This window comes from Balearica regulorum, chromosome Z (assembly GCF_011004875.1).
Source record: "Balearica regulorum gibbericeps isolate bBalReg1 chromosome Z, bBalReg1.pri, whole genome shotgun sequence".
NCBI classification, from domain to species: domain Eukaryota; kingdom Metazoa; phylum Chordata; class Aves; order Gruiformes; family Gruidae; genus Balearica; species Balearica regulorum.
The window spans coordinates 63,819,814-63,963,992 of record NC_046220.1 but is presented as its reverse complement, the minus strand read 5'-3'; the positions used below and the strand labels follow the sequence as shown (position 1 = coordinate 63,963,992).

The window sequence follows — 144,179 nt, the reverse complement described above, 5'->3', positions numbered from 1 at the left end:
GTTCTGTTAATATTTTCCCCCACAAATGTTACTTCTGAAAGAGCAAATAGAATCTGACATTGGGCTAAGTTAACTTGATATAAACTTTAAAAAAAAAAAAAGAGAAGTTTAAATGCACCTGGACGGTTGAAAACATAACAAATGCTAGCAGAAAGATCACTGCCTTCGATAACAGCAGGAAATAAAATCAAATTATATTGCAAGATTTTATTCTTTTTTTTATACCTCAGGTTTCATATGTACTAGAAAACAGGTTCTCAGTTTCGGACTTGTGAGCAGATTGAGGGGTATTAAGAATACCTTCTTCTTAATAGCTAGATTAAACTCAAGGACCAAGTATACTTGAGAACAAATCACATAATAGTGTGAGGATAACAGCTCTAACATATTTTCCTTGGCCAGACTTTCAGAGATTTTAGATTTCTTTTCTCTTTACTTTTCTTTTTTCTTTTCTTTTTTTTTCTTTTCTTTTCTCTTCTTTTTTCTTTTTTCTTTTCTTTTCTCTTTTTTCTTTTCTCTTTTCTTTTCTTTTCTTTTCTTTTCTTTTCTTTTCTTTTCTTTTCTTTTCTTTTCTTTTCTTTTCTTTTCTTTTCTTTTTCTTTTCTTTTTTCTTTTTTTTTCTTTTTTCTCTTTTTTCTTTTCTCTTTTCTTCTTTTCGTCTCTTCTCTTCTCTTCTCTTCTCTTCTCTTCTCTTCTCTTCTCTTCTCTTCTCTTCTCTTCTCTTCTCTTCTCTTCTCTTCTCTTCTTTCTCTTCTCTTCTCTTTCTTTTCTCTCTTCTCTTCTCTTCTCTTCTCTTCTCTTCTCTTCTCTTCTCTTCTCTTCTCTTCTCTTCTCTTCTCTTCTCTTCTCTTTTCTCCCCTTTCCCTTTCCCTTTCCCTTCCCTTCCCTTCCCTTCCCTTCCCTTCCCTTCCCTTCCCTTCCCTTCCCTTCCCTTCCCTTCCCTTCCCTTCCCTTCCCTTCCCTTCCCTTCCCTTCCCTTCCCTTTTCTCTGCCCTGCCCTGCCCTGCCCTTCCCCTCCTTGCCTTGCCTCACCTCGCCTCACCTTTTGCCTTTTTCATCCAGAAAGTTCCACTGCAATCCATTCCTCAAGATACCTGTTTTAAAAGAAAACACATCTAAAGTCTTATCTACCAATGGCAAATCTATCTTGCAAAACAACTGAATCTGGAAAAAGTGTTTCACAGAAAGCCTCCGGAGAGATGTTAACTTTTACTGGACGGACCAAAGCTCTGTTTGCTAATTGACCAATATTCCTAGTGGTTACAATTTCTAATGATGTAAAAAACTACTGTAACACAAAGGTCGCACCAGCGTGCCATTTTTGATAATTTCACCTCCAACGGGAGACGGGAATAAGTCAGGAAAAGCAGATCCAATCTTTCTAAAAGGTTTTCTACTCAGTATGGCAGTGATTCCTTTGAGAATCAGTGCGTGGCATTTATATTGGACAACTAGATCAAACACATCTGGCACGACTGAATCATCTGTGTCATATTCCATAATTTTGTAAAAAAAGTAATAGAAATGATGCAGACCCAGTGCTGGAAAAAAGCAGAAAACACGGAGGGGAAGCTGAGTAGCCAAAGAAAAAAATCTCTTCCTTTTATGGACAAATCCACTTTTGTCACCTTATATAATGCTGATGTGATTTGCAGACTCTGGTGACATGTCTCATGCCATACATACTGCACACTAAAGCTTTGGGCTGGTCCTGCTTCTCGTCAAGCAGGTCCCAAAATGCCACTAAAGCCTGAAACGTCAATGAAACAGCAAATCCAATGTAATTTTTTTAAGTGCTAAACATAGCATACAGCTCTTGTATGCAGCATTTAAAAAAAAAAAAAAGAAGAAGAAGAAGAATTTGCTCAATTAATTTTAAATATAAAATAGTCTTTTTTCTGAGAAATAAAGTCTGGCAAATTTTCTTATAAAAGCTTATACCAACAACCCACTGCCCACCCAGATCTTGTCCATGCAGCTAATGGGCAGGGACTGCCTCTGAGCATAGGATCTGATACAATTGCACTAGTTACACCTGCCTAAATCTAGGTTTAGACTTAGGTAGTAAGGAGCAAGCCTCAAACCACTACAGCAAATTAAGTTTGAATTAAGCTGTGTCTAATTAAAGCACAGACTTAGGAAGACAAGAAAGGTGGTTTGTTTTGGGTTTTTTTTTGTAACCACCCAAATCTGTCTAGTATGGTAAATATGATCTCGAGGGTACCTCATACTCAGTAGCTGATACTCAGTAGAATACAAATTCCATAATCAGCCTTTGAATGACTGTGTACGTTTGAATAACTTCATTTTCTGTATTTCAGATTTTCTTGTCTATGGAAGAAATGGAATTATTACCTTTCCAACACTAATAGATTCCCTCCCCCTCCCTCCAATAAATACAAGTTGCTGTAGAAAAATTGTTAATAATTAATACCAAATCTCAAATTCATCATGAAATGCAAAGAATTCCTTCTTTTGCCTGGTTATGCAGACTGAACAACTCTTCAGATATCATGATGTAGAAATTCTAACTGGATTTTTTTCTGAAGCTCAGTAGAAGGCATGCTTCAAATTACTATTAGCATTTGTTCACAAGAAAACCTAAAAACCAGAAGAATAAATATTGTTCAGCACTGCCACACTTAAAATTTGTCCCTGTCTATGACAAATGAAGTCTTTAAAAATTACTATGCATAGCCATACATAGCATTTTCAGTATCTCTTTCTCTTACTGCTTATTCTCAGATCCTGGTTTTCTTTCCTGAGTATCTTTTGAGCTCAGCAACTGCAATGCAGTTGTAATCATTCTGTGAAAACTTTGCTATGACTGGATATAATGCGATGGATTTGCTTAAGACATTATCATTTTAGCCCTACTAAACAATCTCGAAAGTATTATAAGATGCAACTAAGATCACTTCTAAAAAATTGTCAATGGAAGCAGATGTCCGTCATTGCTGGCTAAGATCATTGCTGGGTACATTTAGAACGTGGTTTTGTATTACTTTAATCCCAACATAAATGCAGGTTGCTACTGAAGGAGGTGGTTAACATCATCCACATAACCCTTCTCAGTACTTTCACAGCACACATGAACATTTCTTTGGTCACTTAGTGAATCAGAACAGGAAACTGATCCAGCTGAAAATGAATCTTTTAAGCTATTTGTTTATTTTGCTGTTTCCAGCAGGATTACTTCCCAGCTCAATCACCTCAGCACTAAGATCTGCACAAGAAAGGGACTAGGAACAAGTGGCTGCAGGTAGAGAAAAGGACATTTAGGTCAGATTAAAGCAACAGAAACAACGACCTCAGAGCATAATAGTCAGTGGTTGTGCATCTTTATTAGGGTGCTGGCTAACACTACTTAAATCTGTCACTTTTTAAAGGCAAACTGTAATCTAACATATTAGATTTTGTCAAAAGTAACTCTTGACAAATCAAATTCTTCAGATAAGAGTTTATCTTGACTACCTAATATATTCAAAATACAATATGTCTGAGCTAGATTTTAAAATGCTATTTTGAAGATATTACTTAAGTGTATAAAAAACAAGCAAAAAAATCCCAGTTTTACCTGGAGGTAGATGTACACAGAGAAGAGAACCAATATGAAAATACCCTGTGATCCTATTCTATCAAAGACCATTATAATAATAAAATAGTTTGCAACAGTTTTAGATGAATTGCACAGAATTTAAGTGGTAATCCCGAAGTGTTAAGACAAGCTGCGATTTATATGGTTTATCAGAGTGCAGCCTATGATATCGGCACAGGGAAATCTTAATTTTAGCTATAAATTTTAAACATAACAATGTAATCTTTAGGTATCAGATTGCAAAATAACAAGGACAACATTTTTCATTGGAAAATATTTTACTCCTATGTACTACTGCCAAGTAGCCCAGATAAGATTGCATTTCTAAGTAAAAACCATGTTTACTGGCCTTCTGTTTTCTGAGCCTTTGAGGAATTTTCTGCTACTGCTCACCAAACTATAAAAAGGCCCTCATTGCAGAGCCACTTAAATTAATTGAACTCTTGTTTATGTCTATTTTGCACAGGTAACTTACTGACTAAAGTTAATTCAGTTAAACAATAATTAAAATAGATCAAGCATATTTTTGTTAGGCCTTTGAACTACTCTATGTAAACTGCTTTGATTTACCCTACTGCAACATTTTACATATGCAGGCAATCCAAAGGGATCTCAGTTTGTAAAGGCTGCCTCCTGTTCAACAGAAAAGGACAAAATGGGGGAATTTTGTAACTGGAAGAATCAAGATTACTGCAGTTTGAGCTAAGGAATTGTGATTCAATGGTTTGAAGGGATAGGCATGAAGAGAAAATTGAAATACATATGCAAGCATATAGACTAGACTATGCAATGTTGTATAACTGAGTTGGCAGGAAAGGTCAATGTTTTTACAGGAAAATTATAGAGGTTATAATTTTCAGGAGAGAGCCTCTTGTATGTGATGTCCACTGAATACATCTAACCAGGGAAATCTATTGCTAAATGCTCTCCTATATGTGGAAACTCCCCTGTTTATGGAATTAAGAAATATTCTCAACTGCAGAACTTTGGATGCTGGCTGTCTCTCTTGGGCACTTTTTGCATCTTCTTGAAGAGAAGTGTGCAAAGACAGAATGACCAGTTCAGTAACAGGAAATTCTACCAGAATCTATTCTAATAAATTTTATTAGTAGAACAGGTTGAAACATGAAAAAGAGGAAAATCCCTCAAAATGATCTGTAAAGAGTGGAAACTAGAATAGATGACATGACAATCCTCTTGCATCTATTTCATAATCATTTTCTGGAAGAGACAAATTCAGCAATTTTTATTTTGCTCATACCTCTTGCCAAAGAGACAATGTAAATATGTAATCATTGTTTCCAATATTCAATAAAGATCCTCTGTGGTGGGGTGACCCTGGCTGGGGTCAGGTGCCCACCAGAGCCGCTCTGTCACTGCCCTCCTTCACTAGAACGGTGGGAGAAAAAGTACAACGAAGAGCTTGTGGGTCGAGATAAGGACAAGGAGAGATCACTCACTAAGTATAGTCATGAGCAAAACAGACTGAACGTAGAGAGGGAATTCATCTGATTTATTACTAAGCAAAACAGAGTAGAGCAATGAGAAATAAAACCAAATCTTAAAACACCTCCCCCCACCCCTCCCATCCTCCCGGGCTCAACTTCACTCCTGGTTTCAACCTCCTCCCCCCTCAGTGGCACAGGGGGACGGGGAATGGGTGTTATGGTCAGTTCATCACACGGTGTTTCTGCCACTTCTTCATCCTCAGGGGGAGGACTCCTCTCATCGTTCCCCTTCTCCAGCATGGAGACCCTCTCACGGGAGACAGTCCTTCACGAACTTCTCCAATGTGAGTCTCTCCCACAGGCTACAGTCCTTCACAAACTGCTCCAGCGTGGGTCTCTCCCACGGGGTGCAGACCTTCAGGAGCAGACTGCTCCAGCGTGGGGTCCCCCATGGGGTCACAAGTCCTGCCAGCAAAACTGCTCTGGCGTGGGCTCCTCTCTCCACGGGTCCACAGGTCCTGCCAGGAGCTTGCTCCAACGTGGGCTTCCCATGGGGCCACAGCCTCCTTCAGGTGCCTCCACCTGCTCCGGCGTGGGGTCCCCCACGGGCTGCAGGTGGAATCTCTACACCCCCTCATCCTTCCTCCATGGGCTGCAGGGGGACAGCCTGCCTCACCATGGTCTTCACCACGGGCTGCAGGGGAATCTTGCTCCGGCACCTGGAGCACCTCCTGCCCCTCCTTCTGCACTTGGTGTCTGCAGAGTTTCTCACATCTTGTCACTCCTCCCTCTGGCTGCAAAAGCTCTCTCTAACTGGTTTTCTCTTTCTTAAATATGTTATCACAGAGGTGCTGATTGGCTTGGCCTTGGCCAGCGGCGGGTCCGTCTTGGAGCCGGCTGGCATTGGGTCTGTCAGACACAGGGGAAGCTTCTGGCAGCTTCTCACAGAAGCCACCCCTGTAGCCCACACCCCCCCCCCGCCCCCCCCGCTACCAAAACCTTGCTACGCAAACCCAACACATCCTCACAAGAGCCTTCTTCAGCAGTTTTTTTCATGCAGATAGCTCAGTCTGGCTGTAGCCTGACCCCATCTCAGCTGGAAAAAATTCTCGTCTCTTAATTTGGGTATTTCTTTATGGCTTTTAATGAAGTGTGTCTTAAGTATAGGACTGTTAAAGTAGCAACATGTGAGCTTCAAGCATGTTACAACTTTTTAAAAATTAAAAAAAAATGATTCTTTAAAAATTAACATTGTATATATTTGAAATGCTGTGTAGAAGCGGGATGACTATGTTCTAATGTGTCTCCTGTTCCCACGAGACATGTTCTTTGGTTCAGATGACCTATATGCACGGTAAAACTATTTTTTGTTTCTTAGTCCTCAAATCAGGTTTTCAGTGGGGTTTTTTTCTCATTTTACACATATGTAGATTAAAGAAAGTGTCTCCACGCAGCCTCTTCTCAGCACTTTTGGATGTAGAATCAATCCTCAATGCCTTAAATAGGCTCCATGCAAGCCCCTGTGGAGCATGGTACCAATACAACTGAAACCTTCAAAAGCTAAGTCTTCTTTCAGGGCAGCTTTGTAGAAAGATGCTGGAGGAACACTACTCTAATGGGCCACAGACTCCAGTCTTTTACCATTTCATATTGTTTCAATACTGATAAAAGAACATATCTGCTTCAGTGCCTGATGTGTACCATCCATCAATTTTATTCATCTGAGATCTAAATTCTGCCCTCATTATACAGGGTCATGGTCACTGAAGCATAAGAAAATCTGACATAAAGAAAAGACTAGTAAGTCTCTCCTGTGCCTATTAGTGCAACAGAGCTGCTCAGCTATAGAGCAGAAAGAAGGATTTAACTCCTTATCAGTCAAATGTGACCTATGAAGAACTACACTCTACTGAATACTGGAAGAAAACACACTTTGATTTTCTGATCTCAGTTGTGTTTGTACATAAAAATGGGGGGGGGGGGGGAGTAAAATAAACAGATTTGATAAAAAAATAACTATGATATTTGTATAGACATTTCCCTGATTAAGAACTCATTGTGATGTTTCAAATAACAGTGTATTGAACACAGTGGACTCTACCAACAAAAATAATGTATTTCACAATTGCTCTCAGATTTTTGTATGAAAATGTGAACTTTTGCAAAGCAGACTGAAACAGTATGTAATTCTCTACACACTTGAACTGGCATGCACAGGCTGTCCAACTCAAAAAATTACATCAGCCAGTGGAGGTTTTGTTGAATTATGATATTGAGCAGGTCTCTCACACTACGTATTTCAGGACTCAAGAGCATCTTAAATCAGACAGCTTTTTTATTTTTATTATTTTGAGATCAATCACATTGTTGCAAGGAAAATTCTGAAGAAAGAGAAAATAATCACAGATTTTTTTTTATTGTGATAGATGCAAATTTTATTCTGCAATTTTTTGAAAAGGAAAAGATTGTTTGTCGTAACTCACATTGAAATCAGTAGAAAGCAGATTAATCAATGCTGTCAAAAATTCCACACATAAATGTCTTCTCCAAAAACTTGCACCCCTCTAATTAAACCAGTCATAAGAAAATAATTTTCAGAAAACAGCAAAGGTGAAAAATACTTATTTGTATGACATGCCCTCATGATCTTAAGTGTGTGATTGCTTACAATGACAGTGGGACTGTTCAGCCTGGAGAGGAGAAGGCTCAGGGGGGATCTTATCAATGTCTGTAAATATCTGAAGGGAGGGTGCAAAGACGATGGAGCCAGGCTCTTTCCAGCAGTGTGCCCAGTGACAGGACAAGAAGGAATGGGCACAAACAGAAACACAGGAGAATTCTTCTGAACGTCAAGAGGGTGACTGTGCACTTGCACAGGTTGCCCATAGAGATTGTGGAGTCTACCTCCTCGCAGATACTGAGACTGCACCTCAAGTACTGTGTTCAGTTTTGGGCCCCTCACTACAAGAAAGACGTCGGGGTGCTGGAGCGTGTCCAAAGAAGAGCAACGAAGCTGTTGAAGGGTCTAGAGCACAAGTCTTATGAGGAGCGGCTGAGGGAACTGGGGTTGTTTAGCCTGGAGAAATGGAGGCTGAGGGGAGACCTTATCACTCTCTACAACTACCTGAAACGAAGGTGTAGCCCAGTGGGTGCTGGTGTCTTCTCCCAAGTAACAAGTGATAGGACAAGAGGAAAGGCTCTCAAGTTATGCCAGGGGAGGTTTAGATCACATATTAGGAAAAATTTCTTCACCGAAAGGGTTGTCAAGCTCTGGAACAGGCTGCCCAGGGAAGTGGTCGAGTCACCATCCCTGGAGGTATTTAAAAGATATGTAGATGTGGTGCTTAGGGCCATGGTTTAGTGGTTGGACTTGGCAGAGCTACGTTAATGGTTGGACTCAATGATCTAAAGGGTCTTTTCCAACCCAAATGATTCTCTGATTCTATTCAAAAGCTGTCTGGACATGATCCGGGGCAACCAGCTCTAGGTCACCCTGCTTGAGCAGTGGGGTTGGACAGGGTGAGTTCCAGAGGTCCCTTCTGACCTCAGCCATTCTGCAATTCTGTGACTCTGCACCAACTAATACACTACTGAAATAGATTTTTCATGCATTAAATCGTAAGTATTAATTGTATAATTATGCTTACTATATTTACAGAAACTTGATATTAAAGTAGTATGAAGAAACCATGCGGACTCAAAGTCTTTAGCTCAGCTAGAAGAAATAAATTATGTTCAAAGTCCAAAAGGGCTGCTCACTTTATTGTCTACAGCTCTTTACCATCAGACAAGGTGAAATCTGCAGAAATAGAATATCTTATGGCTAAGCTTGCATAAATGGAGGCCATAGATAATGCAGAAGGAGGAGATGTGTAGATACTGAAAGAACACTCAATAGAGTGCAGGTAGGATGCAGGTCCAGTTTGAATTAAGAATGGTAGCTTGTTTAGCTGATGGTTGCAGAGAAGAGTTTATAGGTTTCAGTGCAAGCTGACCATTGCTGCTGTCAGCAGCCTACGGAAATCTTCACTATTACTGTTATCCAAGCCAGCTCATTTAAAGCTAGCTTGGATATAACTATCCAGGTTGTAATTACCATATCTCCTGTCAGATGCAGAAGCTTATACAAAAAGCCTACTGGTTCTGCAAAAGACTGTGTGCATTAATGACACAGAGTATCATTACATTAGACTATAACCACTTAAAAGAATTGAATCCTGTGTGCCTTCTTAACAGGAGGAATTCTACTGAAGTAATGAAGACTACTCTCCTGAACAGTGAGGGAGGATTTGCCTTTATTTGCAAGTATACTTTTCCAAAAAGATAGATTTACACTTTGCTGACAGTTTTCTTACATGCTATTTTTCTAATTGAACAAATGGAAGAAATACAGCTTTTGAAATTGTTTTTATATCAAAAAGGAGCAAAACTCCATCAGATGAGGATGAAGAAGAGAAATATGAATGTGTCTAACAATGAAGCAACTACATCTTACTTTTGCTAATAAAAGTAAGTTGGGATTGATACAGAGAAGCATTTATAATTAAGTGATATAAACTGACAGATTGTTGATAGTTTCTCACACCATTTTTCATTTTGGATGGTTGCCATTTTTGCCAGTTACATCACCTAGAGATTATTCTTCAAATTATTTGTTTCATTCTATAATACTTATCTACGTCCTTCATAGTTACTTTGTCAGAAATTAGCAACATTGATGGAACATTTTGAAAATATGAACTCTGGTCCTCACAGATAATCTCTTAAATGGAATAACAAAAATGGGTACTTCAATGCCAATGCACTGGGACAGTAAGCAAACTGTTGAGAAGGGTTTTCTTTTTTATCTGTGACTTCCAAAGAGTTATCTGTTAACTCACCTGTTATTCCAAAGAGTGTCCTCATAAGAATGTTTTGCCTGTATGTCTATTGCTCGGCTTGTTTTGTGGCCATAACGTAGTGCCCTGATTTAAATGCCTGAAAGGTCCTCTTTGGAAATCAGAAATAAAAAACCCCAAAAATATCAGAATTCATACACAAAGTCACAGCTCAAGTCCAAGAGAGTCATCAAAATACTACTGTTGGTAAAGGCCTGCGCTTGTTGCTGCTCTGTATGAGAGTGGAGTATACAATTATTAGGATTCTGCTAAGCTAGCGTTTATTTAAAAAGCAAGGAAGGATGTTGCTTTTTTTTTTTTTTTTTTTTAATTAGACTTCAGAGACCATATATGCAGTCTGGCTCCCACGGATGTCAGTAACAAAAAAGCCATAATGACCAAGCTCAGCTGTCAAGGTTTCTGTGAAAATCATCAGTGAAACAAACTTGCTAGCCTTCTTATTATAATTCATAATCCATACAGCCATATACAGAAATTAGCAATTGTGACTACATACTGCATTCCCTTTCCTCATCCACTGTCTTCTCTGTATGTTCAGACTAAAAGTTCTTAGTCTGGGGATTCTCACATTTCTTACTAACGCTTTCAACCTGCAGTGATCAGCTTCCTGCGCATCTCTCCAGAGCTATACAGCACACTTTACATGAGGAGAAGGAGCAATGGACCTCCCCTTATGCTCCAAATCTCAAGTGTCTTTTCTGTCTGTGACTCCAACTGCTTTTGCTCATAGCTTCTATTCAGGGTACACTAGCCTGAGAATGATGGAGAGACATAACTGAGAAAAGATTGCAAGGGCAGCTGTGGAAAAAATCAAGTCTGTTTAACAAAAGTGGCTGTACACTTTTTCTGAGGTGTTTATTATAATTTGTAGAGTACATGACTTGCAGTCAGAATCGCAGCATTTTTACCTCCCATTCTTTCAAAACCACAGGTAATTAATTGTATCGCACAGCTATTTTTAATATCTCATCCTTGTGCAATTTTAGTATGACTTATAAGGTTATAAGGTACATAAAGAAAAATATGCCCAGCTTTAAAAATAATAAGCAGCTTAAAAGCTAACACAGATGTTGTCAATAGACAGACACTACACTAATATGCAATCCCTACTGAAGATTTATTTATACCTTATATCAATGAACTTTAGAAGGAAGGAAAGAGAACTTTGCAACTGCAATCTTCAAACAGATAATCCTTGAAATTACTGAAGTCTTCAAAACTGGTTTCCAGACAAGAGTAAGAAATACTGTTCAGAAATACTTCCAGATCTTCCCACATTTGTGGCAATAAACTTTCAGCTACTCTTGATTCTGTACCTTCATTATTTGGCTCTTTGATTCTTTCAGCTAGAATCTGCAGCTCCACAGATGTAGTGTGTGACAAGCAGAATACTGTGTTATCCAGGAAGGAGAATGAGACTGCTCCAGAACGTAGGAAGACATCAGTATAATGGATAAAGGATGCCTTTACAATTAGAAATTATGATATGAAACTCAAGACTTCAGTCAATGCTTCAGTGCCATTTAGAATTTGAGGCAAAATAGATTTCAATTGGTCTTAAAGAGGGAATTCCATTTCCATCACTAGTGAGGACATGAAATGTCTGACTATTTATCTCAGACTTCTGCAAAATCTATTTAACTTAGACAGATGTGATTAACAATTAAATCTCTTGCTTTCTATGTGTTCAAGAGTCTCTTTAATATCTTTATATTTAAACAAGTAGGAAATTGCCCCTGAGAATATGAGCTAATCATTTTCATTCAGCTACATCACTCTATTAGCAATTGTTTTCAAGTAAAGATAAATTATCTTCTCAGAGTATAGTAAGTCAGAGTAGTCTGTACTTTTAGCATCTGTTCTAGCTGGCCTAAACTGGATGGGTACACACAGAGCAGGTACCTGTTTAAGAATGATATTCAGAAACATAGCTTGTACTCTGCCTGGTTTAAGTCTGGAATTTCTCTCTCAAAATGCCTAATGAAGCGATACCCTGTGATAACGAATATTGTCTGTGATTTTTAGTGTGCATTTGCACTTTTAGCTTGTTTTTTATTGCCTTGTTTGAGTGAGAAAATGCACTCACAGATGCATTTTAAGAAGCAGGATCAATGCCTTCACACTGGTAAATCCTGTGACTGAGAGCTGGCAACACTTTCTGTGCATTAGTATGCAAAGATTTTGTTACAGTGAGCATCGTCACTTCTGGTTGAGACTTGAGGATAGGAGGTAAGTGGATTTGTGTATCAGCTGGTCTTAGGATGCTCAGCCAGATGTCAAGGAGCCAAGGTCATTCTGGATGGCTACTCTGAAAGGGGGAATAAGTGAACCTTACAAAGTGAGATTGTTATTAGGCTTCATTATGCCACTGAACAAAATTATGTAGTCTCTCTTGTGTCACTTGATATACCATCAGTTTATTTAAGTGTGCCTGTGACCAGTTGCTGACGTCAACCAGGAGAGAACAGCTCACTTCCACACTTCTAAATTATCTTAGCCTCTATAGAAGCATAGGCACATACAAACTGCCTAGTGGAAATGATCCACAGTATATCACAAACTGGCCTTGGAAATTGTTTGGAACAGTGCAAGCTTACATGGGCCAAAAATATACTAGGAACCACACTGAAAATTTCACAGTATGTACAAATGAATTTCAGTGTTCAGGAGTGTTCCTTTGCGCTGTTCAATTTACTTGTGGGTTTCAAAAAGACAATTGATGATAACAGTGAGGTTCTTTTGCCCGTTAGAACTGTTTGAGGTAGTTTGCTTGGTTAAGTATTGGTATAATCTAGACAGTGATGCAAGTGTCTGTGTAGATGAAGTGTAATGGCTACACCTACTTCCTGTAACAGAATGACAATCATTAAGACAAGAGATGTATTAGGTAGTCATTACACGGAAAGAAAAATGGAATTGCTCATTGTTCTTCTCTGCAAGAAAGTGATATATATAATTTCAACCCTTGCATGAGCAATTCCCGATCATTTCTGTGCAACAATAATAATAGCTACATGGTAAATAGTATCAAGAGGTTTTTTCCCAATGTTCCTATTCACACTTGTCAAGAGTTTCAGAGAGCCATCCAGACTCTGATGCAGCAAAAGTTCTCCAGAGTTTCATCAAAATTTGCAGAAAACAGAAAAGGAAAAAAACCTAATCTGAAGCATCCTGAATTTTCAAAGAAATTCTGACCAAAAGAAAATGGCTGATTTTAGAGAAGGCTAATTGACTTAGGTATGTCTTTATGATCCATGCCCTTGTTGCTTATCTAAAAGTTAAAACCATTTAAGGCATTACTGCCAAAGCTGCATTTAAAAAAGAAATATCTGAGAGATGAAAAGGATGTACTCAGAATGGAAAATTTTTATTCCCATCCACCTTCTACTTTCATATAAGCCTGAGAATTCTCAAACAAGGAAAAAGTAGAACAAATGAGCTTTCTAGCAGAAACCTTCAAGGAAGCAGAAGAACAAATAAAATACTGTCTTACTTAAGATGCTTTGAGTTTGAAAGCGTACAAGACTTCTCAACCAATGAGAACACTCTAAGAAAAGTAAGTATAAAATGCTATACATTACATGTTATTTATGAATAACAGTTCAACCAAACAGGTTAATGCTCTACCTGTGCATTTTTAGTATCTCTTAAAAATTTACCTAGTACTTAAACCTTCTCTCTCTCTCTCTTTTCCATTTTGTTTTGGTGTTTTGATTTTTTGTTTTGTTTTCTTACTGAAGATGAACAATTTTTCCTGTGTTTTCTGAGTTTTAAAGATTTCTATCGGGACTTGCTTAAATTTTGTGTGCTTAGCAGTTTTGCAGATCAGGCCTTTCAGATTCTAATTCCTCTATCTGCAGCTGTGGCTCTGTGCTTGAAGCCTATGTGTGATCCAAATGAGAATGCAGATCAGTGATGTGGAACAAGAGGTCAGAGAAAAGTATTGAAGTGCCTCACTTAGTCTAAGGTCTTAACTCTGGAGTTAAATGTAGACTTTTGAAATACCAATACTGTCAATTATGCTATAATCAGGGGTGAAAAATTAATCTGAAAGTACATTCCAGGGGGACAACAAAGCCTCATGAAGAACACAAGCGCCGGTTCCAGAACTCGAGGCAGTGTAGATGTGACACCATTGTACTTGATTACCACTGAGGACTCCGTCCTCCAGTTAATTGATCACAATTAGCAAAGGGTAGAAACAGAAGAGTTAAGTTTCGGAGATACTGATTCAGATTCCTCCTACAGAGACTGAAATTCTTCCACATGTTTCCAGTAGTTCTTTCAGCAAATGCATGGGCGTGGAGCAGGCATCTGTGAAAGGCACACAATCACTGCCACTTCTGAAGAGGTGGAAAATAGCTTCCTTTCAGTCTTGCTCTGCTGCATGAAACTCCAGCTTGAAAGTAAGGACTTTTAAGTGAAGTTTTGGAAACTACAAAGCACTGAAATGACCTCTTTTTGCAGAGAGGTAAATCTTACTTATATGTAGAAGCAACTAAGTTAGGTTGCTGGGTAATACTCGGAGCAAGAGGGTGCCACTGTGCAGATGTCCCAGTTGCAAAAAATAGCTATGGCAAGGTGAAGTATTGAGCTAAAGAAAACAGTGCTATGCTCTCATTCTGTTGCCTTTCTAAATCACAGAATCATAGAATGGTTTGGGTTGGAAGGGACCTTAAAGATCATCTAGCTCCAACCCCCCTGCTGCGGGCAGGGACACCTTCCACTAGACCAGGTTGCCCAAAGCCTCATCCAACCTGGTCTTAAACACTTCCAGGGATGGGGCATCCACAGCTTCTCTGGGCAACCTGTTCCAGTGCCTCACCACCCTCACAGTAAAAAATTTCTTTCTAACATCTAATCTAAATCGACCCTCCTTCAGCTTAAGGAGGGTCATCATCTACCTGGGCTTGTGCAAAGCATTTGACACTGTCCCGCACGACATCTTTGTCTCTAAATTGGGTTCAGCTTGAACCCATTACCCCTTGTCCTGTCACTCCCTGCCCTTGAAAACAGCCCCTCTCCAGCTTTCCTGTAGGCCCCTTCAGGTACTGGAAGGCTGCTCTAAGGTCTCCCCAGAGCCTTCTCTTCTCCAGGCTGAACAATCCCAACTCTCTCAGCCTGTCCTCATAGAAGAGGTGCTCCAGTCCTCCAATCAACTTCGTGGCCCTCCTCTGGACTCTCTCCAACAGCTCCATGTCTCTCCTGTACTGGGGCCCCCAGAGCTGGACGCAGCACTCCAGGTGGGGTCTCACGAGAGTGGAGTAGAGGGGCAGGATCCCCTCCCTCAAACTGCTGGTCACGCTTCTTTTGACACAGCCCAGGACACGGTTGGCTTTCTGGGCTGCAAGCGTACACTGCCAGCTCATGTTGAGCTTCTCATCAATCAATACCCCCAAGTCCTTCTCCTCAGGGCTGCTCTCAATCCATTCCTCACCCAGCCTGTAGTTGTGCTTGGGATTCTGCTGACCCACGTGCAGGACCTTGCACTTGGCCTTGTTGAACTTCATGCGGTTCGCACGGGCCCACCTCTCCAGCCTGTCAAGGTCCCTCTGGATGGCATCCCTTCCCTCCAGCGTGTTGACCACACCACACAGCTTGGTGTCGTTCAGCAAACTTGCTGAGGGTTCACTCAATCCCACCATCCATGTCGCCGACAAAGATGTTAAACAGTGCCGGTCCCAGTACTGACCCCTGAGGAACGCCACTCATCACCGGTCTCCATTTGGACATTGAGCCATTGACCACAACTCTTTGAGTGCGATCATCCAGCCGATTCCTTATCCACTGAGTGGTGCATCTGTCAAATCCATGTCTCTCCAATTTAGAGACAAGGATGTCGTGCGGGACAGTGTCAAATGCTTTGCACAAGCCCAGGTAGATGATGACCCTCCTTAAGCTGAAGGAGGGTCGATTTAGATTAGATGTTAGAAAGAAATTCTTTACTGTTAGAGTGGTGAGGTACTGGAACAGGTTGCCCAGAGAAGCTGTGGATGCCCCCTCCCCGGAAGCGTTTAAGACCAGGTTGGATGAGGCTTTGGGCAACCTGGTCTAGTGGAGGGTGTCCCTGCCCGCAGCAGGGGAGTTGGAACTAGATGATCTTTAAGGTCCCTTCCAACCCAAACCATTCTATGATTCTATGATTCTATGTCTGTTGCTCTTCCCTTGTCCACCAATGCTGTAACCCCATCATAGAAGGCCACCAAATTTGTCAGGCACGTTTTGCCCTTAGTAAAGCTGTGTTGGCTGTCACCAATCACCCCCTTATTTTCCATGTGCCTGAGCATAGTCTCTGGGAGGATCTGCTCCATGATCTTGCCAGGCATGGAGGTGAGGCTGACCGGCCTGTAGTTCCCTGGGTCTTCCTTTTTTCCCTTCTTAAAAATGGGGGTTATGTTTCCCCTTTTCCAGTCAATGGGAACATTGCTGGACTGCCAGGACTTCTCAAACATGATGGAGAGTGGCCTGGACACTTCATCCGCCATTTCCCTCAGGACACGTGGATGCGTCTTGAACTTGTGCACCTTCAGGTTCCTTAGATATGCTGGAACCTGATCTCCTACAGTGGGCAGTTCTGCATTCTCCCAGTCCCTGCCTTTGCCTTCTGTGACCTGGGCAGCGTGGCTTGAGCACTTGCCAGTGATGACTGAGGCAATGTGGGTTTACAGCTGATTTGCCATATTAGTAGAAATGTTTGCCCCTTCCTTTCACCATGCTTTGAGAAACCACTGGCTGTTACAGTGCCTCTTGAGTAACACTTCTGTTTGCGGGAGGGGAGAACTGACACCTTAGACTTCTTCCACACACTGAGGAGGTTTACACAGGCAAACCTAGGTATGAGGCAGATTTTAGCCCAGCTAATTGTTTTACTAGGCAGTGGAAAAATCCCTTTTAGTGTGGGCTAACAGGGTAAGTAATCTATCTGTTTATCATCTAGTAAGCAAAAAGGGAGTCTGTAAATCTTAGAGCAGATGGTAGATTTATGCTACAGTCTGTGTTCTTTTCATGGGATTTATTACCATATGTGCTGCTTCTATTTTACTATCCTTATGTTTTGATTACTGATACAACTTTATTTGAATGCAAGAAGGATTAGGAGTCAATGTAATGAATCCAAGTCAGGTTCTAAAAGAGTATTAAGCAGAGTACACTCATCCTTAAGGTAAAGATGGTACCAGATAAAAAGTTAAAACTATATAAAAGAAATTATCAAATTGATATAGTTACCCAGTTTTTGATATGCTGTACTCTGGGATTTGAGTTCTCCAAAGAAGGGGTTAAAGGCCACCATAAGCTTTTAAGAACATTAATGCTAAATTAGCATTAATTAGCATTAGTATTAGCATTTAGCTACACAATGAAATCCATAAGACAGCTGACAACGTCTAGAAGCCTTTTTGGGTGGACTGCTGGGTGCACAGGTGTGTCCTCTATGTCTCTTCATTCCACACTGCAGTACTATTATTCCTATTCTTCCTCCAGCCCCTTATCCCCTTCTTGTCTGTCTCTTTCTTCATTTCAGGTAGCTGACTTCAACAGATGGGAGAGGAGCAGCCAAAAGGTAAAAACATTCAGCCAAAGATTAAGTCATATGTACCTTTATTTCTCTGAAGAAGTAAGAGCCTGTCACTAGATTGCAGAGTAAGAAAGAGAATTATTATATCTCAGTGAAAGCTGGATATGTTTTTGCAATAAAAGCAGCCCAGAGGAGATCTGTGATTCCAGTATCAATTCTAGAAGGTCGAGAAGAGGCTCTGTTTGACATCCTGTGATTCTCCTGCATATCTTTATAATAAGTAAAAGGATGGCCAGTATCCAGCCCTTAAAAAACAACTATAGTTGTGGTGCTACCTGTGTTGAGCTATAAAGCGTCCTAGGCCGACCCATAAAAATCATCATCTTTCCTGGTTTTCATTTGGTTTCGTTTGGTTGAGAAAAAGGGGAATCCACGTTTTCAAGGATCTGTTTTAGGTTTTTTCCCTCATCAATATTCTGAAATTAAAAGAAGTTCATTGTGTGTTATTGATGTCTCATCATGGTCTTTTTCTATTCAGGGAAAAATCTGTGACTTCTGGACAGCCTAGGACAGCTAATAATCAGAGTTGTATATTTATTCTGTTTGTTTAGTGTGATATAAACACTAAAGTTATGGCAGACATGCTGGAGAGGGCAATCACAGCCCACTCAAATCTGTATACACTTTATACAAGAAACCTGGCAGTGCCAGTAAGAGTCAGTAAATCCCCACTCAGACCATCCATTACTGACACACATTACAGTTTGTGTTTAAAATAGACACACTAGATACCAAGACATGCCAAACAAAGGTCTATTTTTCAAATTTCTTATATTTTTTTAAGTATAACACCTGAAAGCACTTGCCATGGGTAAATTCTGACAAAAATCAGTCAGAACACAAAGCCTCACCTGAAGTTCAGTTATCTTCTATCAAGGCACTTTATAAATAAAAGTAACTTTTAAACAAATTACAATAACAGAAATGGAAACCACATTTCATAGTGAAAACCTGCTGCAATGATGCTTGAGATACCCTCAAGTATACATGCCTGCTCATACACAGCACCATTCAGCACCAGTACTAGCAATCATCATGCTAACTTGAAAGAAGTGTGTTGGTTTTGTGTGGCAAGGTTTTGGTAGCGGGGGGGCTACAGGGGTGGCGGCTTCTGTGAGAAGCTGCTAGAAGCTTCCCCTGTGTCTGATAGAGCCAATGCCAGCCGGTTCCAAGACGGACCCGCCGCTGGCCAAGGCCAAGCCAATCAGCGCCTCTGTGATAACATATTTAAGAAAGAGAAAAACAGTTAGAGAGCGCTTTTGCAGCCAGAGAGAGGAGTGAGAAGATGTAAGAACATCTGCAGACACCAAGGTCAGTGAAGAAGGAGGGGGAGGACGTGCTCCAGGCACTGGAGCAAGATTCCCCTGCAGCCCGTGGTGAAGACCATGGTGAAGCAGGCTGTCCCCCTGCAGCCCATGGAGGGAGGATGAGGGGGTGTAGCGATTCCACCTGCAGCCCGTGGGGGACCCCACGCCGGAGCAGGTGGAGACACCCAAAGGAGGCTGTGACCCCGTGGGAAGCCCACGCTGGAGCAAGCTCCTGGCAGGACCTGTGGATCTGTGGAGAGAGGAGCCCACGCCAGAGCAGGTTTGCTGGCAGGACTTGTGACCCCGTGGGGGACCCACGCTGGAGCAGTCTGCTCCTGAAGGTCTGCACCCCGTGGAGGAGACTCACGTTGGAGAAGGCCGTGAAGGACTGTCTCCCGTGAGAGGGACCCCACGCTGGAGCCGGGGAACGATGAGTCCTCCCCCTGAGGATGAAGAAGCGGCAGAAACACCGCGTGATGAACTGGACCGTAACCCCCACTCCCCGTCCCCCTGTGCCGCTGAGGGGGGGCAGAGGTTGAAGCCGGGAGTGAAGTTGAGCCTGGGAAGATGGGAGGGGTGGGGGGAGGTGTTTTAAGATTTGGTTTTATTTCTCATTCCTCTACTCTGTTTTGCTTAGTAATAAATAAGATGAATTCCCTCTCTAAGTTCCGTCTGTTTTGCTTGTGATGATAATTAGAGAATGATCTCTCCCTGTCCTTATCTCGACCCGTAAGTTTTTTTTTTTTTCATTGTACCTTTTCTCCCCTGTCTAATGGAAGAGGGGAGTGATAGAGCGGCTCTGGTGGGCACCTGGCCCTCAGCCAGGGTCAACCCACCACAAGAAGTTTTGACAGTCTAGCCACAGTCACACAGCTCCGCAGAAGCTAAATTCAGCCTGGTAAATACTGGTTCTTAATTCAATGCTGCTTTGAGTGGACAGCACTTGATTCTCAGGCTAGGTTTGGTATATCTCTATAGTTTAGACCAAGACAATTTTTAATAGCCTGTGGAAAAGCACCCCAGTATGACCTGAAGAATATGAGTGAAATACCCTGCCTGATCAAGGAGAAAGGACAAATGACTTCCTGAAGCAGTTATGAAAAGGAGAAACCTGACTGCCAGTCCTTATCACATCTTTCCATTGGAATGTAAGATTTTTCTTTAACTGATATGTGTGTGTGCAAATGTTTATTAAGCAGATTTTCACGCACTTATTATTTCTCTCAAATGTTGGACCTCCCTTTCTTAACCATTGGTCCCTCAAAGATTTTAGAAACTATACAATTACTGTAATTTGCCAAACACATTGGTACCACATGACATGCCTACTAACAGCGGATTGCTGGGTGATAAATAAAGTTTTAAAGCTGACAACCTACTACAAGTTCTTTTCAAGGTAAATACTATTGGTAGTGTGCTGACAGCTAATTATACCAAATATAAAATGGCGACTACAGAAACAATAACAACGAATGCACCAAAGATACTTTAGGTGAATGTCTACAACAATGGATACCAGAGCAAGGAAGGCTCTTTGGGGAGGAGGAATGCGGAAATAACACCTCTACCAAAGGAAAATATTTTTAATAGTAGTAGTTGCTCTTGGGAAGATCTAATTATAAATACTGTTTCACCATTATTTTCAGTAGGTTCCAATCTCTTTTGAAGCCTGCCAAAAGCATCTACCAAATGATGTTATTAATTCCCAGAAAAAGCAGAGAAAAAACAATGTGCCAGTCATTTTGACTGTTCTGTTATCACAAACCTGATGTCCTTTGAAAACACACAAAAAAGCTGAATATGTTGTTTTTAGTCAATTTGCATTAGTGGTCTCTTCCACCGTGCATTATTTTCTTTGGAAAAAATATCTTCAGAATACAAATGATGTCAGGTGAACTCTGTATTTTGCAGGATATCTTGGAGACAGTTCGATGGTGAGACAAGGTGGGAGTTAACATACATGATTAAAGTGTCATTGATATACCTCACATAAAAAGGAGATTTCATTAGACAATTATCTTAATGTTAATTGGGGTGGCACATATAGAAGATGCTTTTTGATGCCCAAAAATCAGTGAAAATTCCTATTGTTGATGAAAATACTGCTGTGGGTGAAGATGAAGGAAGTGTAGCAACATGTCTGAATAACGTCTCTGTCTCAGTCTTGTTCTTGCAAATACTTAAGCCATTTATATTGTGATATTGGGATGTTGTCTGCAGTCTGATGATGTTTCTTTTTAAAGAAGGTCAGCCTTCTGAAACGCTGCTTGATTTTTTTTCTGATTATATCAGTCAGTATAAGGTAAGCTATTAACCCTCCCTAGAAAACTGTTCCCCCCCAAATAGAAGGAACTGTCTCAATTTTTTAAAAAATCCTAAAAATGACACTTGCTGGCAAAACACTTACAAATACTCAGTCTGTCACAAATACTCCTTCAGACATTTAATATCATATTATATCTTTCAAAACCCATATCTATTTAAACAATTCACAAGAATGATAGGGCAAAGGATAATGGGTTTAAGCTGAAGGAGGATCGATTTAGATTAGATGTTAGGAAGAAATTTTTTACTGTGAGGGTGGTGAGGCACTGGAATAGGTTGCCCAGAGAGGTTGTGGATGTCCCCTCCTTGGAAGTGTTCAAGGCCAGGTTGGATGGGGCTTTGGGCAACCTGGTCTAGTGGAGGGTGTCCCTGCCCACAGCAGGGGGGGTTGGAACTAGATGATCTTTAATGTCCCTTCCAACCCAAACCATTCTATGATTCTATGAAGAATTGCCTTCCTTAAGTCTATATCAAAATAATTACAGCATCTAGCCAAAAATTGCTAGTGGGTCACCCATCAGTTATCTCCCTGCCAATATTTAAGTTTGTTCTTGTGCATGTACATGTTGACCAGACTCAATGACATAACATAGAAATCTTTATGTTAATCTTTGTGTTCTTTTGACAGTGCCAGTGTCTACAGTCTTTGCCATCCCTCAATACTTGTTTTAATGTTTTTCGCTGCTAACTTCAATCTCCTTTATCTTTTGAAATTTTAATTTTCTGTTAAGATCTGAATTACATGTATTCTAGTCAAGAAAAGAAATTAAGATGAAAACATTACCTCCCTTTCTCAGGAGAATACAAATTTGGCTAATGTTATCAAACTGCTAATTCTGAGCCTTATTTTCAGACTGCAACAGACTGTTAAAATAAGAGTCACAGGTGTCCATCATTTGATTTAACATTTCTATTTTATTAGATGACAGTACCTGTAGGATTTTGATCATTGATGGTTCCCAGCTTGAGATGGGATTTTTAGGAAAAGCATTCTGTCTCAATATGGTACCAAGCACAATAGGCCTCCCTCCCTCAGCTGCAGCTACTCGGAAATTACTATAATATTTTGCATTAATTATGGTAAGCAAGATGTTTGTGATATTGAATACATCACAAGATGTATTCTCTCTTTGAATGTTATTACTAGATGTCCTTAAAGTAGCTCCTAATGACCAAAGCCATGCTGAGTTCTATTGTGGCAGGTCCTGAACAAATATATAGTACTTAAGCAATGTTGATAATTTTCAGATGGATTTGCTGGGTGGTTCCATCTTCTTTGTATTGAATTCTAGAAATATTTCCATGCATTTCATGAGTAATTTATGTGCATAGTGAGAAAATGCCATCAAAACAAAGTAAACTCCTCTCAACAAAGAAAAATATCCTTTCACTATCCGCCCCAGTGTCAACAGTCTAGGTAAATATTACTTTGCATTTGGCATAACCTAAAGATCAACAACAGCAAGCCTCCTTCCTTCACCCAAGTTTCAATGTATTGTACGTATTACAGATTGGATTACTTACCCAGAAGTCCATTGGGTGTGTTTTAGGTTGTGATTTAGTATTGCCTATTGTTAATAAACTTTGTTACAATATGCTTTCTGAAAACTACACACTATTGTATAATTTCATCTTGTCTTGTGCTTTGATCTAAAATGGCATCCTAAACCAGTGCCAATCTATAAATTAAAATATTATTTGAATCATTAACAAGGCACATTGAAGGGTATTGTTTCGAATACTGACTTTTTGTTGAATCCTGACACTTACCTCCCCACAATTAGTTTTAGTAATTATTCTTTAGCTCATAATAACCAAGCCCATTAATTTTGTTTCTAATCTAGAGGCACAAGAGGGCTGTTCCCCAGCAGCCCTATTTTTAATAGAACTGAAAATTAATTTCAGTAAACTGTGGAAGGAAAGGAGGATACCAAACATAATTGCAAGCTCTTTTGGTTCAGTTTAATTGTTGGGCTGTTTTCCAGGTCAGTCTACTTTGTCTGTATCTCATCTCTATTCACCCTTTTCTGTTTCCAGTAAAAAGTGGAGAATCCAATAGCTAAATACTTCAGCACAGTCCACACCCTTCTTAGAGATCATTACACCTACAGATCAATGACTACTTGCAAAACGCTGATGGCCCATGGGTAAGTCAACCTGCCTTTCCCATTCATTCCCAGGAATGTACTTCAGGAAAATCTTTAGAATCATGAACAGCAAACATTCTGCAAAAACATCTAGAGATTCTTACCCTGTTACTTGCTCAGAACATATTGATCAAAATGAGATTCATAATGTTCAAGGCACTACCAGTGAATTAATTACTCATTATATAGGTCGGCTTTTATGAGTTGTTTGTTTTTATCATTTGTTTACATCATTTCCATAGTTAGTGGTGACATTTTTGTTAAGCAATAAGCATTTCAGCAAGATGTATCATTTCAGTTCACATGCTAATGAAGTGATATGAAAAATTACGTGTTCCAGTAATGAAATAAATTTCCCTATTAAAGATTTAATATCACTCCATCAATATTTGATTTGTAGCAATCATGAAGATAAACGTCACCACCATTAATTAAAATTATGTCCTCATTGATGTCTCACACTGCTAGTCAGCTAACCATTATTTCTGTATTCTTACATCTTAAATTCCTCAAACTTTTTACAAGTTAAATAAAAATTGCAGCCATTTCTATTTAGGTAGTTTACATATTTTGCTTTAGTCACCTCTTTTTGTTACACATCTCCTCACAAGCTTTACGCTTCTGCCTCTGCCGGCACTCTGATGCTTGCTCTTCAACGCTGGAGCCAGCGCATCCCTAACAGAGGGGCAATGACTGTGGAAATCACTCCCTCTGCTGATCATTCGTGCTTTTACAGTCCTACAATCTCGACCCGGCATTTACCAGATGGATCTAATCTACGGTTTTATCTTTTCCTATCTGTTTGGTGGCCCGTTGTCTGGAAGCACAGTCAGTACTTCTGCTTTACATAGAGCAATCTCATACGTATTTTTACAGGGAGCAAGAGATGCTGTCCGTGTGTTTCTGTTGAGCTCAGAAAATTAAGAGAGAAAAAGAGAGATGTTTAATGGAAAGAGATACTTGGTAAACAAATAAAAGAAGAAAAGCAGTGCTAGATCAAAAACAAATACTGAAAGCAACTGAGAAAAGGTAGGTAGAAACCATAACACAAGAGTATTAGTACGTTGCCAAAGTAAGAGATACAAAAGATTGCAGAATAGACAAAGAAAATGTTTTAAAACTATTACTATGGAAAAAATACACAGGTTAAGCAGGTATCAAAAAGGGCATAACAAAATGCAGTTAGGAGAGACATGGGAAATACAAAAAACCAAAGACACAGATTCTGTGGTTATCCCAAGCATGCTTTTTCTACAGGGCAGTGTGAGAAATGTTTGTATCCTGTGTAGTGTAGGACCATAGCTGTGCAGGACCATCAGTTTAGCTCAGGGCAGTACTGCTCCTGATCATTGACAGTTCAACCTCTTGGAAGATTATGGATAACTGAAAGTACAATTTTCTGGACATTTCTACTTTATTTAAGAAAGGTATCAAAGCACACATCTGATTTCTCAGATTAGAAGACATGCAAACATGGTTATGGGCACAAGTCTGCTAATGACATCTAGCCGTTCCTTCCCTCGGATGCAAAAATAGTATCTTTAGCTCTTTTGGTCAGTGATGACACTTTAATGCCACACCACAGGTGGGTTGCTTCAGGAGATGTGTGTGTCCCAGGACATTCAGAAGCATTCAGAGCACTGACAGATGTGCTGCCTACACACAGTGACTAATCAGGAACAGAAAACTGAAGGGCAAGTGTGTGCCTAGGAGAGAGAACTGCAGTCCACAAATCTCTCCAGCTGTTTTCCTGGAGCTCTCCAAGCACTAGCCCAAGTAGGCTCTCGCTGCCAACCTGACACAGGCAATAATCCAGGTGGGGAATGTGATTCTTTGACCCATCACTTATCTTCTCCTTGGCACATTGCCTGGCTGTGAGAAGATTCAGAGCACAAGGACTTTCTGACATTATTCAGGTTCTTTTAGCCATCTGTTTAGATGCTTTAAAGACATAATTTTTCACAATGTTTGAAATGAATCCCTGTTTTCAATATAATACCAAAACATTTTTTTTCTCTTTTCTATTAACACAGAATTATACTTTTTAGACTTCAGCTTTAAAGAACAGTAAAATGTTACCGTGTGCATTTCTATAGCCCCACTGGACAGAGACTAGTGTGGCAAACTAAATTTGCTTGCAAAATACTAACAGCTCTTATCACTTCACCTCACCATACAACAGGTAAGAAGAATTAAATGTTTTTGTGGAAGTATGGAAGGATTTACTACTAATTATAAAAATTAAAGAACAGCTTCTCATAATCCTTATTATTTACATTGCGTATTAATTTACAATGATTTTGCTGTGTTGCACTTAGCATGAGGCACCACAGGCTCCCTTGTAATGTACAACACTGTTAATACAGAAACAACAAACAGTTTCTCATATGTCACTAATATTAATAATCCAATCAAATGGAAAAAAAATTGCATCAAAACAAAAACCTGAAACATACATAATCACAGATCTTAGGTTCCTGCAGCAGAGAAAAAGAAATTGCTCTAGCAAGTATTTGGCACATTCTGAACCAGTGGTATCATGGACCAAAGGACAAAGCATTTGCTGAAGACTGCCATTTAATATAAAATTATGATTACATGCCAACTGTATATTGCATTGTTATACACTAGCATCATTTAAGAGTTCCAGTCACAAATCCATTGTCTGTCATGCTCATCCCTGAAGATACACCCCCAAAAAAGTCACTGCACCTGCCCTGAGGATTCTCTGAGTAACGTGAGTGGACCATGTGAGTGGATGTGGGAAGTGGGAGTTGCATGTACTATTACGTTATAAAGAGTGTACAGATCATGTAAAGATTATGTTGTTTCATGTTGGTTTTGCTATGTCTTGGCTGACTGGACATCTACTGTGACAAAAGAAAATCTATCATTTTTAGTTTGGTTAAAATAAGACAACTCAACAGCAAATTTATTAAGAGGGAAAAACTACGGGAACAATTGCAAGCAAGAAAATCTCCTTTTAATTAACTGGCTAACTACCAATGCTTTATGCGTGAATGAAAAATTCTTCTTTTAAGCTTGATAGTTTTAATAAATTAAAATTCTTAATGAGAAAAGACTTAGTTTCCCAACTTTTATTTGTAGCTGGTATTTATGAACACAAATATTTCTGAAGGCATTTAATCTGTCTAAGATGTTGTGTTGGTTTTGCGTGGCAAGGTTTTGGTAGCGGGGGGGGCTACAGGGATGGCTTCTGTGAGAAGCTGCCAGAAGCTTCCCCTGTGTCTGACAGAGCCAATGCCAGCCGGCTCCAAGACGGACCCGCCGCTGGCCAAGGCAAAGCCAATCAGCGCCTCTGTGATAACGTATTTAAGAAAGAGAAAAAACACTTAAGAGAGCGCTTTTGCAGCCAGAGAGAGGAGTGAGAAGATGTAAGAACATCTGCAGACACCAATGTCAGTGCAGAAGGAGGGGGAGGAGGTGCTCCAGGCGCCGGAGCAAGATTCCCCTGCAGCCCGTGGTGAAGACCATGGTGAAGCAGGCTGTCCCCCTGCAGCCCATGGAGGGAGGATGAGGGGGTGTAGCGATTCCACCTGCAGCCCGTGGAGGACCCCACGCCGGAGCAGGTGGAGACACCCAAAGGAGGCTGTGGCCCTGTGGGAAGCCCGCGCTGGAGCAAGCTCCTGGCAGGACCTGTGGATCTGTGGAGAGAGGAGCCCACGCCAGAGCAGTTTTGCTGACAGGACTTGTGACCCCGTGGGGGACCCCACGCTGGAGCAGTCTGCTCCTGAAGGTCTGCACCCCGTGGAGGAGACTCACGTTGGAGAAGGTCGTGAAAGACTGTCTCCCGTGAGAGGGACCCCACGCTGGAGCGGGGGAACAAAGAGTCCTCCCCCTGAGGATGAAGAAGCGGCAGAAACACTGCGTGATCAACTGACCGTAACCCCCATTCCCCATCCCCCTGTGCCGCTGAGGGGGGCAGAGGTTGAAGCCGGGAGTGAAGTTGAGCCTTCATGTGAGGGGTGGGGGGAGGTGTTTTTAAGATTTGGCTTTATTTCTCATTCCTCTACTCTGTTTTGCTTAGTAATAAATAAGGTGAATTCCCTCTCTAAGTTCCGTCTGTTTTGCTCGTGATGATAATTAGAGAATGATCTCTCCCTGTCCTTATCTCGACCCGTAAGTTTTTTTTTCATTGTACCTTTTCTCCCCTGTCTAATGAAAGAGGGGAGTGATAGAGCGGCTCTGGTGGGCACCTGGCCCTCAGCCAGGGTCAACCCATCACAGATGTGCTAACACACGTTTCCCTCACGGGTTTGTTTTCCATTGCAGAATTCAGTAAGGAGTTTGACTGATTATTGTGAAAAGAAAAATCTATTTTAGAAATACAGATTTGTCACAAACAAGGCTCTGAGTTTAAATTCTCTTTTTTTCAGTAGAAAATCCAAATATAAAAGCCAATTCTATTATTTTAAATAATTTGTTATTAAGGTTTGAGAAATACAGTAACTTGATAGGGAAGCTAGAGTGCCTGGATATTTTGTACCAAAGTTCACCCCTCTGTAGCAGTTATTCAGCAGGGCACTGGTGAAGACACGAGGAGAAATTCCAATGTGAGAGAACCACCTTCAAAAGCATTCTTTTTCAGCAGTGCACCTTGCACCCTGTTCTCTGTTCAGAACTGTACCTACAGTTGGCTGTGTATTTTAATCAGCACGGATGTTCTAAGTCATACTGAACCAGAAGACAAAGTTTTCAAAGGGATAAAACTTCATCGTAAATCTCAAGCCAATCCCTCACAGAAATTCTGATGATGAATGTGTAGGAATGAAGATACTTTCATTTTTGGTAATTCTTATGCCTTCAAGCCCTGCCTGGAGCTACACTCTGCAGGAATGTGGGGCTTTCTCACCATGATGGACAAGACCATCACAACCTTTTTTACACCAATTACAGAGAGGTGGAGAATTCTGAGGTAGCTTAATTACAGTGAAGTATTTCCTCATCATGTGTACGGATAAGACAAGTCCCAGCAACTAGTATAGGAAGTCTCAAAATAACTATTATTTCACAATTTTTCGGTTTTCAAACAGTAAAGCATAAAGTGGGGTTTCTTGAAGGAATACTCTTTGTATTAAGGAAAATCTAAAATGCTAGGTTTATGTCTAGCTCCTGCACTACCTACCTAGTGAGATCCTACAGAACTACTGAGAAGTAGCTCTCAAAGAGTGCCGAGTACAACATGATGTTACCGTATTTTTCAGTTCATGCATAAGGCTAGACAACAAACGCCATAAGGTACATGGAGGCAAATGAAAAAGGTAATCATTCCCGTATTCCTTGAACTTATAATCTAGCAACTTTTCTACGGCTTCAGTACGTTTGATTGCAAGCATGAGTTATCTAAAGATGACATAGCTGAACATGATGGATGAGAAGAAGCCATCAGTAATCTTTACTGCCTAAGAAGTCACGCTAGGAAACTCAAAAGCAAAGGCATAGTTCGCACAGAAAATGCCCTGAATAGGACACAAGCAGAAATCTCACTTTCAGAGATCTGCAGAGAGTTGTTCACTACAGGAAACCGATGCCCAAAAAGGATTTCTCTTTCTTTTCCTACTCATCATCCTTAAAAACTTAAACACTTAGGCAAATAAGAACAGCAAATTTTTGGGCTTCTCAGATACACTTCAATGGAATATTAGAACTCCATTCAGCTGCCAGTAAGCTTGCTCCTAAAGATATTTGAGATGCCCTCAGGTATTGAACCTGGACTTCAGCTGCTGCTCCAGAGGGTCATATCGTATCTGCCAGTATCATAAATATGTGAGCATTTTAAGTAGCACTGAAGACATACATGTGTGTATCTCAACCTAGTCTTGTATCAAAATCATTTAAAAAGACTCAGAATACCAGCTTTCCATGGTCAAGCAGCTCTTAAAGTGATACAGCTTATAATGTCCACATTACAAATTATAAAATTTTCTAAATGTTTAAGCCTAGTGTCTTGCTCAGAAACTGTGGGCACATAGTTTGTCCTTGTGTTTGCTGTGGCTTAAGCCTGAAATGGGGATGTGGCTAAACCATCTCAAAGGTCAGAAAAGCGACTGCTCTATCAGTGCTTCTACCTGAAGAGAGTTCAGTGTCATGATTACATGGGTGTACGTTCTTACTCACTAGCTCTGGTGGCATCCTGCTCTCTGGAACAGAGAATCACCCATTAAGGAATCTCACTCTTCACTGACTCTACAATGCACACAGCTACCCTGAATCACCTCACTAAAGGGAGTCTCCTTTCAGACCATGAGTACTTAGTTTTGGCAACCGAAATGGTCACTTTAATAGGTCCCTTTGCCAGGATAAACCAAAGTTTACATTTGAGGATTACAGAAGAACTTCCATGGCAAAAGCAGTGAGATAACACTCAATTTATATAGAATCTGGTAACAGATAAATAACTAAAGTGAAAACATTGTTTACTGTAATATCTTATTATATTACACATTTTAGATGACATATGACAAGAAGAGAATTTTGTGATCTCTGTGAGATCTGGCAGGAGAATTCATATTTCAGTAATAGTAAAAATAGTAAAAATATTATGCCTAGTCAGGCATGCATGTAGGAGGTTCTTTTGACTACAACAAAAGAGTATTTGAACACAGTATCATGTCAGAGAAATAAGGCATTAAAGTCCTATCTCTGTTTTGCTTTTTTATGTCATCAAATTGTAAATCCCAAGCACAACATAGCATTTGTCAGACCACAACTCTCAACTCAGAAACTGTGAAATATAAATAATTCACATAATTTTCCAAAAAAGTAAAGCTAGAAATTACCTCAAAATTAATTATGTACTCAATTGAAATTGACATCTGAATGAGGACATCATCCTCTGAGCATAAGACAAGTAACTTTTTCATAATGGAACATTTTAATTACGTAACTTAAACTGGAACATGTACATAAACAAGCTAATTCCAAAGTAATTTAGAGATTAATTTATTGCCCATTGATTTACTATATGCCAAGTTTTTTAGTTGATAAATTCCAGCAATTTAACAGGCTAAAAAGAGTTCAAAATGTCATTAATAGCCACTGCAAAATCTGTGTAAATCATTACTGATGCAAAAATACCTTGTTCACAGCATATGTCAACTTAAACAGGCCTTATAAAATTAGTATTTTGATCTCTTCTCAAGGAGAATGAGATACCTTAATGTAGGGTGTCTTCTAAAATGAAAAACAGATTACATTGTTTTCTTCAGCAGTCAGACAAGTTGCTTATTCTCTCTACCTCCTCTCTGTTTAAGATTTGTCAGATATAAGATTAAATATATCAGGCATACATACATTTATACAAAAGAAAAACACTGCTTAAAAGCTAAACTGATTTAATGACCTTATACACCAAAAACAATTTTCAGTTTAACAGGATAATTAATGTATTTGTATCTCAGCCCAAGAACAAGCCTGTTGCACGCAGGCATTAGCACTAAGGTGTGAAAGAAACTTTCACTGCTTTCTACCAATTCCTACTGAAAAAGTGAAATTGATAATTCTAGAAAAGGAACGAATTTCAGGCTGCTCTCATAAAGTATATAACACTGGAATAAAAAAAATATTTGCAAAGATTTAATTTTGACAATGGTAAAACAGTAGATGATGCTGGAGTCTTACAAAAGCTAAAACTTCACCAAACAGAAATTACTGTGCAGAGCTGTTCAGAATGTTTGAATGACAGCAGCACTGGAAAAAACCAAACTCCTTTATATCCCTTCTGAAGGATATAAAAGATATTTTTACATTTCTTAGGAAATTTTATTTTTATATACATATTAAGCACTGACAAGGTAGTGCCTCTCATGGGACAGGAAAATCAGGGCTAAGCACACAGAGACACAGTCACAAGGTAGCAAATTACCAAGGATAATCTCCTTTTCCCCGACAGTGTAAGATTTATAAAAAACCAAAACCAGCTGGGAGTATAGTAAGAGATGACTGGAAAGAACCTGCCAGATCTTCAAGTCCCACCACTAACTGCTGTCAGGCTCATATCATACAGCTGTACTTCATCTTCAAGTTCATTGGTGTTTTTCTCCAATACTTTTCTTAGGAAGCTCTTCCGGAAATCTCCCTAGTGGAGAACTAGTGGAGTGTACAACTACAACTTTTCAATTTCAATTCAGCTTTGATTTAAACAGTTTTTATTTCTGCTCTACATTCTAATAAAACTTTATTTGCTGATTAGCATTTTTTAATTTCTGGCTGTTCTTTTCTATTGCTTGTAGGTGTTCATGTATTTCTAAAATCCTTCTTTAAGTAACTACCCATTTAGGTCTGGCATTATTTCTGAAAGTCTTTTCCTTGCTTAGATATAACTTTTTAGTATTTTAAATAAATTTATCTTCAATTTCAGTTATCCTGTCCATTCAAATTCCTGAGCAGTTCAGACTTGCAGACTTATCACTGAAGTTTCTTTAGCTTATCTAAGCTCACTATTCAAGACAAGCGCTTCACTTGAAGATATACTTTCGTTTGTGTTTCCCTTTAATCAAAACTGAAACAACTTAATCGAAAGCCCTGATAAAAATTTACAATGACTGTCATTATTATTTACCCAAACTAAACATAAAATAGTACAAAACCCTCTTCAAAGGGTTGTTAATGTATTTTTTCTGCTTAGGGTAAAACACTGAAGTTGGTCCTTGAAGGTCCCTGAAATGCCCTTTCCCATGTGAGCACTACAATTCTTTAAGCACAGGCATGTGCTCTTCCATCCCTTATAGCCCCTCAGGTCATAAATTCCTTAAAGCTGTGCCACCATGGAGAAAAAGAAAATGTGCTTTTATCTTTACCTGGGTAACTAGTATGTTCTCCCAAGTTATGGAAACTGTGGGATGAATAAGCAAGTTGAGAAGTGATCTTAGGTCTCTTTTCCATAAGAGTACTTTCCCTTCTAGGAACTAGTTCCCAACAGGTGATAAATAGAACACATCTAACAAACTTCACTGACCTTACTCATTTACAGACCATGTCTTGTTTATGGCATTTTCTTTTATCATACCTCAAGATAGCAGGATTCCTTCATCAGCAGGATTCTGAAGAGCAGAGAGGATCCCTGCATTTAATACAGTTCTGGATTCCATTCCAGGGAACAAGCAACCACAAGCTAAGAAAATGGTATTAAGAATTACTTTATGAAATCTAGTCCTAAGTGACTTAAAAATGGTTACCATAGCTCTAACACGGCCTATGACCATACACAGCAATTTTAGACCAATCTGATTGTTTTTCAAAAAGAAGCAAAGGGAAAGCAAATGATTTGTTAAATGATGGATATTCTGTATAGGTTTCAGATTTCTTATAGAAGTATGAAAAGCTTTACAAATCAGATTTGGAACCTTAACTGCAAGTATAGACCATTATCTTCAAGGGAAAGGGGAAGAAATGTAATTTTCCTACAATTTACTTTGTAATAGAAAAAGCTCTTGAATGGTCAGTTAAATTGAAAATCAGGGTGTATTTTTGAAAGGACAATAAAATGCAAGAGGATGATCATCTCCATGTAGTGAAATGTTATGCTTTATGGTTATTGCAATGCCTAGTGCTACCAAAGTTCCTCCAACAATGAATCCTATAGTTAAGGGTGAAACAGACCAATGTTGCTCATTGGGCTTCCCCTAATACATTGCTGTTCAAATATGCAAGCTGCTCAGGAAAAAAAAAAAAAACACAACCCAAAAACCAAACCAAAACCAAACAGGTAATGGCAACATTACATTTCCTATTGTGCTTAGTATCAAGTCCTGAAAGTTCTACCCAACAGCTTCCATTTCTTCATTCATTTCTCCTAATGCTCCCTCTCTGTCCATTTTCTAAGATATTTTCCTTCAGCACATATGATCAAAGAAAAGATGTGCAGGTCTTGGAGATGACCCCAGCTGATGCGGACAGCCTAATGAGTCAAAGGACTAGGGATTACAGAACTGGGTTAATGCCTAGGGTAGTCATTACCGCACTACTGAGTATCTGGAGAAAATGCAATTTCTTCTGTTGAAGAAGATGTCTTTTGGTAAAGAAAGGAGCTCTACAGCTCTACAGCAATGACAGTCAGGTCATCCATTTTCCTAGCCAGCTAAGGATATTTTTTTTTCCAGCTTCATCAACACTACTGGCAAAGAAAATGATGTATCCCTGCTGTGGCTATTGGAATACACAAATATGCACAAATCAGTACACCACTACAGTGTGTTTCAGTGTTCACTGATGCGCTGCATTCAGCCTTCACTATAGTCTTCCTGCTATACCATTCTTCTCTCAGAACAGCAACTCAAAAATACTCTCTGGCTTCTGATTTACTGTGTGTCAATTTGGCACTGATCCTTGGACTGCTCACCATAAATTCAAGGGGCTATCCCAGTAAAAAGCACTTTATATCTGCCTTGGAATTAACTTCTGTATGTATCCCAAAGCCACAACACAGCCAATATCCATTAACCTTCGTAGTGATCACTTTACTCATTCTTAACCTTGCACAGACCAGCTCCCCGTCTTCATCCTGTGACAAACACTCTCTGTAAGACAATAAATACAGCTAACCACACAGCTGAACGACACATTCCCCTAGCTCAATAAAATCAAATACGATGAACAAAATTAGCAAAGTATAATCTTACAGCCAGTAGCAAGGCTTTATTTTTACTCATTCTATTTGCTCTTTCTGTGACATAAGCCATATGGTACCTTTCATTTCTTTTCCCCAGTGCCATCTTCATTGATCTTTCTCCTTAAGCAAGGGATGCCATTAAATTCAATGAGTCCAACCCTACATCTTACTTAAGTGGAAGCAAATGAGATGACAAAAAGAGTAAAAGCTCTCTGACCTAATAGTTTCAATATTCTTACACACCAGAAGGTGAAGCCTTTAATTAGAGGCTAGTCATTTTAACGTGTATTTTATTTCATAGAATCATAGAATCGTTTTAGTTGGAAAAGACCAAGTCCAACCGTTTCCTGCATTCATCACTGTTTTGCTTGTTTCTATATGCCTTTACCAATTAAGTTTGCTAGAAAATGCCTTATAACCTGCAACTCTTTATCACTGATAAATAGTGCTTTTTCTAAACAGTTATTTCAGTTAAATTTGAGACCATTGTACTACACTAGAAATTATTTCAAAGTAACAGTGTGTCTCTTCTACACAAAATTACTGTACAATCATGGCAGAACAAAACACAATTTAATTATTGTGGGCATCCTACTTGTGAATTTCTTTATGTAGACCTTCTTAATGGGTCTACATTAAGCAAGAAAAAGTAGCAACTAGCACAACATCTCACCAAATGTAATAATCACTAAAATGACCCTAATAATCCTCTCCTCAAAAATAAAACCAATAGCTTTTCTAACCATGGAGTGAGAAAATGGTCAGACAGGAAAATGGTTGATCATAGCATAGCATAATTTGTTCTGGTTTTTCTTTAAAAACCCCCAAAAAAACCATGATATCCAATTACAGTGTTTAAGCGCAAACAAGTATAAAGTAATTTAGTTAGCTGTAATTACTGAAAAACCTAAGGCTTTCTGAATGAATGCTGTTATCTTGTTATTTAAAATATTTGTATCACACTGCTGTTCGAAAACTTTTCCTATGAATAGGACTCTAAATAGCAGGAACTAAATAAACCCATACCCTCTCCCAAGAAAAAACGGACTAAATAATTCTACTGTTACAAGGCAGTCTGTTAGAATAATAATAGGGTAGTAAAGAGCAAAAAATAGCAAAATAATTAGGTAAATGAGAAAAAAATTGGGGAAAAAAAAAATTATGGTAATGCACTTCTGCATACACGAAAGCCCACTTCTTACAGTGAGTCTTACATCACCCAAAATAGCTACCTGATAGCAAAACCCTGTCTTGGTGTACAGGGCATGTACACGGAAATGCAAGAAAAATCACAGAAATTAGATATCACAAATGTAGGAGAAACAACAAAATGGAGGTTTCAGTGTTTCAAACGACCTCCACAGCCCAAAAAGTGGGCAGACTCTAAACTATTTTTGCCTCAGCAGTCTTCCAGCCTTTCTTACATCCACACTGCTCTAAATAACTCTGGTCCCTTCCTGTGTTTCAAGCGGAGAACTATTATTAGCAGCACATTAGCTCCTGATCAAGTCAGAGTATCATCCCAAAAAGCCAAAATACTATTGAGCTGGAAACACAGCTCATCTAGTTCACCAGCTTTTATTCACCACCGAGGTATAGACGCTCACCGGCGAGGGGCCTGTAACGCTGCTCTCTGCTCTCTGTTGCCCACAGCCTTCAGGCAGCGTGCCGGCCTTTTCCCCCATGCAGCCCTGCAGGACTTGCAGTAATTCCCTACAAAGGTTCACAAGTTTAATTCTTTTATCCCCCCGTATTTAATTTAAAGCTTTTCCTTTGCTCTTGCTGCTTATTAAATTAGTCAGGGGCTACGGATGACACCCTGCTTGTGCGTGACTGTGATGTGACCGCTTCCTGGCACTTCTCGGTCTCTCTGATGTCTGCTCTCTGGGTCTGGGCTTGTTCCTCGGGCCAGGAGGAACATATTGTTTTGTCCCATTTTTTTATTGGAAAGTTTTCGTTTAGTTCCCCGTAATTCAGTACCGCGCCTCTTCACCCTTGTCACAGCCTGCGGCCGGGGCTGACCCCACCCCGGCTCCATCTCTGCCAGTCAGGACACGAGCGGACGTGCCACCCTCAGGCCACCGGCACAACGCAGGCCGCTGCGGTCGCTGCCCTCTTCCCCGGAGACAGCAGGGTTGGCTCCGCAGCCGGCGATGGGCCCGGTCTCCCGCGGGGACGAGGGTCGCAGCAGCCGACCAAGAGAACCAGCCTGCCCCACCGTGACTTCCACGGCCGACCGGCCCGGGCAGGCGCCGCGCTAGCGGAGCGCTTTCCGCCGCCGTTTGTCTCCCATCTCTTCCCGTTCGCAGGAGCAGCTGCTGCTGCGCAACTCCTTCCCCGCCCGCTCGCCCCAGTGGCGTCGCCTCCTCCTCTCAGCCTCGCACAGCGCGGCCCGGTAAGCTGAGCCGGGGCCGGGGCGGAGGGAGGCGCCGCCGCCGCTGTCGGCTGGGCCGAGCGGGGCCCTGGGCGGGAGGCGGCCGCCGGGCAGCGGGGCGCTGGTGGCGCGGGCTGAACGCTGAGGTGCGGATACCTGCCTGGAGCTGGGGGGCGCGGTGGGGCTGCCCGTCCCCGGGTGAGCCCAGCGCCTGCCTGAGGGGGCGCCGACGCGCCGGGTACAGCCTCGACTTCTCGGAGTTAACTTCTCGGAGTGCCGCCGCCGGCTGTCAGCACCCGAAACGCCCCGGCAGCCCGCTGGCGTGCGTGGCAGCACGGGCTTGGCAGCCCAGCCTTGCCTGCGCCGCTCTGGGGACGGCTGCCGGGCCCGCCGCGGCCCCCTGCCGCCCAGCCGAAGGCGCGGCCAGGAGGCGGTCGGTGTCTGGCCGCCGAGCGGACTCGCACCGGCGCCGCTGCTCCGCGGCGGGGCCTGGGCGGGCGCAGGAGGTGTCCGGGCACCAGTGGGGCGGCCGAGGGCAGCTGCTGAGGCTGTGCTGCCTGACGTCTTGCAGTCAGGAGCTCATGTTACGCGGGGACGTGGTGACCATATTCCTGCTTATTTAGACGTTTATTTTGTACAACAGCTAACGTTTGTACGTGTAAGAGCATGAAACAGGCAGTACTGGTCTGCAGGCTCTCATTACGCGCCGATCCGTGGTCTTGCTTTGAAAGGTTAGGTCTGTTCCCTGTCAAAGCTATTTTAACACTTCACTTTCTCTTGCTGTATCTGGTAGACCTGTTGAAGTAGTAGTAGGATTTTTTAGCAAGTTAAGCAAAACGTTGCAAGTAACGTTCTTTGCCATTTTTATGATAACCGCCTTTCAATTACATGGGCTACTCTTGCTACAAGAGAAAAAGTATCACACACTGTCCACCATCTCTCATCAACCAGTGGACCATGATATAGAAGCTGATCACACAACAATAGCTGAACTGGTGGAACAGTTCATAATCGAGCAGGAGCTGGCACAGGAGCAGATGACACAGCTTTTCTCGCATCTTGCTGCTTTGCTTCTTTGGCAGTCTGGAGGCAGTTCTTGAAACTTTTCTGTCTTCCCGTCCAAGTGCTACTTTATTGAGAAACACTGGTTAAGTATACTTTTTAATTGTGCCTTTAAGCAGAAATACTTTGGAGATCAGAAGCTAGCAGCAAATTTTTACATGTACCTGAATAACTTCCATGATTGTTTCTCTGTCCAGAGAAGTGTCAGTTGCTTCTTTTCTGGGAGCAGGAACTTATGATGTGGACACCTGTTGGCTAGGACAGCTCATCTAGCTTCTCTCTGTCGTTCTCCTTCAAAGCTGCCAGTCATCTACTATTTTTTTCAAGACTCCAGGTAACTAATGCTCAAGTTTCTGTGCCCTGATTTCTTGCTGCAACCTAGTTGTTATTGTAATCTTCATGGCTGCAGTGTTCTGAAGGGGTCACAGGTGTCTTTTGAACAAAAAGGCATTGAGAACTACTTGTCCTGCTGTACTCATTTTCTTGTTTTTATGTATTTAGGGACGAGGAGCAAGTTAGCTGAAGAGAATTCTAGACCAGGTCTTCAACAGAAATTTAGGGGTTTGTGTTTAGTTCTTCACTTAGAATATTTGAGAACTTTTTCTTGGTGTTTTACTTCCTGTTTTCTAGCAATCTTTTTGAAGAAGAAATGGCCAAACCTTAATACATTATAGAATTCAGATTGTATAAGAAACTTAGATATAAATATCAAAGGGAACTTCCTACTTGTGAGAGGATGCCAGAAGGGAAAGTGTCCCATTCAAGAAGTGACCAATAAACAGGAAGCTGATCAGCTCTGTACCATTTTTCTGGCTGCTCTGCCTGCTGCTTGATCCTTCGCCTATTTTGTTTTCTTTGTAAATAGTTCCACTGGCTTTCTGCGGTGTTGCCCATAGATTTTCCAGACAGAGTGGGAGGAAAGAAAAATACAATTCCTCTTTCCTCTTCCATTAGCATATTGATGAGCATGTATGACTCTGAAAATCTTAAGGATCTCATGTTGGAATTACTTAGAAAATTGTTTGCTGCTGGGCAGTTGTTATTTGACCTTCCAGTGTTTCCTGGCCTTGTAATGTAAGAAACAATATTTTCAAGTGGATCTAAATGAATTTTCATTTAGTTTCCACTCTAGTGAGGCATTCTCCATTCTTTTTTTTCCCTTGAGAATTTATATTATCTGTCTAGTCTACTCAGTGCAGGTAAAACTTCATTTTGAGCTCTGCATCCAGATTTGAATACTGCTGTGCAAGAATAGGTCACCCATTTGAAAGAGTTCACAGAGTAGCAGTGACAGCTGGAGATCAAGAAAGCATGATCTGTGGGGGGAAGAGGGAAAGAACTGGATTTATTTAGCCCAAAGACAAGTTTGAAGGGAAGCTAATATATAATAAGTGTTTAAAGTGTGAAAGATTCTTGTATGGAAGAAAAGGAGGCAATTTGTTCTCTGTATTCACAGTGAATAAGGGAAATTGCAAGAAAATTCAGGTTACATGTTAGGGGAAAAGTTACAGTAATGGAGGATGAGAAGGTAATTAAATAGTTTGGAAAGACTGTGAAATCTCCATCAAAGATCTGTAAGAGAAGGTTAGACAAATGGTTTTCAAGAAAGGGAACTGAGACTGACTTGGGAAGGAAGTCTTAACCCTCTGCTCCTGGCTTTTCTGGGGCTGAGTCACAGAAAAACATTTGAGGGACATAAAACAAGAGCCATGGAGGAGCATAAGCTTTTTAGTGCTTGGATATGTCTACATGCTATTTTGGAGGCAAATGTGAGCTCAGACAAAGCAACTGATCTGAAAGCAGTACAGCCACAACAAACATGCTTCAGTGCAAAGCTGAAAAGGCCCACTGAGAGTGACACTGTCTAGTTTCTGAGTGCCAAATTAGAATGTTTTATTTTTATGTTGCCATTTTTTGCTGAAAGGCAAAGCAAGATGAGAACAAGATGCCTTTTTGTAGTTTTAGATGCAAAACAAGACAAATAAAAACTTACTAAAATATATCTAGAACACTATGGTTAAACTGCATTTAACTATAAAAACACTTCAAATTCCGGTGTTTGTATGCTTTTTTTTGAGTTCCAATTGAAGTTGTGTGCAAATCAAAAATAAAAATGAATGCTCATGTGACAAATCAGAAACATCTCCTTTGCTGTTTTCTAGCATGATGCATGTAGAAACATCTGCAATGTGTTAGTGTGCATTTGTAGCGTTTCTTCTGTCCTCTCTAAGAAATGCAAAAGGCACATACATGTAGAATTTTAATGGACATACAGGAATTTTCCTTGTGAAGAATAAATTGATTAGAACAGCTTTAAGTTGTTTGAATGATAGAAATTCGTAACTGCTAGTCAGTCCTTCAATACCATGTGAAGTCCAATGCTGCATTTATCACAGCAAAGTGATACACACTGCTTGTAAAAATCTTTCAGAACCTGAATTTTTTTTTTTTCTAATAAAAAAAGGTCATTCATAGAGAGGTCCAGCATTTTTGTGCATTCCACTTTCAAAATGTGTCTGGTACAGAAAGTAGCAGCACTGACATAGGTTAATAAAAACCTCAGAGTTGGAGGACATTTGGAAGGAAGCATGGTGAAAAAGGAAGGATTTGGAAACAGATTAGTGAGACAAGAGAGACATTAAAACACAGCAAGGCACAAAGAGAGAAAAATATTTGTCTTGCCCTTCTGGTTGTCTTAATTTAGGTCTCTGTTTTACAGAGATGTTGATTCAGGTCTGCGAAAAGCTCCGTTGCACCAGTAGCATTGATCCTCCCACACAAAATAATTTAAGGGAGCAAGCCTTCAGGGGCACATTGAAAAAACAGTCTTTGTTTTCTTTCGTTAGGTGGCATCACATATATGTGTGCATGTATTTAATGTGTAGGATAAAAATGACTTACTTTTATGGACATATTCTGGGAAAACTGGAGTTCTCTTGTCTTTGGTCTAAATGTTGAGGAAGTTGGTTTATTTTTCTTTATTTGTTGTTGTTGTTGCTTTCTAGTTCTGTATGCAACCTGGAAATAAAAACAGCTATTTCACTTTGCTATTTAAAATATCTAGGTGGCATGCTGTACAAGATCAGAGAATGTTTGTAAATAAAGTCTTAGTCTCTTCTATAGTGAAGCAACTACTGATAAATTTCTGTATTGCAAGAGGAAAGCATGTGTGGTCTCAACAGGTGACTGAATTGTATGGTTTTGTGGCCTTTAGAGATAGATATACAGAGCTGAAGAATTCTAAGTTGAAATGAGTAACCAAGAGGCTGATGTGCTACATTGCTGGAGATGTAGAAAATATATAGCAAATTCTGTTTGGATAGTTCTTTTCCATGACATTTTGCAAGGCAAAGTTAAGTATAGCATCTGGAGGGGGTTTGTAACTTTTTCCAGTGCCATTAGTTTTAAGTAAAGGACAAGTATTAGACTTGACCTCAGTAATTAATCTTCTGTGGAGATAAGTACTAAAATATGCATAATTCCATAGAATCTAATGTAAGCAGTACTGCTACTGAAGCTGAGCAGGCAGTGATCACCTTTATGTTCTGCAACATTAAGGCATTCATGACACGTTTGACTAGTAGCTTGTGTAGAGTATATAGTGTTACTATTTTTCATATAAAAATGGGTTCTGTTTTTGACAGGTTTAATGCAGTCATTTTTTTGTTTTAATATATCTTAACAGAGAACTCTCTGCTTCTAAGGTGTGTTTTAAATACCAACACTAATTTCCACTTCAGTTGTTAACTGTATGTCAAATATTCCTACATCAGAAACTTTTGCTCTTTATTTTGAAAAAGTGGGGGATAATCTGTGCGCAAAAATAGTTCAGAAGATTAGCCTGCCCTGAGGGGGGCGATGCCCTGCCAGGCTAAAATACCACTTAGTAATTTACATCATCTTTATTAAAATAAACAGAAAAATAATCATAGGGAATAAAACAATGACAGAGTATTTCCTGCTGCTTTATAATGGCAGTTAGTAATCATAAAGTGTTAGAGTCTTTCCAAATATGCCAAGAAGACTGTGCTTACATCCTATGATCTCGAATCAAAGTGAAAAAGCAAATAGAAGGGAAGTTGTTGATCTTTTTTATTAATGCACTAGAAATGCAACAACATTCTTTTTGGCATTGGTGAAGGGTATAACCAATAGAGGTAGAAAAAAAATTACTACTTTTTAAGATCTTGATGTAATTCATATTATTAATGAATCCCATTTTAATCACTCTGCTTACAGAGCTTGAGGTTCTGGAATATTTTTCATGCTTTATACTTGAGTAGTTTTTATTTTGTGCATGGTTTGAGGTGGGTTTTGGGGTGTGTGTGGGGGGAAATTTAAATTCCTTTTAAGGAAAAAATGTAGTGGAAAGGAGGAGGCAGCTTTGTCCGTGCCCCACGGCAGAGCTTTTAATTGCTAGTGGAGATCTTCCTCCTTCTCTAATTCTGTAGATAGCAGATAAAAAAACCCAATTTAATGCTGCTTCTCGAGCCATTGGGAGGCAAAGATTGTACTGTGATGAGAAGAGTAATGTTTTCAGTATGTCAGATTTCCCTGATGAACTTTAGACCTTCAGTCCAAGACATAGCTGAAATCTGAGTAAAAGAAAAATCTTAGAACAAATCTTAAAACCAAATGTTGAAGTTATGAATGTCGTATAAACACTTTAAATCAGAATTAATATCCAAGTTGAAGTACAAGTACTCTCCACAGATAAGAGAAAGACGATAGCATAGACATGGCAAATGGATCTATCTGTCTGCTGTCATTACTTGGAGAATTTCTAAAACTTCTGTCTTCTGTGTATAGCCCCACGTTCAATTTTCAGCATAATGAAACTTTTATTCCCATGAGTTTCATAACATAGGAATCAGTAATTTTCCATATTAATGAATTTTAACAACTGGTTTTAAGACTTTAACACTTAACAGACATTCCTTATATTTTTAGCCATCTTTGTAACTTTACTGACATTCTAAACCACATTAAAAGATTTAATTACATTTGTATCACTTCTGTGTTAAAAGATAGGTGATTGTTTTTATTTTATTGAATTAGTGAAATGCTACAGTTTTTTTAGATTTTTATCTTCTCTTCAGTTGGTCACATAATTTCAGTAAAAACTGAAAAGTTGCTAAGAGTCCTTGGTTTCTCTGCTAGTTATTCTAACAAGCCTTAAAAAATGAATTTAAAACTAGTTGTGGCATAGTCGTGCAGTACTGACCACAGTCTTCATATAAACTAGAACTTAAATTTTCCTGTCTTAACTTGAAAATTATGCCAGCTGATAGTGCTTCTGTAATCACTTTCCGAATATACTTGGAAGATCAGCAATTGCATACTTTCTGTTCTTGTACACAAAACAAAACCACCTCCAAACGCTTCTATCTCCACAGTGGAGTCTGTCCAATGTCCTTAGATTCAGAAACAGAGAATTAATGACAGCATCTACCTGATTTTTAGCTTAAAGAATGCAGCAACATCTTTGAGTTTTATCATTTGTTAATAAAATATTTACTGAATTTGGAAAGCTGACTTCTGGCTATATTCAAACAAAAAACGCTTACATGAATGTTGAATATCAATACAATAATTATTTTTTTAACAGACTTCACAACCTTCAGCTGCTGCTCAGGAGTCTTGCAATGTATGGCATGTGAACTTAGAAGCCATTCCAGAGTGGTTGAAATGTGTCATTGAAAAGGTAGATTTGATCTTGCTTGCATCTTTATCATTCAACAAAATGTGAAATAAATAAGGGCAACAGACCTCAAAGGCAAAAAACTTTTCTGCCAAGGTCAACATATTTTATGGAGACCTTCTAACTGAGGGAATTTTTCTAGTAACTTCTATCATTAGCATTTACAGAAACTTTTTTCCCTCTTAAATGCTGTTTTATGTATGTACAAAACCTACAAGTAACAAATTCTGTTCCTGCCCATTTATAGATGATTGTATTTATGTTTGGCCAAATAACTGTCATGGGCACCTCTGCATATTTTGTCAATGCTTAAAATTCTGTAAATTATCTAGGCTTTGGGTTTTGGTTTGTTGTGATCATCATATCTTGCAGTACAAATGCATATGTTGATAATAATAATAAGAGTATTTTTCTCCATAAAACTGGCCTGGGTGTTTGTTAAGAGATCACTTGTTCGAATATGATGGGATGTCTTTTTTATTTAATGTGCTATTATGTCATATGAATAGAAAGTAGTTACCTTCCTGTATATTCAAAGGTCTGATGACAAGCCAGTGTCACTGCTTTTGAGTTTTAACTGCCCGATTGAAATTACAAACCATTTCATAACTTTCCTGTTGTACTGATTGCTTCAGTTGAGTATTTTCTTTAAGTTATTTTAGGTCTAGAAGTTAATGTTGTTGCATACATATAATAAGCAGAAACAGTGGTTTTCTTTGCCCTACAGTTTTTCTCTGATGAGTCTTTCATTTTGAGAGGCAAATGCTATCTGCATTTCTTTCTCCTTTGACTTCAGCGTCTAAGTTTTACTATATTGCAAGTAACTTATAATCTAAGCAAATCTACCCTGAAAATGATACACAAAGAAAAACAGTTATGACTGTAAAACCAAGCATTGAAAAAATAACAAAATTTCTTTCATCTTCCTTCATTGTTTTGCTCTATGTTTTGTTCAGCATTGATTAAACTCTTTTTAAAGTTAATGATCTCTTATACTTCAGTAGTGCATGACAGAATAGTGCATCTGTTTCAGAAACATGAATCTTGGGGGTGTGTGTGAAAATTAGGGGTGATTAGGTATTTCCTCTCTTTACAGAATTGCCTAATCTGGAATGCCTGATCATAAGGATGCAGGTTTTTTACAGTAGTTTGCATGGTATATTATTTCAGTAAAATCAGATTCAATACTGGTACTAATATTAATTCTTTTCACTTTTAGTCATAAATGGCCAGCCTTCTGTATTTGAAAGCCTAGAGAGTCTGGTTGGAGACCTGGGAAATACAAAACCCTGCTCAGAAAAGGCTTAACATATTTGCTGAAGATTGCAAAGGAGCAGTGCTCCTCTGGTGGCAAAGAATGCAGTTCTCTATGAACACCTTCAGTACCTTAGAGTTTGTTTTGTCCTTTAATATCCTGGGAACTCTTGCCTCATTCACTTCAGACTTCTTTGGAAAGATCCTGTGGGTTTATGAATAAATGTGTGGGTTTTTAAAAAAAAAAATCTGACTTATCCCCAGATCCTCCTGGGTTCTGAATAATTTTGTGATCATGTGTTATTTTCTCCTGTATGACTCCTGAATCAAAGGCTAAATCATTTTACATAAGCACAAAGTCTATTTGCAGGCTGTAAAAACCCACTGCTTTCCAGCCAGTTCTTTTTTGCCATCTGTCCCTGTTCTTAACCAATCTCAATGGGTTTTCATGCACACATTAGTGTACAGATAATCTTCAATAATTATGAATGTCTAGCTGGTGCTGCTAGTGACCTTTATTGACTTGCATTTTCTTTTACCCATCACTAATCACTTGTTTTAGCTTCTTTGGCTAACCCTTCACAGTTTTTCCTCTTTATGCAGTCCATCATTAAATCTCTGTACCCTCAGCTCCTTTTCAGATCTTGCTGATTTTCCCCCTACCACCTCCTCCACTAGTAGGCTGTTACTTCTTTTACTGAGTCAATGCTTCCCCAGTCCCTTGCCAAACTCATGCTAAATCAGTCCTGGACTCTCTTGTAGTGCACCTCATCTCCCTGTCTCTGTGTACATAGGACACAGAGATGTCCTTTTTCTTCCCTACTGTCTCTTGCATTCCCATTTTTGCCAGACTCCTACCCTTCTTCCCTAACCTTCATGAATCACTCTTCCTCTCCATTTGGAGATCTAGGTTACTGTTCCATAGTGCCTGAGTGCCAGAAAGACTCACTAAAGGCACTAGAAAGTACTTTTCCCTGAATTTTAGTGCCTAGCCCATGGCATCTGGGAAATGGAGTGTGGGAGACAGAGTAAATCTCTGAACCAGTTTAGTTCTTCTTTGGGAATGGCATATGCGTAAGTTGGTCAGAGAGAAACTGCATGTTCAAGGATTTGAAAGCCTTTGGGCATATGTAAACTGAGAATTTTGTTTTCTCTAAGTTAAAAACATATCCAGATTTAAACAGATTCTTGTAAGTGCAATGAAAGCCACATCTTTGTTACTCTCTGAAATTTTGAAGTTTTAACCCACAGGGCAGGAGTAAATTTCTCAAATACGTGTTTCCAGAACTTTTTTGAGCATTGTGTCTGAAAAATAACCTTTTTTTCTGCACAAGGGTGTTTTTTTTCCTGAAACCGCAAAATTTATCTTACTGAAACTTTCTGAAGCTTTCAACATAAAAGCATCAGTCATGGAATCATTTTCCCAAACTATCTTGCAAAGACATTTGCAACTGAAAGCAATGCTTAACTAGAAATGTTGGGCAGCTTCTGTATTCATGGCTAAACCCTACTTTAGGCACACTAGTGAGTAATGTGTGACTGGAGTTGATAATGTTGTTGTCATTTGGGCTTTGATCCTACAAACACTTGCATAACATTAATCGTCAAAAATGTTTTTGCTGAGAGATGAGTAGATTTACTGAAAACACTAATAGTTGTGCAAGTCTGTAGGAGTTCATAGATCTTTGATACATGTTTTATTTTGAAAAAGTGCCTTCAGGATTTAAATGAAATCCATAGAATTACAAATAATAAAAATAACTGTCTCATAGAGTATTAAGGATTTGTCATGGTATCTGCACACAGATTATGTTGTAATACTACATACACCTAAATACAAGTACCGTTTCAAGCTTTTGTGGGGTAAGCAAAGTGAAAAGCTATATTCTCTTTGTAAGAAATCTCCTTCCACTGTACTTAGTATGCAAGAAATGTATCAGCACTCAGAAGACTTGTGCTTGCCAATTCCAGATTAACATGGTAAATTGATTTCACTGCTTTCACTGCTTTAAAGGATCTAATGTTTTCATCAGCATTACAGCATTATTCTTTCTGTGGACAAATTTTAAATATATTTCAAAGCCCCTACATTTTGAAATGTGTGTTCTAGATTTCTTAGAATTAGTTATCACTGCAGCAAGCAGAGTTTTGATCAGAACATTATTTATGGTGGATTTTCTTTCTGCTGTGAAGTCTCTTTTACTGTGTTTGAAAAACAAAAAGTAAACCCTTTAATTAAAGGAGAAAACTCTATTAATGATTTCTCAATCATTTATTTACAATGAGTGTGTTGGGTGTTTTTTTGTCTTTTCTTGTCAATAGGCACAGTGGACAATTGGAAAACTGCACTGTCTGTTCTGTGAAGCTTGGTTAGGGGGCTTTAACTTCATTTGCAACACAAAATGTTCCCGTGGACAGTTAATAAATATACATTTCTGCAAAAGTCGGACTGACGATCAGCCTGCTTTCTCTGTTAAATTGGCAAAATCATCAGGAAAACACCTCTCCTCAAAATTCAGTCTGGTATTAGCAAGGATACCTGCCATGAAGTGGTAACTGCAACTTTGGAAATCAAAAATCAAAGGCTTTCATACATGGCCAGAAATAATAATGGTACTGGAAGATTAACAGAAGCACTTTGTCTAGAAGTAAGAGCTAACAGATTTGAGATGAGAAGTAAAAAACTTCCCTTAAAGGCATTAAATAAAAAAAGAAATCTTTCTGCTTCCTATTCTATGAATGATGCATGCAGTGTAAAACCTTTTCACAAAAGATCACGTAGTTTGGATTTAAATATCAGAGACAGATTTGTTTTGTCCCCTGCATTATATGAAATTTGCAGTATGGGAACAATTTACCATGGCCAAAGTGAAAATCCACCTCCTTACATGCAAAGTGGCTCACAATTAGAGTCCAATAGGAAAGATGGTAGTTCTTTTCAGGACCAATATAGTTCCGGTGATGAGAAACTACAAAAAAGCTTTCGAGTTACTTCCTTTACCACATTAGTACATAAAGAAACAGAAAATGAGTGTGATTTTGAAGCTACTGGACAATCTTCTGGGAGCACCATTGCTGATGGGTTACCTTTTGTGATGAACCTTTCTTCACCTACAAGTGCTATAGAAGAGGAACAGTACATCACACCTGTTGGTCTTGTGCAGCCTACAAGTACTTCCTTCAACCAAAAGTTGAATAAGAGAGAAAGAAGCAAGCTGAAAAGCTTGAGGAGAAAACAAAGAAGGCGAGAACGGTGGCTACAGAAGCAAGTAGGTGTTTAATTATGCTACTTTTTTTGTAAGGTTTGGCTTGCTTTTATAAGTCATTCTGACTCATTTTTGATGCTGTCTCTTAATACTGGTTTAACACGGAACTGCCTAGATTCAAGTATCCTGCAAACAAGAATTTATGACCTCTTCCTACAGGCAGTTTTTCTAATTCAACCCAATCATTTTTTTCTATGTAGGATCACATCTGGGTGGGTATATATAACAGGTTGGCCTTCTCATTTTTTTGTGGTGTAATAATAAATTTGAAGTGGGAAAAATAGAGTAAAATTTAATCAGTGTAATTAAAGGAAAACTAAACATTCAAATCTTCTAAATTTCAAGAGCATTTCAAGATCTTCTAACTCTTAAGTAATGGCATTTTGGGTTAACTTTACAGTTAAGAAAAATTTATGTTTTAGAAGATGTTTGCATTTATTATTTACTGTAACATAAATATTTTTTCTTTATGAAAAAGAGAAGAATTGATTGTTGCTATTTAAAATATAAGTCTTTAGTAAGTAAATATTTTGTCTACAAATCTTACAGAAATGTTACATATTCTTATCAATTATACAACCACGGTTTCCTTCTTCAAACCATCTAAAACAGAACAGAACTAGTGACCATAGATGGTCATGCAATTTTTATTTTTTTTGAGGGTGGGAGAGGAGAAAGACCAGGAATGTATCTTAAAATGAATAAAACAGTTTTTGTTTGCTTTGAAATTCAGTAAAACAACTAATGATATGTATGCCTTTAAAAGAAAATTTCTCGTCATAAAATTCCTGCTACAAAATACTGTGTGGCCAGCAAGAGCAAACATACTAACTCTCATCAGAGGAGTAATATATAATCAAGAAATCATTCCCACTTCAAGTATATGTGTCATTGTGATAGTCTTAGAATATTCCATAGCTGAAGTGTAGTGACAGGTAAAGCTCATGTAAACCTTTTTTAATTTTTTTTTTGTGTGATTGCTTTACATTTAATAGAAGTCAAGTTAAATTTAATGTTTATGCCTTACTGAGAAATACTAAGCTTATTTGAATGGAATATGCTTAGGTTAGATATTAAATTGTTTTCATTGGTTTTCATTTAATGCAATAGGATATATAGGACCAATAGTTCATGTATGCATTTTTCATTAGGCCTTTGTACCTACATGATTTTCACCCTTAATATTCTGCTGTGCATGTACAGTTCCACTCCACTCAGGCACTTTGAGCTCTTTCCTACATACAGTCATCAGAGCCTATAGAATATAGTGCAGAATTGAAGCAGAGCAGTGAATTCAGGATCAAGAGAGAGATACATTTCTCAATTAAATGTAAGAACCAGCTTGAAAATCAGATGAGTCTGGGACATATTATGAGACTTTTCAGTATGGCATGCATATATTCTTTCATCTGTGGAAAGGTTTTTTGTTTTGTTTAAAGAAAGATTTAAATTAGCATTGTAATATTTTGAAAACTTGTTCTTATTTTGTAAAATGCTTCTCTGAAATTCAGAGTGAAGAACCTTTCCAAGGTCTGGATGTCTTAATATTGAATACTTGTTTTCTGATAAGTCTATAGATTCTTAGGTGTCCAAATGGCTTTAAAAATTCCAGGTCTCATTGTTTCTGTTAAATGAAATGATGATGCAAAATCACAGAAATGATGATGCGTTTGCACAGTCATGTAATGTGCAGTCTCTCCAGTCACGTCACTTTTTGTTAGATGTTACTTCCAAGAATGAAATATTGCACAAATCTTCCAAATTTGTGATAGCTGAGAAAGAAAAATACACTTTCAGATCTTTTTCTTGTTAACCAATTCCTACATTATTTTTACGTTTCATATAGCAAACGATGTAGAGTTGTTAAATCTGGTATGTCTAATCAGTAAGCATATGGTTTACAAAGTACAAAAAGTTAAAAAATAAGTACGTAAAATAAATAATCTGGTTTCGAATAGTAGTTTTGAGGGGAAGATATTTTGGGTTTGCATTGATTTCTTTAACCTTGGTGAAAGTCTGTGATAGTGGCATGCAGTGTTTAAATAGGTGTGGTGGGTTGACCCTGGCTGAGGGCCAGGTGCCCACCAGAGCCGCTCTATCACTCCCCTCTTTCATTAGACAGGGGAGAAAAGGTACAATGAAAAAAAAAAAAAACTTACGGGTCGAGATAAGGACAGGGAGAGATCATTCTCTAATTATCATCACGAGCAAACCAGACCGAACTTAGAGAGGGAATTCATCTTATTTATTACTAAGCAAAACAGAGTAGAGGAATGAGAAATAAAGCCAAATCTTAAAAACACCTCCCCCCACCCCTCCCATCTTCCCGGGCTCAACTTCACTCCCGGCTTCAACCTCCGCCCCCCCCAGCGGCACAGGGGGACGGGGAGTGGGGGTTACGGTCAGTTCCTCACGCGGTGTTTCTGCCGCTTCTTCATCCTCAGGGGGAGGACTCTTTGTTCCCCCGCTCCAGCGTGGGGTCCCTCTCACGGGAGACAGTCCTTCACGGCCTTCTCCAACGTGAGTCTCCTCCACGGGGTGCAGACCTTCAGGAGCAGACTGCTCCAGCGTGGGTCCCCCACGGGGTCACAAGTCCTGTCACAGCAAACCTGCTCTGGCGTGGGCTCCTCTCTCCACGGATCCACAGGTCCTGCCAGGAACTTGCTCCAGCGTGGGCTTCCCACGGGGTCACAGCCTCCTTCAGATGCCTCCACCTGCTCCGGTGTGGGGTCCTCCATGGGCTGCAGGTGGAATCGCTACACCCCCTCATCCTCCCTTCATGGGCTGCAGGGGGACAGCCTGCTTCACCATGGTCTTCACCACGGGCTGCAGGGGAATCTTGCTCCGGCGCCTGGAGCACCTCCTCCCCCTCCTTCTTCACTGACCTTGGTGTCTGCAGATGTTCTTACATCTTCTCACTCCTCTCTCTGGCTGCAAAAGCGCTCTCTTAAGTGTTTTTTCTCTTTCTTAAATACGTTATCACAGAGGTGGTGATTGGCTTGGCCTTGGCCAGCGGCGGGTCCGTCTTGGAGCCGGCTGGCATTGGCTCTGTCAGACACAGGGGAAGCTTCTAGCAGCTTCTCACAGAAGCCACCCCTGTAGCCCCCCCACTTCCAAAACCTTGCCACGCAAAACCAACACAATAGGCCTACTTCTCAGACTCTGTGTCAGGCAGCACCTGTGGCCAGTGCTAGTGCAGTTGTGTTTCACATTACTGTGGTATCTTCGCAGGAGAATATGCATCTAGAAAATCACATCCTCTGTGCAGCCTGACATGTTGCAAAAAGGGGATGGTCCTCTGCCATGCAATTCTTTTCATGGCTGCTCCCCTCTTGTGTGCCAGTCTAGGTTTCCTCCCTTTTCTTGCAGGTTTCACTTGACATCCTTTTTCTTCAGCATTCTTACACCCCTCCTTGTAAAAAAGTGCATTTTGTTAACAGTAGTACTTACAATAGGCAGCTGATCTGTGGTAATTTTAAGCATGATTTCCAGCATACTTACCATATATGCTTAAGCAATCAGATAGTAAAACTTCACAAAGAGAAAAAAGCATAAACCTCTGAGTGGTTGGAGTGGAAGTTTTTATAAATGACAATGGGAAGTATTTAATTTAATCTTTAATTAAAGCTTTTCTGGAGAGCAGTCCAAGAGAATGGACCTGTTCAGACTTCAAACTTTGTTTGTAAATGCATAGGATTCTTCTCTTAAATTTATTTTGTAATATGATAACTTGATCTGTGAAGCGTTTTTTCTGTTTTGCAGTAAGCCAAAATGTGTTGTGGCAGAATGCACTCTATTAAGTTGAAGTATATAAACCTAGGATTGTGAATAGGAGCGATTCTGTGAGCTTCTGACCTGCACTGGCCCCTGGAGGCGTGCACTGATGCAGGCTCTGTGGTGTAAGTGCAGGGCTGAGCCTGCCTGCCAACAGCAGAGGGAACCAAGCTTCTTCTGTCTGCCCTGCAAGGGAAAGCTCTTAACGCCTGTGAGGGGGACACCTGCATTTTGTGTGTGTGTTTGTTTGCGTTCATGGGGGATTTTTAGGTTTCTGGTATATTGCTAAGGTATGATAATAACTACTTAAGTCTAGGAATTGACACTATTAATGATGGTTCTCGTTATTGTTGCTGTAGATAAGAAGATGAAGTATATCTGTTATAAATTCCTTTTTGTGTGTATCTTGTTATATGTTTGCATTGTTTGCTAATGTCTGAAGCTTTTAATAATTTTCTGAAATATCTCAGACAGAAATACTATTTGTGGCTCCATCAGTTTTATTTCACCTTTCTTCACAATCATTTTACATAGAGGAAGACTATGTAGCCAGCTTCAGAACTGCAGTATCCTCTTGGAAATGATCCTGATCCATCAGAAAAAATATTATTGGCCTTTTTGCTTCATTTTACAACTTCACACGTCACCAATTCTTTTGTACCTTTTTTTAAAACATGAAAATTTTGTCTTACAAAAGTGACTAGTGGTCAGTTTCCATGAAGTGAGTGCTTTCATGCTCCCACTGGTAATCTGAACTCAGGATAAACAAGCGGATGAGATACTGCATTGTTTATCCACACTGTCAGGTGCTGTTACCTTGCCCTGCAACCCTGAGTTTTCAAGTCCATACTGATGTTCTCTAGCAACTGACAGTATTGTAGTCAAGGCACTAGGATTCAAAGGTTTAACTTGTGACCTTAGTTCACTCAATCTTTGCTTGTCTCTTTTTCTTGTATACATTGGTTTATAATTCTGTTTCTTGCACTATCATGTTTGTATTTAAACTGTAAATGCTTCAGGTGTCTCGCCATGCGTTTATGTATTTGAATTTTGGACACTCTTTGTTTGATGGTACTTATAACAAGAATTATCCTCAGACTGCTTATAGATTCCTCAACTGACTGTTGGAGGGCTAAAAGCATTATTTAGTGTTGATACCAAACTAAATCAGGAAGCAAACCAAGAAGAGAAGAAATGAAATCACAGCTGGAGAGGCAAGCAGTAACTACAAGGTCTCAATTGTGACCTTTGTTAGGGAAATATGAGGCCCTAGAGAAGTTACTTAACTCAAGGAAAGAGGAAACATGGGGGAAAAGGGGGAGTCCTAATCCCATACCATGGATTTAATATGAAGTAATATTCAGTTACAGTGACTGGCTAGCTGTGAATCCCCAGAATTACGATTGAGGAACACAATGGTGGGAGAGCATTTTGACTCTGAGCAGCTCATACTGTATCCACACCAGCTTTCTCATTCACTTCCTCGAGTGACTGTAAAGGAAATGAAGATCAAATATTGATATAAACCTTTCCAACTTGGGAAAGGTGAAAACTGATTTCAGTGTTCAAAACCACTCCTGCTCTGCCTAAGTTCTCAAAGTAACAACAGTTTTTAAGTTCTATACTTAACTGGTTGAATTTATGTTGAAAGCACAATAAACTTTGATGTAAAGAAGACTGAAGTGCTTCTGTGTTAACATGCAGTTGCAGAGTTCACAGTCCCTGGCCTGATACATTTATGACTTGCTCTTTCTGAAATAGTAGTATTGCAGTGATGGTACTGTAGCATTAATGGTTTAAAAGCTGTTGAGCAGCAAGGCTGCAGGGTGTTGCACTCACACTTTGTTTATGGACAAAGAAGCAGCACACATTATTTACATAAAGCCAAGAATTTATTCTTCATATAAGTGAAATCTTAAGAGTATGATTATTGTTAGTCCAGATTTAATTGTTAAAGAAAAAAGAATAATATTGCCGTTGAGACTGTTACATGCACTCACTCGTTCCTCCCCAGTTCTTGCGGTTCTGCCCATGGCGCTGTGCCTGGGGGTCTGCAGGCTGGCAGCAGACCTTGGTGTCTGGGTTTGGGGGGGATGTTACTGTGGCTTGCCAGCATCTGGAGTTCTTCGCTGGGAGTAATATTATGGTCATGTTGATGGTTTCTTTTTCTTTACCCCAGAATCCACTTGAGGTCATTTTTCTGTGTTTCGTAGCACACTTTTATACCTTTGCTTTTTCTTCACTGGTCTGCAGCTTCATGCTACATCCAAATTACCTTATGTAATTACCTTTTATGTATGTAAGATCCGATTTCTTTGTTCTGTTTGTTAAACCTTAAAACCAATTCTGTCCAGGCCCAAGTCTGCATTTCTTTAACAGATCCATGGGAAGTTGTGCATAGCTGTTGTGGTGTCCAGTATCAACCCAGTGCCCCATCTCCTGTGATCCCATGCCTGTATTCCTTGTTGCATCCTGGGTCTCCATTTCTCAAGGCCTCTGCTATCTTTAGCAGGCCTGTGTTTCTTTACACTACATTATTATATTAGAGTTGTAAATATCTCATTCTACAGGGAATAACCGGTGTCAGTGGTTGTACCATACAAAGATAACAAAAGTAAAACAAATTAGCACAGACATCTGGTCAGTTAGAGAAATTGCTGTGACAGCTAAACCAGGTAAAACCAAGCAGCAGGCAGGGCAAGGGAAGTTCAGCCAGAGCAAGCAGGGCCAGCCTCAGCCCTGAGGCCTTGCATTTTCGGTACAAAGCTTGTGGCTGTTGCTAGCAGGGGCAATACTGCATGACAGGGCTACATGGCTACAAGAAAGATGCAGTATCGTTTTTAACTCATTGATACAAGGAGGGGAGAAATGGCGGGCATGTGAAGCTTCTGAGCCAAAGCTTGCCTGTCTTTGCTTATGCTTTGGTTGTAACTGTTGTTACTACAAGGTGACTTTTGTAATTAGTAGAGTAATTCTATCACTGATTATGTACTGGATTAACAAGAAGGTATTAAGAATGGTGGATTCATGCCCAAATGCATGACTTACCTTTGTGAAATTGCAGTTATGGTTTCTGTGAACTTGTATGTGAGGGAAATAGCACAGTAAAGCTACTGGTTTCTGAGGTGTATGTAGAGCTCCTGTTGCAAGCCTTTAAACCCCAACATTTCAGAGTTTAATTACTTTTCACTGCAGTCTTTTCATTTCATTTGTGATTACAGCTTTTGAGGGTGTTGTCTGACCTGACCTCTTCTACTGTTTGATATGTCTTTTACACAATTGGGTGTTAATAATAACTAGTGGGATAAACAGCCTTGCAAATTTGCCAGGGGTTTGTCAGGAAGAAACTCTGCTTGCCTTCTGTCATGGATTGTATTGTAAACCACTTAACACTTCACTCATATGTTGGAAAGGAGGGAAAATTACTCAGGGAGCTACTGGATAAATACCACATATCAGGATTGTCCCAGTGTATCTGTATATACTGTAAAATTTTTCGTGGGCATCTTGAAGCTAGAATGATATAGCCTAGAATATAGCGTAGCTACATTGTCATAATATAGCTTTACTGAAGGCCAAAATAGCTGGTTGTGCTGGGAATATACTCCTTCATTTAAGTGAAATATGTATGAATAAGCTGCTTGTCTATAAAATACTTTCAGAATGTACAGATACTATAGAATAATCTCAGCATAGCAGACATTCATGCGCATTAAGTGCCCATCTTGCAAAAGGTCTTTATCTGCTACTTCATGTCAGGCTACCTTTGGTGGTCATTATGCTAAGAAGAAGCAATGGTTTTCACTGACATTTTTGTGCTTTTCCAGCAAATGTGTAGTTTTTCTAGAGAGACACATGAAGTCTCCAAATGCAGCCACCTCTACCTGAAATAATACTGTTGTACTTGTAATGCTAGAACCCTAAGGATCAACAGCTGTGGTAATGTGCCATGCCATGGATAAGATCCTGATCAATCCTTGCAGAAATTGTATCTTGCTGGACAAAAGCAACACAGGAAAGAAACTAAGCCCAATGGAGTTACATATTTTATTGTTGACTGTCTGCCAGAAAAATGGGGTTTTTTAATAAATAACATACAGATCACTGCTGCTGTTCCAAGGTTATATTGATTGCTATTCCAAGAAAATATTGATGAACAGCCTGGAACTATAGAAATACTATGTACTTTTTCCTTGTATAAACTGTAAGTATTAGAAACTATTATTTTAGTGAGAAGCCCACAGACAACTTAGATCATAACAATTTATGAGACTTGCTGTCCCTTAGCTAAGAAAGACAATTACCTGTTCATGGAGGTAGGTTGCAATAGTGTGCAGTTAGGTGCATCCCATAATTTCAGCATGAATTTTTATTACACAGAGTGAAAAGGAGACTGAATTGCAGTTATATAAGATGACTCATGGCAGATAAAAATCAAAGTTCAACAATGGTATGAACAAGAATACAAGAGTATTTTCATATTTATGAGATTTACTGTGTATTACCAGAAGGACCATATCAAATACACAGTAAGGAGAAAGTTTAAGATGAGACTTTACATAAGAAAAGAATGTATTGTTATAAATTTTATAGAATTTTGTGGCCCAGTATGCTGGTTTGGGCTGAGATAGAGTTATTTTCCTTCATAGTAGCTAGTGTGGGGCTGTGCTTTGTATTTGTGCTGGAAACAGTGTTGATCACACAGGGGTGTTTTAGCTACTGCTGAGCAGTGCTTACACAGAGCCAAGGCCTTTTCTGCTCCTCACACCACCCCACCAGCAAGTGGGCTGGGGGTGCACAAGGAGTTGGGAGGGGACACAGCCGGGACAGCTGACCCCAACTGACCAAAGGGATATTCCATACCATATGATGTCATGCTCAGCATATAAGGGGCTGGGGGAAGAAGAAGGAAGGAGAGGACGTTTGGAGGGATGGCATATGTCTTCCCAAGTCACTATTACTTGTGATGGAGCCCTGCTTTCCTGGGGATGGCTGAACACCTGCCTGCCCATGGGCAGTGGAGAATGAATTCATTGTTTTGCTTTGCTTGCATGTGCACAGCTTTTGCTTTACCTATTAAACTGTCTTTATCTCAACCCATGAGTTTTCTCACTTTCACTCTTCCAATTCTCTCACCCATCCCACTAGTGAGAGTGTGGTGCTTAGCTGCCAGCTAGGGTTAAACCGCGACACCCGGGCCTGTAGTCCTTCACTTCTACAAATTGTTACTGACACAATGACTAGGAATTTGAGTAAGTTTTGTCTTTCTAATTGGTTTTCATGGTACTAAACTCTCTGAATACATATAAACTGAGGTAAATTAAATACTGCTTACATTGAGATTTAAGGTTCTTCAAATTAAAAAAATTTTTTTTCAGGAAAAAGAAATTCCTGACATCTGAGAGAATTGAAGCTCCCCACCTTTTTTTTTTTTTAAAGAACCATTTCTTCATGCTTTGTAGTGGTCAATCTATCTATGAATGTTTCTCATCCATGACCCACCCCTTTAAATTTTTTGATATCCAACTTCTAAGCATTTTTTTCCTCATGTGTGCATTTGGGAGGAAATAATGTTATCTGAAAAGAATTTTTTGTTTTTTACATTTCTTCAACTATTTTAGGTAAAACTACAGGGAGTCACTGAGAAGTCACTGTACGCGTCAAAAAGATGTCACACAAACAGAATAGAACAGATTTCATACAAACTTAGTGTTTCTGAAGTTGGTAGGCAATCAATATTTGTTGTAGGAAATGGAAAAATTAAAGTAGCAAATTAGTGAAATGAATTATTATATACGGTTCTGCAAAATAATGAAGAGATGTTGTATGGTAGCTGCATTTCAGAATTAAATGTAAGGAAAGATAGCATCTACTGTTACAGCTGAAGAAGTTGGCAGTCTTTTGGGCATATGAACATCTTTTTCACAGCCAAAGTACAAGCTTATACCAATAAGTTAAATAAAACAAAAATTTCTTGTGTTATGATCTAACACCCTTATGGCTGTAAAGCTGTGAAAATACTTTTTTTTTTTTTAAGCTAGCTATTGCTAAGATTTTATTTGGTACAGTGCTTTTTTTTTGATACCACATGCTTCCCTAGTGCTTTATATCAACACCTAAATTAAAATGATTACACATCAGAAGAGAAAGGTTTCCTTTATAGATGACTTAGCTAAAAGCATGGTTCACATTTATTCCAATTTAGAATTATGGGAGACAGAATGTGTGGGGTTGTTTCCTTTTTTCATTTTCTTTCAAGAGTGTATCTGCTTTTTGTGAAGATGCTAGAAATCTGTCAGCTCCCATTATTAGTAATTTGCAAACAAGTTTCTAATTAAAATTATTTCATCTCTCATTTGAGCATTAGGAGATTTGATGTGTTGTTTCTAAAGACTGGATATTGGAGTATGAACAAGAAAATGTTTAGACATAGTGAACATGAAGAAAAGGAGTATTCCGATTCAGTAATGATCTCATATTTTTGAAAATGCCATCAGTCAGAAAGAAACATACTCATCTTCATTAAGCAAGGTTTCTTCCTCATAGTCTTTATAAAAGAAATCCAACAGTTTGACAAAAGGTTAATCAAATGTAGCTCAAAAAGTTGAAAAATTTTAAGTGACCTTATTTTCATATTTTGTATGTACGTTTTCTTCTATGTATGGAGTGAGGAGAGCTTGCACTACTTTACTAAACAATTTTGTGTGATTAGTAGAAGTGTGTAGAGTCAAATAAATATTTGACAGTATAAACACTCAAAGAAATAAATCATTTGATGCTGCTCCCAACTTTTATTGGCATTATCTATTTCATTTATATTTTGTTCAATAGCTTTTAAAAGCCATTTTGAGTTTTGATTGTGATTTAGACTTTTTGCTAAAGTGCACCACTAATACAAATTCTGAAGCAAATTGCAAACAATTAGCTATCAGCTTGATAACTAATATGTGATCTTATCTAAGGGGGGCTGAGAGGAAGCTACTGGTGAAGGAATTTCTTCCATAAATACAAAAAATTTAATTCATGGTTTGGTAAAATCTGAATAGAAAATGGAGAAATGTCTAACAAAAAAAAATGGGTAAGAAAAAACAACTCCATTGATTTTTTTTTAAAAAGTAAAATTAGAAGATCCAAGTAGATCTAATTTAGAATATCTCAGTTTCCATTTACAGATTAAAAATAGTATATCTCAGGAAGAGGAGAGCTAGAATTACAGTGCAACTCTGAAATGCACTTTACTGGAAAAAACTCCAACTGTGTGCTTACTCCACTGTTATTTGTGTCATACTAGTTTTCATGCAAAGCAGTCCATGGGTTAAGGAAATAATTCATAGAAAGCTATTAAAATCATAAGAAACAGAGCAAAGAACATTCATTAAAACATGAAAAAAGGGCTTGACTGCAGACATGGTGAAGGAAGAAAAAGTATTAAATAATGAAAGAAACCGTGCAGTGTGGCATGTTACATTCAGTAGGCTTGCTGAATTGGAAAGAGTAGATGATTTTGGAGCATTCTGGCTTTTCCAGTTGGATATAGTAAAAGGTTTGTTGTTTAAAAAAAAAAAAAAGGCATGTATGATTAGAACGCAACATTACACCTGAGATTCTGGAAAAAGGTGATAACTGCATGCCAGTCATCCGTGTGGAAACAAACTTACATTCTTACTTTTCGTGTGTTTCGTCAGTATTTTTTACCCTCTTTGTTCATTTCAGACACAATTTATGGTATGGTAAGTTTTACCTTCAGATAACTGCTCATATTTAGGAAATATTAGGAAGGTAGGTAAACGTAGGAGACTCTTAAGTGCTCTAACATGGGAGATGCTGCACATGAGCAAAAGGGAAAAATAGCAGTCATAAAGAAAAATCCATAGAAACCAAGCCCCATGGTAGCAGACCTGCCAGCACTGGTGCATCCAGAAGCAGTGTCCTAGATAGGACCTGCTGTTCTTCAGTTCAATTAATTTGCTTATATTCTTCAAGTCTGATGCATACCAAATATATTTAACTTACCATAACTGTTAAGATCACAGAGACTTAATCTTGCACTTCATACAAGCAGATACTATTAAGTATGTCTGCCCAGTTAGCAGCAGAGTTGGCAGATTTTATACGGTTTGGAGAGCAACTTGTTTCTTTTATTGACAACATTGGAAAAGTAGGATTCCAGAAGAGCAAAGAGAAAATGTAGTATTGCATATGGACAGTTGTATATGTTTTTTATTATTTGCATTTTTTCCAGGTGTTAAGTGAGTTCAGTGCTCAATCTTACTTGCTACAAAACAGGCAATGTTGTATGAAAAGATAGGTAAAGAGATTGTTTGAAGATTAGATACAGGTAGACCTGGTAGTTCCTCTTGGCTGCATAATGACACAGCTTGCACTGTTAAGTAGTGCTCCCTTTGAGGAGGGTCCAAAATCCAGACTGAACTGAGAACGTTAATTATGTTACAGTAAAGAGGAATACTGATTTTGGTGTACTAGCAAACTGAATTTTGGTTTTATGCATTATAAAAAATGCTGAACAGAAACAGATTTCTTCTGGATGATCAAATCTCTTCTACAGGGAACTACTAAACTGAAAAGCAGCATACCATTTTTATAGTTGCTGTGGCAATATGTCGTTGTTTCCCTCTGCAGCACAGCACAACAGACCAATCTGGTTTCTACAAGTAAGCTGGTTTAGAAGGAAATAAATAATACATTAGAATTACTACTAGATGAATCTTTGTGGATTGAAATCTGTTAATCTATGGAATATACCCGTATTTAGAAAGGTATTAACCACTCTGTGGATGTCTGTCTTCAGAATTTCTTTGTTCTAAAAGTATCCCCATTCCCTTTAACTTAGGTATAAATGTATCATTGACTAGTGCTCTGAAACTATTTTTATACAAATATGTGAGCAGTACTGAATTTGAGAGGCATATGCTGAAAAGTAAAATATGTGACCCACCACAGTGGGGACAGAGTGTGATGAGAATCTCCTGGGATTAACTTGATCCACTATTAGTAAAATACAATCTCACTTTTTAATGGAGAGCCATGGTAGGGTGTGGATGCTTAGCCAGAGTGCTGAGATAGGCTCCCAGTTGTTCTCTGCATGTTCTCTAGATGGAACTTCTGTAAAACCTGTCTTGGGCAATAGCAGTGCAAGATCTTACTAAATTTTATCTCTAGCAGCACATTGTATGAATTATCTGTTTCACTTTATCTATACCCCTATTTCATCACTTTCAGCTACAAAGATATATTTTTCTTTTGCTTCTAACACGGATTTTGTTCAGCATTTTGAGTCTCAATAAATGCAGAGATCTGGTTAGATGAGATGCAGAGTATCTGTTTATCTATCGTAAGTTTCTCTACCTAATCTTTCTGTGCTCTTGGCAGCAGTTTATCTCTTTTTGCCCTTCCATGCACTACGCATGGTACCATATCAAAAGGTTTTGGACCTCTGCAGTTGCTTTTTTGAAGTTTCATGTGCATTTTCTCATCATCTTATCTTCAATTTCTTATTTGCAATTTGAGACAAGTTTTTTTCCTACTTGTTTTCCATCAGTCTTCTGTCATTTTTCAAATACGGGTGTGCATGTTTTGTGGGAACAGACTCACTGTATTTTTGCATACAATATGCTTTTTATCATCATTTATGGCAGGTAGAGTTTTCAGTTGTTCAAGTAATTCTTCATGAAAAGCAGACAGCGGGATTTTGAGCACAGTGGAAGAAAACAATTCTTACATCTCAAAATGGATAGTGTAAAAAAATGTTTGTCAGTATTTTCCTAGCCATATAAATGATGTACGGAATGTGGTATTGAAATCTTTGCAGTAAGACCACTCAACTAGTGAACTATGGCCCGAATGTAGCTCACGTCACCTTCTGCAGTCATATGTGCCCTGGATACTAGTTTGTAAGGGGTCCTTTGTATGTGGAGAGGGAAGAGACCTGGCACAGAGTGAGCTAGCTGGAAGTTCACTGACAAACTGAATCTTGAGTCCAAGCGTGAGACCACTTACCCTAAGAAAACAGAGAAAGTAGAGGGTTTTTTCTTCAACTGCCATTTGTCATGCTCCTGCTGTCTTGGATAGGACTGCAGCTGGAGGCAGTAGAACAACAAAAGGTAGTGGAGCTGAAGTGCCAATGCACGCACCTTCCCTGCTTCTACTGTGCTTTGTTTTGATGCTGGACTATAAAGAAGAAAGGGGAGTGAGGTGAAGCAGAGCAGGCTCTTCAGAGGCTATGAATGCTTACATATAGGCAAGTGAAATCTAAGAAGTAGAAAATGGACACAAAGAGTGCTGCATGTCAACTCACACTTATATTTGGATGTTGAAGAAAGAGGCCAGGAACTTGTGGAGGGATATAGAATACACAAAATGGAGAGCATCTTTTATTCACTTGGGTCTGTGTTTATACTTTTAAGAAAGAGCTAAGTTAAGACATGTTAGTAAAAAGCAAATTGTGGCCATTTCCATGGTTTATCCAAGAACATCCTCTGTATTTTCCTGTGATCTTAGGACTTTCTATAAGGAATCTCCCCCTAGTTTAGTGTACAGCAATACCATTGAACTTTTTTTGTGTTTATGACATTTTTGTGTTTAGTGTGAAATTTGTTCAGAAAAAAACATTGTTGAAATTTTGTTTCAAAAAAACAAAGTGCAAACTTCTTATCAATGCCAGTAGCTCACCTTTTGTGATTTAGAGCCTGTTGGTGCCAGATGCATCTTCTATGGGACATTCTTCTGGAAGCTTACTGGGAGCTCAAGGTACCAGCTACTTTACAGAATGGTCCTTTTGACAAACTTACTAACCAAGCTAGATTTTTTGCACAAGACAGAGCAAAAAGTATGAATCTTGTGCCCTTCTGCAGGGTTCCTACTAGTGAGTTTGTTTAGGGAGTCTGAAGAACACCAGCCTGTCAGAATGGTGGTCTGGCACAGTGGATTTGTGACTGAACCAGAACTTTTCAGGAATTATGTTTTGTTTTTGCCAAGCATGAGCAGCAAGGAAGGTATGTGACTCACCACGTCAGAGATATGCTATTGCAACATAGTTTTATATATGATTTTGTGGGCAATTTGCACAGTTCTTTGTTCAAAATACTGACATAGTCAGAACCATGGTTTTGGCAGTGCCCAAATATGCCATTTTCTAGTTATCTTTTCAGTTTAACTGATAGTGTGAGTAGGCAACATAGGCAGTGGTTTCATGTTAAAATGGGTGAAGAGGAATCCCCATACAATTGTGGCTACAACTGTCTACTTCTCTTGTCTGACTCCACAGTGCCCCAATTCAGAGAGGAAGAAAAGGCAAAAACTAAATAGTCATCTATTGATTTTTCTGCCACATCAGCTCATGCTGGGTTCAGTAGTTTGCTGCAGCCGGCATAAGGGTATAGTTGGAACTGTGGTTTGAGGTGAAGAAATGTTAGCTGGTAGATCATCTGAGCTATAACATGAAACCATGGCTTTATACTTACTATTTTTGCTAACTATTCATTTGCTTAATATTCTAGCAGTCCTGCTAGTAGATGTGCTGATGTTAGAGTTTTGATTGTTTGCGGTCATAGTGTCGTACTGTTTCCTATCAGCAAATCGTTTTCTCTTGATGGATGTTTCTTATGATGGCTATAACAATGTAATTATTCTCAGTGGAAGTGTATAAGACATTACCCAGAACTGATTTGCTGCGAATGGAATTAAGTTGAGGGCTAGTGCATAATCACAGTCTATTGATACCCTAACTTTATAATGTGAATATAAAAACTGATCCATCTTTTGTCTTCATAAATTTTTAAGATGAACTTTTGTATCTACTTTGTAGCTTTTATAGCATTACATATTTACTCTAATTAATAATCCATACCTAAATCAGGAATTACTCTAACCTAACATGTCCACTTACACATGGCTTTGCAGTATAATGAGGGAGTTTGTGTTTTGGCTCTATAGCATTTTTATTCTATTGAAATTACTGGGTTTAGAGAGTGTTTTTGAGAAGGACTGCTTTTTCAGCAGCAGAATCTGAAACATTATTCAAAAAATTAAGAACCTGAAAGTAAATGTTCTCCTATGGGACATAAGAGATCTTAAAAGATTGGGGAGGCTGGGATGGGGAGAACTAGTATCGTGGAAAGAAGCATGTATTGATTCTTATATAATTAAGGACAGCTTCGGTAACCATACAGTACTATTTATGTGAGGGAATTTTAAGAGATATTAATACAAATATTTATTTAGTTCTGAATGGGTAAATCTGAGACTCCAGTTCCAGCTGTCTGTTCCACTTCTGTAATGAAAAGAAATAGACAGCTCTTCTTAGGCACTTCTTAGGCACTAAGAACAGCCTGCCCATCTAGTTATGCACAACCCTCTTTCCACAAGGCACTGAGCATATTCTTGGGTTAAAAAATGGGCACGGTAACGAATCGCAAAGGTACATTGCAGACTTTGTATCTAGTGATTTCAGTGTTTCCTAAGAAACTAACATACCTAATTCTGTAGGTATATTTTAATTTCTACTCAGTAATGCAAGAACAATGAATAGGAACATCCTACCTCGTAACTGTACCTGGGTGACCTGCGTGCTGGTAACATTGGATAACCAAAGTCTGAAGATGTGCCCTGAGATTGAACTTAGTCCTCAGTTGATTCTAGGAAAGACAGATTTTTCACTCTCATATTTGGCTTCTTACCTTTGTGCTAAATATAGCCTTAGTGGATATGGTAGTACATCATAAACATAGTTACAATTAGCTACTCTGTACAAGTATTTTCAAAACTAATCTGAAATTACAGGAGTTAGTGTATTTTTTATCATTTGATAGCAAAAAAAAAAAAAAAAGCCCGGCCATGTTCTAGAGAACTTTAGTCAGTGGCATTTTAATTTTATCTCTGTAGAAAATTTTGCTGCCATGTCAGAATTTCTGAAAATGAAAAATAATGCTCTGAAGAACACAATGTATTCTGGGAATACTAGCATAGCTTTAGCTATTGCACTGCCTCATTAATAACAGTTATATCACATAGTAGTATGCTGTACTCTTGTATGCTATCAAGCAATGAGTGTCTTTCCTGCTGTCCTTTTTTCCTTAGGAATAAAAGATATCTGAAACATGGTCCACTGCAGTAAGCACATTGATAAATTAGCAAAAGTTATACCGTAAACTTATTTCAATGCTGCAAGGTTGCTATAGAATATTGCTCTAGCAATAATGCCAAATTATAATGATGTTGTTGTAGATACCAAAAAATACACAATTGAAAGTAAAAGTTTTGCCAGTTATTAAGGCTAATTCTTGTGCTTGATTCATTCTCTCCATAAGGAGGACTTGGTTTAGCTTAGCTTCATTATACTGCATTAGACATTCCTTCCAAAGCCTATAAAAATTATTTCTTTTTTTTTTTTTTGGTAGTGTTGTTTTGGAAAAGACTGCTCTATATCTAAATGATAGCCATTATCACAGATGATTTGTAGCCCCCAAATTATATTACTTCTTGAGGTACATAAGCTTGCTTGTGCTAGTCACAAATTTGAAGAAAGGACATTGCATTCTGGAACAACAGAAATGAAGTTAAATGTAGAAATGTACCAGTGTACAATATGCGGTCACACTAAATACACAGTGATGGTGCCTAAGAGCATAAGAACTGTAAGAGCTCCCCATAAAAACTGCTATACTGTTTATTTTTTTTAAATATTGCTAATTTCATACTAATCCATTTGGTTTGTAAGCACCATTTTGTTTAGCGTGTAGCTTTTCTGTAGAAGTGATTTGTAGCATTTGCAATGAAAGCTTTATGAGGTAGAGGATCCTAGGATCTTTATTTCTTTCAGAGAACTTCAGAAGTGTTAGATGCTTTTCAGTGTAGGTAAACTCAATAATCCCTGCCTCAAGGGCATGCAGTTTACTTTCAGTAATGATTCAGTGGAAGAGAACAGCAAACTAGAAGAGAGAACATCAGCTGAAGTAAAGAATAAAATTTGGAGAAATAAAATCAAATGCTCAACAACAGCTTGTGTATGAAGAAGCACATCATCAACTGAATTTAGTTAACAAAATTAGAAATAAATAGTGTATTCTTTACTCACTGTGGCTGAAATAGATGCTGTGGAGACTAATGGTTAGTTCAGGGAGATTACAGTGGGAAAACCAGTTTTTAGACACCTGCGGGAGAAAAGACACACTATGGTGAGGCTAGAAACACTGACAGATCAGGGGCTGTGAGATAAGATAGATTAGGCATGCTAATTCAAATTTAAATTTGATCTGACGCAAAACTAAGCATGTCACATTTTCCAGGTAGAGGTTTTTCTTCAAGAATATTGAGCACAGCATAGGTACTTCATCTGGAGCACTAGGAATCCTGGGGTATTTCAAGGGATAGAAATGATGAAAAACCCAAATAAAATGGATTCTCTAACCATGCTGAAAAGGCACTGTGATTGTTGCACATATAATCATTCTGGATCAGGCCTGGCCACTACTGAACTTGTGTCCTGTAAGCCTGTCGCAGGGAACAAGCTGAATTCTGCAGGTGTTCCTGAGTTCCTTTGCTGTTCTCTGCAGCATCACGGGACGATTAGCGTGAACACACTGAGGGCTACATAGAAGTTGAGTCCGTGGTTTGCACCGTCAAGAAAGAGCATGATGCAGGACTATCTGAGAGTTTCTGTATGAATCAACCTGAACCCAGGCAAGGTCACTCAGGTGACCATCCATTCCTGTTTCTGGGTTCATAATGGAGAAGTATTTGAGCTAACATTGCACAGAAGAATCTCTGATGTGCTAAATTTATTTCTTCACACCATATGAAAGTGTCTAGACTGCTCATTTTTCTAACTGGTGCTGATAGCTTAAGATCAGCTTTCATGTGATGCTGAATCTGTCCTATGAGACCTGCTAGAAATAAATTACTGTGCAACAAGCCAGTTGTCTTTGCATTGATGACAGTTAATCACAACCCAACAGACGTCCCAGAAACAGTTGCCCAGGCAGAATGCAAGATAGTCTGTATCAGAATGGCAGCAGGCAGTGGCTAGTGATTTTTCACAAGATACTTCCAGCATTACGGTGTTACAAAAGATTAAATTTCAAGAAGCAATGATATGTTTACTTTGCAAGGCACTTGGGATATTCTTGTTTTCTTACATGACCATCTTACCCCCTTTCAAGAATTTCCTTTTATATATATAAATATGTATTTATATATGTAAGTATATACCTGGTGCAGACCACAGATCACTTCTGATTTGAAAGATCATAATTTTATGAAGTATTTTTCTCAGTTGGGTTAAGAGCTGTTGCATTGATTGTGGTATTATGGAACAGTCTGAATTATTAATTTAGTTTCATTTGGCAGTTAAAATAGTTTTTAATTGATTATGTTATAAAAGATGATATATGCTTTCACACAGCTGTTACCTGCATTTTAAAAATGTTAATGAATATTTAATGTTGATTATGCATAAATTAGTATGCTCAAAAACAAAGCATAATTTGAAACTAAAAAATCATACTTCACAAAAGAACAGTTCTGTGAAAACAGTTTCTTATAAAAAAGCAGAAGTACTTAAGAGGCTGTAGTTCAGGTAATAGATTTCAAGTTTTAAGAGACGAGTTGTTTGCTGACTAACTGTTGCAAATTGCTTTGGAATAAGTAGTTTTGTTGGAAACTTTAACTAATTGGCAAATAACCTTTGTCAGTGTGGGTAAAACAGATTCAGACTTTACAGTAGCTGTCTAGAAATGCCGTTTCTTGCCATACTGAAAACTGAGGTTAAAACAGGTATGCTCAAACCTGGGAGAGTAGAGGTAATTATTGTGTTCTCTGAAGACTTTTCCTGTACTTTTGACCAGAATATCATGATGCCTTGTAAAAATTGTTCCATTTTTTAACAGAAATAAATCGGATTATAGGTGTTTTAAGAATCATGTTATCCTTTGGATTCTGAAAAGAATTTCTGCTCTGTTACAAGGAACTATATTAGATTGCCATATGGCAATTGCAACGTGTACAGCTACACAATTTGTGAAATCAATAGTTGGGGGGGGGGGGGGGCTGGGTTCTATTACAAAGTTCAAGATCTTGACCTGTAATGTCATGTGATACAAGTAAAGAGCTAAGTGGTGGCATCTGTTCTGTAAATGAGTTTAAGGAGAAAAATGAGATACCAGGATCTATTTCAAGTTGGTGTGTGTGCCTTTTAAACTTGGGAAAATTGTCCTTTTGAAATACAGACCTAGAAAAGTGTATCATTCAGATTGTCAGATTATGTGCTTTTCTTGTAAACACATAAAATTAAGCGTTCTTTTTTGTGTGTGAAAAAATAAGAGCCACGTCATATTCTAAACAAAACTTTTGTCAAAGGCAATGTCTGAAGTCCTTTCTTTTCAAAGTATCATTCCTACCATGGCAGAGGTAGGAAATATTTTTTTTATACCATTGGACTTGAGTTTTTGTTTGTACCGCACTTAGGCACTTAGTCACCAAGCATTGGAAATCTACCACACCTAGAACTGAGGTAGACAGAATGTTTTGGCATTAATTTCTCAGACTTTGGTTGATGGGTCATCTTTGCACTCTCAGGAGTAACCTAATGACTAGATTTGATGCCAGGAAGACATTTTTCACACAGGTTGAACTGGTTAAAGCAGGTATGTAGTACAAACATCTGGACCAGTTCATAGTTTCCTTCCCAGTATTATCTGTCATTCATTTTCTTCTTAGATTGCTAGGTTGTTGCTTTGGCTTTTGTCTTTTGCTATAAATCTTAAACTTGTTTCAGGATGTTGGAATGGGGTTTAGGATCAGTGGCTGTGGAGAAGGCAGTCTGTGGACCTCTTGTCTTATTACTCACAGTTTTAGAATACTGGACTTAGTGATCCGGGGAGTCTTTTGGTCCTATTTTGTGTAATTCTAAGACCTTTTAGCCACTGCAGGTTGTATTTCCACCCTGCACTAGTTCAAATAGATCTAGGTCAGGCACTTAGACACACTGGATACATTTGTAATTGCTGAAAGAGGGCCAAGGAGTCATCCTCTGACCTGAAGCCTGGTGGCCCTGGTCCTGTCACTTTACTTACAGCTCACTCCCCTCAGAGCATACCGGTTTGCATCCATCCTGCAAATCACTTGGCTCTGGGTCAGAGCCCCATGTGGTGGCCTGCAGTCTGAAGATGTAGTCAGTTCTTAGATGCCTCCTTTGTGAGGTCAAAGTGGCTATATATGCTGCAGTGTACCAGTGTACTGATTTTTACAGTATCAAACTGCGAGTAGGTGTTGCATGTCCAAGAGTACGGCCTGAGCGTATGGGATGATACTTGAGATGCAAAACATGAAGTTGTATAAAGGGAAATGTGTCATTTTCACCTTTCCCATATAACACAGTTCCTCCTGTGAATTTTTTTTTTTTTTTTTTGTTAATTATTCTTGATTACTATCTGTTCCCCTTCCTGTAAGCTGATTCTGGCATAATTAATATATGTAATCAGAATGCAGTGCTTCTAAGCACTTGTCACATGTGTAAGATACAGTATCATTTCATAGACTCATAGAAGTTGGAAGGGACCTTAAAGATCATCTAGTTCTAACCCCCTGCCATGGGCAGGGACACCCTCCATTAGGCCAGGTTGCCCAAAGCCCCATCCAGCCTGGCCTTGAACACTTCCAGGGATGGGGCATCCACAGCTTCTCTGGGCAACCTGTTCCAGTGCCTCACCACCCTCACAGTAAAGATTTTCTTCCTAATATCTAATCTAAATCTACCCTTTTTTAGTTTAAAACCATTACTCCTCATCCTATCACTAAAGCGCTTAATATGAAGTGGTTTCTTCTGGCATTTAAAAAAATAGCTGTTAAAAATCAAAAGTTTACATACAGTAATATAAAGAGCAATATGAATGCACTGTGATTGCAGGCTGAAGAACTATTAAAAACTTGTGTACATCATTTATATTAGTACACAGAGCAAAATTTATAATGCTTTCTTTTTCTTTGATTGTTAATTATCCTCCACAATTATGCAACAGGTGACTTGGGTTTTGGTTTTTTGTTTGTTTAATTTTCTTTAAAAAAGAAAAAACATTTTGTGATCTGTATGCCCCTCTATTCTGACAAGATACAATCTTTGGAAGAATCACCTATTTAGTAATATCTGCTCAGTACCTTCAGGGCTGTGGTGGGCTGACCCCGGCCAGCAGTCAAACACCCACCCAGCCTCTTGGTCACTCCTCTCTCCCAAGGGTGGGGAAGGAAATGGAAGGTGAGAAGACTGATGGATCGAGATAGTCACAGTTTAATAGTGAAAGTAAAAGCTGTGTGCACAAGCAAAGCCAAAAGAGGAGTTTATTCACTCCTTCCTGGGAAGCAGGGCCTCAGCACATGTAATGGTTGCTTGCACAGAGAAATATCATAACCACAAACGTCCCACTTTCCTCCTCGTCTCCCTGAGGATTTACTGCTGAGTGTGACATCCTGCGGTATGGGTCAGCTGTCTTGGTTATATCCACAGCCAACCTTGAGCCCACTGTCAGCCTACTTGCAGTGGCAGGGAGAAAGGAAGCACTGACACTGTGCGAGCACTGTTCAGCAATAGCCAAAAGACTGGTGTGTCACCAGCACTGTTTTGGCCACAGACACAAAGCACAGCCACACAGGGGCTGCTATGAAGAAATCTTCTTGTTTCTCTCGTTGGCAGTTGTTTTTTGACACACCTTTGTGCTTTTCTCTGCATTGTCTTCCCAGCAGCATCTCCAGTTCCCAGCTGAGTCTGTTTCATTGCCCTTTCATACGCCATGTATCCACTAAATGATCTGTGATTAAGTGACTGAAGTTGACAGTGATGGACTTCATAGCTAAGACTGCACTCAGGCTTAAGAAGGGCAGAGTTCGCATCACTGAGTTTTTCTTTCAGGTTGTCTCCACCAGTTAAATTTTATTACTTTTGAAGGTTTATCTGCAGAATGTGGGCTAAGAACTTCTTTTCAGTAACAAAATGTTGGGTGCTAGAGGATTTGAACTTGTCATGTGCACTCTATTTATGCTGGTTCTACCCTTCACAAAGGCTTTATATTGGATCTTCTGCTTGAGGGCTTTAGCTTGCGTCCTTTAAGACACAAAATAAAAGTCCTAGCCTCCCATTGAATGCACTGTGAAAGCCATAAAATGAAAAGTATGTAGCCTAACTAGTTTTATTCTTTTTAATATAGACAGGTCTTTGAACAATATAAAAGTGAGCTTTGTTGCTCCAAACATGCCCTGCTTTTGCCTGAAGAACTGACATAAATAATACATCTAAAAATGATGACAGTTTATCAGCTACAAACTTACATTAAGGAGGCAACCAACCCAGCACAATCAAACTAAGTGGCATTGGTTTGCTTTGTGTGGTTCACTGTATTGGGGTCTTTTGTCTTTGCCTGTTATGTTTCCTCATTAGAAAAGACTTTTTCCATTCTACTAAACTAGGACATCGGATGCTGCCCACATTAAGTAAATTAAAATTCATAGCTATCATTGGAAGGTTTCCAAGACCTCACCTGAGAGTCCTGAATTATGCGGGATGCTCTTGTGCGAGGTCTGTCCTCTGCTGAAGTCTAGTTAAGATTATTTTGATAGTTTCTCCTTTTTTTCCCCACACTGTTTTACTACATGCAAAGTAGGAAGTAGTGTCCTTTCTTACTGTCAGTATAGAAAATTGAAAACAAAACCATCTTTAACTAACATGTTAATAATAATAATGGGCAGTATTAGAGATCTATTGATTATTTTCCAAAAAGGGTATATATATTCTGATGTCAAACTAGAATACAGTGCTTTGCCACAAAAATAATTTGCAATCCGTTATGCATCATTTAGAACAAGGAGTCTGAAATAAGCCTTTCTGATGTTTTTTTTTCTTTTTGTATATAATATACATGAACTTTATTCACATGAAAATGTTGTAATCTTTGTGTTCCAGTTTTGTTTATATTTCTACAATTTCCCAACTCTTTTATACATTCTTAGTGTCAAACTTGCAAGGACTTTCAGGCTGTCAGCAGTGAAATTTTGGAGATGCCTTATCTACTGATGATAAATTGTTTTGTATGTTGGCTACCGTAGTCAGATCTGAGTATTCATTTTGTCATATATCTAAGTTGGGTCAAATGCATGAAGCATAGGGCAGTGTATTCACTTCTATAAATCCAGGTATCTTGGGACTTTTAATGAATGTATATGGCGGTTTTGCTGCATGAGCAGTTAAGCTTTTTAGATAAGGTGTACCAGTGCTAAGATAAACTCAAAAGCTTGAGATCCATTTTAGATAGTAGAAGATGATCATGTTTAAGGGTTTTTTTTCTGGACTACTATTTGAAAAATTTTAACCCTTAAACAAGAATCTTGCCTGCATCTAAGGATCACAAATAATGTTGCTTTTGTTGAAAGATAAATGACTGCTAAGACTTACTGTATGCCTCCGTTTATATCATAAAATTAGTAGCTACAATGTGTACATTTATAAATATAATTTTCTTGTGTGGTAGTTCTAAATGAATGCATGCTATACTGTTGTAATAAACTCCTACTAGCCTGCTTAGTCTTATTAGCTAATGCTGCAGAACAAAATCCTAGACCTGTCCAGATGACTGTAATGGGACATCATTTCATCCTATTGTTTACCAAAGTGCCAAAAGCACTGTGACTTTAAAATGCATTGTTAGAATTACAGAAGATTTTGTGTATTTTATAAATTTATACTTGCTGTTTGGTGGAGTTAAATTGTTTTGTTTCCTGTAGTCTCATCCTCTATTGCATTTCAGTTTTTCAATAAAAGAAATGAATTCTGTCCTGTTAACTTACTTCCTTCATATCTTCCCGGGTCTTGAAAGATAAGGCCCGGAAAGCTTTTGGAGTTGGTCGAGAATCCCAGTGAACATTGTCTCTGCTTCTTAATTCTGACAATGTTCATGTGTATCATGGCTTTGAAGTGGATTCTTCCGGTAAAAGATTGTTCTAGCATGTGAGTATGATTTTTTTTTTTGATTGACCCTAAAATGTACTGTTTGACTGAAGCAGTGTATTCCCAGTAAATTCTGTAACCAAAAAAACCAACCAAGCATGAAGCTTATTTCATTATTCCAAGTATACACTTTTCTTAACTTAGTCTTTATTTGGCTGTTGGTTCTGTTTGACTACTGAATTCTCTAGATACTGGCTAATTGGTTAATTGACTATCAAAATTAGTTGCTTTAATTCTCTATGTACTCAATGTTGCAGCCAGAGGTATGAACATTGTTTTCAAATTCTATTTTTTATTATTTCACATCAGATGCATTTTCCTGGCATGCTAAAATAATGTTTTAACATTTCCTTCTTATTCGTTGTCCAGACACTACAGCTGCGCTTGACAATTTGTTGCTTTCTTTATTCTTAATTAGAAAATTGTGTCCCTGTATGTTCGAGTTGACCATAATTTTCTGTAACCCTTAGGGAGATCAGTAAATGAAAGGGGTCCTTGTTAAAGGACCTTCCAGAAGACTGACCCAACGGATCTGAATGATAGCTTCAGCAAAAGCCGATGAAGATTTCTATGGCAATTTAATTAGCTATAGAGATTGTCACTGTTTTAGGATTGAATTTGTCAATTGAAGTTTCTCTAACCTTTTCATAGGTGATCTTTTACTACTCACTGTCATTTACCAAGGTATTTTTGTTCTTTTTGTAAGGAAGCTTTATCATTTTAATTATTTGTGCATGTAAGCAAAATGGGAAGGAAGGAAGTTAGTTGGAGCTCTATTTGGAGATGAACGTAAATGAAATGTATTCATCACATAAAATTACCAAGAAATCGGAATTTTTTCAATTATAACAGAATGTGTTGGAGTAGCTTCAGTTTCCGGAGATGATGTGATTAAAATACTGTAATAAAGTTTCTGTTACAGTGTAATCAATTCACAAGGTTTGAAGCACATTTTCTTCTTACAGAGACATTATTTTAACAAAAGAATAATTTGTAGGTGAAAATGAGAACACAAAGAGCATTTCTGTATAGATCCCTTCATTAATGAAATACATTGCTGTTTTATATTTTTCTAATAATGGAAAGATAAATTCCAGGTTACTGTGCAGTATGAATGTAAATGTTACAAGACAGACACAAAATAAGAATACTCATGGTAGCAGGATCATAAGTTACTACTAGGCACATTTTCTCAAAAATAAAGAAACATGTTTCCACTGTCCTACACAGCTAATCAGAACATGAGTTAATGCCATTAGAGCAAGACGACCAATTCAGCTCCACCTTCCCACCAAAAAAGTAACTTTTTTTTTGAACATTGCAACAGCAGTGCTCCATGGTGGCCCTTCCCCTCAGTTGCCTTTGCATCTCACATCCCTCTGAAGAGAGAGATGTGGGAGCCTGTCTTGAGGCAGGTTCCTTGTCTCATACCCTCTGAGTTACAGAAGACAAATTATGTTTGGTCAACATCAGCGTGTAACAGTGGATCTTGTCAAGAGTGAAATGGTAAGGAATGGATCACCGCTTAGTAACTGGCAGTGAGACTTCCTCTGGAAGATTGTTGTCTGATATGTTTTAAGCAAGGACAAGTCTAATTCTACCTCCTAAATATCGCCTGTATCAGAGCACCCTGAAATGCTGAGCAGCAAATAGGTTTTGTTATTTCCTCATCTAACTCATTCTTTGAAAAACTTTCTGCCACTTCTACATCATCTACAGAGCTATATTCCTTTTACACAAAGACAAGAGAAATTTTGAATTAAATTCCTGTGCAAATGTAGTCAAGTGCTTGTTTCTTTTGCTAATAAAATTTCATCAGCAATGCAAGTAGAAAAGAAAATCTTCTAGCATCACTGTTCTTTGGGGTTTTTTAAATGCAAAAGTCTAGTCTGATAGCAACGTCTTGTTTAAACAGAAATTTATGGCATAATAATTAGCAGAGTAGCATGTATCATAAATATAACTGTGTGTAAAAACTTTATGCCAGTTAAAGAGGTGCCACATATCATGCCTAGCTCACTACTAAGAGGTGAAGAGATGTCTGTACAAGAGAAGGGGACAGCTTGCAGGGCTTGTCAGAAGATCTTGTCATCAGCCTGCTGATTAAAATTTAGAAGGCTTCAATTTGTGCACCGTCTAGATCCTTTGTAAGGTTTTTGTTTTAAACAAGTTATTGCAAAGGAAATGGTGTTTGATAAGTGATGATCAGGGGTAATTGGTCTGCAATTTTTTTATCCGTATGCTCTCTCTTATACAGTTACTGATTACTTTGAGGTTGCTTTCTTTTTTGCTATTAATCCTGTTTATAGTCAGTTATAGACTTTAGCACAGTAATTCTTAAATCTTGAGTATGTTGCACCAACGTTAATAGTTGCATCCTGCTTTTTTAATCCAGGCAGAGAAATATCAAATAGCAGATGTTCAACTCAATTTTTCTATTTTGGCATCCTGTCATTCCAAAGAAAAGCTTTAAAGTCTCTGATACTTTTTTTGGTGGGGGGGATTTTCATATTTGGTTTCTGAGAAGCTCTGTGAGAGACTTCACTAGAAGGAAAATCTGAAGTATTAAACTATTGCAGAGAGAAAAGATTGAAACCATCAGAGGTTGTTATTCAGACTCCTCCAGACTTTTGTAGGAAGGCTCACAAGAAATGTTACCACCCTACAATTTAAAATGGCCCTTACTATCTTCATAAATAACTTCTGGGAAAATGAAGTAGGATGCAATATGCTGCTTATACAGCACAGAAAATTCATGCCTTGCATAAAATAAACTCTCAATGTTATAATACCTGTTCAGGGAATGTAGTTTGCTCTGTATGAAAGGAAATATTTATGGAAGTGTATATGAAATTACTGATCATTAGAGAAACATGTATGGGTGCATACAGGATTTTTCACTTATACTGAGAAATAAAAAATAAGCAATAATTTCTGCTCTGTTTATCAGACAGAAAAGATTTGGATAACAGCAGCTTAAACCAAGTATTTGGAAAGAGGATTTATTTAGGTATCACTATACTGACAGCTGACCCTTTTGAAGCTATCCATAGTCAGCACTTTTAGACTGAGGCATCTAATGGTTAAATTTGAGGAAAATAAGCTTTTGCACAGTTCAGATGACTCTGCATATGACTGAATAAAATACCAAGGAAAGAATGTAGTGCTTGTTGCTGACAGCTGCTGTCACAGAATCTTAATTTATGGTAAATTTTCTGATAAAATAACATAATAAGAATTGAGGAGAGATTGGTTAGTCAAATCGAGCATCTAGATATTATTACTCATAAAAGCAATATATGGAACAGTTGGATTGCAATTTTTACTGGAGATCCACTTGGATTTTTTTTTTAAACAGTGCAGGATCAAAATTCAATGTCACTCTCCAAAGGTGGCTTGAAAAGAAACTTTTTTTTTTCTATTGCTACATGAAGGCATCTGAAACACTTCTGTATTTTGGTGGTTTATTCTTTTAATTTTGCATTAAAATGTCTAATACAGATGGATTACAAACTGCAAGTTTTACTGAGTCAGAGTAACTATCTAATCAAAATGGAGAAAAAGATCTTGCTTCTTGTTGTTGATATCTCCTAGAGTCTTACGCTTAAATATTTTTTTTCTTTTCACAGTGTCACTCACAACTTAGAGAAAATCTCCAGAAAGGCAGTACAGGTTCTGAGGAGTTCAAACAGATTAGGACTTCTTGCAAATTTGTAGTAATGGAAAATCTACCATCATTTTGCTGATTTTTGGAAGTAAAAACATATGTTTATGCATTTCAGTGATTTGTTCATTTGCATTTTAAGGAAAAACTGCATATGATTTTTTCAAATCATCCCAGAACTGCATAAGAAGTGAATTCAAAGATTCAATTCTGATGAAGTTAGGATTATTCAGTGATTTTACTAGGTCTAAAAAATTAAGCAACAGTGATGAAATCTGATTGCCTTTCCCCTAACTTTCTCAGATACATATTCATCTTTGAAACCCCTTACTTGTCTTTATTTTCCTTCAGTGTAAGTGAATGTTGTACTTCATACACTGTTTAAAGATGGAGTCTATTAAAGATGGAGTCTATTTATGTAATCAATAATTAAATTGAGTATAAGAAACTTGGCCGAAGTGCTTTAAATAGGTGGCCTGATTGTTCTGAGCAAGATGATCGCTCAGTTGCTCCATCCAGATAAGGAAACTGGAAAAGTGGGACAATCATTTAATTGTCCAAATGTAGTTATAGGTTCCTAATTTTAGGGTGACTTATTTTAAAGCAATTAATCTCACTATGTGAATCCTTCTTTTACCATAATATGTCACTGTGTATCGATTGTGGAAACAGAAGGTACTTACAGATTCATAAATCTAGAGTGTCTTGTTTGTATTTTGCTTTTGGGGTGAGAGGTGGGCATGTCCCAGCTCAATGAAAAGGACACTGTGGGCACCCAGCCCAGAGGAAGGATGTCACATTTGACAGGTGCCCAGCTAAAGGATCAGGGTTGGGCATACCGTAATGTGTATCCAGGTAAATACAAATAGAGGCACAGTTAAATACCTCTTTTAAGTCCTCATTGTGATGGTTCTTCCCTAAATTCTCTTTTATTTGAAGAATAAAAGGCAAGAACTTTCTCACTTCTACCCCAGCCTGTGTTAGTATTGCGTTAATATAATTTGAGTAATCATGTAGCCACCACAGTTAATGACTGAAAACAAGGTCATGTTTACCTGATACTAATAAGGAATTTGTATAGAATTTATTTAAAGACATTTTTTTAAAAGCCTATGGCGAGAGTTAAGTTTAGCAAACCCATCTTTCTGTCCAGCACAGTATTAAGTCTTCTATAACCATATCTAGCAGCCAGAAGCAGTGTAACTCTCATCATATTGATCTTTTGATAACTGGTGGCAGACAAAGCCATACAGTTGCTGTAGACTATACGTACAGAGACAACTGTAACTTGGAGCTGGCAAATCCCAGGAACAGTGAGGCTTTGGCAGGAAACTTAAACTCTGTAGAATCATGTTGTTATTTATAAAGCTGCATTCCAGAAGTGGAGATACATTGAGTTATAAAGTTTGTAAATGCTGTTCAGAACAGGAGAGGACCTGCATCTATGACTAGCACTCTTCTGATGTAATCTACTCTGCTTTCCACACTATGGTGCTGGGGAAGAGACCTATTTTGATGGTAAGAGTAGGTGTTCTGCATGAAGGGGTCTTTTGTGTGCTGTTAACTCAGATTGTGTCATGCATCATTGTAATGTGCTTTAGATTTATGCTTAATGACAAGAAGAATCTCAGATGCATTATTAGATATGCTATGACTATATTTATGCAAAGCTGCCAAAATATAGCAGCACTGTTCCAGACATTCTTTTACAGACATTTTGTTATAAGTATTTTCCCTAACAGAGTAATAGTGTATATATATATACCTTCACACAAAGCCTAGAAGTAGAATGGAAAACTAAATGCATACAATTGTCTGTTATTTCAGTGCTGCAAATGTCTTTGTTAAAATTAAAAGATACGCTGTTTTTACAGATATAACATTAATATTTCAACAGAAATATTTTATTGATTCTCTAGCTCTTTATGTATGTGAATTGACAGGGCACTCTTTTTAGCATGTACCAGAACAACTAATAGGTTGTACTAGAGAGCAGTTGTACTCTTGCTGTACTACAGAGGAGGACTCTTCAGATGTTGATAGCAACTGCTTTGATCTAACTGACAGAAGGCAATCTTTGTGCTTGCAGCTTGTGTACTTCTTCAGGACTATAATTTAACCTTCCAGTCCAAATATGTCTGCAAACCTCAGCAGCATGTTTAGCACACATATTACTGCCAGTTCTACATCATTTCAGTTTCCAAAATGCAAAGGAGATCTGTCATACCAAAAGGAGGAACAATACTCTCCTTTTTTAACTTACAACTTTTGTAAAAAAAAAAAAAAAAAAAAAAAAAAAGTTGTAAAAAAAGAAGATGTTTTCTCCGCATGGAATTCACACCACAAGGGCCAACACAACCTTTTATATTGCATCAGGGCTCTAGGAGATTCACAGAAGGTTCTGCAGGCATCTGCAAATGGATTTTCCTCCTCTTTGTTCGAAATACTGGTTACAATAAACATGAATGATTATTAGTATTTGCTTTATTGTTGAGTGTAGTGATTCTAACAGCTGTGCCTGGATGCTCTATTCTGCATATTTATTTTTGGCACGAAGCTTCATTTGCCAACTTAACTATAGTGCTCACATTGTTCTCTTAAATGGCTGAATAAATAATGTGTGCTTTATGAAATGCAAAATCAAAACAAAAATTAAGATAGGCTTGTGACATGGCACTTGTTTCTTATATACTAGTTTAGAGGTGGGTATAAATATTAAAGCATTAAGATGCTTGTGGTTCAAGTACTTCGAGTAATATTTATTCCAGTGGCCTTTCTCTGAATTCATCTTGATAATTACATTATTTTAATAATACTGTATAAAAAGTCAATGAAGTAGTTGCCATGTTCTTCAAGAGATCTTCATAAAAGCTATGTTTACAGACGTTTCTTAAACAATAAATATGATTCTCCTAAGAGAAATATCCAAGAGGGTAATAATATCTAGAGCTGCCAGTTTAGATGTGTATTCCAAAAGCTTAAAGGCTCAATTATTCCATAGAAGGAACTGCAGAGATTAACCAAATTGCATAACAAAAAAGGCTTAAATAATATCAAATCTGTCATAACAAGAAACCGAAATGTATAAGATGCTTGAAAACAAAAGGGATGTGTGCATAATACCCATCTACAACATCTAGCACAAGGGATATTCAGTTCTGTGTGGCCTGTTTCAACCTGATTAAAATGGTATGAATCAGTAATACAATTAAATAGTCATTATTCTAGTGCTGTAAAGTGTGTACAGGAATAAAAAGAAAAGCTGTTAGATCATTTTCTTCTCCTTTATCTGTTTTTCTGAGTTTTGTTTTTCACTACTTCTACAAAATAAGCCTTTATCTCCTGACATCAATAAGATTAAAGATCTGCTGAAATAAAAATATTTCAGTGACACAAATTGGTTAACTTGCAATGTATCAAGGCATTTTATAAATTTATTTTTCTTAAGGTACTCTAGTTATGTCATCAAATTTTCTTTATTCATATTAACAATGCAATCATATGAAATCATATTAACAATGCATTTAACTAATATTTAATGATGTTTGTCATTAACAGGCTACTGAGGTTATTACAGTTCTCTAATTCTCAATGAATCTCTAACTGAAAGTTTAAAAAATGTTCTAAGTAATGTTCATTAATTAATTTGGTAATTAATGAAGTGTGTAAAAAAGACATGGTCCCTTGCACAAGCAGATTAAATAAATATATCCTGTAAATCTTAAATTCATTCTGAGTAAGTCATGTTTTCTATTGTTTCTTTTAAATAGTTTTAGGTCTGTAAAAGTCAGATATTGTCAGATTGCCTTGATATTTTTTGAATATAACTGCCTCTCCAGAGAAGAAAAATGTAGGGTGGACCTACTTAGACTCCAGTGAAGTGCCTGTGTACGAGGATCAGCTTTATGTTCCACAGAGTGTTGAATTAATCCAGCCATTTCAGTGCTAGTGCTGTCTCTTAGTTAACTTCTCTCTGCAGCGGGGCTGTAATAGTTATACACTGATAAATAGCCTCCCGTAGACTTTGTGCTGCCTTACACCTACTCCATTAATTTACAGGCCATGAGATTAGCTGTTTTGGAAAAAATAGTCCACATATGTAGCCTGTAAGTGGTGGAGAGTTTATCACATTGATAATACATTTGAATTGCTATTGTTTTCAGTTCAAATTTATGGTTTATTTTCAGTTTGAAGTGTTAATTGCATCTATAAGATGTGGAATCTTATTACTTTTTATGGTAGATTTTTAAAAATTGAGTTGATTAAATTATTTTGCCTTCTGTTTTAGGATGTATTTTAGGTTTTTATATGTTTTTGTTGTGCCCTTTCTGGTTTTCAGTGTCAATTTTAAATTGTAGATGTTCAAACTTGGATTTGTTATTCTAGAGGTGATCTCAGTAACAACCTGTACTGAATTTCAGCAGAGCCTTTGAAAGCAGTCTATGTACGCAGCAAGAGAAGAAATTCCTTTTGGGCAAGCACAAGCTGTATTCTTCCAGTGGTTTTCTATAGCAACATTTACCCTGTGGTTATGAAGGTGTCCTGGCATTCAATACTTGAAGAATTTTTTTTGCCTTACAAGGCTCCATAGAACTGGCAGGTTTTTCATTTCCCTACATCTTCCATTGGTGAGGCCTCTGCTCTGCTGATCTGAATGGCCTCATCAAAGGGGCAGTATCACATAGGTTAAATGAAATGCATAATTCCTTGGCTCTGGACACTTGACTTCTTGCTTAGTAGTCGTAAGGAATAGTTTCCAGTACAGTTGCACCAGACGATGTTTGTAAGCACTGAAGGAAAGTCCTGTGTCCATGCATATCAGTTGCTCAGCTCCTAGTTCCCAGTTATCCCAAGTGTTTCCATCTGGGCCCAAAAAATTTGTCTCCTTTCCCATCTCCTTCGTTATGCTTCAACAATATCTTCAAGCTAATTTTTCCAGGCCAGCATATGAGAAGACTTGTGTTTGTTTCAGGGTGCACAACGCAACATCTTTTAACTCTTGAGAAGAATAGTGAACTCAGAGCAGTTCTCAAAGATTCACTGACTACATGAGGCCTTGTTAGCACATTTGGTCCTTCCTCTGATCTGTGTCTTATTGCACCTGAACAAGAGAAAACAGTACTAGTGCCAGCTCACACATTAGTGTTCATAACTAACAAGCATCATTTGCTCTCTACGCACATCTCATATTCAGGCTATTGGCTCACTGTTTCAGTCTCTAGTATCTTTTCTGTATGCTATCCAATTTTTATGCATGCATTTTAATTTGTGGCTTACAGACTTGGACCTTCTAATGACTCACCAGTGATTTGTGCAGAGGCAGTCACCTAATCAAGTCCAAATGGCACTGTGCAGAACTTCATGAGTTTGTCGTAGCTGAGTAGGTTGGCAATAGTACAGACTAGGCAAGTACAAGAAATTTTAATGCATGTTAGAGAAAATAAATGCAGCTAACCAGACTAGTTGTGATGAGTTGCACTCGTGAAGTGCTCAGATACTAAAATAATGGACTGGTTAATTATCTTAGAAAGGAGTATGATAAACTCATAGAGTTATTGACCTGGCTCTGTAGCATGTGTAATGTTTGCATACAGTAAATGTTAAAAAACCTGATACTTAACTTTCTCAACTATGACCTATGCATAATAATCCGGTAAACTTTAACTAGATAAGAAATTTAACTTGCCTGTGTTGTTCACTATGAGATCATTCAGGATTAAAGAAAAGATTGTAGTAATACTATTGTAGCCATTGTTACCTAAAGACAGAAACAATTCAAGACTGATAGAAGATAGTATGTGTACATATATTTGATGAAACAAATCAAATAAAGCATATTTGATTAGGCAAACTGCTGGACTGTGGAAAAAACCAAAGTTTGGAGGGTCAAAAAGGCTTTTCACATCTGAAAAGCAGTAGCCCTCATGAAAAAAATTACCTTGGAACAACCTTTGATAACTCAAATAGAGAGGGAAGGGAATAGAGTGTTAAAGAGCCTGTCTTCTCTGAGAAGCAGAAAGGTAGGTAGTATGTTTTCTCTTTAACATGGAAGAGGCTAACTAGAGGTTAGAGTGCAAATATCTGTTGAGAATATTCTGATTTTCACTTTCATTGTTTATTATATTCATTTATTATTGTCTCTTCAGAGCCTCATATACAAAAAGTATAGGTGTCCTATTAGTAGTTGCCTTGGAAGCCTTGGTCTGCAAAGCATTTAATCACAGGAGATGAATAACTCCACTGCCTAAAGCTACTTCTAAAGGGTACAGAATTAAAAAAAAAAAAATAAATCACTGTTGCCTTTAAACACAAGTTATCTAGAAGAAGAATGAAGAAAATGTCCTTCAGTTTTTTCTCCTTGAGCAGTTTATCCAACCTCAATGCAGCAGAGAGGGTCCGAACAGAGGACATGGCAGTAGCTCCAGGGAGCGGTTTAGGCTGCTTTGCTCTGCTTTGAAGTTTTTGGCTTGCCTTTGTTTTTTTCTGAATGTTGTATGGGGAGAAATTTAGAGTGCAGGGAGTTCAGACTGAGTTATTGATTTGTGCAGATATTTAAGCCATGGGCATTGGCACCTCTGCCCTATTATGATTTATGTGTTTCAAGCTTATGTTTGCCAGATACCTAAAATGCCCTTTTGCATTCATCATACCAGTGAACCAAAACAGAGTGCTCAAAGGCATACAAACCCCGGTGGACCTTATGGCTTGATTTGGAAGAACTTCTGCTAGTTTAGCTAGTAAAGATTTTTGGTAGGGTTTTTCCTACATTTTAAAATTGGACTTGAATTTGTTTTCTGAGTTTGCTTTTGAAACCCCATAAAAAGTCACCAATTTAGTCTGCAGAAATTAGGCTAGATAAATTCTGTACAAAGCAACAAAGCACCTGCAGACTTTTCCATAGCGATGGCACTCATTTCAGTCTCTCTACTCAATCTAGCTGTCAATTTTTATGAAATTTTCAGGAAGCCAATATACCTGAGGTCACAACCCTTGTATCAGATTTGGTTACAATTGACTAATGGGTTCAAAAGCTGTTGTGGGACAACCTGACAGATGGATAGACATGGCATTCCCCTAAGGTGCATTTCTGTTGAAAATCAGGCTAAACTTGCTGATTATTTTTTTCCAGCAGCAACCAAGAAGTATTTATTTTTTTTGATCCATTCCTGTACCAAACAAGATCTATATTCATTCTTTCAAACTTTTTCAGACCTGGGGTGTATGATTCTGATTATATATTATAACTGAAGGTTTAAAGTTTATTTTAGAGCTGCAAATTATTATAGATTTATTTATGTACAGCTTACGAATAGCATGGAACAGATTACTGAGAGGCAGCTTCCAAGAGAACAAAGGAAAATAAGCATACAGCGCTCTTTCGAAATGTGAGTTATGTGATTGTGCAGCAAATCACATCTTCCTTCTGGTTTTTAAGGGTGAAAATGTGGCTTCTTGAGCCTCCCACAACACTGTTCCCCTTTTGAGATAGTTTGGGGTACTATTCGTGTAAGAGAACAGTGAAGGAGTTGCCTGCACAAAGAGACTACAGTTTTATTCACCTTTAAGCATACAAAGGCAGAATTTTTTCCCTCTCCTAACCAGTCTGTGTAACATCTAATGGAATATATATTCTGATCACCACATATGTCAGTATCTTTCACTAAGGAATTACTGAAAAAGATTATCATTGTCCAGTGGAGCATGTTGTCACTGTTATGTTACCAATGCAGTCTGGAATGGGATCTCCACAGTTTTATGGCAAGGATGAATAAACTTTCTCAGTTTAAGAGAAAACTTTTGGATGTATTTGGTGGGCCGCACACTAATAATGCATCTGTCTTGTTTCCCCAGTCTCCATTCCACAGGGCTCTCTATCACTCTTGCACAATTTTCTGCATGATGTTGTGCTATTTAAAGCCCAGCCATTTCACAGTGCGTATTATTATTCAGGCCAGCACCTCACACTGCTAGGTGTTTCTCTAGTCCACCGTACTGCACAGCACTGTTCTGCTTAGCATATCCCATTCCCCGACTATAAAAATTATTTCTCATTCTTAGTACCACAACACTGCCAAGCACTCCCCTGTAAATGGCATGTCCATGCTGAATGGTTTATCCCTGACTCTGCTTTCACATCCAGTTTCATTTAGATGGGGAAGGAGAGTCCATGGCTTTCTCCTATTTTAACTCTTGGTTAGTAGAAGAATGTAGCCCTATGAGACATTTAGATTCTTCTGCTGCTGTCATTTCAGGGCAATTTATTGGCACAATTATTATGCCTTAATAGTAAGTCAACTACTAATTAATTTGGAGTTGTGTTTGCATTGACAAAGCATACACAAGTATCTTTAAGCTTTCATTCTTTTGTTTAAAAAGTGAAATATATGGGAAACTTTCTCTGATGTTTACTTAACCTCAAGGCCTTTTAAAAAATTCCACCTTTGATCATTAATCTTTACTGGGCTAATATTTCTATGAAATACAGTTTTATGTATTTTTTTCAAAGTTTTATTTCAGGCAGTTATCTTTGCAAGATAATCATGTGAAGTATAGAACTGATTTTTTTCTGGGTCATCATTCCCTTTAAGTGTGGACATTTTTGAGCTTACAAAGCATTCTAAATTGGTCAGTTTAGAATGAAGGGGTTTGCAAATTTTTTTTCATAGTTTGGCATCTTGGGGCAAATGTTATATGTGCTTTATTTAGTTTTATCACTGTTCTGATCATAAGTCCCAGATTTTACTGTGAACCTCCTTTTACTGTTAGCATACATATACCATTTTTTCCCATTAGTGTCTACGTCCATTAGTTCTAGGTCTTTCACATGATTACATGTAAATCTTACATTAAGTATGTTATTCATTGGTGCATGTGTTCTCTCTGAGTGTGGGACTGAGTCAAATACTTTCATGTAGTCAATCCAAACTATGTTAGACTCCTTGTTAATTAACATTCCTGATAGGTTTTTCAAGCAGAAAATCCTCTGTTCCTCTCTTTTTTTTTTTCTTGTTAACATCCTTCTGCCATCCAGCCAGTGAAATATCAGGGGTTACCATCAGGTGATACAGTCAGTATTAGCGGTTCCCAAGTGACTTGGGAGGATGGAAACTTTTGAAGGCTCTTGCCTTTCTTTCATTTCTTAGGAGTTACAGTTTTGCTTTCAGGGTTTTCCTGTTAGTATTTGGCAATCTTTTACTCCCATCACTGTCCTTGATGTCCATGTGGCCTTTATCAGTTTTGTCTGTACTATAATTCCGCAAGAACATTCTGGTTTAAGCCTGTAAAGCTCTCAAACACCAAAGGTCTGGCTGTAGTTAGACCATATAGGCACTGCTTAATTGCAAAGAAGAAAAGAATGCCTGTTTAAATTATTGTTCATTAGCTTCTTGGATAAGGAAGTTGCTCTGATTTTAGCTTTGCAGTAGTAAATGATGCCATGTGCCTAGATAGGTCTTTTGACAAGAGGCACAAAGTTGTAGAAAAGACAGCTTTTCCTCTGATCCACTAAGCAAACTAGAGTCTAGTTTGCACATTAGACTAATTTTGATCTTCTTTCTAATTGCAGTTGTCTCTGAGATTCTCCTCTCTGTGCATCTTACAGTGATTACAAACCTATCTCAAAACCAACCATTACCCTTGAGTCCTCAGCCATTTTGCCTCTAGCTCCCTCATTTACTTAATTGGCTCATGCAAGATGTTTAACTTGCAGCCAATGAGACAGGCAGCTCCTCTGTACACACTGTGTATTTCATTTCCAATCAGTGCTCATCAAAACCAGGCAGCAAAAGCTTGCTTCCCCCCTGCCTCGTTTGGTTTTGTGCTAGCTATTATTTATGATTTTATCCTTACATAGAGTCATAGAATCGTGGAATCATTTCGCTTGGAAAAGACTTTTAAGATCATTGAGACCAACCATTAACCTAGCACTGCCAAGTCCATATGACTAGGATGGAGAGGGTTGTTATTGTCACAATGTGTTAGTGTTTCCTAATTTCTGCCAGTCATCTCTGTCATGTATTAAGCTCAGACCACTTTTCTCACTTTCTGTGCAATTTATTTTCCACTTTTTGTCAAAGAAACGGTATTACGAGGCTTCCTTTATTCTAAAATTACTTAGCCATAATCAGCTCTCAATTACCTTTTGCCATTCTGTTCTGGTGTAGGTTGTCTGTGCTGTAAGTGTAGAGACAGTCTGGGATAAACAGTGTTATTGATCAATTCTAATACAGTGCTGCTCCAAGCACAGCATGGAACTAGAAGTAATAGTCCCAGTTGTTACTGTGTGGGACTAGCTTCTATAGATGCTAGGGAAGCTAGAAGCTAGTTCCAGCCAGACCTACACTGATTGCTTGTCAGTACAGCTTAGTTGCCTCTGCAGTAAATTTCAGTACGCGCTGAAGTTTTCTGGGCCCATCTCAAGTCTGGCATGGAGGAATCAAGCTGGAGTGATAAGTGCTGAGGTAAGCACTACAAGAGCCACACAGTTATTGATGCTTAGGGTTGCACAAGAGCTTACATTTGGACACAGTGCTAAAGCCAGACTGTTTGTGTAATAGCAAACCATAATTTGTAAGCCTCCTTGGCAACTGGTATTCTGGAAGGTGCAATGCAAAGGCTGAGATGACTGGCAGGACGAGTGCTTATCCAGAACTGATAAATTCTGGGTAAATACTTTTGCTCTGTGTTTTTAAATGTATTCCACATTTCCCATACTGTTAAGGCTTACTCATTATTTGCAGTGTTCAGTATCCCAGGTAGAAGAGGACTGACTATGACGAGAAACAACAGAAGTCCAAACCAGTGAGCCGTATGTGTAATCATCTCTGAAACAGATCTAGAGACTCCCATCTCTGCAGTCGGCACAAAATAACAATTGTCATTAGTACTTGGTATACCAGTATCAGGCAGTGCTTGTCTGCCATGACCTATAAATGTCAAAAGTGGCCTGTGTAATATACAGATGGTGGGTATGCAAATCAAATGCAAATCAAGCAGCTGCTCTAGCACAGAGTAGTATTTATTAGGTAGAAATGCATCATCAGGTGTCAATAATAGGTGTCTGGAAGGACTTTCAGGACTAGCATTGAAGGACTAGAAAAGACGTAGGTACAGAGCAGTGGTTGTGCAAGGGGCATGAGAGTATTAAGTATGGATACTGGAGCTGGCAAGAAGTCACTGATACTACAAGGCAGTTGCATATTGGGCTACGTTGGGTTCTGTTACCTGTGAAACAGAGGGGGTGGATAGAGGAGCTAGAGCAAAGTCAATGTCTCTTGTATGGCTCCCATAGCGATGAAAAAAAAATATTTTTTTCTTTAAGCCAAATACCCCAGGTGCCATTAGTGTAATATCTTCAGATTACATGGAAAGATTCAGTCATCTTACAAGAGCAATATACATGTTGCTACACTCATATGGCATGTACACCTTTTGGGAAGTCCAGCTATGTCCCTCTACAAATACATCAATGCAAGGAAATTCGGAGCATACGTGCTGGCAAAAACAAGCAGTTACTGAAGATGTTAGTGGTTCCTAGACTTTCTTCTCTAAGGTTTAGATTCTGTAGATTGTAGTAAAAAAGTTGTGGCTTGTTTCAAACTGTGAGTCATTATTCTTGCTGAAACATACTGTGTTGGGTTTGCATGGCAAGGTTTTGGTAGCGGGGGCGGGGTGGGGTGTCTACACGGGTGGCTTCTGTGAGAAGCTGCTAGAAGCTTCCCGTGTCTGATGGAGCCAATGCCAGCTGGCTCCAAGACAGACCCGCTGCTGGCCAAGGCCAAGACAATCAGTGCCTCTATGATAACATATTTAAGAAGAAAAAAAACAGTTAGAGCCTTTGCAGCTGGAGAGAGGAGTGAGAAGATGTAATAAACTCTACAGACACCCAGGTCAGTGCAGAAGGAGGGGCAGGAGGTGCTCCAGGCACCGGAGCAAGATTCCCCTGCAGCCCGTGGTGAAGACCATGGTGAAGCAGGCTGTCCTCCTGCAGCCCATGGAGGAAGGATGAGGGGGTGTAGAGATTCCACGTGCAGCCCATGGGGGACCCCACGCCAGAGCAGGTGGAGGCACCTGAAGGAGGCTGTGACCCTGTGGGAAGCCCACGTTGGAGCAAGCTCCTGGCAGGACCTGTGGATCCATGGAGAGAGGAGCCCACGCCAGAGCAGGTTTGCTGGCAGGACTTGTGACCCTGTGGGGGACCCATGCTGGAGCAGTTTGCTCCTGAAGGTCTGCACCCCATGGAAGAGACCATGCTGGAGCAGTTTGTGAAGGACTGTAGCCTATGGGAGAGCTTCACATTGGAGAAGTTCATGAAGGACTGTCTCCCGTGAGAGGGACTCCATGTTGGAGCAGGGGAACGATGAGAGGAGTCCTCCCCCTGAGGATGAAGAAGCGGCAGAAACACCGTGTGATGAACTGACCGTAACCCCCATTCCCTGTCCCCCTGTGCCGCTGGGGGGGGAGGAGGTTGAAGCTGGGAGTGAAGTTGAGCCCGGGAAGATGGGAGGGGTGGGGGGAGGTGTTTTAAGATTTGGTTTTATTTCTCATTCCTCTACTCTGTTTTGCTTAGTAATAAATTAGATTAATTTCCTCTCTTAAGTTCAGTCTATTTTGCTTGTGATGATAATTAGTGAATGATCTCTCCCTGTCCTTATCTTGACCCACAAGCTTTTCGTTGTACTTTTTCTCCCCTGTCTAGTGAAGGAGGGGAGTGATAGAGCAGCTCTGGCGGGCACCTGGCCCCCAGCCAGGGTCAACCCACCACACATGCCCTTCACAAATTACCTTTCAACGGCAGAACAATCCACAGGTTATTTTTAGAGATTTTTGGTTTGTTTCGCCTTTCTTGGCAAAGTAACCAGGTATCTTGGTAACAAAGTTACAAATAAATTGTTAAAATTCATTTTAAAAGAAGAAATCTGATCATAGTATGGTTTTACTCAGCCTTTTTGGTTTTGTTATTTCCTTCTTTTAATGTCTCATATGATTTTTGTTCTTTCCCACAGAGTGCTTGTTGTGACATTTCTGTCTTATCACTATGTTTCATCATCGTGTTGAAAGTAACCTGTATTAAAAATTAAGAATATCACCAATGTGTACCAACTTCTTAAGCATTATTTAAAGTCACCTTCCTGCCAATTGGTTTATCCAAACCAGTTATGAGCTGAGCTGTGAAAAAATGTTTTCTTTTTCTTTTTCTTCCTGCAGATTGCAAATGATAACCTGCATACAGACAATGAGCATGAACTCAGAGGAGATAAAGAAAGCTATCTCTGTGCAGTGTGTCTGGATGTTTATTTCAATCCTTACATGTGCTATCCATGCCATCATATCTTTTGTGAACCTTGCTTAAGGATGCTTGCCAAAGACAATCCAGCCAGCACCCCATGTCCACTGTGTCGCACTACAATTGCCAGAGTCTTTTTCCAAACAGGTATAAAAATGAAAGTATTTACAATACAGAAAAATATTTGTAGCTTTCCTTTCTGTATTTCTGGACTGAATAAATATATAGTTAAAAGTATAGTAAACTCCTGCTAACCAAATACAGTCATAAAAATAAAGAGAGAAAGAGATAAAGGGAGAGAAGAAAGGGAGGGAGGGAGGGGAGAGGGAAGGGAAGGCAGAAAGGGGGAGAGAGAGAGTGAGAGAAGAAAGAGAAAGAGAAAAAAAAGAGAAAGAAAAGAAAGAGAAGAAAAAGAGAGAAAAGAAAAAGAGAAAGAGGAAAGAAAAGAAAATAAAATAGAAAGAGGAAAGAAAAGAAAATAGAGAAAGAGAAGAAAGAGAGAGAAAGAGAGAGAAAGAAAAGAAAGAGAAAGAAAAAGAAAGATGCAATGGACCACATTAAAAATGCATGCAGAGCAAAATTTGGTCATGTTAATCCACTGTGAGGTTTTCTTTGCATTTAACTCTTCCTAGGGCTATTCCATGCAGGCTTTCTTCAGTGGCAAGAAACTATTCTGGATGCAGATTTTAAAACTTTCTCTTTTTTGAAGTGAAGTTCTGGTATTTTGCATTTCTTTGGTTTCCTCTTGCTTAATAATCATCAACTCCAAACATAATAAACATTTCTCAAAATATCCTACTAGAAAAGCATTTTTAAAATTACTAACTTAATGACACAAAAAAATGCTCTTTTCTTGGTTTATGGGTTTAATTTAGCTACAAGTGAAAATAAAGGCTGGCAGAACTATCAAATCCTCCTAACTAATTCTGGCCCCTTACACTTTCATCTCTAGTGTTCCTGACTTTTAACAGTAGGAAGATATAGTGGATAAGGGGTGTTTGATGGCAGAGTGGGTACAGGGATAGAAGAGGGTAAGTAGTGCTGTAGATGAGATACCTGGAACAGCATGAGTCAGTGTTTTATGCTTAGAGCTTTAAAAGGTAAATTCAAGCACCATTGATGAAATTGCACTATGGTATCTGAAGCTAGGCCCTTTACAGCACTTAAAACTGTGCATAGACAGGTCACAAAGTAATGGAAATGACTCAGCCATGCAGGAGTGTTTGTTTATTTTTGCATGGTGCAGAGATCTTGCAGTGATCCTCTTTAAACTGGGAGAGTGCTGTGATGATGACAGGTTGGGGATGTAGATTAAAGTATAATTTCGCATTGATCGTCAGAGCTGCCCAGCTTCTTTTTCTGGTTGTGCACAGACTTTTCCTCTGCACAGGCACAACTTTGTATAATTTGAAGGCAGACCTGTTCAAGGAACTGACTGGGCTAAATAAGAACTCGTTTGGGTGGGAAGGAGGCATTTTTCAGACCAACTAATTGCCCCAGGATGGTTCACTGGGGAGCTGCTGGTGGCCAAAGGTAGGGACTGACTATGTTAGCACTGCAGCAGAGAAAGTGGATGGAAAGCTGCAGCCTGAGCACTCTTAGCACCCTGCCTGGCTGGTGTATAGAGATTTCAATCTGTTCTCATTTCATTTGCTTAATGTTTGATGCTCCTTTGGATTTGATGTACAGATGAAGTGTGTTTCACCAATAGAGAATTACTTTTAGTTGGTTTAGCACTATTTAAATTTTGAAAAAGCTGTTTAACAGATTTGCTGCAGTAAAATACTACTGGCAGGGCACAAAGAGAGAATATAGATGCTTGCTAAAATGTATTTGCAAAACTTTTCAACACATCTAAAGTACTGTCATTTAAGTGAAATATTACCAGGATTATTTGTAGCCTTTGAATACTTAATATACAATGTGTAAAAATAACTGATGGGAGGGAATGAAGAAGAGGGAGCTGGACTCTTCTCAGTGGTGCCCGCTGACAGGACAAGAGGCAGTGGACACAGACTGAAACACATGAAATCCCATCTGAACACAAGAAACATTTTTTCACTGTGAGAGTGGTCAAACAAGTTGCTCAGAGAGGCTGTGGAGTCTCTATCTGCAGAGACACTGAAAAACCCAACCAGATGTGGTTTTGGGCAACCTGCTGTAGCTCTCTCTGCTTGAGCACGTTGGGCTAGTTGATCTCAAAACATCCCTTACAACCTAACCCATTCTGTGTAAATATTAAAAAAGATATTTTTTTGAGGAAAAGGATTTGTGTGGCTAAAGTGTCATAAATAAAGAATCTACTTTATGTAGAGAGCCATAACAGTATATGAGATGTGGTTAGTATTAACAACTTCAGATGAGAGAAATCCATATTGCCTTATAGCAGCTGTTTATATTGCTATTCAGTATATAGCAATATATGCTTGACTTACAATATATTTGAAAACAGATACACAAAATTTACTTTGTTTTATTATACATATATTAAGAAAAATATTTTGTAATTTCCCAGTGCGTGACATACTGAGCAGCTTTTAAATCAACGAAGAAATATTGATGATGATATCATAAACACATTAATCAGCACATTAAGGAAGATTGATGGTGCCAGACCAATGTAAAGGGTAGTAAATTTTTTTTTTTCCTCAGGAGACTTATTAAGCCTTTTAAAAGTTAATGCTAAAGTCACTGCTGCTATAGGTTTGTGCAGCCACTAATCAAAGTTGCTTTACATATTTCTCTAGTACTATAGCTGGGATGTCTTACTTCCCTCAATAATTTATTCTGGATACTTTCTGCACCTTTCTTTTTGTATAGCCGCATTTTATTTTACAAAGATATCACTAAAGGAAAACATTTAAGGATATATTCAGAATTATAGAATCATAGAATGGTTTGGGTTGGAAGGAACTTCAAAGATCATCTAGTTCCAACCCCCCTGCCATGGGCAGGGACACCCTCCACTAGACCAGGTTGCCCAAAGCCCCATCCAGCCTGGCCTTGAACACTTCCAAGGAGGGGACATCCACAGCTTCTCTGGGCAACCTGTTCCAGTGCCTCACCACCCTCACAGTAAAAAATTTCTTCCTTATATCTAATCTAAATCGACCCTCCTTCAGATTAAAGCCATCACCCCATGTCCTATCGCTATACTCCCTGATAAACAGTCCCTCACCATCTTTCCTGTAGGCCCCTTTAGGTACTGGAAGGCTGCTCTAAGGTCTCCCTGGAGCCGTCTCTTCTCCAGGCTGAGCAACCCCAACTCTCTCAGCCTGTCTCCATAGAAGAGGTGCTCCAGCCCTCTCATCATCTTTGTGGTCCTCCTCTGCACTCAATCCAATAGCTCCGTGTCCTTCGTATGGTGGGGCCCCAGAGCTGGACGCAGTACTCCAGGTGGGGTCTCATGAGAGCAGAGTAGAGGGGCAGAATCCCCTCTCTCAAACTGCTGGCCACGCTTATTTTGATACAGTCCAGGATATGGTTGGCTTTCTGGGCTGCAAGCACACATTGCCAGGTCATGTTTAGTTTCTTGTCCACCAACATCCCCAAGTCCTTCTCCACAGGACTGCTCTCAATCCATTCTCTGCCCAACCTGTAGATATGCTTGGGATTGCCCCAACCCACGTGCAGGACCTTGCACTTGGCCTTGTTGAACTTCACGCAGTTCACACAGGCCCACCTCTCCAGCCTGTCAGGGTCCCTCTGGATGGCATCCCTTCCCTCCAGTGTGTCAACTGTACAACACAGCTTGGTGTCGTTCACTTTTTAGCTTGTACAGTTTTGCAAACTGAACATAACTGCAACAGAAGTTTACATGTAATGTCAAAAAAAGACAAAGGCTAACAATTTTCCACCAATTATGAAGAAAAAGAGTGCTTAACCCAGAGCCACAAAGCCACTTAACCCAGAGCCACAAGGACACTTCTCTTGCCTGTTGCCTTGATCGAGTGAGCCTTTTCCACTGATTCCCTTGAGAGTGAGTTCCAGTCCAGATAGGTTGCGCTGCTGGTGTCCGCTGTGGATTCCCATCTTTCTTAAAGGCTTTCTTAAAAGCCTTTCTCCCATCTGGACAAACTCACATCTGGTCTGATAATAGGATGCCCAGAATACACTTAAGACAACAGCTTTTGATCTGATTGCAGCAACCCACTTCCAAGTGTCTTTTAAACACCTCTCCTGTCAGGGGAAAGAGTGAGCCAGGGATTGGCTTCCACACTTCCATTCATATAAAGTTTCATTTCTGTTAGGCATTTCCAAGAAGGACCAGATCTGGCACTCATGTACAATAAATCCACCACTTTGGAGAGACAAAGATTCAGTCTAGTGGTTGTGCACGAGAGGTCCAGGCACATGGACAAGGGAAAGAATCACATACATACAGAAAGGCAGGTGGCCTGGCCAGCCTGAAGGGATCTTTTGCTAAAAGCCAAACCAAGCAACCTTCTGAAGGCCAGTAAGAGTTCTCACCACTGCCTTTTCTGTAAAACAGGAATTAGATGCCTCACCAGAGGCATTCAGTGTTTAAATTTGGACAATAAAGTTGAAAGAACTGAGTCGATTTTTATGGCCCGTAGAAGGAAACTAAAATATTCTCTGTAGATGTTGTGTGAGGCAAGCAGAGTCTCATCAGAGGCTATTTCTCTGAATCCAAATAGCACTTAATTCAAGTATGTTCAGAAGCATATAAAACTCTTATATAAAAATTAAAAACCACTAGTGAAAAATACACAGCTTGCTCCTTTTACATTTAGGAGAGAAAGTGGCCTCTTTCCCTTCACTAACAGAGGTTTATGGGTGCAGTAGCACTGTTCTAACATAATGAGAGGGATTTGGAAATTTCTGCACTCTGCATGTGTTGTGTGGCCTCATTCCACCTGTGTTCTGACACGGTAAAATACAGGATAATTTTTAGAATAAGACCAGTTTTTGTTGTTGGGTTGTTTTTTTTTTTTTTTTTTCTTAAAATCTGCTAATGCCTTTCTGTTATGTAGAAAAAGTTACTGCAACCAAAGGGCATTTGGAATTTTTTCTTCTTTCTGAAGCCTGGCTACAAAAAATGTAGCTTTCTCAAATTTACTAGAGAAAAAGATTTGATCCTCTCATAAAATACTTATTATTGAAAAAATACGTACAATTGCAATGACTCAGGTAAAGTAATAATACATAAGTCTTTTCAAAGATCTGTGAAGGGCCTGTTCTTTATTTTAAGGTACAGACAGAATTATGATAGCAGCTGCTGTTATTAGTATGTGTCTGGAGCCATGGTGGTTTGAAAGGCCAAAATACGGGGGTTTGAAGTTTTCCCTGTAGTTACCCTATTTTCCCTAATAGTTAACCTATTATATTGGCAACTCTGTCTGTTATCAGCAGACCACTTCTTTTCTGTGGTAGGAAAATATGGTTATTTTAAAAAAATTTTCCATTGTTGTCTTTGTACCGATAGGTTAGTTTTGACAGTTTTGAGTTGCAGTCCACAAAGATACTTCCTCAAATTATATCCCGAGAAGCTGATAATTTCTTGAGATTAATAAGTTATGTCAAGTCTTGCAATGTGTCATTAATCATTCCACAAATGTTTACTTAATTCTTGTTAATCCACAATGTCTAAAAAATCTCCAAGAAAATTTTCAGACTCTTCCCCAATCCTTGCATTACTGACTGTTACTGAGTGATGGTGTTAAACAAAAAACACTACCACACTCAGTTTGATAGATGTTATTTTCATTCATAGAGGACATCATAGTTTGGTAAGTTAAATAGCCTGTACTTCATTTTGCTAGAATTAGACATCATCTTTCCTAAATGTTTTTTTTTCAGAGGAACAGAATCAAAACAGCATGTTTAAGACTTGTTCTTGGGTTTATATGAATTTAAAACAATTTAAGAGATGTTACAATCAGAAAAAGGATTACACAGTAGATAAGGCATTTTTATAGTATAAACATATGCAAATTATTGGTATATTTACAGCACTAATGTATACATTCTTCCCATTAATTATTGTAGAACTGAACAACTCTACCAAATCTTTTTTCCCTACGGAATATTTGAAGTTAAAAGAAAATTTTCAAAAATCGAATTCTGCAAAATGGCCTCTGCCAAGCTGCAAGAAAGCCTTCAGAGTTTTTGAAGGTAAGTTTTTTAATATTTCCCTAAACTTCACTCAGTCTTGAGTATAATATTTGAAAATACATCTCTAGCTAATGCATGCCATAGGAAATCAGAGATGGATGATTATTAAAGTAGAGCTGAGTTACATTCTCCTGGGTGACTCATACACAGTGCTCTGAATCTAAACTACAAATTGTAAAAAGACTTTTCATTCATTCTTAAATCTTTAATTTTGTGCACATTACCATGATAATTGTGATAATTACTGTTTGGAAAAATTTGCGTCTGCATAGTGGAATAAAGAAAATTACTCTGGGAAAAATGTTACTAGTTCTGAGTGTGGTCAAGAAAGATCTGTCAAAAAAAATCAGAATCAGTCTCTTATGAAGGAAGCCATATAAAAAAGTTGGAATAATATCATATATATTATTCTGTATTGCCTGTTTTAGACATACAAAATGGAGTAAATGGTGTGGGTGTTTTAGCTTTGTTTTCTGCTTATTATATGAAGAAAGCTCAGTCCTCTCGTTACTACTTCAACACTTAAACATTTTCATGGTTATTAACTGGTTGTTAACTGAAAAACATGTAAGTTAGACCACTGAAATGTGGGATCCACTTTTTACCCATGTTTCCCCATTTTCAGTCTAAAAGCCTTTCTTCACCAGGCCTCATCTACATTCACTTATGTAGTTACTTTCTGTAGTGCTGAGTCTTCCTAGCAGATACATTTTTCCTGTTTGCAAGAACAATATAGATTACTTCTGAAAGTATGTGGAAAAAGTAAAACAGTACATCCTTTTATGAGTCTACCCAGGCCTTTCTACAGGTCAAATTTGATAAATTCTGGTCCTCCACTTATAAAGCTGTGTCATACCAGTTCATAATTTGATACTGAAAATAACAAGAAACGCTCCTAGCTATCAAAGGTAAGCAGACTTGAGAAGTTTGAAGGCTGGTAGATCATCTTTGGTATTACTCAGAGGGGAGGCTGTTAGCAGGAAAAACAAAGATGAGTATTTCTTTTCTGTAAGCGCAGTTAATGTAGTGTGGATGCTGATGCTGAGCTAATTGGTTTATTGTAATACATTACTTTGTGTATGTGACATAGTTCATGTATGTTCCATAGTGTCATATGAATTAGGTCTCACATCAATACAAAAAGCTACCATCCTGAGCTTTTTACAAAACACAGATAATTAAAAATAAAAGGAAGATCTGGAGAGGTCATACAGCTTCAGTGTTGTGCTGTCTGAAAATTGGGTGTGTTGTTCCACAAGGGTAATTCAGAAAAAAATAAAAAGTGAGAAACCTCAGCAGTGTAGCACTTTTGTGCTTTCATGCTGATGAAAATTACTCCAGAGTAGTTTTTCCTTATACTGCACTGTATTTTTTTCCAATTAAAATCAATAACAGAATTCCCATTTGTTTCATAAACCTGACTTATGGCATTGCTCTGTAAATGGTATGCTCTATTTGGTCAAGGATAGGTTAATGAGAAAATGGAAATGCTATTCAAGAATGAAAGCCAATCTTCTTTTACCATTCAAATGTTTAATATATGTGAAAGTTAACAAGCTAATTTTAAACACTCCTCTAAAATGTCTTCTGTTTTCTATGAGGTAAACAAAGATAATACATTAGTTATTGTTTTGAGTATTGGTAACTTTTTTAAAATGTAAATGCACAATATAAATAATATCTCAAATAATAGTTTCCTTAAGTAGTTTTAAAAATAAATAGTGTAGTTTTAATAAGATAGTTAATAGCAAATATGCTCAATTGGATCCTGTTATCATATATTTATAGTTTAATAACATCCTAAGTATAGCCTTTGCATGCCATTAAATTGTAGTTGCAGTCTATAAACACTGTACAGTCACAGAAAATTCACAAACTAATGGTAAGTCTCCAAAAATAACTTGGTACCAGAAATATGGACTAAAAGAAATGATAGAGATAATTTAAATTGAAAATACAATGTTTAATTTGACATGACTTTGGTGTAGTCAAGGGCAGAAATTAAAAAAAAAAACCCAGACTGAGAGTTAGTGCACTGGACCTAAAAGGGTTATTTCAAAAGTTTTTGCATAAATCTGAGGTAGAAATACATTGAAGAGACCAGAGATACAGGATAGAGTAGTCAAGGTAGTGATAGTAATGTTGTAAAAGGGTGCTGGCTGTATGCATATAGAGAATGATTGTAGGTGTGCCTGAAGATAAATACATAGCTAGGTGTTCAGAATGAGAGGGAGGGATTGTGAAATCTGTGAGTTACAGCCCTTGGTGACTATTTCAAGATACAATTATTGCTAGGCTAATAGGAAATTCCCTCCAACTGTTTTTATGCTAACGTTTTTATTTAAAATATGATGATTGAATTGCAAATGGGAAAGCCTATTTAGAAATAGAGTAATTCTTTTTATCTTTTTTTTCTAAAATACTTAATCTAGAAAACATTCCCCCAATGTTGCATACAATGAAATCTGTGCTAGTTCTTTACTGATTTCATCTGTTTAGTGACTTAATAAAAAGCTATTGTCTTCTGCATCAGTCCAGGATTGCCAGATACAGAGTTTTCAATGCCTGCTAATACCAGTGGACATTCCCACCACCTCAGTAAGTCACATCTGCCATGTTCTTTTATGTAATCATTCTCTGGAGAAAAGGATGTGCAATTTCTTACATATTTTTAAAAAAAGGTGTTGTGAAAGCTTTTAATAATACCTGTTGATACATTTGTTAATACATCTCTCTATCTTTAAAATTGGGCTACAATACCTTAAAATTTACTTTCTTGATTTAAGATTCTTGGTGTCGTGATTGCAGTTAGGCAATAAAGGAAAGATGTTATCAGCTGTGAAAATTTACAGCTATAGAATTGCCTCAACTAAGTTTTAAGTTCATACTTCTCTGTTTAAAAAGAAGAAAAAAGTGATACTGGTTTTCAAGTTTCTGACACTGATCTACAGAATAAAGAAACAAGATTGGTGTTACTGAAAATAGAAGGAGCAGCATTGATTTTAGGTATAAGGAGCAATGCTGGAGTGTAAGAAGTGTCACAGAATAATCCTTGTATTGAGCTATTTTTCCCAAGTCCTAGTATTCTATCCTTCCTTATTGCACTTTTTTCTTTCAGTTAATTTCCTTACTTTCTTATTTCTTTTTTTAATTTTGTCATACTACTCAAGACTGCAGTTGTGGGACCGTGCAATGCTTCTTCACCAGAAGACTTTCCTTTTTTTATCCAGGATCCATCAGATTCTTCAGTATAGTTTGTGGAATCACAAAAAGCTAATTTGTGCACATGCATTTCTCACAAGATGCATTTACAGTCTACAGTCTTCACTGTAAGTGAATTTTCTGCCTCAAGGAGACACACATTACTGGAAGTGTTGTCTTTGAGCATCTGTTATGCCTATAGTACACTAAGACAGGAAATACAGAACCCAAGCACTGCTAGTTGAGAGTGTCTTAGGTCAGCTGCGCCCATGGCAACTTCATAATTTTGCTGATTTGTCAGCACTTGGACCCTAACGCTTGCCCACAAGTTCTTTCAGTTCCAGCAGGTCACTGGTAAGAAACACAAGACTGATTCTTTGATTCCAGGGTCCCACTTGGGTCCCACAGAGCAGCTGTGCTCCAACTAGCCTTCAAGCCTTCACTTCTGCACCTCACCAAGCAGAAGTGAATCTGAAAGAAAAACAAAATAAAATGGAAGGGGAAAGTTAAGGTACAAAGGTCAGTGCCACAGAGATGACTGGAAGCTTCAGCCCTGTTAGCACTGCCACTTTCTGTCCCTGCTGTTTTGCCAGCAGCGTTAGTACAAAGCATTGTGTAAGTATCAATAGCCTTGTTTATCTTTTAAACTGTTTTGCAGTGCCTGTTCTTTAGAGACTTCTTCAGAGCCACAGTCCCATTGGAAATGATGCTTCGTAGCCTTTTCCCAGTCCTGAAGAATGCATCCAGAGCTAGCCTGTGTAGGAGAGTCATATACCTCTCAGAAATAATGGCTGCTCAGTCGTCTCTGATGGTTCATCCATGTATTGAAGGAAGTCAAATTCCAGCTAATATGTATGCATCATCAGGGTTGCTTGTTTCCATTTAACTGTGATATTATAAGACTGCAGTACTAGAAATATTGATAGCTATAATTCTGCAACACCCAAGGATTGTGATGGAATGGCCATGGTAAAAAAGCATGCTGTAGCCTTTCCCTGCATATTTCTTGACCTGTCCCTGAATGGATGTTAGATTGGCATTATAGTTCTGCTTAGGGAACCATGTGTTCATACTGGTTGGTAAGACAAATTAAGAAGGTTTTAGACCTCTTACACAGCTGTGGTCCCACAGGTGTACCGGAGGGACCCAAATGAACTTGTAGGGGAGTTAGAGGTATCTTGCTTTTCACCCTGAAGCTTATGAAGTCCAAAAACTCATTCTTTTTTGAAGATGCTTAAAAAAACATATCTGTGTTCAGGCTAACAGGGAAAGTCTTCTCATCCATTAATAGCTAGTTAAAAGATAACAAACAAAGGATGGAAATAAATGATTCATTTTTCTCCCTGGAGGGACATTAGCAGTGCGGTCCTAGATGGGAATATGGTACAGTTTGTACTATCCAGCATTGTTTGTTGCTATCTAACGTACCCACGATTTCTGTTTCTTACATCTGTACCAGTGACACGGATAGATCCATGCCATTCCAAAATTTGCATTCCAAACTGAATGCAAGTTCAGTTTGATCCTAGAGCACTTACTGGGTAGAAAACTGCTAAGATTTCTGGAGAAATCTGGTACTTGCATAGCATAGCTACAAAAAGTGAGGCAATATTTTTTGGGCAAGGCAGAGTTTTGGAGACCCCTAAAAGTGAAAACAAAAGCTGAAACTTGAATTTGCTGAAGGACAAAAGAGGAAGCATGAAAGCACTCAAGGTGACCTGTGAGAATAATAAGCAAGAAAAGGTGAAGGTGATCGTATTTTTATTAGATCAGAGCCAGATTAATCATACCTTCTCAAAGAAGCCAGAGATGAGCAAACAGCACAGTAAAGTCAGGAGACTTTGCTAAGTATCCTAGCTGAGTAGATAAAGATAGATGTTTGAAATTGCGTCAGAAAAAGTCGGAGATGACAACCGTTACACATTTAATGAAGGATTAAAGGAAGGATTTTTTAATAGTTTGTAATTTTTTTTAATTTATTTTATTTTAAATAGCTTCTTTCTTGATAACCTTTTAGGTAACTTTTCTTTGTGAAAAAATATTTTTAATTTTCTCTTGAACATATATGTAGGCTTTTCAGACAGCTCTTTCCATAAAACCTTGGTCAATTTCCTAAAAACTGGTTAAGTACTGTCACCATCAGAAAACTTGCCGTTCAGAAAAACTATGCCAGCTTTCTCAAGGTATGCGCTTGTGTTTTGGGGTTTTTTTTCATTCCTTGGAGAAATTAATATTTCTTTTGTTTCCTCAGATGGGAAGTAGGAATTTTTGGGGTTGACATTAGCTAAAGCTGAATATGAATTTGTGCTAAGACAATGGCATGGCTCCAAGATAGGTCATTCACCAGCTTCTCTGAAGGAAGTAAGGGAGGCATGTTGCCAGACAGCTAGATTTACAAACAAACTAAATGCTTTGTGAAGATATACACAGCCTTGTGTTACAGAGGGGTGTGGTGAGGCCCTGGCATGCCTATCTTGTGTATTCCCTCTGACCTTCACTGTCGGACTGACCCTGTCTTAAGACAAGTACAGCAAATTCATGAATGTCTTTTTAAGAAATTATTTGCATTACTGTTATCTTATGGTGTTCCATTAAAATTGGCTTAAAACATTAAAGCCTTAAGCACTGAAAGGCATGTGGACAGCAGTGTATAACAAAACTCTGCAAAGTTTTTGTTAAATGATCTTTAGTATTAAATTAATATTATTTTTAACAAAATATAGTAATCATTCAAGACAAGAAATAAGCACCTACAAAGAAGTGAGCAGTATGCCACGTAGCATTCACACTAGAAATAAGCATCAGTATGGGATCCTTTTAAATGCTATTTTACACTTATTCAGTCATCTTGAGCTATTATATTAAGCCTACTTATAAATATCAATAGCTTTTGGCTCTACATATTTTTCACAGTAGCAGTCCCAACAAATGGAGCCTGAAGGGATGTAGGTAGTTAGGGAGGAGTTGCAGGGAAGAATGAAACTAGAGGGAGGTGATGCCATTACAGCGATATAATACAAAAAGGTGAAGGCTCTTATGATAATTTAGCAAGAGTTGCTGACAACAGAAATACAGTATTTGATCAGCTGCAGAAATGGCTGTCCTGTTTTCAGCTGAGACAGAGTTAATTTTCTCTCTAGTAGCCAGTATAATGCTGTGATTTGGATTTTGGATGAGAATAATGTTGATAACACACTGATGTCTTCAGTTGTTGCTGGGTAATTGTAGTGCTGACACTAAGTCAAGGACATTTCAGTTTCTCTCGCCCTGCTGGGTGCACAAGAAGCCGGGAGAGCACAGCCAGGACAGCTGGCCCAATCTGGCCAAAGGGATATTCCCTGCCATAGAACTTCATGCTCCGTATGTAGCTGGGGAAGCTAGCCGGGAGATGGGATTGCTGCTCAGAAACAGACTGGGCATCAGGTTGGGTTTTTTCCCTTCTGCATGTGGTGAGCAATTGTATTTCTGCATCACTTGTTTTATTATTGTTGTTGTTATTATTGTCATCATTATTATTATTATTAATCTTCCTTTGTTATCCTATTAAACTGTCTTTATCTCAACCCACAAGGTTTTTTTCCATTCTCCTCGCCATTGCCTTTGGGGGGGGGGGGGGGGAGTGAGTGGCTGCATGGTGCTCAGTTACCAGCTGGGGTTAAACCAGGGCAATGACAAATGTAAAGAAAACATAAAATACGATTTTTAGAAATGTTCAGTGATAAAAAATAGGAACAACAGAAAAGAATGTTGATGATGAATGGAGTTCAAGACCATGATGAGTAAGAGATTTAGTGAAAAGACAGTAGAAGAGAAATGGAAAATAAATTTTAAAATAATAAGAAAATTAAGAGTCAGAATATTCTGAATAATTTTTAAAATTAATTTTTCATATAGATAATTGGTGCACATACAACAGAAGGTTAAATACTTCAGGCTGCTCTTTGAGATTCCCTGGGTTTTGTTGTTGCATTGTCATGACAAGCAGAGAAATTGTCCACAAGTTGAATTCAGTGTTAAGATGCAGTTTATCTACATGCGAACATGATTCCAAAACCCCATCTTAAAGGCAAATGTATGAAAATTACCATGACTATAATATGTATGTCATCAATATACATGTAGAAAATTTACCTTTAAAATTAAAGGAAGACATTTGATGGTCTAGAATGTATGCAAATTGTGCATTTAGATCCATGACGTGATCTCACAGGGAGACCATGCAGCTTCATTTCTTGGTATCGGTCATCAAGACTGTAAGGATTGCAGTCGGAACAGGTATGGTGAAGTGGAGGGCAGTTAAAGAAGCCAATGTTTCATTTATTCACAGAGCTAGTTTCCACCCTGAAAAACAAGGACATGCATTTGAATTACTGTATTATTTTTTTTTTCATCTGTATATTATTTTTATTTCATCACCCTTAACTGAATTTTGAAATAAAGTCGGTTTTAAATAGGAGAGTAGGTTTTGCTGTAAATCATTTTTAAAAGCTGTTGTATGATGTCTTGCCTGTTTGATACTAAGTGTGTTATAGTTTAGTGGAAGAAAGGAAAAGCAAACAAATAATTCACTTGGTTACTTAAAAAAAAACAACTGCTTGGAGATTGGCTATCGGAATTCTTCCATGGCTTCCACAGTCACATGACTTTTGCATTGTGAAATGTGATATTAATTAGTCCTGGTTTGGTATGCATCCTAGCACTGAAACTAGTCAATTAGCTTGTATTTGTGAGTATTGATAATTATAGAATAATCACAGATGTTTGGATGGATTATGTTTCTAAGCTTATTCTGCCCTCCCACAGTCCTCTTGCTTCTTGATTCTTTTACTTCCAGGGAAATAAACATCCCAAGATAGAAAACATGAGTTTTTCTAGTTTTGCTTTGAATTTATGAGAGGGACTGGGCACAGTAGTCGTTGAATATTTCTCATAAAATTGGTAAATAGATTTCATATTTTATAAATTAGTGAAAATGTTAGTCATGCAAAATATTCAATGTAAAATGTGTATACATGTATTTAATGTAGCTTTATGGATTTTGTCATTCACTTTTAAAGCTTTCTCTTGTTTTTTTTTTTTTCCAGTAACCTGATTCTTTGGTAAGATACACTAGCTAGCTTTATGGTTGGTGTTTTAATCAGTAAAAGCTGAATTATTAGTCTATAAAACAGCAAGAGGTAGCTGTCTTCACACGTTTTTATTTAGTTTTTTCTTAATATTCAGAATGTCACTGTTAATTTATGGCAGATGCACTATATTTCTGTCTTACATCTATTCAAACTAATTGTAGGAACATGCAAAAAACTTCAATTATAAATAATCCTCACTGAAATCCAATGAGATGTGTTTGAATGGGAAAAAATCTCATCTTCATTTCCTATCCACAGTAAAACTGTCAGATCTCTTTGTCACCTGTAAATATTTGTGATTTTGATTGAATGAACTCTACAGTATTTCACAGAGGAAAAAAAACTTCAGATGAGAAGTTGCTGCCTCTCTGTCCTGAAGGCCTGACAGGTGTTAACTGCAGTGATTAACAATAAATAGTCCAAATAAATGCCGAATTCAAGTTCGGCTTTTATGCATTGGCTTCATATCTCTGTAGAAAAAGTCAGAGAATAGCTACCAAAAAAAAAAGGAATAGATGATCATATTTACAATATTGAAAATAATATGGAAAGTTAAAGCAGTATGAAATAAATATTTGTAAGAACTGTAACTGCTACAAGATTTTCTATGAATTTTTTTAGGGGGTTTTTTCTTCTTTTAATTGCAAACTGATTTCTGATTCATTTGTGTATGTTCTCTTCCCAGATCCATGTAGGATTTATAAAGTTTTAAGAGAGTAGAGATGATTCTCGGATATAAGTGCCTATAGTTATGTTGATACTGATTAGCAAGAAGCATTACTTGCTTGGTGGTTGATTCTGTAGGACTGCAGTTTTTATAAGCTTCTTGCTTTGACAGATGAAATGTATGTCAGTTAGTGGCATTTCCACGTTTGAGGATTTCTGCATAGTTTTGTCTGTAGCACGATGTTGCTTTTGTCATGTCAAATGCCTTACAGAAGTCACAAAACAAAAAGCTGGTTGTAACAGAGGAGAACAGTGGTTCCTAACCACTCTGTCTTATAAAAAGGCGTGCCCCTTACACAATCAAATCTTGTGTCCCATATGAAAGCCTTCAGGACGTGTCTTTTTCAGATTGTCACAGTAATCAGTTGCTTTTCTAGACCCTTTGCAGACAACGTTCTTTAACATCTTGAAAAGCAGTTACTGTGTATTCCCTGCTAAACTGCCTGCACGCTGCCAATTTGTTCATGTGCAGAAGGACTCTACGGTATGCACAGTGAGTTCCGTAAATCACATTTTATGCATGTGCAAATAACTGCTTACACACTATTTACCTCTCCGGGACTGCTTCCCATTTCAACACTTAAACCAAAAGCCCTGCAAAAGTGCTATAGCTAGTAAGACAGACATCATAGTAAATACAAAAATGGTTTCAGATAAGGATTTTGTCCAACTTACATACATACTTTTTACATCCAAGTTTTCTAAAGCCCAACTGCTAGCGGAAAGTAGGAACTGGATTTTGGGGATGGAAAAGGAATGGAGAGATGTTTAGGCCATCACATAAGTTTAGTCACACATGGTTATAAGGTGCTGGCAGCCAGTGAGAGCCCACGGGTGAAATCAGAAGGGCAAGAGCAGAGAAATATTCAAGGAGAGCAGAAAGAAAGAGAGAGGAAAGTAGGTGTAGGATAGCAAGGGAGGTTTGGGAAGATGATTGGACTTTGCAGTGAGAAAGGCCTTGAAGGGTGATGGTAGAAGTTTCAGCATAGGAAAGCTGGAGGTTCTGATGTGCATCCTGGGCAAAAAGAGTTTGGAATTTGAGGGCTCTCTCTAGAAAAAAATGAAATTTTGACTTCTGAGACAGTAAGTGTGCAGAGCTGAAATATCTGAAACAGGAGAGTAGGGAGGTTCCAGTTTTTTCTAGGAGGACGAGAAAAGCTAAAACTTGGGTTCTGAGAAGGATGGTGATAGGATTGAGTGGCCTTAGTTTGGGGAAGGAACTGGGTGCTTTGGGGACTTGAATTTGATGGAGGGATGGAGACTCAGTTAGAGCTTGGGAGTTGAGATCAGGAGTCAATGCGACGTGCTCGTAGGCATTCACACAGGGTAAGTGTCATCCTCTCATAAACCTCTCTAGGAATATATGCTTTTTTTTTATTGGAAATACAGATCTCATAGTTCATTTTAACTAACAGATTTTGCAATTTAGTTATTATATTAGCATAACCAGAATATGATGCCACATGATGTGCATATGGGAGAAGGCTGGTGTATATGCAAGAAGTTGGGGATAATACCTTGTTTGTGAAAGTAGTATAAAAACACTATATCCTTGAAAAAAGTACAGAATGCTGGGAAGTTTTGGCCCATTTCCCCATGCTGTCATCAGGTCTGCAAATGACAACAAATTGGAGGACCGGTTGGTAGACTCAGTGGTAGGGCTGCTATTCGGAGAGACCATCACAGGCTGGAGAAACGGGCTGAAACAGTAAAGCAGGTGCTTCAGCAGATGAAGTCCCTTTCAGGGGCATGTAAAAAGAAAACCAGACCACAGCAGTCTCTGTAGTTCAGAACATTCACGTGTGATTTGGAAACGTGGTATATATATATATAGCTGATAAAGTTCATTAGTGATACTAAGTTGTTCAGTTCACTGATGATAGTAAATCTGAGCTTGACAGCTAACAGTTCTATTGATTAGCCACCTTGAGGAGGCAACAGAATGCACTCTCATCAGGTCTGCAGAGGACAAAAAATTGGAGGGCAGATTGATAGACTGAGCAGCAGGGCTGCCATTCAGAGACACTGCACAGGCTGGAGAAATGTGCTGAAAGGAACCTTGTGAAAATCAGCAAGGACAAATGCTGAGTCCTGCACCTGGGAAGGAAGAGCCCCTGGCAACGAGACAGGCTGGGCACTGACAGCCTGGGGAGCAGCTCTCTGGAAAGGACCTGGGCATCCTGATGGAGAGCAAGCTGCGCATGAGCTGGCAGCGTGCTCTGGCAGCGAAGGAGGCCAGCAGCATCCTGGGCTTTGTGAACAGGAGCGTGATGTATGAACAGCAGCAGATGAGGGAAGTTTTTATCCCCTACTACTCAGCAGACCACATCTAAAATACTGCAGTTTCGCCCCTCACCAGTACAAGACAGACAGCTGTAAATTGGAGCAGGTTTAGGAGCGGGACACCAGGATGCTCAGGGGCCTGCAGAACTTGACCTGTGAGGAGGGGCTGAGGGAATGGCTTGTTCAGCCAGGGGAAGGGTAGGCTTTGGGGAGGATCTCCAGGCAGTCTTACCATACCTATTAGGAGACCACCAAGAAGACAGACCAGCTGTTCACAGTGGTGCATGGCAGGAGGATGAACAATAATGGGTATGAGAGTGTTAGACTGCAAGTAAGAAAAACGCTTTCACTGTCAGGACAGTCAGGTGCCTACAGAGGCTATGCAATATCCATAATACATAATATTCACTATGATGAGCTGTAAATTAGCTATTGCCACTTAAGAAAAAGAGATCTGGGTAATACTGTGATTAGTTTTCTAAAAACATTCAAAGCACAGCCATAGTCAAAAGACAAGCAGGAATTACCACGATTGTAACAAAATGGAAAACATTATGTCATTGTCTAGATTTATGGTGATCCCACATGTACAACTTTGCATATAATTTTAGATCACATCATCTCAACGAAGGATAAAGCAGGATGAAGCATAATGTGGAAAGAATGATCTGAAGTATGGAAGCTTTTCCATACAAAGGATATTTACAAGTTTTTTGTTTGGAAAGGATATTACAGAAGACAAATACAAGAGATCTGTAAAATTATGAATGGCATAAAAATGTTTTAGGAAAGATTGTTCACTGCATCTCAGAGGCATTCTTGCATTAGCAATTTTATCAGCCATAATAGGTAGAGCAAAACATTTGGTGCTGAGGGCCAGATGTCCACATTTACATTTTAGGCAACAGGGACAACTTACTTCCAATCTCAAGGGCTGAATGCACGTTTATGGTTGAAGCGTATTACTGGAACACATCAGAGCTCTTAGAGTTCATCTTCTGGTTTGTTTTCACCTGAAAGGAAATCAATTTATTTGCTCTAAGACTATTCCACCAAGGGACACAAAGCACAGTAAGTGGAGGCAATATGAGATCTGTTTCAAAAGTATGCACAGACACGTGTAAGGAAAAAAAACCCTATCAATGCTGTTTTAACATACTGTTCTGAGCACAGCTTCCAAAACACTGGGGTCCTAAGCTGCTGTTTGCTGCAAGGGCGCATATGGAAAGGTGTGAGTCTGTACTTGCCTTTTTTCTTAGAATCTTTCAGTAGCTCTGTCTATCTGCTGCAGCTCATAATCAGAAAGAAGATACTGAGTCAAAATGACCTTGGTACATCTGATTACCTAAGAACACTTGTTCTTAGGTAATTTCATTTTACGTGAGCACTTACAATGTAAATGGTTGTAATGGCTTGCATGTTATTCATTTGGGCACATTTTTAGAGTAAAATTTTCCATCTCATGTCTTATATACTTTAGTCATAGCAAATGAGGTCAGTCAATTTATAAAATAGGGAGAATATTTTAAATTCTTTGTAGTCTTAGTTTAAGCATTGCTTGTACCTCAGCAGGAGGTTGCAAAAACTTTGGCAGGGACACATGCAACAGATGTGCCTAGTGATGCTCTGGTGAAATCCTTTTTGATTTGCACACTTTGGTGGCTATAAAAGTGTGATTTGCACACAACATTGTTTTTGTTATCTAGTAACAGGTTTCCACTAGCAGTCCGACAGACTCCACTGGCACTGTGCATGCATATTCATGTGATTTGAGCAACACAGACACGCACAAAAAAGTTAAGTAAAATATATGCTTTAACAGATACATGCCTGTGTGGAAATTATTTAGGGACTGTATTATCAAATAAGATAGGGTTTCTAAAAAAAGGAGTAAATACATTAGAAGTGATTTGAAGCTCCCTCAGCTCTTTTGTTTCATAATTCAAACCCCTACTCCATGTTGCTGTACAGTTTTTGAGGAACTCTACAGTTTTTATCTGCAGATGGCTAGAATCAGACGTAGAGACATGACTTTATTCACTCTAGCTGGAGAGACAGACAGCTGAAGGTATTTGTCATGTCAGAATTTATTAAAGACAGTAGTCATAGAATGGGTCATAGAGTCTGGAGTAACCTTTGTGCATGATCATTCAGGGTTTCTGAATCTGCTCCTTGGTTTCAGTACTGTACACAAGTTTATTTAGTAAGACACTTCAGGGAAAAGACAGTTATCTGTCTTTGTTAAACTCTGTTAAGTCCTAGAATTCTTTTTACATTATAGCTGTACAATTGACATTTTCGGCTGAAGCTTAGTCAATTTACAGGTGGTAAAAAAGAGACTATTTCAGCAATGGAATTGAAATCTATTCCACATAACTGACTGTCAACTTTCAGTAGCTTTACTTACACTCAGGGAAGCCACAGGGATTGCACATGGTGTATAGTAAGCAGTTCCTGATTGTATACATACCTTTAATACAGCACCAACAATTTTTCTGTGGCTTTCTATAGGAAGAGCAATTAGGGAATAGCCAATTTCATATACTGAAACTGCTGTTCTTGAATGTGGAATGATTACATTACAAAGTCTAATCTGTGATAAATTCAATGCAGGTTTGCGTAAGGTGTGTTACACAGACAAACAAATCAAGGATAATATTTGTCCAAATCCTATAGAAGGCAAGGACTACCAAGTCAAAACTGCTGCAGATACATGTTTGCATAATTATCTGATTATCCTTGTTGATCCAAAAGCAGCCTCTAGCATATATATATTTACTTTAAGCATAGAAATAAATAAAAAGCAGGCACGGGTAGCAGTCTTGATTAAGACCCTCCAGAAGAGATAATACACTAAAATTGATGTGTAAAGGCAAAGTGAATGATACAGCATTAATGATAAAATTTAATGCCATTTGCAAATTAAATTTAAAATGTAGAACATAACATAAATCTAAGTATCTATTTCACAATAATGTTTTAAAAGCATTAGAAAAGAAATTAAGAAAAATACAGGTTTGAAATGAGGTACGTTTTTAAAAGAGCATTTTTCAAATAAATTACATCTGGGTGGACAGATATTTAAAGAAGACTAACATTTTTCAGAATTTTGGTACTGAATTACTAAAGTTATTTTTCAGTAATCAAAGATAGTGTTTTAAATTAACATAATTTTAAATTAACGTAGTTGAAAGCATAACATAAATAACAAGGAGGTCCGTATCATACTTTAAATAGATCTGCAGCATCTTTAAGCAGACATTTAGCTCAGGTACTTGCATAATTTTTTGTGGTATTATAATCTAAAACTCTTTAAAACTAAATCCCTGGAAGTATGCTAGAGTCAGTATAGCATACTTAGCTCTGGGACAAATCTTAGCCCACTTGGAGTCACTGAAAACCATCATGAAACATCATCACTCTCTTGACTAGCATGAAGATTTCATGTATAGCCTCCAAAATAAGATAAATAACGTTAGAGAGATTCTGATGTATACAGATCTAGAAACTTAGTATCTCTACGTAACAAACTGATCCAAACTGTCATTCAAAATAAAAAATAAAAATAAAGGTAATAATATCATGATGTCTAACTATGAGCGATTCTCCAAACGAAGAATTTCTGTATCTTAGTAGTCTAGTCAAATTTCTAAATAAAGCAGTCATTAAACAAATACAGGAGGACCAGTTTATCTATGTAATTTGGAGTTAAAGGGTCTGTGATGAACTATCTTAAAAAGGATGCCGAAGAGAGAAAATACTTTTCTTTTTCATGGACACAATTTTGCTATAAAAGTTCTGGGCAAAATATTAATTCAGAAAAAAAAAAAATACAAAGAAACAGTCAATATCCACCACTGAAAAGGAAAAATATTGAAATTCCAGCAAAGTTCTTTGTTAGGACACTTTTTAAAAATATTCTTCACAGTTATCTTGAATAAAGTCTGAGAGTGTTAAAATTAATGGCATGTGAAGACCAGTTATACACAATTACTTATATTAGTCAAAAACACAAGACTGAGGAACTTCAAGGAGGCTTAATTAAGCAGGACTAGAAGGCAGCATGGTAGTAGATTAAAAGTGAGGAACGCACGCTGAGGCTCACTGGTGTGCAGTGGTGCACACTGAAGGGGACACTTCATGTCCACCTTGAGACTCGAAAAGCCATGATGTCAGTGCAGAGTAGAAGAGTCTGGGCAGCTCAGCAAAGACTTGCTTTCCAAAATCATAAAGACTGAGAGATACCTGAAAACAGAACAAAAATCCATTCCCTCCTTGACCTTCATCAGAATGGGACAGATCTTCTGCCTTTGCAGCGTAGCTCCCAGCCTCTTCCCTGTGCCACAACCTGCTGTCTAGCACAGCCACACAGACTCTTCTCCAACCTCGTGTCCTGATGGATCCACTTGGAGTCACTGGATTTTTTACTTCCACTTGAAAGGTTGTCTTTACATCTGCCTATATATTTTTAAGGTATTATCAGCATACACACAGTAGTTTAAATATTGAATTGTAATCTGGTATGTATCATATAGAGACATAATGTTAAAGCAAGCAATTTATTTAGAAGAATGTTTTGAAAAACAATGATCAAATACTAGAAATAGGAATTCAGATATATTTGTAGTGTTTTACTATGCGTGTACACATATGGATGTGTCTCAATTACTGAAGAATTCATATGAGTAGACTTAGGGAATCCAGAGATTAATTACTCAAGAGATTAATGACAGTCTGTGGAGCCTTTCGCTTCAAACTCAGTGGAAGAGGGCACCAAAAGAGAAGTGTTCATAGGTCTGGGTAACGTAGCAGATCCCATTACTTTAGTAGAGAGTGCCAAATCCAAACAAACAAATGTATTCTTTTCCAGACACAGAAGACAAACTTCCTTTTAAATCTTTCAAAACAAAGCCCACAGAGAGCTTCTTGTCAAACCAAGTGAGGAAATCTATCAGTGAGGTGTGAGATTTCCTGCTTCCATTTGTCCTGTAAATAACTGGGGGAAGGAGGGTTAATTTTTTTTTTTTCTTTTTCTCAGTCTGGTTTCTTTTACAAAGAGTTTTATCTCCTACTCTGTTTTTTCAGCAGGTTTTCAAAGAAGACGCTCAGATATTGTAACAAGGAGGCATTTCCCACATGCTGCTCACAGGATGGACTACATGGACTTTGAGGATGATAGCCGTGGATGGCGGTTTGATATGGACATGGTGATAATCTACATTTATTCAGTCAACTGGGTAATAGGATTTATTGTGTTCTGCTTTCTTTGTTATTTCTTTTTCCCTTTTTAGTCTGTAGTAATCAAAGTTAAGGAAAACAGCAGTCATGTGGACTACAATAATGTGAAGAGAAAAAGCATGCAGGCAAAAAGTTTGTTTGATATTGCGTTTTTATCATTCAGAATTTTAATAGACTGCACCAAGCATGCTGTGAGGCTATTTGATACTTCTGCTGTGTGTGACAAAGTACTTTAGTTTGGTTCCGAATATAATGTGAAATCCAGATCATACTTCATTCAATGGGAGTTTTGCCTTGATTTTAGTGGAAACAGGATTTACCCCTAATGTATAAAAATAATTACTCTGTAGAAATATAGAATGCTGCTTGTTCTTAGGGGAGTTCTGTGTACTACAACAGAATATGATCCATAGAGTCATTTTGGAGTTCAACTCTGCATTTGCACACTTTGCTCACTCATTGGTGCTTCAATTCCTCATACATAAAAGCAATAAAGATGCTTCCCATTTATAGTCAGATCTTTTGGGAACAGGAGATTATAAGCACTGCAGTGCTGCACCATGCATTATACAGACATTCATCACTGCTATTTCAATGGTATAATCCAAATCCTGGAAAATTTTGACAATTGATCGACCTGTCAGCATTCAGCTGGAAATGTGCTGTACTCAGTGCCTGAAATTGTGAGCCTATTAACCAAAAAGAGAAACGATACTGCACAGCATCCTCACAATTCATCTTTTCAGCAAATGGCAATCAGAAGGAATCAACTAACAACCCCAAGTTCTGCACATTAAAGGGACCGTTTTTGTGCAGATTCCCTGAGTAGCACTGTACCTTTTTTTACCCATCCAGATGAGCGTGTTTCTATCCAGCAAGACGGCTAATGGAAGGCAAGCAGCAGGCCTGCTGGCTATGATGCCATGAGATACTAACCCCAGTAAATATTGGAGAAAGAAGCATTCTCCAGTGTAAGAAATCAGCACCATTATTAAATTGCTGTAACAATACTCTTGAGTGTGGGCTCACCAGGACTATGTGTCTCCAAGAAGATCACATAAAAGGACACAGTGTTTATTTGCACCTTTCATGTGAAACAATTCTAAAGCACTTTATAGTAATTCTATATATAGATAGCTGAGTTACAGTATCAAACTGCAGCTAGTTCAGCAATCATTCCATACTTGCTGCTTTACGCAGTATTTTCAAATGAAAGAGCATCTATTAAATTATAAAAAGGATATTAGAAGCTATTGTGGGAGTCAGGTGCTGAAGAATGGTACAACATAGTTCAGGGGCTTACTTTTCAGGAAGGTGCAAGGAAGTTTTTATTTCTAAGGGCATGACCCTGCAAAGTATCCTGTGGTTTCATCTAGTAAAGCATGTGAGTATATGTATGTAGTCCCTCTGGTATCAGGATTTGTGTGGGAGACCTGTGTTTTTTCAGTAGGTGGTGTACTCCCCTGTTCTAGCAGAGAACAAGGAGAAATGTGTTGTGGAAGGTGCCATCTGCCAAATGTGATGGAATGGAATGGAATGAATTCGGGGGTTTTATTAAGCCTATGCTTATGCTTCTTTACTGGAGCAGGGCCAGCATGGTCAGTCTCCTATAGGCTATAAAATGATCAGGACCAGATACTTTCACTTAACCTGAATAACAGCAGTAAACCAGCTACTAATATTTAGTTTTCTTACAGGCTGCATAAAATAATCTCTCTGAGAATATATATGTGGAATTTAAAATTACAAGTCTAACTACACTGATTGGACTAAATAACTTTTGCCATTTTTTTTTTAATATATGCAAATTTAAGGAGATATAATAATTTAAATTCACCATCACCATGTAGTCATGGTTGTGACAGAAATGCATTTTCTGTAATTACAGTATATCTAGTTACTTTGTCTCTACCTAAAGGTGCTGTGCTCTATTACTGGTGGCATTAGGCGTAATGTTTTAAAAGCTTTAAGGCTGTAGCAAAGCACTTGGTGAATTTCTGCCTTTATACAAACAAATCTTTTAAAAGCTAGGGGGTTTAGGTCATAGGCTTATGTTTTGCTACATTCTGATGTGTAGTTGTGTGTGCTCAAGTATTAGCAATAATTTTAAACATTTTTCTCATCTATGCCAGGACTGGGATTCTAACTGCAATTTTTGTTTGTCTCTCTAATCTTATGGATTTATGGCTTCTATCTCAGCAAAGAGAGGGACTGATTCACCTGTTAAGCCAAAATTGCTTCTACCTTTTGATCTCAGAAAAATACTAAAATAAAAAGATGGCATGAAAAATTACTTTAAATTAGCTGACATAGTCTGAAATTCCAGTAATAATGTAATTTAAAATTATGTAACCAGGATATCTGATAAAGCAATATCCTTAAGTAAATATTCCAAAATATATTGAGACATAAGAAACACAATATAGGTACTAACTAATTATGTAAGAAAGAGTTACTTACATAATTTTTAATAGCATGTTACCATGGTTTTATTCTGAAAAAGGCAACAAAGGAGAGTAAAAAATCCAATGTAATATTGGCTCCTTTTGTACATTTACAGCAACAATTGATGAATGAGAGTGACTGCATTTTCCTAAATTTAGTAGGAGTGTCAATTTTGTATGGCATTTCTAACTGTGGAACTCTACCTTTCTTCAAGGCCTAAACAATAAACTGTTTATCAGGCTATATTGTTTTACTTTATATTGGTTGTTGTTAATTCCAGGGGACAATTAATTTTAAAAGATTACAAATGTACATAATGAAGACTATTGCAACTCTAAGAGATATCCTCTATAGGAAAACACCTAAAAGGCATAGAGTGGAGGTACTTTTTTTGTCCTTCATTGCTTTTTTTTTTTTTGAGATATATACTTTTGTAAAAGGGCAGTAACAATTCAAAGGCTCAGATTTGTTTTTCCTTGAAGTCTGCCTGTAAAATGCTGTCAATATCTGTGGGAGCAAGAGCAGTTCCTTTGTAAGCAATTTTCTGGTTAAATTGATCCTGCTCTGTGAGCTTGTCTTTCTTATCTAAAGTAATATTAAAATGTTTGCAACAAAATTTGAGTTGTTTGTAATATTTTGCAGTCATTTCACTAGATTTTGCTTGGTGGAATTAAATTTTAATTTTTTTTTTTAATCAATGTCTTGTTTGTTATCCTGTCTATTCTGTTTCTGCTTGTGCTGCAACGAGGGTTTGTTGAATTTTTTACTGCTGTGATTAACTCTCTTCGTACTAGCAGCCTTTTATTTTTTTCAGTATTTTCCAGGAAACAGTCAGCTTCTTTCAGAAATAATTTTGGGGGGAGGTGTGGATCTTAACATGTTCTGATAATGAAGAATACTCAGTGCTGGTGCTGTTAGTCCAGACAGATTAACTGTTGACGGCAGCGAAGTCCAGGACAAGACTAAGTTTGGCTTTGACAGGCAAAGGGACTTTGTGCACACTCAGAAGTGTTCGAGTCTCTTGCCTAGCAGTGGGTATGTTTGTAACTCTCCTACCTGCCAAAGGTCTAGTCATTTAAAAAAAAATCAAAAAACTATCTAAAAAAACAATTCCCAAGCAATAGCTGCACAGGAAGTAGCCACTGTGAAGCACAACAGATTCTTTCAGAGCTGTATACCTGCTCAGAGAAGCTGAGACCTAAGTTAAGCCTTTACCAGTAACACTACACACACACCTGAAATATTTACCATATGTCAACAACAGCATTACCACAGTTGCTGATAGGAAAGGATGATGAAGAAACAGAGTGTAGGTTTATTTTGTCATTTTTAGAGAACAATAGTGCTGATAACATGTACCTCTAGGAAGAGGAGTAGCTGTTGTAGCTATCATGTGACAAGTAACTGTCTTGGAGGCGTGTAGTGTTACTTTTGTGGATGTGTTTTCAGCATCTTTTGTCCTTGCAAACCCGACCACTTCATAACTGTGGGATGCACAGTTCCCTCAAATTCCATGTCTGTACAAGGAAAGTCACAGGCAGACAGAAGAAATGAAGGTAGGACATCGAAAGCATTCTGCTGGTGTTCAGCCTCACACCCAGGCAGATGCTGAGAGGAAGGAGGCAAGATATGCTGTGGAATGCTCTGAGCTAGCTGTGGAGCAAGACAAGCAGCTCTCCTTAGAGATAGTCTTTATTTAGCAGAAGTGCTAAGACAGACAGGTAATAGCAGACAGTGAGGTGGATTTAAAGCTGGCTGAACAGCCAAGCTCAGAGGGTTGTGAATGGTGGCACAATGTCTACCTGGAGGCGCGTAACTAGTGGTGTACCCCAGGGGTCAAAACGGGGTCTTGTGCTGTTCATCATCTTCATTCATGATCTGGATGATGGGGGAAAGCATACCCTCAGCAAGTTGCAGAGGACAAAACTGGGAGGAGTGCCTGATACACCAGCAGGTTGTGCCGCCATCCAGTGGGACCTCAGCAGGCTGGAGAAATGGAATGAAAGGAACCTCATGCAGTTCAACAAGGAGAAGTGCGAAGTCTTGCACCTGGCAACAGCCTCATGCCCTGATTTATGCTGGAGGTCACACAGCTAGAAAGCAGCTCAGCAGAAAAGAACCTGGGGGGCCTATGAACCAGCAGTGCACCCTTTTGTCACGGCTAATGGTATCCTGGGCTGCATTAAGTGAAGTGTCGCCAGCAGGTTGAGGGATGCTATCCTTCCCCTCTGCTCAGCACTGGTGAGGCCACATCTGGAACGCTGCGCCCAGTTCTGGGCTCCCCTCTACAACAGAAATACAGAGCTAATAGAGAGTGTCCAGCGAAGGACCACTGAAATGATTAAGGCACTGGAACATCTCTTGTATGAGTGAGTCTGGGGAGTCATCACACAAGACTGAGCAGGGCAAATAAACCAGAAAGTTCTGAATAGGACACCATGGTTTCCCTTAATAGCACAAGGCAGTACAATGCTGGAAGAACCTGGCCCACATTTATGTCCATTTCTGTTCTTTTCTATACATATCTCTAATTCTCTGGCTGGAACAATTCATTATAATTTTTTTTTCTCTCACTGATATCTTGACTCAATACAACCAATCTCTCTTTGGGTAGCAATTCAAACTTTAAAGTGTTATCTTTCCTCCTACTTACTGAAATCTCTGCTTGTTGCAGTCTTCTAATGGTAAAGTTCAGAAGAGCACCAACGAAAGTATCACAAGAAATCTAGTTGTATTATTCCAGTATGACTCATCTTACTGTCAGAAATAGATATTCAGAATTTATTATTTAAACTTTTTATAATTATTTAAATTTAAAGTCTAAAATCTGGTTTTTTACAAGTAAAGGTTTTCCAAAAGCACCTCCTAATTTTGAGTGCCTCAGTGTGGCATTCCCAACATGAGGCCTTCCTTCTAAAGGGACCTGATGCAGAACTGAAGCACACTTTTCTCCAAAATAGGTTCTTTAGGATTTCTTATATTGGGAGTCAAAGCCTGATAAACCTTAAATATACCTATTTATGGTAGACTTTGGCAGTGATCCAGATCCCAGCAGAATCAATGGGAGCCATCACTGTAAAGATCTAGTTTCTTGTATATATGTGCAACTGGATTTTTGTCTTACAAACTTTTTCCATTACTGTAAAAGATATTCTGACAGAATTTCTGAAAACACTTTTCAGAATTTCTTGTGGCACAAGCAAGTTCAAATTTTATATTTACTTACATTTGATTACCCTATGACTAAAAGTAAATTAAACCTCTAGTGTCTGAGACAAATTAGGATTTCTTTGTTGCTGTGATGTAATCCTGGTAAATACATACTGTCAAAATGAACTTGATAAAATAACTCAGTTAAAAATAAGTTAAAAATAATAATAATCTATTTCATTTTCCATCAAACGTTTTCTTCAGTTGGAATATTTCTACATTTCCAGTAATGCATTAAAATGTAATCCTATTTGAAATTGCTATCTTGTGGAAGTTTAACCGTAAAATGTAATCTTTAATTTAGGACATTTCACTTTTCACTTGATTATATTTTTACAGAGTGATTTCTTTTTTTAAAAAAAAAAAAAGTTCCTAAAAGAAGACTGAAGGTATGTGTAATTCTGTATTGTGATTTCACTACAATTATGTTACTATAGACAGATCCTACAGGAAAAACTTAATCTCTGATACATGCTGGAGAAAACGTACTGAATAAGCTGACAAATTTGATCCGAGGAATGCTTCTGGGCAAGTCAGCATATTGACACTGTAGAACAAAAAGGTCAGGGCTCACTTCTCAGGGAAAGGCTCTGAGCAGGACAGACCAAATAGCTTTCCTTGCCCTTTGAATGCAGCGCAGGGCGCACTCTAAATATTTGGATATACAGTCTCCACTGCCACTTTAGGATCAACTTTTGTCCTCTAATGCACGGGTGTCCCATGCAAGTCCTTGGGAGTTATCCAGGGCATCTGGTGGTAGATACTGATTTTCCTTTTCTTCTTCATTAAAGTATTCCTGAATATTGCCAGTTTTCTTAAGGTCTTTTGCTTGACCTGTGACTGCTGAACTCTATCCAAAGGAGACAAGATGTTGTGCTATTATTTTTCATTACTTTTTGCCCTTTGGGGCTGCTCTTCCATTTCAATCAGTTGATGTGCTGAGGCATGACATACCTCCCTGAAACTCTGCACTTATACCCAGGTAAGAATCTGTGACCTAATTTATTTTACAGCCTTTAATGAAAATTGTGGCACATGTAAACAGAAGGAAAATGTATACCCTGTCAAAGTGCGCAAAACACTTTGTAGCACTAGATGCAAACAAAACCTGAAGATCTTTTCAAAGTGGCTTCTGGTTCCCTGTATTGAAGTTCTCCATAAAGGATTCCAGGAGCCAGACCATGGAGTTACTGCAGTTTCTTGGTTCCTGCAAGAAACTAACCACGAAGGTGTAGAGTAGCAGATAAGCAAAGGACAGCAAAGCAGCCACTGCCAGGGAGGTACTGGATAGGCATACTGGGTAGCACTGGCAGGTACCGGATGTCTTTCAGCCTGGCCTAGACAAAGGCCGGTCAGTGTTAACAGCACAAAGCTATTTTAATGGCCACTGCCTAGAAAATAGCTGACTATTCCCTCAGCTTTGTCCAAGGCTGGTAGAAAATGAGAACAGGAACAGAACAGTGGCTTGTAAACACATTTGCTCATCGTATTTGTGAAGATGAAAGCCCTCGAGGTCCTGTCTCAGCCTGCCTGGACCTGGTTTCATAAGGGCTCTCAGAGGCATAAGGCATTTACACATTCATCCTTGGGTGGGAAAGCATGCTCCTTCATTCGGGATTGCTCATGGTACATGAAAAGTGTTATAACTGAAAAAAGCCCCACAGGATTATTTGAAATTTCAAGTATATGTTAGCACTTTAATATTGTAGCAGCAGTCAGTAGCCTGTGTGTACTTAACTAAGTAGGTTTTGAGTTTGAAAAATACTGTTGACCTCAGTACTACAGCATATCCTAACCAGATACTCCACTGGCACCCATCAGCAATGCTGCCTTCCATCAGCCACATTTTTAATGTCCGTTCTACTTCACAAAATTTGGAACTACTTAATGCCTTCGACATCTCAGTACTAATTTATGAATGAAATAAAACTGTTCCCATGATGTCTAGATTGATGTCATATAAGTAATACATATCACTATGATACTGTATCAGTTTGTTTTTAGGATGAGGAAGCTGCAGTAACTCTATTCTGACTCTTCACTAGATGTCATTTTAATAATAATCTATTTCATTTTCCATCAAACGTTTTCAACATTCAGTTGAAATATTTCTACATTTCTGGTAAGGCATTAAAATGTAATCAGGCAATCACTTAAAATATACTCCACGTGTAATCTTTTTTCCTCAAATAAGACGATGAAGCAAAAAAAGAAGTAAATGCCAGCAATAAAAAGATCATAGTAAGTCATTTGATATTGATACAAGCATTAAAAATTAATAATTTAAAACCCTTTTTACTCTATCATAAAAAATAAGTATGAAAATGCTAATCGTGTAATGTACTGCCCTGTTTCTGAGCTGGAGAATGAAATTCTGACTGAGCAGAAGGGAAATCTCATGTAGCCTCACTGTATTACCTGTATAAAATAAAAGATGTTAGATACTGACATAAAAATCTAGGTGACCATTCTGTTCAGTGAAAAGTGGAAGATAATCCTTTAAAGAGTCCTGTGTAATCCCAGTCTCCCTAAAATAATCCCTGGTTTGGGGGTATTAATTCTTCATATGATTAGGTTGCTACCCAAGAAATATTGTTTAGTCATACAATCAAAGTGTGAAAACAACTGAAATGCACAAAAGCCTGTCCTTAATTCATGCAGATTATAAATCCTCGGGGATGTACATGATTCCAGAATTCATTACCAGCCATAGCATGGCATCTGATGGTGCCTGAAAGACAACACGTTCCAATTAGAAACATATGAGGTAAGAATGTGTTTGCCTTGCAGATGGCTCTAGCTAGCTAATGTATGCATTTCAGCTGTCAGAAGTTAAACTAGTTCTAAAATAATTTGAATTAGACTTCAGGGGAGGAAGAATATGCTAATTTTCTTTTATACCTTATCAAGCAGAGAATGTTTGCAAGAACTTAATGTTACAGGCAATTTATAGCCTGGTTCCATCTTAAAGAACTGGACCCCACTTTTTTATCTTTTTTCAGACTTATGAATTAAATGAACATAGAAGTTAATAATTAGCTGTATGGTCACAGATTTTTCCAATGCATATAGTGCAATTTTACATGAACAGTAATTTTATAACCTACAAAATTGGCTGATCGTTTTTTATTATACTCACCTAGGAGTTAAGGCTCCCAAACTCATTTTTCTTTGTCATCTAGACTGTGGCTTAAATTCTAAACTACAAAAAGTGACATAATGGCATTAAATTACCAAGCTGTACTGGTATCTTTCTTTAATTCTGCTTAAGACAGGAATATAGTGTAATGATAACAATAGCATAGATTGAGATACCCTTCTCTTTCCTTACCTATTATTCCTAAAGTGCCTTATTTTCAGAGTGATTTACAGGACAAATTCTCATTATTTTTAATATCTAGAAACAAGTTCTTCAGAACTTCCATTTTCCATGTAGAGTCTGGCAGCAACAATGCTCAATGCGCAAAGCACATAGAGCTTCTCAAGTGAAAGGCACTTTTACAAGCACTTGATACCTAAATGCAAGTATTACAGTGTTAATCCAACAGGTTAACGTGTATTTTGGCAACAGTAACTGAATTATCATTGTAATCATAGTTTAAATCAAAAGACAGACAAATTATACATGCATGGCTTGGGTAGACACTAGCTAAATTCTTTACTGACTTTAAAAAAAAAAAAGCTAGTTTAGCATGTACTGCTTTACAGGAAGTTTAACATTGAAGTTTTTCAGGATTTGTCTGTGACCCGGTGGTAAGAAGGAGATTTCTGGAATACTCCCACAACCCTCTACATACTGCTAGCTAAGTACCCTCAGCAGGAAAAGGAGAAAATGTCTAAACCTTTAAATAGTGCAGATAGCAAGTTGCTTCAGGCAAGAAAATAGAAATCACAATGTGATTTATTAAACATTTTTCTGGTTTTTTTACTCACAAGAAAAATAAGTTTATTTCATGTCTAAGCTTTGTAACAAATACAAGTAAAGCAATCCAATAGTTATTGCACAAAGCTGAGTCAAGAAACCTTTCCGTTGTCAGCATCATCAGTGATCAGCTATGTGATCATACTAGTCATACAACTTTTTTTGTACAAAAGGATGCTTGTAAAGACTGTTGAGCTGTCTCATTGAAAAACACTATATTAGAAAAATTACAATACATAGTAAATACCAAAAAAAAAATCTCTTTAAATCTATTGAAATCACTCACTTTTTAAACTTTAATAATGGGTAGATTTCAAAAGCAGGGTAACAAATTATTTCAAATGTAATGAATGGTATTATATTTTTAAAAAATTTTCAAATGCAACAATTGTGATTCATTTATGTTTTATCCTGAAAGGTAAAGCAGTGAGTCCAACCACTGCACAGTAACGAAGTCACAGTGCACCTAAAATCAAGGACTTGAAGGAGAAAATGTCAAGTCCTAGAAAAGAGAGCCTTCCAAACAGGTAAGGATGAAGTCCTGATTGAGAAATGAAAGGTGACCACCAGCCCCTTGATTTTAACCTACTGCTATGGACAAATCCAGTCCCTCACTAGCCCTTTTTCTGTACTCCTGCAAAAGGCATCCTGCACCTGAAATTGCCGTGCTCTACTCCCCTTACAGTGCAGGAATCCTCACATGGACTAGAGCCAGCATAGCTGGCTGCATGCAGTACTGCTTGGCATTAGGAAATCATGCAGATGGCAGGGAGCATGGTCAGATGACACTGCAAACTGCCCATGCACTGCCAGAACAAGCTCTAGGTGACTGTTAAAAAAGTGGAAATTGAGTGGCTGTGGCTTTCCAAATATTTCTCCTTTATTCCCGTAAAAGAACTGTAACATAAAATGAATTAGGACTATACTCTCCAAAGGTCCTGAACACCTAACCCCCCTTAGACTAGCAGTGTCTGTTATGTGTAGTATGTAAATATGTGCTTATCACTGATCACAGTAATCTTTTTACAGTTTAGTGGCCAGAGCACTTCTGGGGAAAGGGTTTAAACATATCCTCCTAGAACCAAAACTGCCCTTGTCCACAGCAAATGCCCTAAGCACTAGGTGATTATGTAGGCATGCGAGGGGGCAGCAACACTTTACTGTCAAGTGAAAGAGAGATACTATATTATGGTTGGATTCAATGATCTTAAAGGTCTTTTCAACCTAAATGATTCTATGGTTCTATCTGAATTTAAATACATTATTAAGTGCAGATGATGGAGTTTCTAAGTTCTTATTTCACTGTAATTTGATCTTTCAGTTATATGCTTAATCAGGGGTATATGGGAGAAGGGGAAAAGAGTCCAATGCTGTCTTGGATATGCCTTTCATGTTTTAGGGGCGGTTTACCCCAGCCACCATAAATGATGTACTGTGAATCCTACTCTCCTGCATCTAATCTTCTCTCTTCTAGATAGAGGGAATTCTATCTAAGTCCTATTTTGAATTTCAGTTCCCTTGGTAAATGCCTAATCTGGGTATGTCGATACCTTGAGTCCTTTTTAATCACAATCTTTCATGAATCCAGTTCCTAGAAAACAACTGTTATTTGTACTTCTGGAAAAAAAAAAAAAGAAAACCAACCAAAACCAAAACATTTCGATATTCTAAAAGCCGCAACAGCTTGATGAGGCTACTTTCAATACATTCTGTGAGGTCCTGTAAAAATGAAATAGTTAAATACAGCTAACACCACTGTCTATTTAAAAGCTCTTAATATTTATTTAATGTAATAGTATATATGAATGTGCTTCCTAGAGTTTTTTATATGTTGCTATATATAGGGAGAAGGTATAATTATAGTACTAAAGATATTAAAACCACACTATATAAAAGTAAATACCTGATTTAAACTCTGGACATACTTCTCTTTTAAAGTCATAAGGAAAAATATTGGGGTGATGAGTGGATTGATAGCAGTCCTGAGGAGAAGGACTTGGGGGTATTGATTGACGAGAAGCTCAACATGAGCCGGCAGTGTGCGCTTGCAGCCCAGAAAGCCAACCGTGTCCTGGGCTGCATCAAAAGAAGTGTGACCAGCAGGTCGAGGGAGGTGATCCTGCCCCTCTACTCTGCTCTTGTGAGACCCCACCTGGAGTGCTGTGTCCAGCTCTGGGGGCCCCAGTACAGGAGAGACATGGAGCTGTTGGAGGGAGTCCAGAGGAGGCCACGAAGCTGATCAGAGTGCTGGAGCACCTCTCCTATGAGGACAGGCTGAGAGAGTTGGGGTTGTTCAGCCTGGAGAAGAGAAGGCTCCAGGGAGACCTTATAGCAGCCTTCCAGTACCTGAAGGGGCCTACAGGAAAGATGGTGAGGGACTGTTTATGAGGGAGTGTAGTGACAGGACAAGGGGTAATGGGTTTAAGCTGAAGGAGGGTTGATTTAGATTAGATGTTAGAAAGAAATTCTTTACTGTGAGGGTGGTGAGGCACTGGAACATGTTGCCCAGAGAAGCCCCATCCCTGGAAGTGTTCAAGGCCAGGTTGGATGGGGCTTTCGGCAACGTGGTCTAGTGGAGGGTGTCCCTGCCCATCGCAGGGGAGGTGGAACTTGATGGTCTTTGCTGTCCTTTCCAACCCAAACCATTTTATGATTCTATGATCTATGATTTATTGGAATAAATGTTTTCCCATTCTTTGTCAATTTATACCAGTTGTCTAAGCATCCTCCTGCAATCATTACTATAACCTATTTAAGCATTATTATGATTTTACTAGTTGTTTTTATATTGGTAACCAGCAGATTTCTCATTTATTTTTATATTGATAAATATATTTCTTATTTAATTGTATAAACAAATTTATATATGCTACCACTTTCAAGTACTGGACTTCAAGATTAATTGAAATTTTCTTCAATAATATTTAAGCAAGAATAGGAAAGAAAAGGTTTAATAAAGCCATGAGCAGAAGTCAGTTACTAAATATCTGAGCATTTGTTTCTGAACCTTTTGAAAAAATGGGAAAAAAAGGTTCTTTTTTTCAGATAATGGACAAATGTAAAAAAAATGTTCAGTATTTATTTCAAATAAGTGTTTATAACAATGAAACTTTTGAACTTCAATGGAAAGAAAAATCATAATAACACTTAACATAATTATGCTGAGCATTCATTAAGAAATTGGGTTTTGACAATACTGGTTTATAGGAAATGCAGGTTTTAGGTACTGTGTAGGTTTGATGCTGTTTATCACATTCAGTCAGAGCCAGAGTTGCTGCAGTCCTTGCTGAGAGCCATGGGGAACATGTGCAAAACCTCTCTCACAATTCTGAGTTATCGTGAGTGTTCATTGTTCATTTTCTGGGAAATGTGACAAATCCTTCCTTCTATAGCAGACACTTCATTTACTGATGTTTTTCTAACTGTGCTTTCTTCAAAGGTTTGTTGCAAATTCAAAAAATGTTACAATAAAGATATATATTATAAAAAATAGAATAAAAATAATTATACTAACTACTGATCATTTAAACAACTTGAATGTTGATCTGACTGCAGATAATTTACTTGGTATATTTAATAAATGCTTTAAACCCCCATTTTTTATTATAACCTGCAGTTTTGATAAATAATCCAAACTTCATGGATGACAAAGACCCTGATTGTGGAATTGATGTTTGTTCACGTTTTTGTTAGATGAACTATTCATTACCACATCTCTATGCAGATGAGTTGAAGCTGAAAGTTAAGTTTTAACTTTACTACTACTGGTTTTTGCTAGAGATTTCTAACATGCCAGTTACACACAGTGCTGTTGTAAGGCTTTGGCCCTCAAATCCACGGCTTGAAAGAATATCTTAACATCCTACATCTCCTCTCTGTTCCTTCAGAAATACCATTAACACACTGCAGTGAGTGCACTGGAGATCTACATACATGCCAAGTCTAATGCATAGGGGGCTTGTGAGCATGCAAAAATGCCCAGGAGCTTCTCAAAGATTCTTCTGATCCACAGACTAAGAACAGTACACAAAAGTAAATATGAGGATCGATTATTCTAATAGAAGAAAGTAATCAGTGAGTTTGAATAGTATGACAATGAGAGGAGAGAGGGAGAATTGTGAAAAAGGTAATTTATTTTTAATTTTCTGTGTGAGGAAAAAGAGTTTAAATATGATGGAGAATGGGTAATATGATGGGAATGAGGGAACCGGTATGGGATTCAGATGGGGTGAATAACCTGGCTCCATCTATCAGGGAGCCCATTAGAGAGCCCCAGCCCGCTGTTCTCATAAGCCATTTAAAGTAATGTGGGGGCTGTATTAGCTTTGGACAGGCTGTGAATAGCATGACTTTTTCCTGCACCCAACATGCCTGCTGCAGTAGGATGAATAGGGAAAGGTAAGGAAGGCATCACTTAGGCCACTTTTATTATCCTCAAAAGATGCTTGTACTAGGAGTAGGTCCAAGAGACAAAAAGTGACATTTTTTTTCATTGGCTTTTCAAAGAGAAAAAATGAGAATAAAGCAATTCACACAGCTATACGGAGATAAAGAGGCATAGCCAATGAACCTAAGGGAGGATTGTGAAAGAAAAGATTTAGAAGGAAGATGAGGAACTCTGTTTCTCACTGAACTTTGAGACATCTACTTTCATCAGAAATTAGATCATCATTGCATTATCTTGAGCTCTGCATTGTAAAACGCTAATAGTGTTTCTAGGTTTTGTTCTGTGGCTTTGACCTGATTTCCTTCATACTTTCTCAAAACAAAGCCATCTACTCCCAACAGAATTTCTGAAACTTTTACAGACATGGGGTTATAAATTACTTTGGCAAAACTACAAATAGAAGGGTTTGGCTAATGTGAATGCTTTGAGAGAGACTTTTTTGTGGTTTTCAGCGCCATCCATAGGAGCATGTGACCCTTTGTCTGGCTTATGTAATTTAGATCAATGAAATGGTTTTAACTGTCTTTGCTTTTCACACCATTCTTAGGATCAAAAGTATGTAACAGCCCAGAATGTCAGGTAGACTTCCCTATCCTATTCTGGAAGAGATTAAAACATATTTGGTATCGCATTTAAGTCTAAGAGTTCTCTGTCCCTCTGTAAAGTCTGTTTAAAAAAACATATACCATATTCTGCATTTTCTGTTTATGAAGCAATAAGTGTTCTAAATAAGAGTCATCATTGCAAGTTTGCAAAGTGAGAGATGATACAAATAAAATACAGCATTTTATTCACAGTCTTTTGGGTGTAGGAAAAATTGAACAAGATGCAAGATTGTCAGTATTAGAACATGCCGTAAACTGTTCATTTAAGTGCAAAAATGTAGATGACAAATAATAATGCCTCACTTCTTGAGTGTTTTGTATGTCTTTGACTAAAGGAGATCTGCTTTCTGGATTATTAAAAGGACTTTTTGCACTGTCTTAAACTGCCTGTAAGTAAATTCCATTTTTTAGCTTTTTCTTGTGCATTTCAGCCTTGCGACAGGGGCCTAGTTTATTGGTATGAAAATAAGAAGAATGTATTTCAGCTTGTAAGGTTCATGAATAGATGGCAACAGTCTCTTACAGAGAAGACCTTTAACTTAGTATTGCAGTCATCTAAAGAATTCCTTAGATCAGCATCCATCCCTTCTTGGAAGTAAATAGTGTTCTGAAAGAAACAGCTATATTCAAGTATCACTGAGAAGAACCTAAAAAAGCCTGAAGGTCTCATGGCTATAAAGAATAAAATCTTAGGTGGAATTTTCTAGACCTGCTCAAGTAAATCAGAGCTTAAAATCCACATATCCCACTTTAATCTCAGGAATATCAAAGGGAAGGGAGTCTTCCAATAACAGTAACAATATGCTTTTAGCTATCTTTAAAGCCTTCTTTTTGATGTTGAAGGTATTTTAAATTAATTCCAACTTTTGTAATCATGGAAAATGCAGTAGAACAAAACTTCTGTCACTGGTGCCTGAAGGAGATAGAGTGATACAATCTTCACTCTCTCCAGACATTTGCAGATGTTGATGAGATGTTTATGAGAGGCTAAGAAAGAAAAGGAGACAGATGGTGACAGTAGGCCAGGATGTATCAGTAGACCTACATCCTGCAAAAATAATTTTGTCACAGACTCTTTGTGAGGGTAAAGGGGGAACTTTATCAGAAAGGGTTTTGTCCCTTGAAAGCCTTATATGCTAAATCCACAGCCTCTGTATGTTAAATCCACTTCCCTACAAGGGGACTAGAATTTCAAAACAGGGTTGAACCTCCTTTAAGAGTCTTGTCTGCCTCCTCCATTTTCATGTCCCTTCAGAAACCCATCTCTACATGCCTGCAGGAGTGATCCCCCCAAAACAATCAACTGTGAATAATCTGTGAAGCAGGTTGCATCTGAGGAAGTATTACCATATTCATAAAGTAGCATCTCTGTGGACCTACAGGGTTGGGTACTCAAAAGCTGTCATAGTTCCTTCCTGCCTTTTCTCAGTTGCACTCTGGTAAAGTTCACATAGACTAATATTTTGGATTTTGTGTATTATGTAGTTTTATTTGCATCATTCAAATTCCCAGTAAAATGGATGATTAAAAGATGACCATAAAAACCAAGTCTCTGAGAGAAATAAACAGTCACATTTTTATATATGACAGTTCTGTGAATGTACACATTTAAATGTCTATTTCAGAGTTACTTTGAATTGTAAGGTTGCAAAAGCATTAGTAATAAATCTATTCAATTTCTGGTTTAGTATGAATTTTTTATTCATTGGAAAAGTGAGTTGAAATTGCTCAGAGCTACATTCTTAAATAACTTCCAGATTGAACATGTACATTTTGCATGCAAATAAGACTAAGAGATTGTGGCTACGAATAGCTATACTTAATTTGAATATGCAAAAATAGTATTTACATGTGTGAACTTTACTAGAAGACGAGTAAGAGAATTTAAAAAACAGACTTGATATCTGTGTTTTCTAATCTGCAGGATGGCAGGAATATTTATCAAACTAAAGACACACAGGAATATGAGGAAATGAACAAATTTGAAAACTGATGGAGAAAAAAAGTGAAAATAATCAAATTATAGTCCAGTATACTCTCAGTTCAGCAATCAATCAGATTGTACTTTATGGAAATGAAGCTTCACAAGCATGAATAATTCTCAGAAACAATAAATGTATCACAACTTACATTAGCCAAGTATTTCTTAATGGCAAGTTGGTAGAACTTGCTTTCCTTCAGATACTGTCCATGATCCTTTACTGAGTCTCCTACAGTTCTGTACCTGATTCTGGGTCTGGATGAAGTCCAAATTCTATTCCTGCTACCTGAGGAAATCTGGAAGTTAAGAAGACAAATACTTGGAAAGGAAAAGGGAATAAATCAAATTAATGAACCATGCAGTAAGAGCCAGACTCGGAGCAAAAAAGGCATTTCTCTTAAAATAACAAAATTAATACGATCATATGTGCACCAAGTACCCTACAATTATAATGGTGTTTGAGGCAGCTGCTGTTACTTTTCTTGCCAACAGTCCAGAACAGATCATGTATGTTAAGACACTACCAAATGAAAGGTAACTTAAGTTTTTATCTGACTTTTTATATTTGCATAATATAGGCATAATATTAGAAATATTTCCTGTAGAGAAGTCATCATCATACTTTATACAAGTATGACACAAGGTTTGTGACATCGTTATCAGCATTAAGTGAAACTGTGTGAAACATTGTGTCTAGTACAACTAATATTTTCACATACAGGTAGAACAGACAGGACGATCACTCTACAGACCTTCCATCAAGAGCTGGGTGTCTGTAAAACTCCTTTTAAAAAGCTTCCAACAGTTGTCTCCCTGAATTCTGACTACTAGCAGTGGATCTGCAACAGGAAAGATAGCAAAAAGATCATCCATAGTAAAATCCTCTGCTGGGTATACTCCGTTTAAACAAAGGGTGTATGTGAAGAAGAGAAATGTGTTCTCAAATTGCTTCTTATTTGATTGGAGAGTGGAAATGATTGAAAAAAATATTTTGCTTTCAAGACTGCAACCAGGATTTCACCCAAGCTGTTTCATCTCATTACAGTATTGGTGTACTTTAACTAAGCATCATTCTTCATTCTTACCATATTTGCTCCACAAACACAATATACTTGATTCCTGCCTTGGATAACATAAACTTTAAAAGATTTTAAAAAAAAAAACCAAAACAAACAAAAAAAACCCAACACCCACAGAAAGTGTACTGAAAAGTAGATCTTTTAAGTAATGGGAATCACCAATAAAATCTAACCTATATATACCAATTTTAAAATTACTTCTCACGAGACTATGTGTTCATATATGCACCAGTACATATGTTATTGTACTTCAGTCATAACCCGAAGCAGTTAATGTGATTAGTTTACATGTTAACATGCTGATATTTTCAGGATATGTACTTACATATGAAGTATTAAGATTTACTTTTGAAATTTCTTTTGCTAATTTTAAGTTCCTAACTTCTTCAGAGGTTTCTTTTCCTCTAATATAACTATCTTTGAATGTTTTCTTTTATATTACAAATACCTGACTTCTGGATTTGTTCTTACTTATTTTGGAAGGGCTACTACAAACTAAATAATTAAGACACATTTCCAAGGTTAAATATTAACATATTCAAAACATTTTTGATTACCAAAAACATTTTAAATTATGACCTGAAGTAGCTAGTGCTACATCAGCCTGAGCAGCTTCTAGTGTTGCATTGGCTATAGGATTTCCTGGACTGCTTTCTGCTCCTCCGACAGTATTTATACAACCATCTAGTTCTGTATCAGCTGGACAAAGAACTACTTCTAAAAGATGCTGAATAATAAGAGTCCCAATATATTTATTTACAACAAACATTCCTTAATTCTAGAAATCTGTTTTAAAAACTGGATTTATTTTACAATTTTCAGTAGAAAAAGAAAAACATGAACAAGGTGAATTATCCCTCCAGTCCCATAAATCTGAATAAACATATAATTTGTTTTGGCCTTAATTAATACCAATACTTGTAAAGCCACCTAGCTTCCATTCTATGTCCATGTTTATGAGAAGTTTAACAATACCAACAAAGCTACAAAACACATCTCTGAAGTTTATCTAAGCAGGGGGAATTCTAGTATGGCATTTCTTCTTACTATATCTGATATAAATGATTTGCAGATAATCATAATGGACAGCAGAATTGATCAAGACCTGCTGTAAGGTGATAAACCTGAGACATTCCTGCAAGAGTTCTATCCATCATTGTCCTTAGGAAGAAAGCTTGACTGGATTGCAAGAGATGACTCTGAAAGTGACTGAATTAAGGGAGTTTGTTCTCTTGCAGGGAATCCATTCTCAAATGCAAAGGATATCTGGGATTTTACTTGTGAGCTTTGAAAAGTCAAAATTATCCCTTTTTTGTTTCATGTTGCCTTTGCAAAGGGGAAGGCAAAAGGATTCAAGCGATTGTGCTAAATCCTGTAAGAAGACTGAGAAGAATTTAGCCAGAACTTGAGAATACATGGTAACAGCTGATAACCATGCACATCAAATTAGCAGGTTATAGTTTGTTGATTAAATCCATTCTTGGAACCTTCATCACCCATGTGCCTTTAATTTTCTTATACAGTCTCCCAGTTAAACGTTCAAAACAAATTTACCTGTGATCAGCAACAGAGATGTTTCTGCAGTTCAAAGTCAGTTAAGATCAGGGATTGCAATCAACTTCGCAGTCAATCTAACAGTCTCAAAGTTTCACTGTAACGTGCTAGTTTTTAGCATCTCTTGTGAATACCAGCAATCTAATAAAATTGTCTTGTGATCTCCAGAGTCCCCTCAGGAGCAGATAATATAACAGATGCAGTACTACAGCATGGCAAAGACTGCTGTATAGGAATCTACCTGTGGTTGACTGTAAATTGTGCTGCATATCAGAGAAAATAGCTTATTTAAATTTAATATTTTGTCAGAAATATTTTATTCACAGTAGGAATGCACTATGCAACTAAATAGCAATAACCACACAAGGGATTTAAGTATAAAGCTGTAGAGATTGGAGTGTTACAGTAGTGTTATTAATAAATATCTATAATAAAGGAAATTCTTAATTATGGACGGTGATATTTCAATTAGAAAGTCCCAGCATCCATAAAACAATGTTATTGAATGCTGGATTCTCTCACTCTGCCATTACTTCTAACTGTTGAATAAGTACCTATGTCAAGGATAAATTAATTCGTATTAATCCATATACCATTGATATAATTCATATGCCACATAATTCGCATACTATTACCAACCAATTCTCTCAAGAATTCAGGAAGTAACACATAGAGGGATGTCAGGGGGACTGGTTTTGACTATGAGCTTTCCTATATTCTGCAGATACAATATTTTAGGATCAATCTGGATAAATTACAAGATTTCTAAATGTCATTTTCTTTGGTGAGCTTAAATCTAAGTTTGATAAGGTGATGTCTTTTAATATCAATCAACTCATGGATGCACTAGAGTAACCTTTGATTAAAAATTAAACTGAAATAATTTAAAAAATAATAGGCCACATGCCTCTGTGGTCTAGTTTTACTGAAAGTCAGTCAAGTTGTATCAAGAAGAATTATGGATCTCATTTCAAGACAGAAGGAATTGACAAACTCCTGTTAAAAATAAATCTAAACCGTATTTATAAAAACAGGGAAATCCCATGGCCACAATGTAAACACAGTATAGTTAATTTAATCTAGAATAATACAGAATGTAGGACACAGAGCACTTACAGCTTCCCACCTCCTAAATTCACACTCAGATATGAAGTCAGTATGCAGCCAGAATACAGCCAGGAATATGGAGATGCTTCCTGGCCTAATATTATTGATATCACCATTGAAAACAGTTGTTGTTTTTTAATAAATTTGAACCTAATTCTTTTTAGCTGGTTATTTTTTCAATAAGTCATTAAGAAAATAACACCCACATGAAGGTTCTGAGCATACTCACTGATCACTGATTTTAAAAAATCACTGTATAAAATCACTGATTTTATACATAAATCTTTTTCTAGATTTCCCAGAATGTCAGTTCTGTGAAAATTATACCACAAGGTATATTTTTTATTTTTTTAAGAAATTTCTAAAATCAGACTTTTTCCATAATGCATGTTCCATTTATCTTTTTTATTTCATAATCATTGTCATGGGCAACCAGTATCAGATTTGCTTCATGGATACCGTATGCAACTCTGACACTTCATTTGTGTCATAAACTGTGATAAGCTCTGCGCCTTCTGCTTTAGGTTTTGCAGATATTTCATTAGCAGCTTTGACCCTGTTTCCCACAACATTCTCCTGGAGAAACTGGCTGCTTACAGCTTGGACGGGCATACATTTCCCTGGGTAAAAAACTGGCTGGATGGCCAGGCCCAAAGAATTGTGGTGAATGGAGTTACACGCAGTTGGCGGCCGGTCACAAGTGGTGTTCCCCAGGGCTCAGTACTGGGACCAGTTCTCTTTAATTTCTTTATTAATGGTCTGGACAAGGGGATCAAGTGCACCCTCAGTAAGTTTGCAGATGTCACCCCGTTGGGCAGGAGTGCTGGAGCATGTCCAAGGAAAAGCAACAAAGCTGGTGAAGGGTCTAGAGCACAAGTCTTATGAGGAGCAGCTGAGGGAACTGGGGTTGTTTAGCCTGGAGAAAAGGAGGCTGAGGGGAGACCTTATCGCTCTCTACAGCTACCTGACAGGAGGTTGTAGCCAGGTGGGTGTTGGTCTCTTCACCCAAGTAACAAGTGATAGGACAAGAGGAAATGGCCTTAAGCTTCACCAGAGGAGGTTTGGTTGGGTATTAGGAAAAATGTCTTCACCAAAAGGGTTGTGAAGCATTGGAACAGGCTGCCCAGGGAAGTGGTTGAGTCACCATCCCTGGAGGTATTTAAAAGATGTGTAGATGTGGTGCTTAGGGACATGGTTCAGTGGTTGGACTTGGCAGTGCTAGGTTAATGATTGGACTTGCTGACCTTTAAAGTCTTTTCCAACCTAAATGATTCTATGATTCTATGATTTAACCTATATAATTTAGGGTTTGTTTTTTTTATAGCAGCAAAGATATCTAGCCTGTTAATGCAATTTTTATACTATTCCATTTAACTATGTTTTTTTTTTACTGTGCTGTGACCTAACAGGTGCAAACTAAATCTGTCATATACATTGCAGAGGAAACCTGGAAAACTGCATTTGCTGTACTTATTCTTCCAGAATATCCAATGTCAATATCTAATGGTTTCCTAAACATAAGTTCAGAAAGTAATTTTTTTAAAGTTAATACAAATAACTAAATTTTAGCCAAGTGCCACTTTTATGTATCATTTACCATGACCTAGTGATTGAGGAAACATACACTTCACCTTGTCCTTAAAAATCAACTTTATAGGGGGACTTAGTCCATTTATCCTTTATAGCAAAAAAAAAAAAAAAAAAAAGAAAAGCTGGATCAATTTAATTTGGTTTTGCAGTTATTCTAGATACAATTGTAAAGGACACTTGTGCATCTGTTACTTCAATTCACAAGTTATCTAAGTTAAAACAATCAGAAATCATCCTTATGGAAGCATTTTTTTATGAAGGCTCAAGAAAAGAAGTTTACATTTAATTCCCAGCCAGATAATTGAGATTTTTTAAAAAAATAAAAAAAAATTCAACTTAGTATGATATTATTTTCTGTATTGAACATGAAATAGTATGGAGGAAAGAAAAAAATCATTTTCAGTAACCTACAAAAACCATTAAATAGTACAACAGTAGGCATAAGAAATACTGGCCAAGGTATTCTCAAATCTGTTTATGTTACAGAATACTACATAAAGGCAGCACTAAGTGGGCTTTTGGTTCAAATCCTGGACCTACTACTGGTCTAGACCCTGAAAAGGTCCCTCTTTGATGAATTATCCAGAGGGTTCTGGATGCTAAGCTGCTTCTGCAGAGGACTTAATTGCTAAGGGCAAAATCCCAGATATTTACTAAACTTGAAATAATTCTAGCATGAGCAGAAGGACTATTTAATATGAAAGGGACTGTTAGTTTGTACACAGGCAGGGTTTTATGGATACAACCACTTGCAGTACTTTTCTTTGAAAAAGTATGGTCTTTTCATGTTTCATGCTTTATACATTCCTGTTTTGGAGTATGTAAAACAAGAGCAGAAAACGAAATTTGATTATAAGGAATTAGATTTACTTCCTAAAAATTGACTTGTCTCTGAGCTTTGCAAAAGAGTAGCCAAAAATAGTAAGGACTCAAAAATGATAAGCTAACTTCATCCTTCCATGAACTAAATCTGTGGCTGAAAGGACAGATATGTTTGGGAATACAAAGTAAAACAAACAAACAAAAAATCCATAAAGAGAAAGAATCATCTGCTTGGCATATTTTTGCTTTCCCTTTTTGGCTCATAATAAGCCTTGTGCTGGTTTAGCTACCCTAGAGGACCTCTTACTTATATGTGTAGTTGCCAAACACACTAGCTTGTGTTTCATAATTTCCTGGGTTACCACAATGCTGTTTTCAGTAGCCAGTTTTGTTGTCTACTAGTTCTGAAACTGTTTGTCACAATCTCATTTGGGAGTCTGAACACTTGCTGCCCACATCAAAAGCAGAGTCTGTTTCAACTGAAGACTCAGTTACTCTGTTTATTAAACAGTGTTTCTTTACAAAAGCACACTTTGTATGGTATGCCTGTTAATTTCTCAGCAGATTGTAGGCCAAACCCAAAATACGTAGACTTAAATGGTCTTGGATTTGCTTCTCCCCTGAAGTAATGGTCCCATAGTGCTATAAATAGCACTTAGATTAGTGATAAGCTGTTTTCTTCTTTAAAGAAGTTATTGTTGATTGTATATTGTATTGATTGTATATTCCGTACTTCTGAGATTAGATTTTCCTTTTATTTCTGCAATGTTAGAGGCAAACTTTGACTCTTCATTCATTCCTGAAGAGGGTATTCAACTTTAGAGAGGAGTTTTTGAAGAAGAGCCTGCAAAAGTGTATGCCCTACACCCTATGTATCCTATGAAGGTGGGCTCTGCAGAGCACAGACATACTGTGGTACACCTCTGACAGGGACTGGAAGAGCCACCGAGGTGCTGCCACTATGCACATTGTGTGCAATGTCTTTCTACCCATCACATCAAGAACTTGGGCTGTGTTGACAATGCAAAGACCACAGGCTGCATTAAAGGTAAGAAAACAAGGTCCTGCCTGGGACAACTTCTAATCAAAAAGTGGCAGATGACCAACCACAACTGGGAATAATCAACATACCACAGGTACAAAATTCAGCTTACCTTATAGATATTTAACAAAGACTGCAAATGAGCACCACGGTTAAAATAGGAATCATGTATCTTCCTTTTTTTTCCTAGGCAATAAAGCTGATGGAACTAAGCAGATTTAAGTGGATTCAGGGAATCAAACTTTTTATATCTGTTGCAAGGTAAAAGAAAAAAACAAAAACAGAACACAAAATACTAGGCCCACTTGATATACTCTTGTTGCTGTTCGTCCATACTTGTAGCTTTCTTTTCATTGCTGAATTAGTAAAGCTTTCATGTGGCATTTCCTCAAAATAACTGAAAATATTTACAAATAAAACAGATGCACAATGCTTAGTACAGTCCATTCTTTTTCAAATGTCAATAGTAGGTGTTGTCTGAATAGAAACGGAGGGAAAAATACAAAAAGGCTACAGGCAGAAAGTGGACTTGCTCTTTTTCTGTGTACCACTGATTTGTGTTTTCTCATTCTGACCTTCACTCCTAAATAACTGCTCTTACTGCTTTCCATTGCACTTTATTTCATCATGTAGAAGCATTCTTTGTTGCTGTTCAGCTTTTCCCAGCCTGTTTCTTCATGTTAGTATATGTTTATCCTTTTCTCATCCTTCATTTCTTCCTCACTTCTTCATTACCCTTATCTTTAAAAGCTGTACAAATTTCTGGAATATTTAATAGGACTCATACTGCTGTCATTAAATCATTTCCCTAGTGCTCTATTGGGAAGAGCATTTCCTGTAACTGAATGTTAAATGTTGCTTCCAACTGTACTGAATTTGAAAAGTGGAAAAGAGGCTGAAGTAGTGACAAATACAGTTGAAGAAAGTATCTGTCTCATAAATTGACAAGTAAACTTCCATGAAATGACAAAATCTTTTATAAGACTAGGAAAAGTTGGAAAAACAGAAGTTTTACCTCTTGCAGGAATTTTTATATTATAAATATTTATTTATATATTTCTATGATTCCAGAAAAGATTACCCCTTTCCTTATGCTGTAGCAGTTTGTGTACTTCAGAACTGCTGTTTTCCCTCAGTCATCTACTTCCAGTACTTTCAGTTTCTACAGAGTTCCTGTTTTCTAGCCCACCTTATATTATTTTTCTCCCTCCCCCTTCTCTCCAAACGGCCCATATCTTGCTTGAAGTGCAAGGCACCAGACTGGTTAGGGTACTCCAACTGTAAAGCCAAGACTGAGTAGATATCAAGTGGAGTTGTTATTCCATGTATCTTGCTAGCTGTAACACTAATTCTGCCTCCTGGTATGATAGGGAATTTTCTTACTAAAACAGCTTCATCTTCATCTCAACAACAAAAATGCCTAGATCATGTTCTGCAGGGTTTTACCTACCCCAATCTTACATTTGTATGGTGGTTAACTTCTACCAAAGTGCAGTATCTTACACATTCTCTTACCTGATTTTACAACATTTTTAAAGATGGTATCTTCAATTTGTCAGGATCACAATGAATTCTCATCTAAGTTCCAGCAGCTATCTCTTTCACATTTATGTCATCTAATTTAATAATCATATTCCCAGTGCTGTCATCTGGGGCATATGGGAAACACTGAACAGAGCTGGACTCTCAGCAGACATCTACTGAACCCCATGTTAACACTAACCCATTGATTGCACTCTGAGCTGTTGTTCCAACTATTCTGTCCTCCTTTAGCTTTGCCATTCCCAAGGGGGAAGAGGAAGAAATAGTATGTAAGTAGATAGTAATCCATAGTATATATATATTCTATGTAGTGTATATTCCATAGGATTTCTCCAGTCCCCTGTGGTTATTTATAGTGAACAAAGGCAGGACTAGGGATCTGGCTCTGTAAATCTACCATGTAGTGTAGACAATGTCTACATACGAATTTTTATGTCATTTTTTAAAGCTCATTCGTATAATAAATCTTCCTCTCTCATCATGAGTTTTAGCCTACGCCAAGTAAGTTTTTAATTTTGCTCATATTTGGAGATCTGACATGCTAACTTCAAAACTATAATTCAGCTTGTCATTTGGAAGAACAGAACACAAAACTGTCCTTTGATCACACAGAAAAAACAGATGGGCATGTGGACAACAGAGAAATGAGTGAGAAACTAAATGAGGAAAATAAGGACAAAATATAGAGTAGAAGGGTAATATGAGACTAGGAGAACAAACAGCAGATGAAAACAGGCCAATAAAAACCCCCTACAGCATAAACCATAAAGAAATTAAAGCAAAGAAACAATAGGACAAAGTTAAAAAGAACAGAAAAAAGAAAAGGCAAGAACAAAAATGCAAATGCATGAAACAACGTTGAAACCAAGCAGTTATTTCTTTGCCTTTAAACAATAATTCAGTCCTATATTTTTTGGAGAGTAGTCATACATTCTCAAATCTTTAGCTCTTTACTGGCAGCACAATAACATCATGCAGGATTTTATAAACGTATTTCAAGACAAGGATGTGCTATATCTTTCTGAATCTCTGCAGGTCCTCCCACATGCTGTGTCCTTTTCTCAATCTAAGAAAAATTCATTAAAACTTAAGCTGCTTTGCTTTCTTTTTGCCTTTGAAATACATTGTCAGAAACATTGGTCTTGGTGAGTATGTCCCTGTAAACACTCCCTTATCAGAATTCATGATCATGTTTAATCATTTTTTGGCTCTTACAAATGCTTTTATTTCATAATCACACAAAGCCCAAGTAAGAATTACTAGAAAGGGTTCGTCTTCTTTCTGTCATCTGCGAAGCAGAAAGGAGAAGAAAGAATTAGAGGATATGGAAGTTGCCAGCTAGAGCCTTCATCCTGATGTTTCTCAGTTTCCAAGCAATGCAGCTGCACCACAAGCAGAAGGCCACTTCTCTTATTTATGAGTCTCTCCATTGCCTTAATAACCAAGCAACAAGGTAAAACTGCAAGCCTACAGCAGCAAAACAACACAACCATACCACAACAAATACCAAATACCAAATACCAAATGGAATACCAAACTTTCTGCACAGGTAAAGAGAGAAAATTAAAGCAATCATCAACTCACTACAGTTTGCAGACTCGTGCATATAATAAAATGACAAAACAGGAAATCCTGGACAGTATCTTCTAAGCAGTCACCATTCTACCATTCTAAAATACGAGGGGGGGGGGGGGGGGGGGGAACAACCCTTCATTTGCTTTCATATGGATAATCATATGGGGGTTTTTTGTTAATTTTATTTCCATATTCTGTTTTTTATATTCTTAAATTCCCTAGTTTATTCAGTTCTAGTTTTCCTTAAAACACTCCCTGCTTTAGTGAATGTCCTTGGAATGACATCAAGTAGCACTATCATTCTTAATCCTTTTCTAGATTTTTAAAAAGATAATGTAATATTTAAAGGTCAGGAAAGCAAATAAGGAAGGTCCTCATTGCTATCCTTGTATATCACACATGCACAGCCAGATTCTCAGAACTGCAAAGCATTCATCAGGAATAATTACAGTTTCTGTTTGCTTTGTTTTGAGTTGAAAATTATACCCATGAATTTTTTTTTTAAAAAAAAAAGTTAATTTAGTAGGTTGATGAGCTTGGTGAAAGCAGGTTGATAACTGATTAAGGATAAATATTACAAAGGCACTTGGCAGTATATGTTTCTATTAATCATAGAATCATAGAATCACAGATTGGTTTGGGTTGGAAGGGACCTTAAAGATCATCTAGTTCCAACCCCCCTGCCATGGGCAGGGACACCCTCCACTAGACCACGTTGCCCAAAGCCCCATCCAACCTGGTCTTAAACACTTCCAGGGATGGGGCCTCCACAACCTCTCTGGGCAACCTGTTCCAGTGCCTCACCACCCTCACAGTAAAGAATTTCTGCCTAACATCTAATCTAAATCGACCCTCCTTCAGCTTAAACCCATTACCCCTTGTCCTGTCACTACACTCCCTGATAAACAGTCCCTCACCATCTTTCCTGTAGGAAAAAGATGTTAAGGATGGCTTGATTTCAGTGCGGTTACTCAGAGCCACAAGACTAAAAAACTTGTAAGGCAGAATAAGAGCTCAGATTTCTGCACTGAAATCACTGATCATTTGATTCAACCCACAATGCACTTTCATGTAAAAATGCTGCACTTTGCCATGTACCAAAAGTAGATTAAGTCATTGTTTGTGGTGTGCTGTAATGACACTTACATGGAAACCACATCATTTTCCCTGTGATTTAAGCTTTATTTAAAGAAAAAATGAAAATGTGGTTATTAAAATAATCTTTCAAATGTGAAAATGTATTGAACCTGCAGGGTAACAGTCCAGGCAATAGCTCATAAAAGGACGTCCTGTTCATTTCAATAAAACATTAATTTCAAAGTGAAGTAATGATAATTTCAAAAATCAATGCTGTATCTCTTAGTACCATTTAACAGAAATGTGCAACAACAGAATAACTGAAACTGAAGTCAAAGTTTGTTTTGGAGGGCTACAGTATCTCTTTCAAATATGTAGATAGTGAATATTTATCAGGGCACGCAGAAGTGAGGAGACATAAAGTAGCCAGTGAAGGCTTTTTCACAAAGGCCAAATTCACAAGGCAAACAGAAGAGGTTTCAAGAGTACTGCTGCCTCCAAGGAGTTTACTAATTTTCAGTTGTGTTCTCATCTTCTTGTAACACAAACAAAATTTCGTCAAACTGACTAAGCCTGTGTTCAGTCTGATTTTGTTTCCAGATTTTCACTAGGTCACTAGCTCTTAGAGTTGTATTTGGATTATTCCTTGTAATAGCATAATTCTTGTGCTGTATTTACATTAGATACTGTAGTGAAGTTTTACTATCCTTGACTTGCTTTTGAAATGTGAAAATATTTCTCCTTCTTTAAATGTTACTGGACATGTGTTTTTTTAAAAAAAAAATCTCAAAAGAGAACAGCCAAAATATTGTAAAAATAACCTTTCTTTAAAAATGTGTTAGCAAGATTCCTCCAGTTGTTACAGTTTATGCTGGACCCATGTGACTAGGAGACAGTATAGACACCGTGGCAAACCATTTCTCATACTGACTAAACCAGAAGTTTTGTATAGCACTTCTATTTCTAATAACCACATGGGTCTACGGAATGACCATGGACATTATAATGGCTACAAATTTTGCCATCTATTCCACTTCTATAAAGCATGTGACTTTTTAACATGTTCCTGAAGATGTCATGGAGGGCTTATGTATTGGTCCAGGCATTTTTCCTGTAGGAGTAAGGAGGGGAGGAGGGTGAAGATTATTTGGTTTTGGTATTTATGAGTTATTTTCAGATTCTCAAAAGACCATACTTGTTTTTTTGAATTAAGTATATGTTCCCTGAATACACAGAGAACTGCCATTTAAACATTTAATATAAAAACACAACCCCCCCATATTTCTCCCATAAATCCATTAATCAGTATCCAAACCACTACATGCCAAACATTGCATTTTTCTAAGTAGCAAAGCACTGATAGTTCTATATATGTTAATTTCTTAAACATCCATTTGGCTAGAGTTGTATTGTCTCAGTCCTCTGTCTTACAGCTCCTCACAAATCTGCGGTGTTTTCTTTTCCATAGCTGTTCCTATTCTTTTAATAATAGTAATACTTTCTTTTAAGAGTTTAATCTTCACTGTTACATAAATAATGTACAGATTTATTATGTGTAAGATTTTCTTCTAATATTTTACTACCCAGTCATTTATGAAATTTGTCATGGGACTTGTGATTCATAAGAAATTTTAAAAATAACATAAAACTTAGCTTTCAATTGTTAGTCCTTGTAAGTATTTTTAAATTATTTTCAGTTTGTGCTTTATGACCTTAAAGATCATTTTTCTTGGCTTTTTTACAGGCATTAACTGGAAGATTTATTAGTGGTCTTTTTTGTCCTCCATTCATTGTGTGGCTTTGTTTTTATGCCAGATTTTCTAACATAAAAAATATATCTTAAGGCAAATTTGTATTTATTTATTACAATCATTCTGTATTTTATTGACTACACTAGAGCTAAAGGTAAATTATTCCACTGATACTTTCACAATGAGAAATTTATGTTGGTCTTCTTCTTTTCAGAAATAATTCTTAATTTCTGTAGTTTGAAGATTTTATATGGCAATGTTTATTTTTTTAAAAGTAGGCATTTGGTTTTTTTCTCATAATAACAGAGGTGTTGATAGCATTAGCATTATTTCAGTAATGATATTATGTTTAAAAAAAATCACAGAGGTGAAAGTAAAAAAAAAAAAATCTGGTTGTATGGGCCATTTTCTTAGATCTCCTTCTCATTAAATCCTATATCGTGTTGTGCAAATCTGGCTGAATTTGAAACAGTTGTCTTGCTACCCAAGTGCTCCCACAGGTATTGCCATATAAATTCATGCTGGAATTACATTTGTAAATACATGTTGTAAAAGAAATAGAGAAGGTAGGAACATGTCCCAGATTATCTGATTTAGAATTGCTTTCATTCTCTGATTTAAGGAATACAACAGTTCTTAAGTGCCAAAATTCTCAACACAATAATCTCTAGGATCCTCAGGACATGACTTAAGTGTCACAAAGAGTCTTTTGCAACACTTACAGAGAAAGCAAGTAAAGCAGACTGAGCCATTTTGACATTTTTGCTAGCTTAAGCATGTTGTTTCATGCATTCATAACCAGGACCAATATGCCTGTACTGGGCTGACAGCTACAGGCAGACTCACTAATGACTGCACTTCTTTAAAACTTCCAGTGACTGCAAGCAAAATAAGCTTCTTCCTCAGTATCTCCACTGCTAATACACTGTGTGGACATTAGTTTACAAAGTAAACTTGGAAATAGTTGAGAGTGACACAAGACAACTTAGAAAAATGGTCCTGTTTTCTTTAGAATCTCATCTAATATATTGCTAGTCTTTATTGAACTGTGGCTAAAAATTGCACAGGACAGGGATGTCTTTGTTTTGAGGGATATCTATGCAAATTATTTTTAGACCTTTTTTTAAAAAAAAAAAAAAAAGACTTGATTACTTTATTTAGGGTCAAAGATGCTGTATTGGCTTCTAAAGAGACTTAAGTATAATATTTTTCTATATGTTGGTTTTAGACTAACAGACACTAAAAATATACTAATGTTCAATCTTTGGAACAAAATTATTTGACTTGGTAAGCCCTGCACTGAGCACAGGCTAAGGAGAAAGGGTGCAGGGAGCTGCCACTGATGGAGCATCTCTGAAGTCAGGAAGATTAACACCTTGGATACATAAAAGACTTATTTATAAAATCAGACCAGAATAGTGCCTCCTGTGGTGCTCCTTTCCCCAGCTTCCCAGTGTATGGGAAATGATTAATAAAGAAGAAATGGCCATTGAAGCTGTAATTCTCAAATGCATTATTACATTGTTTTTTATGAGAGTTAGACAGTTTTACGCCACGCAAAGCCTGGTACAAAAATTGAGCGCTTTACCTCCAGACACTGATCTGACCCTGTATTTTAAGGGAATAAATTTGTGTTCTGTTTAAAATGTACCATATTTAGTTAGAAATATAGTCAGTTCACTTTCTGTAAAAAAAATATTATAAAGAAATGTGAAAAAAAAAATCTCTGCTGTTATTCTTAGGTTTTCATTTTCAATGTAATTTTAGAACTTTTTTTTTTCTGTCCTAAGGAGATCATACAGAATTACTTTATTTTCTTCAGTACCTGTTTCTTGGTTTCCTCTTCTCTCTCTCTATCTCTTTCAACAGAAACAGCAATGGCCTTTTTGCCTTCTCTATTCCTTTGCCTCTTTATCATTTTTTTTTTTTCCCCCTTTTTTGTCCAAAGCATCTTCTCACATTTCTCAGCTAATCAGTGTCTCTTTCATAACTTATCTAGTCCATTACATTCTACTCACCCTTGGGAAATATTACCAGAAGCCAACGACCAGAGAAATGAATGGATTAGACAAAGATTACAACAAAATAGAACAAGAGAGACTCCCAAGTAAAAAGTTCATCTCAGTTCATTTTTTAGATTTGCAATATAGGCTAGGTATAGCAAAGCCGACATATTTACTTTTATTTTATTACTAGCTGTGGCGTTGCTGAAGACTTTGGCTATGTAACAGGCCAAGTACTCTCTGAACTTATTTCAAGGTCATCTACCTATGGTCTTGAAAGGATGCTGTGGGAGTGAGCAACAAGCCCCTGGTTGTTGCAATCCATTAAACATCAGGAGACACAGCTAGAATAAGGCCATTTGCGACAGGAACTCTAGTTCAGACAAGAGTAAAGAATGTCTC

General features: G+C 38.0%; 1 protein-coding gene across 1 annotated transcript; it reads left to right on the top strand.

Moving 5' to 3' along the window:
- Nucleotides 1-35,194: 35,194 nt before the first annotated feature.
- On the top strand, nt 35,195-115,108 carry RNF180 (ring finger protein 180). The gene is given in 9 exon segments (XM_075740926.1): nt 35,195-35,301; nt 35,934-36,324; nt 42,974-43,069; nt 46,643-46,826; nt 46,829-47,589; nt 89,235-89,460; nt 95,323-95,448; nt 111,876-112,024; nt 112,881-115,108. Coding segments are annotated over 9 exon segments (2,112 nt in total). The 3' UTR covers nt 112,953-115,108.
- Nucleotides 115,109-144,179: the final 29,071 nt, after the last annotated feature.